Source organism: Delphinapterus leucas, chromosome 1 (genome assembly GCF_059928025.1).
Source record: "Delphinapterus leucas isolate spDelLeu-1000000601 "Yukka" chromosome 1, BTC_Dleu_Yukka2, whole genome shotgun sequence".
Lineage (NCBI taxonomy): Eukaryota > Metazoa > Chordata > Mammalia > Artiodactyla > Monodontidae > Delphinapterus > Delphinapterus leucas.
Genome location: NC_143129.1, coordinates 171,882,813 through 172,023,723, shown reverse-complemented (window position 1 = coordinate 172,023,723; position 140,911 = coordinate 171,882,813). Strand labels below are relative to the sequence as shown.

Below are 140,911 nucleotides of genomic sequence, written 5' to 3'. Positions count from 1 at the left end.
GTCTGTGTCTTTATTCCCGTCTTACCCTTAGGTACTTCATGACCTTTTTTTTTTTTTTCTTAAATTCCATATATATGTGTTAACATACGGTATTTGTTTTTCTCTTTCTGACTTACTTCACTCTCTGTGACAGACTCTAGGTCCATCCACCTCAGTACAAATAACTCAATCTCGTTTCTTTTTATGGCTGAGTAATATTCCCTTGTATATATGTGCCACATCTTCTTTATCCATTCATCTGTTGATGGACACTTAGGTTGCTTCCATGTCCTGGCTATTGTAAATAGAGCTACAATGAACGTTTTGGTACATGACTCTTTTTGAATTATGGTTTTCTCAGGGTATATGCCCAGTAGTGGGATTGCTGGGTGGCAATACTGGTTTTTGAATCTAGTCAATCTCCCTCCATTTAATAGAAAAGGGAACTGAGGCCCCGAGAGGTGAGATGACTTGCCTGAGGTTGAAGTGCGTTAGTAATATCACCAGGTTAAGACTCAAGTTTTCTGACTTCCATCCAGGATTCTCTCTGCTCTTTCACAATAGCTAAGCCAGTTGTGTGTTGGTACAATGTTTAACAACCGGCTCTCTAGGGGAAACAAAAAAGAGCCTCGGTTTAAAGCATTTGTCGGTTTCTGCCGAGTAAATGCTTTCATCTTGGCTAATTTCAAGCTACCTCTGTGAAGTCACTGAACAGGAGAATCGGTTCAAGCAGACCCCAAACTCCACACTCTCTGCTTTCTTAAAGGTTTGTAGTTGGAGGCTTCAGCCCCTCGGAAAGTGGCCGTTGCCAGAACATGATAAATTCTGGCAATGAAGTGATGTAAACGGCTATAGATAAAAGTACCGGATCCCAAAGGAATGACCTGCTGAAAATATGACAAGATGGAAAACTCATATGAATAGAAAGTGCTGTTCATTGTCATGTGTTGGAACCAAAAGCCAGTGATAACCTCTGCAAACACGAGTTAAATGAAATAGAAATACAAGTCCCGAAACAGTCCCATCTCCCCTCGGTAGCTTTTCTGATTTATCTCAGGCAGAAATAATTCCTCCTTCCTTAGTAGTTCCCATATATTTATAATCAGTTGCTTTTTTTTTTTAAGAATTGCCAACAGAATGTATCCAAAGTCCCTAGCTTGGCAAAGAGGCCTTTTACCAAATGAATTTTCAAAGGAGGTGGGGTGGGGCGGCAGGAGGAACACAGGCTGTGGGGCTTGTCAGCTCTGGGTTCAACTCCTGTCCCACTACTTAATGCTCTGCGGCCTCAGGTCAGTGTCCTGACCTCAGTTTGTTCATTCTTGGATACATTCCTTGTAAGGTTGACACAGGATGAAACAATATAAGACATGTCAGGTGCCTAACACGCCACCTGGCACAGTCTAAGAAGGCAAGAAATACCTGTTCTCTCCCTTGACAGGTTAAACATTTCCTGCCTGTACAAACCATCTGTACATTAAAAAAAATTTTTTTTAATTAATTAATTTTAGTTTTTTGGCTGCATTGGGTGTTCGTTGCTGTGCGTGTTCAGGGCTTCCTCTAGCTGCGGTGAGCAGGGGCTACTATTCGTTGCGGTTCACGGGCTTCTCACTGCGGTGGCTTCTCTTGTTGCAGAGCATGGGCTCCAGGTGCGCGGGCTTCGGTAGTTGTGACACAGGGGCTCATAGTTGTGGCTTGCGGGCCTAGAGTGCAGGCTCAGTAGTTGTGGCACACGGGCTTAGTTACTCTGCAGCATGTGGGATCTTCCCAGACCAGGGCTCGAGTCCGTGTCCCCTGCATTAGCAGATGAATTCTTAACCAGTGCACCACCAGGGAAGTCCTCGTCTGTACATTTTTAAGACCTTGTTTTCCTATGAATTAATTAGTTCATTTGCTCAGTCTCCTAACAAATATTTAGAGAGAGAGAAATGCCTCTGTGCATCAAATCTCTGATTACATTGTCTTTAATATCTAGTGGTTTTGCAGAACACGGACACAGGTAAGTTCTTGGACTCGGGTCAGGGTAGCAAGCAAGAACCCAGGAAAGTTGTTTTTAAATGTGGACCAAAGTGCAGAAGGGCAGTAATGAGGAACCTGCTCACGATTAAGCCTCACTAAATGAAGACTCTGTGAGTTGCCGTAGTGGAACCCCACTAAGGGCTGGGCACCTACCTCACAGCCTTAAACCCACTCCTTTAACCCTCCCATTAACCCCACAGTGGTAGAATTATCCCCATTTTACTGATAAGAAAGCTGATGTACAGAGAAGTCCATGCTCTGTCATGTTCCTTGTGCACTTCTACTATGTGCCAGGCACTGTTCTAGGCATTTGTGAGAGAGCATGGACAGACGAAAATCCCCGCCCTTGTGGAACTGACACGAACAAGACAACAAACAAGATGAGTAAGTGAAACATCTCATATGTCAGGTGGTGCTAAGTGCCATGAAGAGAAAGCAGAGCAGGCGTTTGGGGCAGGGGAGGCTGCAGTTTGATGTAAGGTTACCGGGAAAGGTTTCAGGGAGAAGGTGACCTCCGGGCAAAGAGGGGAGGGAGTGGGCCAAGTAGATAACTGGCTCAGAAACTTGCCTGAGGTTACTAGGAAGTATCACTGGGCACTGGAAGGGCTGTTTGTCAGGCTCTAAAGCCAGGGCTCTCATTTCATCAGGCCTCTTTTTTCAAAAAGCAGCGCTGCTGTTCTCCAAGCAGGGTGTGTGTACAAGTCTGTCCGTCTGTCTGTCTGTGAACAGTGTTATATTTCCCTGGGGCTGATCCTGTGGGGGCCCAAGCTTCCCTGACAGCTCCCAGGGCCTCAGGCCTCACATTATTGGTTTTCATGGAAACTTGGCAACTTTCTCCCCCCACCCCACCCTTTGCCCTGCACCACATTCCAATGGCTTTATTTGTGTGCCTTGGAGGCTGGCCAGGGCTGGGCCTGGGACAGGTTGCCATGGCGATCTCCCACTCCTTTCAGATAGAACTTCTCAAGGATGTTGCCTTTGGGCCTGAAATAGTTCAGGCCTGCTCTCAGCCACAGCAGGAAGAGCTGAGTTAGGAAACCCTTTTCAATCAGGTTTTGAACTTGCACAAACCCAGCCCTGGGTGAGAAAGACTTCTGGGGGGGTGTTCTCCAGGGCACCCCAGATTTGGGATTGGGAATGGTTTTCCTTGGGCTACTGGAATAACTACTATCAGTTGTTACATACCAGGTGCTGTATTCAGAGCCTGCCTCTGAGACCTGCAGAAACAGAACAGGTTTTTAAAAGCTCAACTTTACTGATAAATCTGCATCCAATAAAATGCACCCATTTTAAGTGCACAGTTCAATGAGATTTGACAATGTATATACACTTGGGTAATGACCACTACAATTAAGATATAAAACTTTTCCATCACCCCCCCCAAAGTTTCTTCCTGCTGCTTTGCAGTTATCCTCCCACCTCCCCAACCCCTGGGCCCAGGCAGCCACTGATCTGCTGTCTGTCACCATGGATTCATTTTGCCTTTTCTAGAAGTTCATGTAAATAGAACCATCTAATATGTGCACTTCTGTGGCATGTGTCTTTTGTTCAGCATAACGTTTTTGAGATTCATCTGTGTGGTTGCCTGTTTATTCCTTTTTATTGCTGGTGCTATTGTATGGAGAGACTGTAACAGAGAACAAGCCTGACTCCATATTGGATCTAGTCCTTTAGCGCTAACCCTTGAGCTCTGTTGCCTGTGCTGAGTCATGCTGACTCTGCACCTTTGTGAAAGAATGTTGCCTGTAGCCTGAAATATACAAGATAGCCCATCCTCAAGGCTCTGACCTTTAAATGTGTAACACTTTTCCATTCCTATAAACATGAAAAGTTGCAGAACAGAGAATAACATTTGTTTTGTGGGAGGTTTATAGGAACACCGTGACCTGACCTACAGAGACAGCTGCAGGAACAAAGGGTTGCAGCACCAAGAAGTTCACAGCAACCAGCTACCTCCTCCCCCCCACCCCCCCAGCCCACCCTCCCCTTTTAGTATAAAATAAGCCTGAATTCTAACTTGGGTAAGCTGGTTCTTTGGGACACTAGACTTCTTGGTCTCCTGGCTTTCTGAGTAAATTCACTCTTCCTTGTCCCAACAGCTCGTCTCTTGACTTGCTGGCCTGTTGTGTGGTGGGCAGTACAAGCTTGGACTCCATAACGTGACCACAGCTCGTCCATTCTCTTGCGGATAGACATCTGTGGTGTTTTCCGTCTTTAGTTATTGCAACTAAAGTTGTTATGTACATTTGTGTATAAATCTTGTGTGAACATGTACTTTAACCTCTTCTGGGTAACACCAGGGGTGGAATGGCTGGGTCATGTGGTAAATACTGTTTAACTTTAGAAGAAACCGCCACATAGCATGTTTTGAGGTAGCGCTGACTGGGTGCAATTGGTTTTTGCTCACAGGGACTAGAACTAGTGCAACTGAGCTCCCCTAAAACCGAGTTCCCATGCTGGGTTTATGATTAACCTCTCAGTTCAAAACTGTATTCCCTTTATTATCCCACCCCCGTCCCCTCAGGATTGAGGAGTATCAAAGAAAAGCAGGGATTGAAACTGAGCAGGATTCTGTGGGGCCTTCCCAGGTGCAAAAGCCCCTCTGTGTCCCCTGTTTCTTGATTGTAGAAAAAGGCTTTAGTCTCCTAGGACTTCCCTGAGTTCCAAAGAACAGAATCAAGCAATTACTAATTAGGGAGGTGAGGGAATGCAGAAAAAAAGGAAAAGCAGTCTAGAAACAATAGTTCAGTGGGTAAAACAGAGTCCTAGTTCTTCCTCAAGGGATATACATAACTACCTGATGCATATTTTTGAGTTGTTCTTCAGATACTGAGACCCCCTCCCCCCCACACACACATACTCAGAAGGAGGATGGTGACTACTTGCTGACCACAATCATGTAGATCCTAGACTGGTTGCCACCAGAAGGTTGATGATTAAGATTCCTGAAACACCATCCTGTTACCTCATCACAAACCAATCAGAAGAAAGTCTGTGAGCTGCAACCCTCACCCCAAATGTGGCCTTTAAAAACCCTCCCCTGAACACCATCTGGGAGTTTAGGTCTTTTGAGCATGAGCTGCCCATTCTCCTTGCTTGGTGTCCTGCAATAAAAGCTGCACTCTCCTTTACTGCAACCTGCTGTCAGTAGATTGACTTTGCTGTACATTGGGTGAGTGGACCCATGTTTGGTTTGGTGACACTACCAATACCTTGTGAGCAGGGTAGAGCAAGGATTTCAAGGTAGCAAGAAGGGAGAGCAGGGTCCTTTATCAGTGAGTAACTTGCCTGCCTATTTAGGGACGTTTCCATGGATACCTACTGGTAGGTAGCTAAGAACAGGTGCGGAAAGAGTCAGGTAGTGAAGTGGCCACAAGGAAGAATGTTTAAGGGCAGTAGTGTGACTGGGTGAAGGGGGATTGGGGGTACTTTAGAAAGATGTGTGTGTAGTGGGGAGGGGACTCAATCACACACCCCAAAATCTCAGTACAAAGTCTGGTTTTCAGTGGTTGACAGTTCTCCTTACGGCAGCTTGCTTTTCTGCCCCATTTTCCACTTCTGAATATCCACTACTGTCCAGGAGAAAGGAAGGCAAAAAGAGGAACACATATCTGCTGTATCTGCTCTCTCTCTCAGCACTAGACATACTTTTCTTATTTAATCCTCCCAAACACTTGGCAAGGTCTGTGTTCTTCATCCAGTCTTTGAGACCAAAAGTATTTTAATGAATAGTTGTAGATAATCATCTAAGGAGGGCGTTAGGTGGAGTCACTGCTCTTCATAAGAAAGGAATAGCTGGACCTGGGGGTAAGGCTGGAGGGGCATCAGCAGCTAAGAGGGTGAAGAGGGGCTGGAAGATATAAGTGAGAGAGACAGAGAGAGGGACAACTGTAGCAGCTGCTAAAGGGAGAGGAATTTGAAGAAAGAGCTGAAGGCTGTAGAATATGCCACCACAAAATATGACTGTAGGCGTTTAGGCCATGCCACGCCCCAAAGTATGCTGCTTTGATATATCTATTATTTTGAACTGTAGGCATTTGAAAAACAACAAATGCATGGAGAGGCTTTCTCTGAACTCCCCTATCTGCCTAAAGATAAATCCTCCCAAAGGAACTCAGATGTCATAAATCCCCTCCCTGGGAATTTCGTTAACGGGAAGATTCATTCTTATCATAGGAGAGGAGACTGGATGTCAATACCACACCCAGGTAACTTTGTCACAAACTATCTTATCTCCCACATATTCTTCTAAGAGCCCATTCATCTTTCCCCAAAATTACATACTCTCCCCTAAGAGGCCTACATCCCCTTACCTCTTTCCCTATTAACATAGTATTTAATCCTGAATTCTAAAGCCACCTCTTTGGGGTGCTCATTTTTCCTGGGTATCTCCCATGTATACATGAGCCATACATGTTAATAAACTTCTGTTTGCTTTTTTCTTTTATGCTTTTCTCTATTTTTTATTACAAGGGTCTCAGCTAAGAACTCATAAGGGTAAAAGGAAAATTATTTTTCCTCCCCTACAAAGTCAAGATTTTGGGGAAGTTTTGCTATGTGATGTGTACTATAATTCCAGGAAAAATACTCATTACTCATTTTTGCTTTCAGAGGTGTGTGTGTGTTTTAATGTGATTATGTTTGAAATTGATTTTAAGTCTTGAGTGGGTTCATGGAGGCTCAGTTACTTGTAAATAACATGTAAATAGAGAAACAGAATCATTGAGTGAGTAATTTGCCCAAGGTCACACAGCTGGATCCAGATTTGAACTCAGTTTCCTGACTCCAGTGTTCTTTCCCACCCCACTGCATGGTTTGCTGAGGTTCTAGGAACCTGCCTTGGGTGCCAAGATAAGACACTGTCCTCTGTTTTGTAATTCCCCATTTTTTTTCAGTGATTCCATCTACAGATGGATGGCTGGTCTACATAACTTGTGAAGTAAACCAGAATATGTCAAGATATCCCTTTTTAATGTAAGAATTATTTTGAGCTGAAGGCAATTAAGAAATAGCAAATGCAGGAAAAGCTCTCTATACCTTCCCCATTTCTGCTTAAAGGCAGGATATAAATTTTCCTTTACTATAAGACTCTGGACTCTTATCAGCCCAGAGACAAACGTTACTGTAAACAAACAAACAAACCATTAATTTCCCCCATGTATTTACTTTCACACAGTTTGTTGCCCTTTGAAGCCTAAAACTTCTTTCTTTTGACCTGCCATTGCTCTACAAATCTATTGTTCTTTGTTGAAGATGCTACATAAGCCTGAGTTCTAAGCTACCTCCTTAAATTACTCATCTCTGAGTTTCTCCCATGTTTATATGAAATATACATGTTGACAAAATTCTGTTTGTTTTCTCTTGTTAATCTGTCTTTTGTTAACAGAGCCCCAACTGAGGAACTTAATTAAGATAGGTAGAGGAAATATTGTTCCTCCCCTATACCTGACCTCTGAAATTCACACATGTGATGTTTGAATCACAGAAGACAAAACGATATCTGCCGGCAGGAGTCTGATTAAGAAACTCACATCCCTGAGTCCCAGTTTACAGCTCTGTCTGCATGTTGAGCGTCCCCTACGTATGGTATTAGTTTTCTTATTCTCACTGTGTGATGAATATGCTACCTGAACAGAGGGAGAGAAGGTGAAGGAAGGCCTAGGGCTTCAGAACTGGAAGTGGTGTCAAAGATAACTTAGCCTGATTCCCTCATTTTAGAATGAGGGAAGATCTGAAGCCCAGAGATGGGAAGTGCCACCCCCCTCCACCCCTCCTCTCAGGTCCTCCCCCGTTTATGCCACCAGCATTGACTTATTTTTAAGCCTCCTCTGTGTGAACTTTCTCAGTCTGTCCCAGTGTGCTCATTCCCCGCCCTGCCCCTTAAAATTGTCCATTTGCTTCTTTATGCCTTTCTTCTCTCTGCTCAGATTGCTATCAGTGGTCTGTTTGCATGGCTGTCACAGTTAGGCCGGGAGCTTTCTGAGGGCAGGGACAATGCCTAGCACAGTGCCTGGTATATAACCAAGTACTCAATGAATTTCCTTTTATTATAAATGTAATGCACATTTATAAACTCTCAAACATGTGGAAAGTATGCTTCACTCTCCCACAGCTCCTCTCTCCAGCCATCATTCAGTCTCTTTTGTGATCTTCCAGACATTTTCTGTGCATATAGAAAGCATACATAGGTTTACCCATCTTTAAAAACATAAGCCTCTTGCTATAGAAATGATTGTTGCTTATTTCTTTTTCCCAGTACAAATTTAAACAAATAAAGCAATTTTGTCCAAATTCACTTATCTATTTCTGTGTAATTAACCATTCTCAAGCTCAGTGACTTATAACAACAATCATATTATTTGCTGAGGTTTCTGTGGGTCAGCTGTTTGGGCTGCGCTGGGCGGCATTTCTGCTGGCCTTGGCTGGGACTGCTCATACAACTGCAGTCAACTGTTGCGTTGGTTGGGGCCTCAGCAAGGGTGATTCTCTGCTCTTGGGTCCTCTGTGAGCTTTTATGGGATTCTACTGTCAATTCTATTCTTGAGAATGGGCCAGGGATTGAAGATGGCAGGGAGCAGGGCCCCTTCTCAGTGACACACTAACACTTAAGCTTCCCTGCTCTCCTCCCCAACTCATCTCTCTCCTCTCAATCCTGCAGCTGGAAAAACTGCTTTTACTTTCTTGCACGTTCTTCTGAATTTATTGAGACATAAATATTGTGCTTTGAATCTCTCATGACTTAGGTTTTAAAATTCAACAGCCTTTTCCCCTCCCAACCCCCACCCTCTTTTTTTCAAATATGACCTTGGCCATAAATTTCAAAGGTCTATTTTGAAACTAAAAAAGCTAAGAATTGACTTTCTGTTTTGCTGCGTTCTCCATGACTTCCTGGAGGGTAAGCTTCAAATGCCCTAGCTGCTTCTTGATGAGGGGAAGGATTCAGGAACAAAAACCACACTGGATAACGCTGTAAAACTCTACCCTCCTGCATGGTTAGAGCTGTTTATTTACATAGGCCTAGGTGCACCAGGGAAAATAATTTGAACTTTGCTCTCACTTGGGGGTTGAATTTACCCGGGCATGTTTGGTGTCCGGGTGGGTAGACTGGGTAGGGGGTTAATGGATCCACATCAGCTCACTTGTAGGTGGAATTGTGTTCACCGGGAGAGGCGACAATAGGGAAGAAGGAACGTGGCCATGCCAGGCTCAGCTATGGGGCCTTGGACAGGTGTGGGCGGTGGCTCCTCCACACAGGGTGAGGCAGTAGCTGGAGCTCTTGCTGGTGGCTCACGGCTACACTGGGGAAGGAAGATGCTCCTGGTGTGAGAGCTGGGAGTTGTGGCAGCAGAAGCCCAAGCAAAGAGAAAGTTGAGTCCTTCCCCTGCCAGCCACTGATAAGCAGGCTGCAGAGTCAGATGTCCACGTGGCATTTGGGGTGGTGCTGTTGGCAGCTTGTGGACAAGAATTGAGGTGCATGGCAGGTGGGCAGGTAGCAACAGCAAGGTCAGGAGCCCAAGGGTGTGGATCTGGGTGATAGGTAAGGAGAAATGCAAGAACTCTTGGCACACGATGACTGCATCCAAACCCCTACACTAAGAGACGCGACCAACCCTAGCATGGCTTCTAGCAGCCTAAGGCTGTGTCCCAGAGACCTCAGAACCCGCTTTTGAGTTCCTTCCTGTCTGGAAAAGCTCAGGGCTGTCAAAAGAATTTACTGTTTGTTTTAGCCAGTGCCTGACCTAGGTCTCTGAAGGCTTATTCTCCTTCTGTCCCTTTGAGATGTATATGTAACTCCTACAACTCAGGAGTGTCTTTTCCAAGGACCTGAGAGTCATCCCTTTGAAAGGCACTCATCAGGAAGGATAGGGCCTCCAGTCTCCCAGTCTCTCCCCTCCCTACTCCCTCATTCTCCCTTTAAAATGCCCTAGTCACCTCTGCGCAAAGTGCAAAGTGCGTGGAGCTCAGCAATATACCTACTGTCGGTAGTTACTGAATAAAATCTGTTTTTGCCGTTTTAACTCATGTCCAGCTTTATCTTTGACAGTTGCTAAGGAATTGGCAATGGCCCGGGAAACTCAAAAGCTACGGACGGATGAGCGGCGAGTCAGAGGTGTGCTGGTGTCCAGGCCAATGTGACAAGGACCGATGGACCAGTGCCTTGGACAGCATTGGTTTGGGCGGCGTTTGAGGACACAGTGGGGGCTGCAGATGGGGGGCTTTGGTCCAAGAGGGGCAACAAGATGTGCAGTCCGGAGTGGTTGGCTGTCGGCAGAGAACATGGGAGACGCCACCTCCTGGCAGCCCTCGAAAAGATTCAAGAGGGGGCCAGGAACCCCAGAAAGGAGGCAGCCGGCATCCTCCTCCTTCACACGTGTCAGTGTTGGACCACAGTCTCTCTGTTGATGGAACCACATTTGTGCACACAAACCTTAGAAGGAAACCCCTGTGTGTTATTGTGGCAATTCTTAGAGATTCCTGTTCACCCATGAATCTCTTTATTGGGGACCATTTCTGGACGTCATGGTCACTGACCTCTTGACTGAGAGGAATTTTTTCTTTTTCCAAGAAGGAGGGAAAAGTTCCTCCTGAGGGGGAAAAAATGGTGAAAAGAAAATTCTAGTAAATGGAAAATGATGTGGAAGGGCCCTCTTGTATGTGATAGGTAAGTGAATGGGCTCTCAGGATGAGGTCAGACTTTTGGGAAATTAAGGAAGCCCCATGGAGGGGGGGGTGGGGGAAGAGAGCTGGAAACAGGGCACAAAGCTGAGAACCCAGGACCTGAAGGCTCCCTGCCTGCCCCATGGGTGACCAAGGGTGATAATTTCAAGCCTGAATTTCGAGTGATATTCAATTTTTATATGTGGGCCTAGTATTTGCCATAGTATTTGCAGTTAATTATGTTTCCTTCTATATTTGTGTGTTAAGATGAATCACTGTTGTTCCAGATACTTTTCTGAGCTAAGTGGAGGGGGGCACATGCGAAGTGAGGCCTGCGGAGGGGGTGGGAGTGGGTCTGGAGAAAAATGATTTTGCTTCCATTTTTGGATTTGTATATATACTTGGATAACTGCCTGTTTGACTAGGGCTCGTTTGGTTTGGTTTATGGGTCTGCCCTGCTTCCCTGCCCACCCCCACACCCCCCCAGTGTCTTAGAACAAATCTTCACCTTCCTCCAGGGCAGGTGCCTATGTGTTGCAGGAAAATGGGGCACGAGAGGATGGTCATGTCCCAGGTCTCGGGCAAGTGACCGATAGGGATGGGGTAGGCTGCCAAGTGAGGGTCCTTGGCTTTGCACAAGTAAGAATTCAAGACCGAGCCATAGTAAAGTGAAAGCAAGTTTATTTAGAGAGGTACACATTCCATAGACAGAATGCTGTCCTTCTGAGAAGGGAGACTGGTCCCAGGGCATAGGGTCGTTTTGGAAAGTGATAGCGCCCCGAAATATGTTAGTTTTTATGGGCTGGGTAATTTCATAGGCTAATGAGTGGGAGGATTATTCCAACTATTTTGGAGAAGGGATGGGAATTTCCAGAATTTGGGCCACCGCCCACTTTTGGCCTTTTAGGTAAACCTCGGAACTGTCATGGCACCTGTGCGTGTGTCACTTGGCTTATGCTAATTTATTACAGTGAGCGTATAATGAGGCTCAAGGTCTACTGGAAGTCGAATCTTCCGCCATCTTGGGCCTAGTAGGTTCTTACCAGTTTTTGTCAAATCCCTCCTGTCTCATGTGGGGTGATGTTGGCCATTCAAAAGCCCTAAAAGGGTTAGGATGCAAACAGAAACATGATTTACTCTTCCCTCTTCCTCCGATCCTCAGGGCTGGGGAATCAATTTAGGGAGACTGCCGCCTCTCAAGGTTTCTTCTCTCTAGGCAGTTGAGGGGAAACCGAGAGCAGTGGAGCTGCTTGGTGGGGGGAGGCCGGCACCAGGAGCCATCCTCTGTCACCTGGGGTTAACTGGGGTAGGGGGTGCTCCCAGCCCTGGGGCTCATCCCCTTCCCTCTCCTTAAGTTCATAAGAGCTGATGTCAATTTGGGCTTAACCTTTAACTCTTTCCACTTCTTACTTCCAGACAAATTAGTTGATCAATAGCTGATTTGATCCTGATCATTTAGCCACAGATTGAAACTTTTTCCATTTCATCAGTCTCACTTTTCTTTTTTTTCTTTTCTGCTTAGTTTGGGTTGAATAGACATAGCTCTTTTCCTTTATTGCATGCTTTATTTTTTTGTGATTTAAAACTGTTCTCACGGTGACAATTCCTTCCAGATGCACCTGTAACTTTCCATTCCTCATTTTCTCACCACTTTCAAAGTCAATGTTATTTCTACATTGGTTACTTTTGTAATTTTGCCTCTTATTAGTGCTTTCAAGATTCTCACAGGTGTTATGCTTATTGGTTATTATGGGGTTGACAATGTGTGAACAATTACTTGGGCACAAGGATGTCAACACAGTTGAGTAATGGACTGTATTGTTTACCATGGCAGGTCTCAAATGACCTTTCACTATAGTCGGTGCCATCTGTTGGTGGAGGGAAGCGTTGACATTCTTTTTTCTGGAGTTTTTCTTTTTGTGAATCTATAGACATTGAAATTTAAGTGGAAAAGCTTCTTTATACAGATTCTTCTGTGGCTTTAAAAGTAATTCATTATAGGGGGGTGGAGGAGGGATGCATTGGGAGTTTGGGATTAGCAGATGCAAACTATTATATATAGAACAGATAAACAACAAGGTCCTACTGTATAGCACAGGGAACTATATTCAATATCCTGTGATACCATAATGGAAAAGAATATGAAAACGAATGTATATATATATGTATAGCTGAGTCACTTTGCTGTACAGCAGAAATTAACAACATTGTAAATCAATTCTACTTCAATAAAATAAAATTTAAAAATAATTCATTATATACAAGAGTTGTGTTTCCTTGTCAGTGCACCTAGATCTGCTTCATTCTCTTTGTTCTGTGTAGTATTCCACAGTATAGGTACGCTATTAACTTATTAAAAAATTCCCCTGTGGATGGACATTTAGGTTGTTACTAGATTTTTTTTTAACTACAGATAATTTTGTAAAATACATTTCTTTAGGTTTAAATGTACTTTTCTTTGATTTTCATTGAAGCTGAGCATCTTTTTATGTGTTTATTGGCCATGTCAATAAGTAGACTTCTACTCCGTGATTTTTAAGTGCTACACAATATTACACGAAATGGCTTTATCACTACTTACCATAGCCCTTGATGTTGGGCACTGTGTTGTTTCTTTACTAATCAAATGTTTTTTATATCTCCTGAACTGTCCTTCAGTAGGGGTAGGGGTGGGGGACTTGTGTAGCTGACCAGCTGTCTGAAAAATGTCTTGCAGTTAATGAACTGGCTTATGTCATCCACTTGGTTAGGTGGTTTCAGATATTTGTCTTTTATTGTGGAGACAGAGAAGCATAATTTTTGAACTGTTTGTTCAAACACTGAGCGCCAGCCAAATTCCACACTCTCCTCTACTGTTCTAAAGAATACTGATCAAATTATATCAGAACTATTTGTTTCCTTTTTTGATTGATGTGTATATTTGGTTAAGTGCCTTTTTGATTAGGACTTGCTTTAATTTGTCCATAGGAAGATTTAAGGCATCACTATTTGTCATATAAGAGGAAACACAGGACAAACTTTTTAGTATTTTAAAGGGTTTTTTAAGGGTACTTGTCCAGTTTGTGGAGCTGACTAGAAGAACCTTCAAAGATTTTACAGCAGCTTGAATTTTGTTTATAATTGGTTTGTTCTGATGTGTTTCTCTTGATTGATGAAGCTGCGTCCCATTTGATAGATTTGAGCACATACTTCTCTTTGAGCAGTCAGCTGATCATTATAGACTATGTGATTTCTTACCATGCTTCCCTAAGGAAAGATGCTTGCTGCCCTCTCTTCCTCTCTTTTTCTTTTATCTATTGAGGGATAACACACAGATTACAAAGTTCATAGCCAGGCTAATCCTAAATGCCTGATGGATTTTCACATATGTACATATCCACATGACCACCACCCAGATCAAGGTGGAGAATGCTTTCAGCAACCCAGCTAGCTTCCTCAAAACTTCCCAGTCCATACCACCCTGCTACTGGAGGTAACCACAGTTCTGACTTCTATTATCATCAGTTTTGCCTGTTCTTGCACATACGGTATGTGCTCTTGTGTGTGGCTCCTTTTGCACAGTATTTTTGTTTTTGAGATTCATCGAAGTTATTGAGTGTGTTATGGAACCAAACTTGAGTCTGCTTGCCCGCGTGTAGTAAAGCTGATCTACTGATACCGGTTGTGGTGAAGGAATAGGTGCCATTTATTGCAGGGTGCCAAGCAAGGAGTCCAGGCAGCTAATGCTCAAAAGGCCCAAACTCCTTGGTGGCTTTCAGGGAAAGGTTTTTAAAGACAGGGTAAGGGACGGGGGTTATGGAGTGCATGACTAGCTTGTGGACATACTTCTGATTGGTTGGTAGTGAGGTAATTGGGAGTCAACACCATCAGCCTTCTGGTTCCAACTGGTCTGGGGTCTCCATGCTTGTGGATAGCATACAGTTAACTTCTTCCATCTGGTGGGGGTTTCAGTATCTGCAAAACAGCTCAACGGATATAGCTCAGAATATTATCTATAGCACTTGAGGAGGAACTAAACGTCCCTGACTCCGTTTAATGGCTAAACTATTATTATTTTGTCTTGCTTGACTGTTTCCCTTTGCTTCTGCATTTTCTCACTTCTCTGATTAAATTTATTCTTTGGAATTTGGGGAAGGCCTAGGAGGCTAAAGTTTTTCTACAAACAAGAGGAAGGTGCAGGACATAGGGAGGTCTGTCCCAGGAAGGCCCCATAGGGTCCTGCACGGACAAGTGTACAGAGGGCTGTTTTGTTGTCATTGCTGTTGAGTAGCAGCCCATTATATGCCTCTGCCGCAGTTTATTTACCCATTCATCTGTTGACTAATTTGAATTTTTCCCAGTCATTGGCTATTACAAGTCAAGCTACTAGGAACATTCTGTACATGTCTTTTTGTGCAACCATTTCTCTTGGGTATATACTTAGGATTGGTATTGCTGAATGAGAAGGTAGCCATATATTTAGCTTTAGAAAATTCTGCTAAACAGACTTCCAAAGAGGTTGCACCACCTTATATTCCTACCAGCAAGAGATGAGCATTCCAGTTGCTCCAAGTCCTTGTGAACATTTGTCAGTCTTTTTAATTCAGCCATTCTGATGGGTGTGTTGTGATGTCTCCTCATGGTTTTAATCTGTATTTCAAGGCTACTTGGTTCTGTGGATCACTCCACCCAGGCTTTTACTATTTATCTGAAAAGCCCTTATATTTTACATAGTGGAATATGCAAATGTTTAAAATGGTTTCTGAAAGCTCAAAGGTGCAGCATTACTCTTATTATTATTAAATTTTTTTTGGCTGCACCACACGGCTCGTGGGATCTTAGTTCCCTGACCAGGGATTGAACCCAGGCCCTTGGCAGTGAGAGCACAGAATCCTAACCACTGGACCACTAGGGAATTCCCCCTAAAATGGTTTCTTAGATGATTGGACAACTTTCACAAATTTGCTTATTCCCAGCCTTGGCATCAATAGTCTCATAGGCTGAAGAATGCCTCTGTGTGTGTGTGTGTGTGTGTGTGTGTGTGTGTGTAACTGGTAAGTCTCTGTTTCAGAGAAGAAGCTTTCTCTAGAATGTTCTTGGAATATGGAGTCATGCCAGGTGATTCCACCTCAGATCAGGTATCTTTTCAGTTTTAGGAAAGGGCTTTGTCCCTGAGATGCAGTTTAAAGCATCTGTTTACATAGGATTGGGAAAGGAAATGTGAGAAATAGGAGCAGTTCTGTCTCAGATATAAATCTGGGTAAGAAAGGCCTGAAGGAGTGAATTTTGCTGGCCTCGGACAATTACTGGCAGTGCAGTGACTGACTGGAAGACATCTTGGATAGGACCATTGTTAGATTAGTGGTGCCTCTCATCACTCTAAGTTATAACTCAAAAATCACCACCTCAATGAGGCCCACCCTGATCGACCAATTTAAAATGTAACACTCTCCTGATCCTCTTTACCTCGCTCTTTTCTTCCCCCCAAAGCCCTTATCATCTTCCAACCTAAACTATCTTTTCATTATTGTGCCAGTTACAAGCTATTTTAGCTCCAACTCACCTTCCTATATTCTTTGCAATGCTGGTGCTGGGGCTCTGCAAACTACATTTCTGCTTTGCCAGCTGGTCCCCGTTAGACTCTGCATAGACGATGCCTGAGGGAGATTGCAGGATGGAGGAGGAGGAAGGGACTTGCTCCTCCCAGTTTGCTTCCTGTTCCGGTGAACATCTCTCCAGCTACAGATCTTCACCCCAGCAGTGGCAGTTCCTTCCTGTAGCAGCAGCTGAATCCACTTTGCAGTGTTGTTAACACCTGCAGGAGCAGCTTCACTGAACCCCCTTCAGAGGCACTGGCACCAGCCGGGCAGCACCCTTCTCTGTTCCCCCACTCCTCCCTCCATCCCCACTATAATGGGAGCTTCGTAAGGGCAGGGATTTTGTCTGTTTTCCTCACAGAGCCATTCCAAGCAATTAATACTGCACGTGGGCACTTTGTAAGTGCTCAGTAATATTTGTGGGCTGAATGAGTGGGTGGGTGCATGGGTGGATGGTTGCTGGTTTATGACTTCATGTGAATAACTTGTTTGATTGAGTTTTCTATTTAAGTTTTTGTTTAATTCTGAGCCAACATTATCTGTAAAGTGAGGTTTAAATAAATTAGAATGTCATGTTCTTTTTTGAGATACATGCAGTCCTCAGAACTTGGGTATTTTGACTTAAGGTTCATCTAGTGAAGTTTTGGGGACAGCCTTGGATTGGGAGATAGAAAAGCAGGTTAAAGCTACTAATGACAGGGACAGCAGAATATTACTTTGGTCAGTGGTCAGCTCAGGAAATCAATGTATTTAACAAAACATGTTTTGAGACAAACTCATTCTAGACCAACCAATAGGCTTGCATTCTGCTTTTTTAGAAACTAGAATTTTACAGTCAGGTCACGATCACTGGTACAAGCCCCTGAGTTATAGAGACAGGAGTAGAGAAAAATCTCTCCAGCAAGAAGCAACAAGACCAAGTAAGGTCATAGTGACAACTTGCCCAAACGGAATTAATGCAGTGGTTTTCCATTTGATCAAAGAACAAGTGAGTGATTAAGATCCAAAGGTGTCTTGAAGTGATCACTTCAGCAGCACATATAGTACTAAAACTGGAATGAAACGGAGAAGATTAGCATGGCCCCTGCACAAGGATGAGATGAAAATTCGTGAAGTGTTCCATATTTTTCAGCTCCCTCACTCAAACACAGCAGAAGACAGCCCTCTAAGACTCAGGAAGTGGGTTCTCACCAGACACCTCCTCTGCAGGCATCTTGACTTTGGACTTCCCAGCCTCCAGATCTTTGGGAAATGAATGTTTGTTCTTTAAGCCCAGAACAAAACAAAACAAACCCCCCCCCCAAAAGTATCTTGGAGACACCAGTGACTCAGAAAGTCACTGTTCATTAAATAACTTTTTTTTTTTTTAACTAGAATTTTAGTTCATCAAGCACCATTTAGATAGTGATACATTTTTAGTTTGACCTCGGAAAATTCTTTTAACGATTTTATTGTCCCTTTTTACAGAGCTGTAAACATTGTCACAGGCCTCCAGGACAGTTTAGACTGAAAGTATATTACTTACCTGCAGCACGGGTCATGGAGTTGCTTCTTTAAGTTTTGGCTTCTTGTGAGGAAAATGGGATCATTGAGTAACTTTGGTCACTTTGTTAATGTGTGTGTCTGAAGCTTTCACTCATAGTGATATTGCATAGAGAGGGGTTTGGTGCACTCATTTTATCAATATTACCAGTGTTGTTATATCTACTAAACGCTTTAAGAAAAGAGTCTGGTTCACTGGGTGTTTGCATGGGGTAGATATCTTCTTAGAGACCGACTTGTGAACCTACACTGAGAAACCCCTATGCTTCCCAGCAGTTTATGAGCTCAGTGGAACAAGGTAAGGTCTTTTCCAGCATGAATCTAAAGAAGTTTTCCTTTGTTGGTCTTGAAAGTGGATCCACCAACCCAGGTGCAAATTGATGGCAGAAACAGGGAAGTGTGCTGCGGTGCTGTGAATGATAAGATTTCAAAAAACCCATAAGAGTTTGGCAGAAACTTACAGCTTTATGAGTGCTTTTGAAGATCTTTTTCGGGCTTGTTTTCTTTCTTTCTCTTTTTTCAATAATAGGGGTAAATCAGGATTATTTTTTATGCATCTTCTCCTGACAAGACAGTAGGAGTTCAGATTAGTTTACCTGTTGGAATTTCTGCAATGTTTATTAGCCAAAGGGGAGCGATTCAGGCCGCTTAATGTTTGTAGTGGCACGTATTTTAGCTAAATTTGTCTTTTATTGATGGAAAAAAAAGTTTCAATGCTTCTGAACTCTGGGGATCACTGAGACAATATAAACTGTCTTGAATTGGGAAGAATTTGGAGGTTTTTAAAAACAACCTTTCAAGTGAAATGAGCACCTCTGTTGTTTGACATAGAGAGGGTTGGTCTCCAGTGGGGATTAATATCACAAAGGAGTTTTTTAGCAACAGTGGCAGAAACAATATTTATGCATAGGAAGGCCTTAATTCTTCCAGGAAAAAACCCCACAAAACACTTTATTTAATTACGAAAGAGGACTGATAGAAATCAGCCTTGGAAAACTGAATGAACATCATTTGGAGGTGCAGGAGGGCTTACCTCATCATTCACCATCTTTATGGGCTGGCCTCATGGTGGAATAAGTTGGACTAAGTGAACTTCCTTGAATGGGTCATCCAGGAATCTACCTTATGCAGAAACAATATTACCTCTTTGTATATAAAACAAAAGTTAAAAAACTTAAAAAACCCCCACAACTGGTGGGTTTGGCAGACAGGGTAATAAAAAGCCCCAGTCCAGTCTGATGTAAAACCTTCAGACTTTTATCCAATTTAAAGTTTCCCTTTTTCCCAGGCTCAGAAGCCTGCAGAGTGGGGAGGACACAAGGTTGGCATCTTCTCTTTTTCTCCTTTCCCTCCATCCCCACTCCCTGGGCCCTGTTTTGGGTCCCTCTAGGGCTGGGGCAGGGGGAGGGAAAGATTGTTTTTGGTGACTTCACTACTAATCTGACGTTGGTGCCAGATTACTACTGAAGTAGTGGAAATCTAAGGATGACTGTCCTGTGAGGTGATTTTGTGGATTTTTTTTTTTGCGATCCTCTCTCTGGGGACCCCCCTGCAGTTCCACAGAGTGGGGGATGCCTCCTCTGGTTGGCCACCCCATCTCAGTTCTGTGTTTGATGCTCTGAAATCCAGCCTTTTATAGGTGATGTATCTGACCTCTGGCAGATGACATCTGACTCTCTGGGGTAGATTTCTTTGTGGGCGTCTCATTCCTGGCAGTTCCCCTGGGGTCTGCCCATGGAAAGCACGCACCTTTACCTTGCTGTCAGTCAAACTTCTCCCTGGAGATAGGTATTCTACCAGTTTCTTTTCTATCCTTCTAAGGATAGTCTGGGTTATTTGTTTGTGGTGTCAGTTAACAATTTATTGTGTCTCAGCCTTAAAGCCACTATTCATTGCCCTGCTTTTGATAGTTAAGATGGACCCCTGTAAATATTTCCCCTTTGCCAGCTGGCATGATAATCAGCCTTGTCTGTAGAGCGTGCTTGGGGGAAACTGCAGGAGGAAGGGGGCTTCTCTTCAGGATTTCCGTGTCCTTTTCGTGCTCCTGCGATGCGTAGTGGCTAGCAATGTTCAGTGACCAGTGGTATGTGGGACAAACAGTCGTGCTCATGCTACTGAGTTTTAGAGTCACCCCTGTGGGCAGCTTCCCAGTGAGTTTCAGGGGCACCACGTGGGCATCTTCTAAGTGAGTTCTGTTGGCACCCACAGGGTGGCTTCCCAGCTATTCTTCTCCATTAAGTAGTTCCCTAGTGAGTTTTGTTCTCACCCAAGTAGGCAGTTTTCTGCTTGTCAGCCCTGGCCTATGGCATCTCAGCAAACCTCTCCCCCATCTAGTGGAGCAACATCTTCTCTCATGAGGTCTGAATCTCTTCCAGATTTGTTCTTTCCTTGGGCGCTCTGCCTCAGTCCTATAGGTAAGGCCTGTTCCCTATATCAGCTATTGCTTCATTCTTGGGCATTCTCTTTACACCTTAGTCATTAATTACTCTAAAAGTCCTCTACTATTAGATAACAATACTTTACATTATGCTTTCCCAGTTCAAGTTACTGTGTGGTTTCTGTCACCTGACTGGACCTTGACTAATACATTTGTCTTTTTCTTATTGATTTTTGGTAATTCTTTGTATCTGAATCTTAATACTATGTTATGTATTTGTTACATATCTTTCCCCAGACTCTTACTTATATAAAAAGTACACATATGGGGACTTCCTTGGTGGTCCAGGGGGTAACACTCCGGGCTCCCAATGCGGGGTGGGGGTGGGGGTGGGTGGGGCCGGGTTGGATCCGTGGTTGGGGAACTAGATCCTGCATGCATTCAACAACTAAGAGTCCGCATGCCACAGCTAAAAGATCCCGCCTGCCGTGACTAAAACCCGGTACAGCCAAAATAAATAAATAAATAAAAATTTAAAAGTACACATATGTATAATTTAACTAATTATAAAGAGCACACTTATGTATTCTCCCTCCCAAGGTCCAGAAGTAGCACATTGTAAACACCCTGCAAGTCCCAGCCCACCCACCCCCCAACTGCCAATCACAATTCCATCTTCATCTCCCCTCCTCCCACTCCAGATAACTACTATCCTGGCTTTTTTTTTTTTTTTTTTTTTTTTTGCGGTACGCGGGCCTCTCACTGTTGTGGCCTCTCCCGTTGCGGAGCACAGGCTCCGAACGTGCAGGCGGCCATGGCTCACGGGCCCAGCCGCTCCGCGGCATGTGTGATCTTCCCGGACCAGGGCATGAACCCGCGTCCCCTGCATCGGCAGGCGGACTCTCAACCACTGTGCCACCAGGGAAGCCCTATCCTGGCTTTTATAATAATACTATCCTTGCTTTACTTTAGACTTTTAGTACATCTCTATGCGTCTGGATGTTAGCATAACTGACACAATCTTGGGCCCGTTTGGTTCCTCCTGTCCTTCCACTGACCCTACCTTGGGCTGTACTATGTAGCAAATCTCTTCTCTGTCGAGGGCTTTGTAGTTAATAGATAATGTTTAATGATTGTTAGGTCCAGGTGGCCTCTGTGCTCTTAGTTCCCAAACGATGATGAAGACCTTGGCTGACTTACTCCCAATGCCCAGCAGGCTAGTTACTCATTCATAAATCTTCACTCAGGAGAGCGCTCTGTGCTTCCAAGCATGTGCCCCCTTTCGCTAGGTTAACTATAAAATTGTCCCAGTGGCCCCTCTGTGCTGTAGAGCGCAGCCGTGAATGCTTCCGACTGTCATCTGCCTGATCCCACTCTGTGAGCAAGTCCGCCTATAATACACTGACCCACTGAGTGTATGCAGGGCCTGCTTCGTTTTTCAGTCTCAAGATACTCTCAGTTCAGTGGGCACTTTTCATTCTCTTTGTCCTCCAACAGTATGCATCCTCAAACAATGTAATTATGTTTATTTTTAGTTCTATATGAATACAGTCTTACTGGATGTGTTCTTTTTTTTTTTTTTTGGCTGCCCCCGCGAGGTTTACAGAATCTTAGTTTCCCAACCGGGGATTGGACCCGCGCCCTCGGCAGTGAAAGTGCCAAGTCCTAACCACTGGACCTCCAGGAAATTCCCTGAATGTGTTCTTTTTTTTTTTTTTTTTTTGCGGGACCGGGGCACGAACCCGCGTCCCCCGCATCGGCAGGCGGACTCCCAACCACTGCGCCACCAGGGAAGCCCCGGATGTGTTCTTTTCTAACTTATGTTTGTGAGATTCATCCATGTCATTGTGTATAGTCCTAACTTATTGCTGTATTGCACTTCATTGTGTGAACGTATAACATCTAGTGTATCCATCTTACTGGTGATGGACAACAGAGTTGTTCAAAGTTTTTAGCTATAATGAGCCATGTAGATATGAATATTTTTGAACAAGTCTGCTACACTGGGCTCCTTCAACTGCTGGAGAGCCCCTCCCTGACTGTTGTCTCTGCCTGCAGCATCCTTCCCCTGGGTCATTCTCTACATGGCTGCCCCTTCTCACATTTCAAGTCTCAGTTCAAATGTCAGCTTCTCAAAGAGACTTGCCTTGATAATGCCCCCTAAAATAGCTCCATCTTCACCCTTAATCTCTATCACCTCACCCCATTTACATGCTGCTATCTGAAATTGTTAGTTTTTTAAATTAATTTTTTTATTGTGGTAAAAATATGCATAATGTAAAATTTACCATTTTAACCACTTTTAAGTGTAGGATGCAGTGCCATTGTACATTCACAGTGTTGTGTAACCGTCACCACTGTCTATTTCCAGAACTTTTCGTCATCCCACACGGAAACTCTACACCCATTAAATAATAACTCCCCCTTCCCTCCTCCTCTCAGCCCTGGGTAACCTCTATCCCACCTTTTCTTTTCTGACCGCGCCATTCGGCATGCAGGATCTTAGTTTCCCGACCAGGGATTGAACCCATGGGCCCTGCAGTGGAAGCGCAGAGTCTTAACTACTGGGCCGCCAGGGAAGTCCATCTATCCCACATTTTCTTTCTATGAATTTGTCTATTTCTAGGTTCCTCATATAAGTGGAATCATAACATTTGTCCTTTTGTGTCTGGCTTTCAGGATACATTTATGTTGCAGCATGTGTCAGAATTTCATTCTTTTTAAAGGATAAATAACATTCCATTGTACGTAGGTACTACATTTTGCTTATCCATTCATTGGTTGATGGACACTTCAGAGTTGTTTCTACCATTTGGCTATTGTGAATAGTGCTGCTGTGAAGTGTACAAGTTTCTGTTTGGGTCCTTATTTTCTCTTGTTTTGGGTATATATCTAGGAGTGGAACTGATATTGTTTTTTTGTTCATTTGTTTATTATCTCCCTTTCATTTGAATATAGACCCCAATGACTAGAAGTGTCTGACTCACAGTAGGAGCTCAAAACACATTTTTGAAATGAACGAACTTCCCAGGTAAACTGAACAGGGCATTATAATAGTAACCTGCGTCATGGTTAAGAGGATTAAATGCCACATGTCCTAGCCCGGGGTGCTAGCATTTGGTCACAGTTCAGTTTACATTAGCTCTAAATGAAGACTTCACTCAGCCCAAGTTCCTGAAGTTGATGACGGCTTCTATTTAACTCTCTGTTGCCAAAAAGATTTATTTTTTTTTTTTGACATTCTCCAATTTGCCCAGTGCCATGAGGGCACCAAATATCAAGATGCTCAAGGCCCTGCACCTGTTCTCAGGCAATTCATAATCTAACTAAATTCAGAACATAGTCTTAAAAGCAGAAACTAGAGGAACTGCTCAGGAAGTGAATTCACTTGCGTTTTAATGTTAATCAAATTAGTTTCATAATTAACAATGTGACTTGGGAGGCCTATTCAACATGGGTGAAAACAGACTCAGAACAAAAAGTTGTCCACTGTTTGTATTCTGCAACCTCTGATGATCCTAGTAGGATCCCAAGCCCTGGGCTGGAAGGTTACACCCACCCTTCAGCTTTACAATTTGCCGATGCATATAGGGTGACAAGAAGTTGCTTAAACTTTTGCCAAGCTACACTCTTATTTCACGCTCCTTGGAATTGTAATATGTGAATCTTTGGGGAAATCCTGGGTGGCAGGGGGAGGGGGAATGGAGAGATGAAGGAAAAGGAAGCAGGGACTGTTAATAATAGACTTTAAATGTTTCAAACCAACAAGTTATGATTAAGTGCCTACTGTGTGCTTGCTACAGTGCAGTGAGACTGGGGCTGGGGGACAGAGAGGTGATAGTTTACTGCTGTTCTATCCTCAAGGAGTTTATGACCAAGATGGGGCAGATAGAACTCCTGGCTGAGAAATTCCCCCAAGACAAAGATGTTAGTAAGTGCCGAGAGCTGAGAGATTTGCTGGTACAAACTTAGACTGTCAGGGTGGAAGGGCTCATTGAAATAATCTGATCTAGTCCCTCATTTTAGAGAGGAGAAACTGAGGCTCAGAGAGGGTGAGGGGTTTGCTTAAGACCACACAGCTAGACGATGTCAAAGCTAGGACTTGAACTCAGGTTTCCTGACTTCTCCACCAGTGTTTTTTCTGTTGATCCACAGATGTCTCTGTTAATTGAACAGTCTAGCTTGGCTCTGTCCAATAGAGAGATAAAATTCTGTAACATGAACCATATATAGAATTAAAATATTTCTAATAGTCACACTGAAAAAAGAAACAGGTGAAATTAATTCTAACAACATTGTATTCAACTCCGTATATCTGGAATATTATGACTTCACCATGTAGTCAATATAAAAATTATTAATGAGCTATTTCATATTTTTCTCATTGTACTAAGTCTTAGAAATTGGTGTATATTTTATACTTCAGCGCATTTCAATTTGGACCGGCTACATTTCAAGGGTTCACTGGTCACATGTGGTTGGTGGCTGCTGTATTGACCAGGGCCAGCTAGCTCTTTGAATTGAATGATTTATGTGCCAGACTTTCAGGGGAAATCTTGAAGAATGCTAAAGGTGTCATACGGACATCATGGTTTACAGTCAAAAGAGTCTTAGAGTTGGCAGCCTGGGCTTTGAATCTTGGTTCAACCATTTGCTAACCGTGTAGTTTCTGGCGAATCAACTAATCTCCTTGATCTTCCTTTGGTTTACGTCTACCAAAGGGCAGTTGTAGAGATCAGTTGAGCAGAATATATAAAAATATTTATGAATTATATGTAAATATATATGGATGTGTATATGTACATGTATGTATGTATGAAAATGATTTGCTAGTATAGCATCTGGTACTCAAAGTATTATTTTATTTCCTGAGAATACAAATGATTTGGAAATATTGTCATGTGCTGAGCACCAGATGGGTGAGACAACTTTATTAAGCATGTTTAGTATCCTGTGAGATTGGTACAAAAGCAAGTGGGAAGCCACTAAGGATGTCACAGGATGTTAGAGCTGGGAAAGCCAGCTCATCTGGTCAAAGTCAGGAGGAGCAAATCTTGCTGAGCCGCCAGTCCCTTTGCCCATGGGGCCCAACCCCAGCTGACAGCCGCTGGAGAGATCTGAGCTCTTTGGCCAGCAAGCTGCATGCTTTTGTAATCTGCTCTGTTAACATATTCACTTCAATTTCGGATTCAGAATTAAATAGGCAAAGGCTCTGCTGGAAGCTGAATTGCCTCAAAACCCAGCTCCAACCAATCCTTTGAGAATGGAGAGGCTCACAATCACCCCGGTAGGTAGGCACACTTGTTTTCATCACTTGGCAGATGAAAAAACTGAATTCTGGAAAGGTGAAGTGATTGGACCAAGATAAGTGAGCTGAGATTTGAACCCACATAGCCTGCCCCCTGAGGCTGCTTTAGGGACTAGAGATTGTTATTGGAAAAATACCAAGTAAACTAAATGCTGTTAATTGCCTTCCCGTCTTCGGCAAGCAATCTGGAATCTACCACTTGAAGTGGTTCTGTTTTTAGTTCTTCTGGTGGTCACCCTACACCTCTAAAGATAGATTTGTGTGGTTACTTCTCAATGCATTGATTTTAGACATTTCTACTGACTTCTCGTTGTGGGTTATACAACCTCCAACCTCTTCCTGTTCTCATTTTTTTTTAACATCTTTATTGGAGTATAATTGCTTTACAATGTTGTGTTAGTTTCTGCTGTATAACAAAGTTTGGATACGTTATGTGCATTTGAGCTTCATAAACATCTTTTCTTTTCTGTCAACTTTCCACAGTTATCTTTTGATCTCCAAGAAACAGAGTTTACATATTTATCATTATGTAAATAGAGCCAAGTAATGTGCTAGGATGGCATTTTCTCCTCTGCTCGTTCAATGCCATTCAAGGAAAATGTCCGCAGAGTCAATTTCAAATGGATTCTACTTTAATACACATCACTGATTGTTTAAAATCATGACATATTTTATTTTTGGATTATGTCTTTCCCATACAATTCCTCCCCCTCCCCTGATATTTCTGAGCCTCGAAGTTGGGAGAAGCTAATAAAAATTGCTAATCTTTTTTGAGCAACTGCCACACGCTGGGCACATTACAGAGTGCTTTACACATAATAATTAATTTAATCCTTACAGCTACGCAAAGAGGAAAGTACAAGAGTATCCCCATTTTATGGACGAGGAAATTGAACCACAGAGAGGTTAGGTGGTGGAGTTGGGGTTTAATGCAGACTCTGCCTGGTGCCCATGTCCACACGCTTAACTACTATACTCTTCTCAAAAGGGACGTGAGTCGTCTTCACCACATTCCTAATCCATTCTAGCTCCCTACTCACGCTGTGTATTGCTCCCCTGTTCTAATTTAGATCTGTTTCTTTAAATTTTTTTTTTTTTTTTTTGCGGTACGCGAGCCTCTCACTGTTGTGGCCTCTCCCACTGTGGAGCACAGGCTCCAGACGCGCAGGCTCAGTGTCCATGGCTCATGGGCCCAGCCGCTCCGCGGCATGTGGGATCTTCCCGGACTGGAGCACGGACCCGCGCCCCCTGCATCGGCAGGCGGACTCTCAACCACTGCGCCACCAGGGAAGCCCTGTTTCTTTACATTTTGATCACGTCTTTCTTGTCCAACTATTAACATTTATTTTAAATGGGCATGTTTGAAGGGCCATTATTTTGCCTTCCACATCTGTGGAAGAGGTCCATGCAGGTCCTGGAAGTGAGTTGGGACCATTGGGTCAGAGAGTTCTGGGTGCTGGGTATAGCATGCATAGTTTGGAAAGGGGAGATGTCACAGACTGTGTTACCATGTTCCCTTGGTTCCAAAGACTCCTTGGCCCATGGAGAGCGGTGCAGCCAGCAGAGGGTCACAGTGCCCATTAAAGCATGGGGCCCAGAGAAGAAGACCCTCTGGCCTGGGTCTAAGGCCAATACTGTTTTCTCCAAGTGGTTTTTGTTTTATTTTATTTATTTATTTTTATTTCTGGCTGTGTTGGGTCTTTGTTGCTGCGCTCGGGCTTTCTCTAGTTGCGGTGATTGGCGGCTACTCTTCGTTGCGGTGCTCGGGCTTCTCATTGCAGTGGCTTCTCTTGTTGTGGCACACGGGCTTAGTTGCTCCATAGCATGTGGGATCTTCCTGGGCCAGGGATTGAACCCATTCCCCTGCATTGGCAGGCGGATTCTTAACTACTGTGCCACCAGGAAGTCCCTCCAGGTGGCTTTTAACAGCTTTTGAAAGTAAACTCATCCTCAAAGCTCAGTGATTTGCTACCAGTGAGATGATTCAAAAAAATGTAACTTGAGTTCTGACTGTCCCGTTGCGGGCGACCACTTAAGGGTCAAACCTGCCGGACAGCCTCTGGAGTGCCAAGGCAAAGGGTGCCCAACCCTATCCAAAATCTGATCAGAGGCAGATGCCAGAAATCGCTGAGGCATTTCCCAGGAGGAAGGGATGCTCTGAGCAGCACATCCTCTTGGCCATGGGGACTCCTCACCTAGAAGGGGCTACTGAATATTGAAGCCAGGAGAGTAAGTCACAGTGAGTTCCACTTACAGTATGCCCAAGTAAGCTCCAGCTAGACTGATCCTCCTGCAGACTGCAGCTATTAACCTCTGGACAAAAAATAAAAAGATAAAAAAAATTTTTTTTAATAAAAAATAAACTAGGGCTTCCCTGGTGGCGCAGTGGTTGAGGGTCCGCCTGCCGATGCAGGGGACACGGGTTCGTGCCCCGGTCCGGGAAGATCCCACATGCCGCGGAGTGGCTGGGCCCGTGAGCCGTGTCCGCTGAGCCTGCGCGTCCGGAGCCTGTGTTCCGCAATGGGAGAGGCCACAACAGTGAGAGGCCCGCGTACCACAAAAAAAAAAGCAAACAAAAAAACCCTAAAAATCTCACCTGAAGCACTGGAGAATAAACAAAGGCAAACAGATTCCAGAGAGGAGTCAACACCCGGAGGAAGGGAACGGCACAGGATGAGTCTCTCATTTTCGGAATGCCTTTCAGCATACTGCAGTCAACGCCGCGTGAGCTGTGCAGTAGAACACCCGAAGTATCTCTGGCCTGAAAACTCAGAGGACAGAGTTGAGGGCAATCATAGCCACTGGAAAGTGAGGCGGGAATCTTGGAAAGGTGAGAGTCAGAGGGAAGACTTCTTTTTTTTTTTTGCGGTACGCGGGCCTCTCACTGTTGTGGCCTCTCCCGTTGCGGAGCACAGGCTCCGGACGCGCAGGCTCAGCAGCCGTGGCTCACAGGCTCAGCCGCTCCACGGCTTGTGGGATCTTCCCAGACCGGGGCACGAACCCGTGTGCCCTGCATCGGCAGGCGGACTCTCAACCACTGCGCCACCAGGGAAGCCTGAGGGAAGACTTCTTTATAAACTCTGTACAAATCTCTGGCCAACCTCTAAATTACACGTACATAGGACAGACTACAAGCAGATCAGCTAAGGATAAAAGAAGTGAAATGACATTTGAGCACCTTGCCAAAAGACCATGTTTGTATTTTTAGTCCAACCAAGTTAATTACCTGACACAACGAGCACAAAAATCAACACTCTGTAGTGGAAATATAACATAATCCAGGGTCTTCATAACATAATATTCAAAACGAAATCCAGAGTTATTTGACATACAAAGAAAAGGAAGATGTGATCCTTTTTCAAGAGAAAAGATAGTCAAAAGAGACTGACCCTGAGGTGACTGGTTAATGATTTTAAAGTAGCTATTGTAGCTGTGCTTTTTGCTGTAAAGGAAAGTATGCTCATAATGAAAGAAAAGATAGGAAAAGCTTGATAGAGAAATAGAAACTATAAAAAAAGAACCAAATGGAAATTCCAAAACTGTAAAATTCAATATCTGAAATTTAAAAAGGCATTGGGTAGGCTTAAGTCTGAAAGGATCATGAAGTGAGGGTGTTAAGTAACATTGATGAGTGAATTACAAAAGCAAAATAAACAGGATCTTTGAACAAGGAAAACAGAGAATAAGGAGAGGGTAGTCCGGCAGAGACAGGGTGCATATCTGTGGTAGCTTTTAAAACATTCAAAAATTTTTTTTCTCTCTTCTGTTTAAAATGTAATGCAAGTTTATAGAGATTTTGAAAATGCAGATGAGAAAATAAACATCAATTATAATCCCACCACTAGAGAATTCACTGTCAACATTTTGATGTTTACCTTCTAGTCTTCTAAAATATATACAATTTTAATTTTCATTAAATAAGCTTACACTTTATATACTGTTTGAAATCTGCCTTTTGATTTTTAAAAAAATTAATTCAATTTAATTTATTTATTTTTGGCTGCTTTGAGTCTTCGTTGCTGCCCACAGGCTTTCTCTAGTTGAGGCGAACGGGGGCTCTCTTTGTTGCAGTTCTTGGGCTTCTCATTGTGGTGGCTTCTCTTGTTGCAGAGCACGGGCTCTAGGCAGGCGAGCTTCAGTAGTTGTGGCACATGGGCTTCAGTAGTTGTGGCTCGTGGGCTCTAGAGTGCAGGCTCAGTAGTTGTAGTGCACAGGCTTAGTTGCTCTGTGGCATGTGGGATCTTCCCAGACCACGGCTCGAACCCACGTCCCCTGCGTTTGCAGGTGGATTCTTAACCACTGCGCCACCAGGGAAGCCCTGCCTTTTGATTTTTAAAACCTATCCTGAACATCTTTTCATGCCTCTAAATATTTTTTTTGCATCATTTTTGATGATAGCATACCAGTCATGATATGATCGGATTGTAATTGTATATTAAGCATATTAGCCTTATATTTTCCATAGAGATCGCAAATAGTTTTCTCATTTGGTTTTTGCTTTTTAGCTTTATGGTGAGCCTCTCCTTTCATCAGTTGGCCATGGCTCAATAAAAACCAGTCACCATCTTTCTGGGTGGCCATCTGAGAAATGGTATTTCCCATGTGGGCAGGGCCCATGTCTGTTTCAGTCGTCATTGTATTGCCAGCATCTAGCATAGTGCCTGGAGTGAAATAGCTACTCAATAAATATGTGTTGGATGATTGGCTAACTTCTGATTTGTGTCCCTGAGGGGAAGGCCAGGGTACTATCAGTTAGTTCCCTTCCACTCCTGCCACGTAGCTAGTCTGCTTTTGACCTAGTAATTCATGTCCTTTGACTCAGTAATTCCTCTTCTAGAATCTACACAAGAGAATTTTTCAGAGATGCAAGCAAAGATTTATATATGAGGATGTTCATCCCAGTCTCATTGACTAGTGAAAAATTGGAAACTATTTCTGGGAACATGGAAATGATATAAGTTACATGATAGATAAACACTGACATAGGGTTTTGGAATGCTTTTTGGTGATGTGAGAAAATTTTTATGACGTCATAACATAGGAAAAAAACTCAGAATGTAAAATTATATGTAAGACTTCTCAATTCTGTTAAGACTGGTAGGAAATACATCAAAAAAAATGTTAACAAGTGGTGTGTGAATTGGGAATGCTTTTAGCTCACAGGATGGGAAAACCTGACTTATGGTGCCTTAGGCATAGAGGGATTTATTTTTCTCTCATAAGTTGCCTGGGGTCTGAAGGCCTGGCATCAGCAGCATGGTGATGTTGGGCTGGCATCTCTGCAATCTGCTTTTTATGGTCACAAGATGGCTGCCCAGCTTCAGGCACCGTGTCCACATTTGAGGCAGGAAGGAGGAAGGGGGGTTGTCTGGTGCTTGCAGTGTCTGTCCCTTCTATTGAGAACATGAGCCTACCAAAGAGCCCCAGCAGATTTCTGTTTATGTCTCTTTGACCAGAACTGTGTCCTGTGGCTGCCCCCAGCTACAAGGGAGCCCGGGAAAGTGAATATCTCGTTTTCCAGTCTTGAGAGTGGAGGTGGCAAGGGGGAAGGGTTGGAAATATCTGTTAGTGTCTTCCATTGCATTCATTTCTGGTTGGAGGGCTTATGGATATATTTTTTAAAAATTTGATTGAAGTATAGTTGACTTACAATGTGTGTTAATTTCTGCTGTACAGAAAAGTGATTCAGTTATACATGTATATATTATTTTTCACATTCTTTTCCATTATGGTTTATCACAGGATATTGACTGTAGTTCCCTGTGCTCTACAGCAGGACCTTGTTGTTTATCCATCCTATATATAATGGTTTCTGTCTGCTAATCCCAAACTCCCAATCCTTTCCTCCCCTCCCTGGCAACCACAAGTCTGTTCAGTTTATGAATATTTTTACTTTTCTTCTTTGTTCTCTTCTGTCTCGTCCAATTTTTCTACAGCAGCCATTTATCATTTCTATCATTGGAAGAATACAACAGATGCTACTTTAAAAATCCCTTGTGAGGTTGTGGACTCCTGTCTCTGGAAGTGTCTGTACTGTCATCAGTCAAAAAAGTGCAGAAGGAACTTGAATTCTGTGGGAGCTGGATTAGTCCGTCTGTCTTCCCCAGCAACTGAGACTACAGGGAATGGGTGGGTGGGGAAATCTGTCATTTATTTCTATCCTCTCAGGCACCACGCTAGCTACTCGGCAAGCGTCCCCTCATTTAATTCTCACAGCAGCCCTCCTTTACAGAGGAGACACAGAAACTTTAAATTACTTAATTAAGGCACACATCAAGTAAAGCAAAGCTGGATCTCAGATTATAGCACCAAGCTTTAAATCTGTATATTCCTGCCACATAGTAAGCTCAGGAAACTTGTGCTGAATGAATGCAGTCAGCGAATCAATTGGATGTATAACTTTTTTCCATTAATTTTAATTAGTGTGATTGAAAAATAGCTGGCTGTATACATTGCCTGCCAGAGAGGAACCCTGTGCTCACTCGCCTGTAACTAATGTCCTTGACTAATTGCTGGATAAGTAACTCATATGACTCCAGATGAAAAGACTGCCAAGGGTTTGTCTCCCTTGGCAATGGAGTCTTTAAATATTTTTATTATGAAAAAAATTCCAAACATGTACGAAAGTAGAGAGCATGGTACCCATATACCCATCACCAGCTTCAAGAATCATCAATGTTTTGCTAACTTTTTCATTTATTTCTCTTTATTTCGTTTATTTCTCTTCCTCTTACTTTTTTTTTCTTCTTTTTTTAAACTGGAGTATTTTCAAGCAAACCCAAAGTCTCATTTCGCCATGAACATTTCTATAATTGGAATGAAAAGGCTTTTGTGTGGCCCCGAGTTTCTCTTTCTTTAGATCTGCTATAGCAGAGGAAGCGGTGATATAAAAGTCAGCCCAGGGGCACAAGGGTTTCTGGGAGGCCCAGGAGAGGAGGGGCACATTCCTCATGGGCTGTGCAATTTGTTTTGCTCTCAGCCCAGGGCACTTCTTGGCTGAAACTCCTCCCGCCTCAGAATTGAAACTTTTCTCAAATGCTGAAAATAAACTATCTGGCTTCCTCTAGCTAGAGACATCTGGGAAGTGATGCTTCTGAAACTATTTTTGGCATGAAAATGTCACCCCGAGCTGCTGGAAGTGATTTGGAAGTTTTGAGGTATTGAAAGCATTTGATGAGAAGTGGCGGAGGCCAAGTGGGTAGAGGTTAATTATTACACAGCAGGCGTTTCCCATCAGGGTTCTTATTCCTCATGCTCTTCCTGTTTCCGGCTCTCAATTCTTTAGGCCAAGGATGGCACGGGGGTTGGTATGTGAAAGGTGGCAGAACAGGTGTGGGGAGGGGCGGCAGGTATGATAAAGGGGGAACACGCTGGCTGGCTGGCCTTCCTTCAGCCTGCACGCCCTGCCTGGCTCCCTGGAAGTCCAGCGTGCCAGGAGATCCACGGAGGGTTCCTGGAGAATGCCAGGACCATGCGTTCGCTGATGGGTTTCACGAGATAAGAGACAAAGTTTCTGACTTTCTGAGTCCCATGCAGGGTAACCAGGGATCAGGCTGGACCAGCTGAGATGCTTCCCAGGATGAGCCAGTAAAGAATAACACAAGGAGCAAGTGGGAATTGTAAATATGGAAGAATCAGAGGGGTTCAGAAATTGGGATGCTGGAAGTGGCCCAGGCCAGGGGCAGGAGTGGAGGCCACTGGGAACAGGCTAAGGAGAGGAGAATAAAGTCAAGGCCAGTGGTTCAGGCTGCAGAGGGTGAAAGACGTGAAGCTGTGGAGTCTGGCTTTGTTGGATGACGGTGTGCCCCCGCTACCTACCCTGGGCTCAGGAGATATAGAATAGATGACGATGGGAGAGACCCCTGGGGAGGTGGTTGATTCACAACTCTGAGCTGGTTTGGCTCACAACACTTCGGACACCAAACGCGTGCGTTATTTTAACACCAACAACCAGTTCTCCAAATATCCAGACACCAGCTGGGTGTCCTACAATTCAATTCAATTTTTTTTTTTTTTCTTTTGCAGTACGCGGGCCTCTCACTGCTGTGGCCTCTCCCGTTGCGGAGCACAGGCTCCGGATGCGCAGGCTCCGCGGCCATGGCTCACGGGCTCAGCCGCTCCGCGGCATGTGGGATCTTCCCGGACCGGGGCACGAACCCGTGTCCCCTGCATCGGCAGGCGGACTCTCAACCACTGCGCCACCAGGGAAGCCCTTCAATTCAATTTTGACACTAACCACCCACAGGTAGAGTCAGACTCCACAAGGCTGTCACCTGTACTTCTGACCAACCGGCAATAAGTTGAGGGTTCCCATGACTCCCTCCTCAGTCGATAATTTGCTGGAATGGCTTACAAAACTCAGGGAAACTTTTTACTTACAGTTTCTGGTTTATTATGAAGGATACAAATGGACAGTCAGATGAATAGGTCCACAGGGCAAGGAGTCGGGGAGTGTGGAGGGAGATCCTCTCTAAGTGCACACACCCTCTCTAAGCGCACCACGCTCCCAGCACCTTGATGTGTACACAAACCCAGAAGCCCTAGGAATCCTGTTGCTTAGCAATTTTTAATGGAGCTTTCAGTACTTAGGCATGATTCTTTAAATCATTGGCCAGTGGTGATTAACTCAACCTCTAGTCTCTCTCCCCTCTCCAGAGGGAAATGGAGGTGGCTGGGGGCAGAAAGTTCCAACCCTCTAGTCCTGCCTTGGCCTTTCTGGTGACCAGCTCCCATCCTGAAGCTATCTAAGGGCCCCCAGTCACCAGCCATCTTATCAGTATACAAAAGACGCTCTTTTCACCCTGGAGATCCGAAGGGTTTTAGGAGCTGTGTGTCCCAAACCAAGAGCAAAGACCAGATATAAAATTTTTAAATTTTATCACAATGTCCTTTAGCAAGGTCCTTTCTTCCACCTGAGTGACACTTGGGGTTTACTTGGGATTAAGTGGGAGGAGCTAAGACAGAGAACAGCGAAAGGTCTCAGGGACCTCCATCCCCACTGCCCCACCCTAGACCTGCCCTGTCCACAGTCTTCCTAGGTAGGAGGTAGTGTCAGCTGAAAGGACCCTCAAAAATGACCTTTTAGACTTCTTGCTTTATAGATGGGAAATTGAGGCCCAGACAAAGGAAAAAAAAATGCCCAAGATCACACAGTGAGTGCTTGGCTTCAAGCCTGGGTATGTTTGCCTCCAAGACCTGCATAATCCTCCATACTCCTTCCCAGCCAGGGCACGGCAGGACACCTGGCCCCCTCGCCCCCCCTCACTGAACACCTGGCCTGACTGCACCTGTAGCTGCTGGGGGTATAAGTTACCCATCATGCCTTGATGCGCGTGTAGGTGGTAAATGTAGGAGTGATTCATTCTACCTTTAAATTCAGAAATCATTTCAGAACTCAGAGGTGGGTGTTATATTTTGATGTCGGGAGTACAGATGAGTTTTATTTTCTCCTTCAACATTTTTAAGGTTTTCCAAAATTTTACAACAAACATCTCTAACTTTATAAACCCCACCCCTCCCAATCTGATTTTAAAAAAGAAGGAAACTGGAGGGTGGTGAAATGCCCAGCTCCGTACAGAGGTCCAGCAAGCAAGGCCAACCAGTATCTGTCCCGCCAGGCAGAGGCCCTGAGCTGGAAGTACTGAAGGTCATCCAACTCTCCAGCCTGGCATCCAAGGCCACCCAGGCAGCATCACCCCTACGCCTCACCTTTGCTCTCACCATCCCCTGCTCCTGAAATCTCTTCCCATGACCATCACCAAATCCAACTTATTTTTTCAGGGCCCAACAACCAATCCTGCTAGTTCCACGAAGGTGTTTTAAAGCTCACCTTCCCTAGTTGGGATGAACACCTCTCTCCCTCCTCTGCCACCAGTGGAACTTTATGTGGGCCTGTTTCATAATCCTGATCACCTGACCTGTCCTGGAGTCATTTGCACCCACAGGTCTGACTCTCCTCCTGGGCTGAGGTGTCCTTGGGGGCGGGGCCTGCATATTATGTATCTTTGTGCTCCCAATGCCATCCGCAGCCTGGCACAGGCTAGACTTCAAATGAATGTTCGTTGAACTTAAGTGAATTGAAAATACAGTATCCAAAAGGGGGTATTGTGAGAAATCCGTTTATGGGGGCGGGGTACATCAACCTCGGCACTATTGTCATTTAGGGTTGAATGCTATGCGGTGAGGAGCTGCTGTGTTTAGCAGCATCCCTGGCTGCTACCTACTAGACGCCAGTTGTGACAACCCAAAATTTGGACACCGCCAAATGCCCCCTGGGGGACAAAACTGCCTCCTGTTGAGTATCGCTGGTGTATGGTTTCAAGGGCTTTCATAAACAATCCGTAGGAGGAGGAATTCCCATTTGACAGATGAGAAAGGCAAGGCTCATGGAGAATTTAGAGTTGAAACAGCTTTGCACGTAGGTCTCCCATTCCAAGTCCAGCGCTGAGGCCTGGAGGCCTCCCAGAGCCCCAGCAAGGTCTATGCTTCTCCACTTTGGTGTAGCTACTCCCCTCCCATGTCCCGGGTCCTGCAATGTCCAATCCCCCTGCCCCGCCTCCGTGGCTTGTGCCAGGCTGTGAGCCACTGGTTGACCCTTGTAGTCCATGCAGACCAGACCTCAGGCTGTGCCTGAATCCGACCGTCACATCTTCAGCACCTTGTCCTCCTCCCCGTGCTTGAACACGCTGATGGTGACCTGGCCCTTCTCGGAGCCATACTTGTTCTTGACGAAGACACCGTAGCGCCCGCTGTCCTCACTGTTGACCCTCTCGATGGTGATGGTGACCTCCGACCCCTTCACCTCCATGTGGTAGCGGTCAAGGAAGGTGACGGGCTGGTCATTCTTCAGCCAAGAGACTTCAGGGATAGGATCTCCTGAGATGACGCAGGTCAGGCACAGGGTCTGTTTGAAAGGACAGGAAGGGAACGCTCAGTCCACCTGCTTGGAATAACCCTTGGTAAAGTGTGAAGGTTATAAACCTTCACACTCCCAGGGAGCTCCCAGTACAAGCTGCTCCTTGTGGTAAGTTCATTATGTGTGTTTTACTGTGACCCATAAAGTAATAACAGTAAAGGGAGATGTTTTACTCTAACCCCACATCCTCCATTCTCAACATTTCTGCGGGAACACTTAACTAGTTAGACTGTCGGGCCTTTAGCAATTACCTGCCCCAGAATGGGCTGGACTTTGCTTTATTGCTTTTTATTGTATATTTCATTATGATTTTACCATGCAAATAAGGCTAGATTGCTTTTTTTTTTTTGCGATACGCCGGCCTCTCACTGTTGTGGCCTCTCCCGTTGCGGAGCACAGGCTCCGGACGCACAGGCTCAGCGGCCATGGCTCACGGGCCCAGCCGCTCCACGGCATGTGGGATCTTCGTGGACCGGGGCACGAACCCGTGTCCCCTGCATCGGCAGGTGGACTCTCAACCACTGCGCCTCCAGGGAAGCCCGGCTAGACTGCTTTAATATAAAGATTTAAGAATTGAGTTTGAAAATTCTCAACAGAGCAATTCTCACTGCAGAGGCACTCTAGTGTAATGGCCAAACACTCAGAGTCTGGAGCTGGGCTGCCAGGCTGTGAATCTCAGCTCGGCTCCTTTAAGCTGTATGACCTTAGGTAAGTCCCTTAACCTTTCTGGGCCTCAGTTTCCTCAGCTATAAAGTATGACTAGTAATAACACACTATTTCATGTGGTTGCCTTGATGGTTAAATAATGGAATAGTGCCTGGCACAAAGTAAGCAACGTGAAAACGTTAGCTATCATTTTCTAGAACATTAGACTTGAAAAACTTCAGTCCTGAAAGGGCTTTTTAGGTATCATCTAGTCAAACTCCTGTGGAAACTGAAGCTCACACAGAGAAGTCCGTGACACACAGGGCCACCTGGAGAGATGGGGTAGAACTGGGGTGAGCATAGGCCTGTCACCCCCGCACACACACACGGGCCTGACACCAGGCTCAGTGTCTTTCCTTTATACTACATGTGACCAATGAGGTGTGGTCACTCGGCCAGACTCTGGTGCATCCAGCCCCTTCGGCTCTGGAATCCACAGTGCTGCACTGCTTTGTGCTCTTTGATGGATACAGGAGGGAACCCAGGGTGGGACTGCCGGCTGTGGGCTGGGGAACAGTCAGTACCTTATCTTCCATGATCGTGGCCACGTCCGGCAGGCCCCTCACCACTTTGGCACGATCTGGAACGGAAAAACGAGACCCCCAGTGATGAACGTTTTCCTGCCAGCTGCTTCCCAGCAGCAGGTTCCACGAAGTTGAGGTTTATTTTGAAGCAATGCTTCTTTTTCTTTTTGCATCATTTTGGGTGGACATCCTTAAACTTGTGTTATGTTACTTCCTTGCCTTTATAAACACAAGATAGGGACGTAATGTGTTTCTGTCGTTGACCTGAGGTTATTATCATGGCTGGTGGTACCTGGAGGTGACAGTGAGGCGCCCCTCCCCTGAGGACTGGGAGAGAAGGTGATAAGGTTGCTCTGAGCCTTAAACTGGCAAAATGCACACAACAGGTATGACGAACCAGCTCAGGGAGTGAATAGGAAGGGAGCTTCCGGGACACTGACTCTGGTCAAGGGAGGGGACCTGGTGGCCATGGCAGCTGGGCAGGAAGAGACTGTGGTTGTAAATCACTAAGCAGAAAGCCAACATGTCGCAATCGAGGCTGTGGGAACAGACCCTAGACCACGATCAGGGATGTGCAAAGAGCCTAAAGTGGCTGGTGTCTGTGCAACGGATGTAGGGGAGGAGAAGCCTGAATCAGGGTTGAAGGGGGAGGGGAAGGATGGCCCCAGAGATGGACACTGTTGTGGGAGGAACGTTCACCAGGCCCATCATGGCGGGCGAAACAATCCACTTCCCCTGACTCTCAACTCGGCCAGCCCTAGCAAGCACAGGTGGTGAGTTTAGGCCCCTGTATTAGGGTCCTGGAGGGGTGTCCTGTGCAGAGACTCGGCATTCCAGGATGGGGGGGCAGGTGATTAGGAGGCGTGACGGGCTGAGTCGGGTCTGCAGGCTGCGCTCCGCCCACCAAGGTGGCCGCCCGCTGCGAGGGCTCCTCACTGCTTAGACCCCCAGATGGCCCCCTCCCAGATGGCAATTATGAACGGCCTGCACTTCCCGCCAAGTGGGGACACTCAGGGACAAGACGCCACATAGGGCTCATGCCCCCTCCTACCAGTGGCCCCAAACGGTCAGTTTCCCTCCTCACTGTCAGGTTGAACGGGGCTGCTCTGCTCTGCTTCCCCTCATGGAAGGTCCTGCACTGACCGGCTGGCTCACTGAGACCAGAAAGCCAGCCTCCTGGAACTGGGTGCTTTAGAACTGGTTGCAGGGACCCGGAGAAGCTCCAGTGCGTGGACCTGGTGGTCCCCCTGGGCAACTCAGAGGCTGTGTCCCGGATTAGATGAGGCCCTAGGGCCCCGACAGCCAGAACCAGCTTCAGCTTTGAAGTCGTCCCCTCCTGGGCCTCGCTTGGAAGACAGGGCCTCAGTCCTGTCTGCCCCTGCCTTTGGAGTCCCACCGACATCGGCCGTGTGCCTACTCGCCACCAGGTCTGCACCAGGTGTGTCCACATCCACGGTCTCAGGTATCCTCGGACTCCTCATCCACCTGTCTTCATGCTGCCACCATCTGGGTCTCCCGGCAGCTCTGTGACGGCCCAGAGCCACACAGACCCCATGGGAAACTGGGACTCCAGCTACCTGCCAGGAGGCGTGAGCAGCTGGGAAGCCGCCCCAAACTCAGAAGTGGAAACAACAGAAATATGGCTGGACTTACTCTTCTCGATGATGGCCAAGGCCCTGAAAAACGGAAATGGGAAAAAGCCTTGGTGTTTCATTTGTTAAAGGACAGTCCTGCCCGGGTAGTGGGGAGGGGTGACGGGAGAAAGGTGGAGCTGTCCGGCCTCCCAGGAAGGGTCTTGTGCTTGTGCACCCCAGGGGCCTTGATCACACTGAGAAACGCCGAGGAAACTTACTTCAGTCTCTGGTGCTCAGCCAGGGCGTCCTCAAAAGCTACGAGAAGAAAAAGGGGAAAAGGTGCGTCAGGGCATCTACCCCCAATTTCCCCGCTCCTGCAACCCACAGGTATAGAGCTCAGCGCTGACTGTTCCCCCACTCTGTTCCAGCATTCTCTTGGGGCAGTGCTAGGATTGGTTGGGGAGATGGGAGCCCCCCTAAAAGACCATGGGGTTTTCTAAACAGGTTTCAATGAGGACAGACAGGCGGAGCGCTCACCTTGCCCCGAGAGATCAGCTGAGAGCTGCCGGACTTCCTTCCCGGCCGCTATCTCTAGGGTGTATTTGCCCTTGTCTGAGTCTTTGGGGTCCAGGATGTGGAGCCAGATCTCATCCAGGGTGGTGCCAGCCCTCACCCGATCACCACTCTCCAGGCGTTTCTCTCTGAACATGAGGGCAAAGAAATGGTTAACACAGCTCAGTCCGGGATGGGCTGTCTGCCCATCTACAGGCACCCCTGCCCCAAACTCCTCTCCTGGGGTTTTGTTCCCAGATGTGTGAGCTGAAAGTGGTGACCATCCATGAGATATTTGATATATATCTATCCACTCATCATTCATTCATTCATCAAACCTTGTGGCAGCACTGAGTCTATATTTGTGACATGTCCTGCAGGCTGGGACTTTGCGGAAATGGTGCTCCAGGGTCAGTGACCACCTCCCCACACCCCACCAGTGGGAGCCACTTCCTCACTTCATCCTTTTCCTCATCGTAAAACCTCCCAGCATTTCTTCCCACAATCACTCTTACGTAATTCTTATAAACTATATAAACTCCTTTCCTTCTTTACTTAAATTTCATTCCTAAAGACACCTGGCCCATGTCAGTGTTTTGTCACGGAAGTGACACCTCTGGGCTTAGTCATGGGGCTCAGAAACTCTAGAGAAGGAGCTTCACTGTTCTGAAATTCAGCTTGGCCTTGGTCTCGCTCACATGACCAATTTGACTAAGTCCATCTAGTCTTCTCCATAGAATGGGTGCAGCAATGTCTGCTCCACAAGGCTGAGGTTTGGAAGTAAGAAGCACTGGGAAAATTCTGCTCCCAAACTCTCTGGGGTCACTTAGCTCCTGGCTGAGTCTCTGATACCTGATCCTGCCTTCAAGGCCTGGCCCTCAGTTAGTCGTCAGCCCCCCAGGTCCCTCTGCCTGCACCTCTCCCCTCAGCCTGGCTGCCTGAGTTTGCTAAGGCTGCAAAGACCCACAAGGGCACTTGACCATCTGGTTCTCCATCGTTCCTGCATCCTTCTCTCCCCCAGTTCCCAGATGGTGCTCTAAGACAATGGTCCTTCTCTGGCCATGGATATTCTGGGAAAGTGATCTTAGCGCCAGGGTTCCCACCTTTCCTGGGGAGCCTCCCTTCTGTGCCTCTAACAGCTGTTCCCTGTCCCAGACTCCCTCTGTGGACAGCAGGACCGGTGAGAGACCCTGTCTCTGCCAAGCCCTTGGGACTGGGCTCTGAGGCGGGTGCTGGGCCCCCTCCAGCCTGGCTAGGGCTCCAGGGTAAAGCCAACCTACTTGTGGAACCAGGTGGTTTTCATGTAGCTCACGTTGTAGTACTTGACCCTGCTGAAGAGTCGGATCCCCTCCTCGGTCCCCTGGATTTTCAGTGGCGTCGCAGAGAGGGCTGGGGAGGCATGGGAGAAGGGTGAGTCTTCCCAAAGGCCCTTTGGGCAGCACATCTGGGGGGCAGCCAGCTCGCCCCTGCTTTGGGGTGTGGTGGGGGGAACACAGTGTGGTGAAGAGGCAGGAGCGTCTCCCCCAGTCTTTGAGGCTGGAAACTAAACCCACCCCCAGCAGCCAAGGATGGCTAGAGGTCCCCCGGAGGCTATGTGGCATCACGGCAGTGCTGAGCAAAGAGAGGGCTTGCTTACCACCAATCCTGCCCAGCTCAGTGAAGATGGCATCCAGGGCTGGAGGGAGACAGAGGGAATGGTCAGCTGATGTAGGGCTCCCCTAGGGATGCACCAGGTGGGGCCGTCCTTGGAAAAGGCTAGTGGACCTTATGAGCAGCTCTCAGAACACAGGCTTAGGGGTGGGGAGGGGATCTGGGGCACTGCGTGACTGATGGGGCAGGGGGGCAACACAGATGGAGGACGAATGGGCCGACATGACGGTCTTCCTGCAGGCTGAGATGACCAGTCTGGTGAGGAGCCTGGGGCCCACTGGGGGGGGCGGGGGGCAGAGCAGAGAACTCAGGCTCCGGGTCTTGAAGCCTGGGCTCGCTGTGGGATAGTGCAGTGAACATGGGCACCAGCGTCACACAGACCAGGCCCTGCCACTGACCAGCTGTGCAGCCGTGGGCAGGTCACTTAACTCCCCTGGGCCTCAGTTGCCCCAAGTGAGTATCCCAGACAGTTTCCCCACAGGTCACACTGCATCTCTTGGTTCAGTGTGAGGCCCTCCTGGCCCGTCTCTGATGTCGCCGGCTCCTACCTTCACCTGTGAGGTCCAGGATGGTGTCGTCCTCCCCTCGCTCATCGGAAACCTCTGCTCTGTAAACGCCCTTGTCCTCTTTGGAAAGCTGGAAAGAAGGATGTGAGAAGGCGGTGTCGGCATGAGTTCCAGAAGGAGTGATGGACAGCAAATCAGGAGGCCTGGGCTCTAGGCCTGCCCCTAACTCTCCTCCCTGGGCCTCAGTTTACCCCCCTGCGATGGGTGATCTCTGAGGCTCCTTCCAGCTCCAGAGCCCTTTGATCCCAAGCCCAGGGCTTGTCTGGGCCTGGAGGTGGGGCGAGAGGGGGAACTGAGGGCAGAAACAGACGCCCCGCATGTGATTCTCAGGCAGCTGCTCTGAGCAGAGCAAAGCGAGCCCTCCTAGCAGAGCTGGGCCGAGCAGGGCACACCCTCCACCAGTGCTGCCCTGTTTCCCGGGGGCCCTGGATAGAGGGACCTCTCTGCATCTCTCAGAAGGAAGTGTGCTTTCTTTTGCTCAGGACAAGGGGGTCCTTACTGGCACACGCTTGTAACACCAAGTGAAGCCCAGGTCAACACTCAGCAAAGCAAGAACTTGGGTCATGCTTTGAAAGCAAGGTCAGAAGTCCACTGTGCCCTCTCATTACACAGCATCTCCTCCAGGGGCTGCGGGGGTGGGAGCATGATATCTGCCTCCCTGTCCCCTCAAAGGGCCCCTCTCACCCCAACCATCTCTACATAGTGTGCTTTGAGGCAGGATTCAAGGCAGAAGCATCTCTTAACTGGGGTATCAAAGGGCTGAAAACCCCAACAGTCTTCTCCCCAGCCAAATTCCGGTGACAGTGATTGGAGAAACTTCCAGCCCCACTCTCAAGCTTTGTATCTTGGTATTTCAACCCTCTGAGCCTCAGTTTACTCATCTGTAAAATGGTGGCATAATCCTTGCCCTGGCTACATACTGTAGTTGCTGTGAGGATCAAGGGAGATAACTCTTCGGAAGCCAGAAATTTCTGGACCAATAGGCTGGATGATTATGACAAGACTCAGTAGCTATTAAGCACCTACTTGATGCCAAGCCCTGTGTGAAGAGTTTGCACTGTGATGACAAAGGCCAACTTGCCATCGTCTTGGCCAGGATTTGGGAGAGGACCCTGAAATCATTATTTCCTTCCTCGTCTGCAAACCTGCGTCTGCCTCTGTGCTCCTTGGCACACGGTGGGGCCACAGAAATCAGGGACAAGGCAGAAAAACATTGAATATTTAAGAAAAAGCCTTGCATTTCTACCTTAACCAGGTCACGCCCCTCCAAGGGCCACGGGGAGGTTGTGGGTGGGAGAAGTGAGCTCCAGGCCCTGTTTTGCTCTGCCCAGACCTGCCTCACACGGAGACCGAGACCGTCTTCCTGTCCTGAATCTCAGGCTGCGGGGGCAGGAAGGAATCTCTGAGAGAGCACCCCTCTGACCCGCTCGTGTAACAGATGAAAACTGAGGTCAGAGAAGGACAGTGACTTGCCCAGGGCCATGCAGTCAGCGGCAGGGCCAGGACTGGAATCCAACTAAAAGGAAAAATCAGTATTACTGAGCCTGTCTTTATTTAAAGTTTTGGTATTGTTTTCCCTCAAGGTCTTTAGTTTGGGGCATGAATTTTGATTCTTAAAAATATTGCATGAAATATTATTTATCTTGAGTACTGAGCCTTTCAGCGCTTCCTGAAAGTTTGTGCGTGAGGTCAGTGCCTCGCTTGCCTCACCCTGGTCCTGACTCCCTGCCCAGTGCTCCTGGCACTGCCTGGAGGCTGTGAGCCCTGAAGTCAGAGCTGCACTTACCTCTTCCATACAGAGAAGCCCTGCTCCAGTCTGCGGGTCGTACTGACCGTCTGGGAACTCTTTCTTCTGGAAGAACCACTGGAAGCGGGTTTCTTTCTTGGTGTTGGTCACCTGAGGAAGGTGGGGAGTGAGGAGACTCCTTCAGGCTTTCTCTTTTAAGTGAAGACTCAGTTCATCAGAACCTTTTTTTTTTTTTACAAACACGACTCCCCCCCACCCCCAGGCTAAATCTCATCCAAACCCTTCCTCACACCATATGTCTCCTCTGATGGTTTCTGGACTCGGGACTTGTGCTAACGCTATTCCCTCTGCTTCTTGATCCCTTTCCTACCCTACTTTTTCTTGTAAATGCCTGTGTCACCTCCTCCAGGAAGCCTTCCTTTATGCACCCCAGAGTGTGCCCCATCGTGAGTAATCAATTTCCTGCGTGTCTCCATCACAGCAGGAGCTATGCTGTTTTCGCCAGGATCTTGCTTTGGACTGTGGGATCTCACAGGCCTAAGGAGACCACTTCTTCACCCTTGTATGCCCAGTGTTTGCAGAATGTGTTACACAGAGCAGGTACTTAGGTTTGCTGAATGGACAGGCTTCTGGGAGTGCGCCCTTCCCTCCCCCGCCCTCCCCCAGTTATCTAAAAGGCTGCAGGGTGCTGAGAAACAACACCCGCTTCGAAGTCAGGCACATCCGGTTAAAACCTGGGCTCCAGACCCGGCCTGTTACCATGTAGTCTTCCGCTAGTTCCCCACTTGGTTTTTCATCCTAGAGTGGGGATTGTAACGCCGCTCTCACAGATGATCGTGAGGCAGATGGAGTAAAATAATGCCCTGAAGTGCTGAGGACAGTGTCTGGCAGGGCTACTAACAGACACAGGGACTACCGCTCAACGTATAGAGCCCTCACCTGCCCCCAGACCCCCGGCCCCCAGAACCCCTCCCAGAGCAGCTGGGAGTTCTAACTCAAGGCTGACTCAGCGCACTAATTCACACTAACTCTGCTCCCTGGGCTTTTGTTTTCCAGTTAAATGCAAAATCCCTGGGGCTACTTCCTCTGCTTGGGATCACACCAGCACAGGGTGTGGAGTTGCAGGGAGTGGGGCAAAAGACAGCCGCGGGGCTTGGGGACAACCACAGGTCTTGCCCCACGGGGCCTGGGGGCAGGGCTGGAGGCGGGGGCGGGGCTTTGCCTTGCACATCAGCAGCACTTGGCAGTCCTCGGTGACCTTCCACTGCAAAGGCTCCTCGAAATACGGACCTATGAGGGCAAAACAGCACGCCCAGCGGTCAGAGCGCCGGGCTCGGCCCGGGCGCCACCTGGTGGCGAGATAGGGGAAGGTAGCTGGGGAGGGGCACCTAATGACTACTGGCCCCTCGGATTCTGGCATTCCGCCCCCACGAGGGAGGGGACTGGGGTGAGGCATCTGGGAGGCATCTAGGGTGCAAAGTTTAGGGCGCGCACTCTCAGGGTTGGGCAAGTGCTGTCTCGTTCTGGCACAGGGACAGCACTAGATCAAATGGCAGTGGCCCTCCCTCGGGGGGTCCAGCAGGCGGAGGGATCTATTAATCCATTGGCCCAGCGGTTCCCCGGTGCTGTCTGCTGGCCTGCTGGCCGAGGTGTTTGAACTTCGCCCCAGCAGTTCTTACCCTGCTTTCTCTTCCAGTCTCTTCTCTTAGCATCTGCCTCCCTTAAAAGTTTGTCGAACTCTGTGAACACAGAGGGGGGAACGGGTGTGAACCAGAAGGAGCGCAGGTCCAGAGGAGGGCCAGGATGGATAGAGACGCCCAGGCTGAGAGCTGAGGCCGGGGGCATGGGGCAGGGCGGGGGGCAGGGCACAGCTGACCGTCATCCACCAGAGCCAGGGTGATCTGGTTCTTGGCTTTTCCGTCTTGGAGCTGAGCAGTATACGACCCTTTGTCGTCCTCAGTCAAGTTTTGGATGATAACTTCCACCAGGCCCTTCTCTCGGACAAAATTGATTTTGCGGTTCTGGGGAGAACAAAACCCGAAAGTCTTTCTGCCCTTTTCCAGTCCCAGGGAATTTGTGCTGTGGGGTGCAAATCGGGGCGTGGTTGGACTTGGGGGTAATAAATGCAGAGCTAGAAGCCTTCAGAGACTGGGGAGGGGGCCCAAGTTACCCCTCTCCTGTGTATAGACTGGGCTTTTCCCACACCCGGCCCCTGAGAATACCCTGGGGCCCGGCAGACACTGGAAAGAGTCTTACGTGCTTGTATCAGTTGCAATTAATAATAATCCCCAACCTCCTACTGTGCCATGTTTTTTGGTTATTTTCTACTTCTTTTGCAATTTAATATAAAAAAATTCCCCATAAAACTATAAAGGATAATATAAAAAAGCCTGTGTACCTGCTACCCAGAATTAGCACTTATTTACTTTTTGTCACATTCTAACAGTTTTCAAACGTTTTATTTTCCGCATTTAGGGTGTATGTATGATTTGAGAGAATCGTCTAGTTTGATTTTTCTATAGCGGCACCTGCTAGTATCAGCGCTGTGGACCGAGGGTCCAGACTTTGTTACCCTGCCTCTACCATGAGCCCAGGTCACGCTTAATCTCTGTGCAGAACTTTCTAATCTATTTTTTTTCCAATTCCTCCTCCTGATTCTGGGGCAACCAACCCCATTGTACCGATGCAGAAACGGAGGCACAGAGAGGTGAAGAGACCTGCCCAAGGGCACACAACCCACAGGAGATGAATATGAGTCTTCTGACATCTAGCCCTGAGCTCTTCCTCCTCTGTCAGAACCAGCTCCCCTCTTTATAACACATATTTTTTGATGGTCATCTGGAGATGGAATTCACAAATAAGATCTTCTCATGATTGAATCTCTCATGAGAGATTGTACTCATGTACATCCTCATGAGTACAAGAAGAACAGGAAAATGAATGAAAGAGCATAGGTAATATGGCTAATAGAATAAAAACTCTCTATTCAGTGTATATTAACACTGCAAAAAAAATTCTTTGTGTTTATATCTCAGAGTTAGGGTCTAGGCTTGGATAATTATAAGCATGAATGTAGGTTTTTCACCTTACAAATGTTTGACAGGACAGTGAAGAATCGTGGGAGGCATGGGAAGTTCTTTGTGGGAGTGTTCCTTGCCTTGGCAAGTGTCTAGCATCCCTACCACCCACCCCCCAGGTAATAAAATCCAGGTGTCCTCACCCCCCACCCTATCGCTGTGACAGCCAAAGCTGGTGGCCGTTTCTGAAAAGTCTGCTAGGGGGAGGTGCAGCCAGTGGAGACTACTGCCTGTGAGACCGCCTCCTGGGCCAGGAACCTCACTTAGGGATTCTGAGCCCCCAATTACCGGTGAGCTGAAGATTTCCTGCTCGTTGAAGATTAGATGCAGCTCAGCGGCTGGAGACAACTTTTCTACTTCCAGCCAAAGCCGCACCTCTCCTTGCTCGAGGATGTCAACGTTCCAGCCGGAGATCAGCTTGATCACTGGGAGGCAGAGGACAGGAAAGGGTGGGCAGGGAACACTTCTCCCCTCCCCCCTCCCGACAGCCCCACTTTGAGCACACTGTGGGCATTTAATGTGCAAAATGTTTCAGAGTCTGACGCAGACATGACTGGGGTGAGGGGCTGGGGAGGGTTTCCCACATTCAGTCCCCCTAGATTGAATTCATCTCAGGGAATTCATCCTCTTCCCACAGCTTTGAGGTCGTGCTTCTCACCCTGGCTGGACACTGGATCCCCAAGGACTTTCAAAAACACCAGTGTCTGGCTCCAGACCCAGAGGTTCTGATTTGTTTGGGGTGTGGCCTGGGCATTGGAATTTTGAAAAGCTCCGGGGGTGATTCCAATATGCACCCAAATTTGCGACCCCTGCGCCAGGGCCTGCAAAAGCTACTCCTGGCCAATGGAGGGAAGCAGGGGTTTAGATGACCCACAATCCAAGAAGAAAAAACCAGCCACTCTGCCCTCCCTTGCATCCCATGTGCTCTCTGCTGGCCGCTCTGTTCCCTTCATGGACTGAGGACTCCCTGGGTCTCTGACCTTCCAGCCCCAAGACATCCCCATCCTTTGCCCCCCCCCCCCCCCGGCTAGTTTCTGGCTCTTGGCTGACTCAGCCCTGCTCAGAACACCCCGGTGGGCCTGGCGGGACTGCCCAAGGCTGCTGGCTTGGACCACTTACCCGGGTTTCTAATCTCATGGCTCAGCTTCTTCAGCCTGTTCAGCTCTGGGACAGGGAGGAGCAAGGAAGAAACCAAAGAGAATGACATACCCGGGCCAGTGGGGCTTGTGGAAGCCGTCCTAGCGTCCACACTGGGTGAAAGTCCCGAGAGACTTGGCTTGGGGTCACTTGGCTACTGAGGGGTTGATGATGACCACTGTGGGCCTTGGCTCTGGGGCACTGAGGGGGCTGCCGCAGGCCACCCTGAGGTTGCTTATTCTCCTGTCCTTCAAGACCTGATCAAGTGCCACCTCCCCAGAGAAGCACCTACTGTGTGCCAGGCTCTGCGTGATCTCAGCCGTCCTCACACCATGCTGTGGGGTGAGCATTACTGTCTGTCTCCTGAGGCCCCTTGTTAACCCACTGAGCCATACTGTCCCAGCATCTGAGGGTCTGTTCTCCCCACTGAGCCATACTGTCATAGTATCTGAGGGTCTGTTCTCCCCCACTGAGCCATACTGTCCTAGTATCTGAGGGTCTGCTCTCCCCACTGAGCATTCCAGTCTGCATGTGTCTAGGGCAGGTCAGCAGAGTGCTGTCTCACTGCTAACTGCTTCTTTGTGTTAGGTTTGTCTCTTCTGCTAAGCTGAGCTCTGGACCTGCATGGTATCTGGCACACAGTATGTGCTCAATAAATACGTGTTGCATGAATGAATTGGCAGGGGCAGGGCTCATATCTCATTTCCTCTTATAAGCTGCAGAGTCCTTAGCATGATGAGTCTGGACACATGGCAAGCATCCAGTCCAAAAAAAAAAGCAAACCCCATTACTTTTGTGGATGGCTTTAGTTTGCATGGAATCATCTAAGTATATCTGCATAACAACATTGTTTCACTTAGGACGGCAGGGATTATAATCCCCCTTTACAGATGAGGAAACTGAGGCCCAGAGAGGTGTTATGACTTATCCAAGGTCAAGCAGCCAGGAAATTGTGGAACTGGAATTGCACTCTGGACCTGCCAGGCTTCTGCTTCCTGACAAAATCAAAGGGCCTCCAGTGCAATCATCAGGCAGGACAATGGGCTGTCCCAGTTGCTATGGAGACAGCAGAGGGTGAGTCTCATAGATGACCGCTGAGGCCCGGCATCCCCTCTCTGGTTTACCACAGTCCCCACTGCTCCCTTTTGCCATCCTCATTCCTCAGACCGACTGCCATTTGCAGTTTATCATTCTACTTATGCTGTTGTTTTTCTTAGGCTACGGAAGGAAGTGAAATAATTCACTGGTACCTTTGCTTTTTATCAAAAGTAGATAAAGTAAAGAGAGAGACAGGAAGAGCGTGAACTCCATCAGGCAGGGACTTCTGCCTGTCGAGTTCACTGATGTAATTCAGTGCCTAGGACAGTCTCTGGCATATGGTCGGTGCTCAGCAGACACTTATTCACTGGCTGACTGACTGAATGGGTGAGTGAGGGCCTACTTCCCTGGAAATCTCTGCTTTACTCATTTTTATTGCTTCTTGCTGGCCTCTGGGGTACTTGTGCTTGGGACTCCGTGTCTGGGTCGTCTCTCTGGGGAGGTGGCAGTGGAACAGGGGCATCACCTTCCTCCGTCAGCGTGTGGCTTGCTGAGATTTCTTCGTCAGCATCGGTGACCACCACCGAGTAGGTGCCCAAATCCTCGAGGCCAGGTTCTTTCAGGATGATCTTGGACCTGCAGAGACAGGAGGGCAGAGGCTCTGAGAGGGGCCGTGTGCCCTGGAGGCCTGGGAGCTGGGGAGTCTCGGTCGGCTTTGCAAGCCCTGCGCCCCAGCCCAGACTCCGGCCAAGCCAGTAAGCAGGGGTGGCAGCCTCCTTACACCTCTTTGGGGTCCCCCGCCCAAGGCACGTCTGGCCTGCCACCTTCAATGGTCCTCACTAGCCAGGCTCTCTGGAACAGTCTTCATACTGGCCACATCCCCCAGGCCTGCCTCTCTCCACAGGGCTCAAGTCATCAGCTTTGTCTCCTGCTGGACAGGGCCAAGGCCAGAGCTGCTGGGGGTGGAGGAGGGAGACCTGGGGGCACTTGACATCCTAATCCCTCTTTTACTGATGAGGAAGCTGACCCCAGAGAACTTGCAAGAGCAAGTCGCTGGCACTCAGGCTAGAAACCAAGTCCTGAGCGTCTCCTCGGAGGCACACACATTCCTTACAGAAAAAGGATCTGCAAATGAAGGGCACCGTTTCACCGTCTCCAAGGCACTCTCCCTCACTTCTCCCCAGGTGGCAGTCAGCATCCTTCATGAGAGACCAAGCAGTCCTCTCAAGCTCGTTATCTGGGGGTCCGGCCGGATGGTCTCACCCACGAGCTTCTGCCCACTCGTCCGACAACGTCTGGGACCTGTGGACGAGTCGTGCTGCCCCTCCCCTCACTTACTTGTTAACTTCCTCCTCGACCTTGACCCTCTGTGGGTCCGGCGGGCCCTTGTAGTCCTTGGACCACTGAAACTCCGAGGAGTCGGGGGCCTCGGGGGCTTCGAAAGCCATGTAGATAAAGCCCTCACCATCTACACCAACCTCGATCTCCCGAGCATCTGAGGGCAGGATCCAATGGAGGGCAACAGACATTTAGAAACAATAAACCGGGTCAGCTCCCTCCCCTGCTTAACCCCTCCAGTGGCTGCCCGTTGCTCTTGAATAAAATAAGAAACCCCAGACTCCTTGCTGTGGCCTCCAAGGCCTCGTATAATCAGGCTCCTTCTCAGCTCAAATGTCACCTCCTCAGACTACTGAGGCTAAAGTAAAGCCCACCCCACCCTATCACCCTGTTTCACTTCCTTTATAGCACTTATCACTGACTTTTTCATCATTTACTTGTTTACTGTCCATTCGTCCTGCCCCTCCCCCCACCAGCGCAGGGACCTTGCTTTCTCATCACTGCCATGTCCCCAGTGCAGTGTGGGTGTCACCAAATACTTGCTGAATGAATGAATAATTAAAAGAATGGAAAAGAACACACTTTATAGTGAGGAGAGCTGAGTGATTCCATCGGATACTAGCTGCGTGACCTGGTCATTTAACTTCTCTGAGCTACAATGAAATCAGTTCTAAAGTGGGGACAGTGACGGCTCCCTCAGGGGCTTATTGGTGTAAGGACCCAGCGCAGCATCTGGCGTATGTGGTAGGAGTGGACCTCGGGAGCCGTGACTGCAAGGCAGGCAAAGCCACACGGCATATCTGAAATACAGTTGGCTGTTCTTTTAGATATCCACGAAGAGTTGTATGAGTTTAAGAATGTGGCATGTAAAGGATGGAAGACCCATCACATGGAAGGAAACCATATGTTCAAATCTTGGGATCCCACAGAAATAAACGAGAGTGTGGACGGGAGAGAAACAGGCAGGAAGGAATGAGGGGCAGGAAGGTGTGGCGGGGTGAGGGCCCAGCAGGTTCTGTCCTCCTGCTGCAGACAAGCTCCCTCCCCCTGCCCCTACCTGGCTTGTCCTCCAGGAGTATGGGGTCGGTGGGCATGGACGGCTGCCCTGGGCCCGCTGAATTCACAGCCTGTACATGGAACACGTAGGTCTTCCCCGGCTGTAAGTCAGAAATCTGGGGGAAGGGAGGGGGCAAGAGTGAGCACCGAGGATGGCAAAGACCCACCCTTCCTGCAGCCCTGGCCACGGGCTGCAGGGGACCCCCAGGAGGGCCAGGCTGCCCTGGGGGTGGGGGGCAGGCTAGGGGCACATTGCTCTCCTGAGTTCCAGCTTCAGGTGAGCCTCTCCCCTGAGGTTACCTCCCACGCTTGTGATGCCTGGAACTCCACCTGCTCGGCGCCCCCGGCCTCTCCTCCATCTGCCTCCCTAGAAAGAAGCTTGGTGATCGTCGTCTTTGACATCGTTTTCTTGAGCCCTACACATCTAATCACCGAAGTTCCCATTTTATTTCCCTAACGTTTCTTGAATGTGGCCTGTGTGTCCCAGCCACGCCTCTGACTGCAGCTTTATTTCTTCTCTCCTGGATTAGTCCAGCAGTTTCCTAAATGGCGCCTCTGCCTCTAGACCCTTCTTCCCGGTCTATCTTTCCCTCTGCCAGTGTTTCCAAGATGGCAGTCTGAGTACACTTAACTCTTTCAGTGGCCTTCAGGGTAAAGTTCAGATTTCGAGGCTTGGTACCTAAAGCCTTCCTCATCCGTCCATCCTCAGCCTCCTGTCCTCTTCTCCGCGCCCCCTTCACTCCCTGACTCCTCAGGGTTCCCCATGCATCACGTCGCTTCACGCCTCCCTGCCTTTGCCCTTGCTGAGCCCTCTGCCTGGAACGCCCTCCCCTTCTCTTGGTCTAACACCGACAGCTCACCCTTGGCCACTCAGCTTGGCCAGATGGGACGAGGCCAGGAGAGGCCTCTTACCCTCCTCCTTGGAGCTCCCAGAATCCCTCAGACCCTCCTTGATTGTACGACACACAGTATTGTAATTGCCTGTTCCCTAAGGACTGTGACTGTAGCTTTTTACATCTACAATCTAGTTCCAGATCTGGCACTAAGTAGGTGTCCAGAAGTGTTGAGTGAATGACTGAGTGAGTGAATGCTGGCCAACCACCCACATGCAGAAACAGTGCCAAGTCACCGAGGCTCCCCCACCCTGGGCCAGCCTGCCTGAGGAGCAGAGGGACCATCCATCTTGCGTGGCTCTCTCAGGCCAGCTGTGCAGCACTGGTCGACTCTACTGTAGGGAGCCGGGCCCCGTGGGGGTGGAAACTGCACATCTCAGAGCATTCCATGGGCTGAAGCTTGCCCTTCTTCATTTGGTCTTTCTTTAAATAAATTTATTTATTTATTTTTGCTGTGTTGGGTCTTCGTTTCTGTGTGAGGGCTTTCTCTAGTTGCAGCGAGCAGGGGCCACTCTTCATCACGGTGCGCGGGCCTCTCACTGGCGAGGCCTCTGTTGTTGCGGAGCACAGGCTCCAGACGCGCAGGCTCAGTAGTTGTGGCTCACGGGCTTAGTTGCTCCGCGGCATGTGGGATCTTCCCGGACCAGGGCTCGAGCCCGTGTGCCCTGCATTGGCAGGCAGATTCTCAACCACTGCGCCACCAGGAAAGCCCTTCTTCATTTGGTCTTAGATAGCCTTAATGTTATTGTTTCAAAAGGAAATATTTTTCTTTTTTTCTGATTATGAAAGAAATTCATGTTTGTTGGAGGAAATGTTAAAGCAATAGAAAAGAATATAAAATGAAGGGGTAAGGCTCTCCTGGCAGCTCCATTCCCAGAGATGACCAGAATTGACAATTTTGTAAAAATCCATTTAGACTCGCAAATGCACGTAAACCATGCAGAAACGTGACCTGTGCCATATTCTGCTTGTTAGTATCTTCTTTCCACATTGTTTTGGGCCTCTCAAGCCTGCTTTCTTTCCTCTTGGTGCTAACAGAGTGCTAACGTGTGGTCTTGAAACCCACACACCCTCCTGCCTGCTGGTGAAAGATGCCTCAGGAAAATGAGGTGGAGAAGATACTCCCTCTCTCCCAAGAGCTGCAGAAGATAAAACCTAATACACGTCACAGAACTTTCCTTACAAACTTTCCTTAAACAAAGAAGGCCTGTGAGACATGCTGGCTTCAGAGATGGATGCTGTGAAGTCTGTGATCCTGATGGATTGTCTGTTAGTAATTTGTGTCTGCTAAGAATGCTTCAATGGACACCTTTGTTTTCTGACATGACAAATATGTGTGAGTTGTCTTTGTCATGCCAGGAGAGCATTGTTTGCGCTTTCCCTTCTACACGAGTGCAAGTGAAAACAACCACCACAGGTGAATAAAACCAATGATTCTGCTAGATTTCTTATTTATCCAAAAAGTTTAGAGTTTGCTTCTCATTTAAATGAAGAAACGCATATATGCCTCTATGTTCATTAATATACAGTATGATATACATGTTCTAAATGTTATCTAACTTATAAATATCCTGCTCTGTATTGTGCTTTTTTTTTCTTAGCCACATATGGTGGATGTGTTTTTATGTCACAACATACACGTAGCTCTACCTCATTCTTTTTTTTTAATTTTTAAATTTAAATTTTTTATTTTTTTAGCTCTACCTCATTCTTTATATTATTGCCACTCCTTCAGCTACTGTAGCCTTTACACTCACTGACACTGAGTCTACATTAAGGATACACTGTGATTTATTTAAGCAAACCCCCTACTGATGGACATTTAAGTTGTTTCCAGATTTTGCCTTTATAAACAACGCTACAACAAGCATCACTGTCCTTAGGTCTTTGCACACTTGACTAATTATTTCTCTACAGTTCAATCCTAGAAGCAGAATTCCTAGCTGCAGGGATGTGCATATCCAAATGCTAATATACCTTGCTAATTATAAGTGAGGTTTTAGGGAGGAGTCTGCACAGCATGGAGCAGGTTAAGACCAACCACCGGCCAGACCTACTACCCACTCGCTGTGTGACCCTGGCTAAGCCACTCCCCCTCTCTGGTCCTCTGCTGCCATTAAGTGAGGGCAGTGATCTCTGAGGGTCGTTCCAGCTTTGGTGTTCTGTAGTCCTGCCATATCCTGTGGCAGGGAAGGCTTAGGGCGGGCCCATCCTTCATCAGAGGATGAAGGGGCAGGGACTCACCCTCAGGTGGGTGCCAGAGACGGGGTCTGGAGTGACCGGCTTCCATTGCTCAGAGCCTTCCTCCTGGACACTCAAGCAGTAGCCTATGACTGGTCCGGCCCCTTGGTACAGTGGGGGCTCCCACGTCAGCATCAGGGAGGTGGCCCGTACTTCAAACGCCCGCACGCCATACGGGGGTCCTGTGGGAAGACAGGGTAGAGAAGGAGATGGATATCCAAATGGCCAGCCAGCCAGTCGGGCAGTGGGCGGGTGGCAAGTCAGCAAGCTTGTCAATCTTTCAGTCCCAGCCAGGCCTGGAAGTGCCTGCTCTGGACATGGTGGGGACCTGGCCGGCCTTGGCTCATGGCAAGGCTTGGTCTGTGTCTGAACTAGAGTTAACTCTTCAAAGTGTGCTCAGTATTACTTCCTCTGGGAAACATCCTTGACCCTCCCCATCCCTGTCCCAGACAGCATTATTTAATCTTTCTAATCTCTTTGCTATTTCAAGGTTTAATGTAGAAGCTCAGGGTGTGGACTCCAGAGTCAGATCACTGGGGTTCATGTCCCAGCGAACACCCTTTTTCAGGCTATGGGGACTCTGGGCAAGTTACTTAGCCTCTATGTTCCTGTCTCCTCATCGGTAAAATGGGGATAATACTAGTTCTCATAAAATAGTGCTGTCGTGAGCATTAATGACATAACTTAAGCAAAGCGTCAATACATAGTAAGTACCCAACAAATGGCAGCTGTTTATAACTGTCGTTGTCTAAAGCATCACGCGTAGTGATTATCTGCCATTCAGGTAAAGGTTTTGTGCAGAAAACAGAACTGAGCTGAACAGAATGATGGAAGGTTGTCATCCTTCCTTCCTAAGGGGGAGATGAAGGGCTAGTTTGTGAGAAGGCTGATGGTGCTGCGGGAGTGGTGCAGAGGGGGACCAACCTGCCCTGTTTGTCCAGGATTGGGACACAGGACTTGCGGTGGTAATACTGGGAAAGTCCTGGGCAAACTGGGACGAGTTGGTCACCTAGCAGTGTGCCTTTGGGGTTTGAGATTGGTCTGTGTTGAGAATCGAGCTCAGATGGGGTGTTGAGCTAGAGGATAATTTGGATGGGGGTACAGGGCCAGTCAGTGGCCAAGGTCAGGGCTCTTGACTTGGCAGAGTTAAGACTGTGTCAGAGGTTACAGGGGGCAGGGGTCTGGGGTTTGGGACCAACAGAGCAAGCTTGAATGCACAGCGAGCCCGGCGGTAGCGGTCATCTTGTTTGTTAGTTTGGGGGAGGGGAGGGGAGGGCAGGTGCTGGGCTTTGGCACCTCCCAGACGCTCACCTGGCTGAGGCATCGTCCACTTTTTGCACTCAAACAGGCTGCTGGGTGCCGACAGCTCTCCAACACCAGCCCAGTTTACTGCCCGGGCACGGAACTCATAGAAGTGGCCTTCGTGGAGGTCACTGACCTTGAAGAGCAAAAGCACAGACTGTGAAGGCTTGAGGCTGGGGAGGCAGGGGATGAGGTTCACAGCAGGAGGTCTATAAGAGCTTCACGTGAGACTGGTCTGCACTTGACAATCAGCTGGATTATCGAGGCACCAAACCTGAGGCCTCTCTCAGCCTCAGGACCTCCAACCCTGACCCCCACTCTCCACCCACACAAATCAGGACACCAGGCCAGTGGCCGCATTCCAGCCTCACCTTGCACATCTGGGTGGGGATGGGCTGCTGGTTGACCGAGTGCCAGTCCAGTTGCTCTGAGTCGTGTTGGTCCAGGAAGTAGCCCAGGATCTTGCCCCCTCCACGCCGCTTAGGGGGTTTCCACCCAATGACCATATAATTTTCCCCACAGTTCAGGAGGGCGAAGTCATATGGAACAGATGGTGTAGCTACGGGGAGGCAAGGGGGTGAGGGCCACTGCTCCCGAGGGGCGGCCGGACTGGGCTGTGGGGCCCGAGGGAGGCAGCGAGCCTCCCCCAGTGGGTGCCCACCCTGCTCTGGGGCACGGACTTAGCCAGTAGCATCCACTGGTAATGCTGACTCAGCTACGTGCAGGGCACCTGGGCCTCCGAGCTGGTCAGACTTCACCCCATGGCCTTAGGCCATTGCTACTTCCCCCCCAAAGGAAGGGGTGGTCGGGGTCAGCACCAGATCCCCTGAGAAGGCTTCTGCCCCATGGCCTCTGGAGCTGGACCCTCCAAGAGGTGGTCGATAAGCCCCCTGCTCTCTGCTCAGCCCAGGTCTGTCCCCAGAGGTGTGCAGGCTGCACCTGCCCCTTGGACTTACCCAGAGCCTGCTTGACCTTGACAGGTTCGGTGGCGGCTGAGCTCTCCCCAACTCCAGCCTCGCTGACTGACCTGATACAAAACTCATACTCCTTCCCTGTCCTCAGCCCAGGAACTGTAAACCTGGGAGAGAAATGTACAGCCTTCAGGAAAGGCCAAACCAGCAGCATGGAGACATTCCTGAACTTTCTAGAACAACCTTGTGGGGATAAGTGGCCACCAGTGTGGTAGGATTTGAGGCCTCAGTTCTTGCCTAAAGACCTTGCCCCTGCCCCCAGAGTGATGCCTGCTCCCTGGAGGATGAGGTCCTTAAGGTTTTAAAGGATGTAGCTTCCAGAGCCCATCATTAAGGTGCGAATACGCTGGGAAAGTTACCAGTTGAAGGCCCAGGTAGCCAACCCCTAAACTGAGCAACCTGGTACATCTCTAGGACTTTGGGCCTCGTACTGGAAACATAATAAATGGCTCTTCTTATCTGTACGGATGCTGTGACTAAAGCACAGAGTCCTTTTAAAGACCTCTGAATTATCAGCCAGAGACATACAAGGACACTCTGGCTTACAGAAAAATGTCCTCCCATCCTGTCTCTTCTCTTTTTTTTTTTTTTGCGGTACGCGGGCCTCTCACTGCTGTGGCCTCTCCCGCTGCAGAGCACAGGCTCCGGACGCGCAGGCTTAGTGGCCATGGCTCACGGGCCCAGCCGCTCCACGGCATGTGCGATCTTCCCGGACCGGGGCACGAACCCGTGTCCCCTGCATCGGCAGGCGGACTCTCAACCACTGCACCACCAGGGAAGCCCCTGTCTCTTCTTGATAAGATCCAAACTGTGAACCTCTTTTTTCCCTTTTCACTTATCAACATTTTCCTGTAGCAAATCTTGTTCTACAGGGAGCTTCCCTTGGTCAGTTGACCCCGAGGAGTTGAATGTTGGAATGTCAGAGGGGCCTTTATGGATCAAACCATTCAGTCTCTTCATTTTACAGGTAGGGAAGGGCTTCCCCAGAAGGAATGGGGTGAGCCAAGAGCACACAGCCAGTTAGGAACAACCTGGACCGAGCCCGGGTCTCCCGAATCCCAGTGCAGCGCCTGCCCGTTCAGTATTCATTCATTCACGTCTTTTTTGAGCATCTCCTGTGAGCCAGGTTCTGAGGAGCTCATGGAATAGTGGTGGACCAGACCCTACCTCCCAGCTGAGCTCCCTTCACACCATCACCCCAGGCAGCACTGCTGGGCAGCAGTGTTTAGCCTCTTTCCAGCCCTGACACATGTAACCGATGACATGCACACATGTGATGTACCAGAGGATCACGCCACGCCCCCTGTCCTCCCCTTCAGGGGCGGACATCTGAATGCAAGTCAGGGGAGTGATGTCATCCTAGGGATAACCTGGACTCCGAGCTCATTTGTCCAAAACCCAATTAATTATTCTCCAACTGGAGAACTTTAGCAGTGACAAAGCATGAGTGACCGTGAGGCACCGTGTGCCAGAGGGGCACCAGGTCCTGTCCCCTTTTCTGGGTGAGATAATCTTGGGGCTCGCAGCCCAGGGTGAGGGGAGCCCACAGGTGTGCTCAGGGCCCAGCCGGTCGTCTGATGGAAAGGGAAGGGGGGGTGGGTGTCACCACCTGAGCCCCTGCCCCCGCAGAGCCTCAAAACGGAGAGAAGTCATGAGTCCAGAAACCTCGAGGGTTCTGCCTGCGAGGACCGGGACCACCGAGTGAGGAGGGAGACTCAGAGGGGAGTGGGAGTGGCATAGGCAAGAGCACAGGAGTCTGGGCCGAGGTTCAGAGAGGGCGAGTCTCTGTGCAGGGGTGCCCGGCGAGTGAGGGGTGGGTGTGGAGCCTGAACCCCAGCCGCCCTGGCTGCAGTCTCTGCCTCTCTGTCTCTAAGCTCCTGGAAAGACAAGACCTAGGCAGTCACCACTACCTGCAAACAGCACGCTCCTAGTGAGCGTTGCCACAAAAGAGGCTGTCTGGGCCAAGTACACTTACTAGCTAGGTGAGCTTTGGCAAACTCCGTAACTGCTCTGTCCCTCGGTTTCTTCATCTGTACAATGACAATAGAAGTAATAGTCCTAAGTTCAGAGGATTGCAGCCAGAACTGAATGACCTAATATATGAAAAGAACTTAGAATGGTGCCCAATGCCCAACCACGCTGTGAACGGCAGAGGCTTCATTATTATTACGGCCCTGCCCTAGGGCAGGAAGGGGGTGGGGACAAACTCACCTGCTGCCCTGGATGGGTTTGTTGTTAACTGTTTTCCACTCAGATGATCCTGCCTCCCGGGAGTAGATGTAATAACCCAGGAGCTCTGGGCTGTCTTTCACAGGATCCCAGGTCAGGGAGACAGAGGTCTGTGTGTCTCGGAAAGCTTGAACTTGAGTTGGAGGAGGGAGAGTGGCTAAAAATCAGAAGTGTGGACTGAGTGAAGATGCTGAGTTACACGGCTGGGGAGGGGGAGGCGTGTGGGAGAGGCGGGGAGGTGCGCACATGGCAATCAAGGGGGGCACGTGCATTGCAGACATGCCCTGGGGCTTTGGGCAGCTCTTCCCTAGTCCCAGAGGTGTCCTCCAGACTCTTGTATTCTGAAAGTCTTCTCTCATCTTACCTCCAAACATCTCCGCTTCCTCACTAAAATCCCCATTCATTAACCCTACTATCGCTCTCTCTCTCTTAGAAGTCACCAGATCTGACAATTTTCCTCAGCCTTATCTTTGATCTCTAGGAAACTTCATTTTATTTCCCTTTGAAACTTTAACTTTCATGGCTCCCTGAGACTATGCTCCTTGAGGTAGGGTTTGCCATGATGTGTTAAATGGACAGATTTGGATGGATGGAAGAATGGATGGATGGACGGATGGATGGATGGATGAACGGATCAATAGACTAATGGATGGACAGGTGGATGAATAGATGGATAGATGGATGAAAGGATGGATGGATGGATGTCAGATACAGGACCTTCCTAGTTCTCTTTTTCCTTCTCAAACTTCTTACACAACCTTTTGTGGCTCCCTCTCTTTCTTGCTTTTTTTTTTTTTTTTTTTTGTGGTACGTGGGCCTCTCACTGTTGTGGCCTCTCCCGTTGCGGAGCACAGGCTCCGGACGTGCAGGCTCAGCGGCCATGGCTCACGGGCCCAGCCGAACCCGCGTCCCCTGCATCGGCAGGCGGACTCCCAACCACTGCACCACCGGGGAAGCCCTCCCCCTCTTTCTTTTGTCCCCACATGTGGGACTCCTCCAAGTGTCTGCTCCTTGACTTGCTCCATTTTTCTCCTCTTTTCTCATCTCAAGTGTCCACCTATTCCCATGTCTTCAGCCCTCACCACTCTGCAGGTGACTCCCCAGGCTTTACCTCCAGGCCTGCTCTCTCTCCTGAATTCTAGAGCCTCATCTTGCATTTTTCCCTGGACACCTCTCCTAGTGTTCTGGTGGTGCCTCAAAGTCAACAGGCAGAGGCTGAACTCAGCATCAATCCAACATAAATCCAGTAACTACTGAGTGCCTGCTCTGAGCCAGGCTCTGCACTTGGCCCAGGGGAAGTACTGAGAAACAGACTTGGGGTCCTGGGCTCAGGAAGGTCCTGTCAGCAACTTCAGCCTGTCAGGTTGAAGACAGTGTGACAGTGGATGAAGGTTGGGTGGTGGGAGAGGGTAGAAGGAGGGCACTCAGGGCCCCATGTGTCCAAGAGACCTGATTCGACCCGTAGGCAAGAACTTGAGCTGAGGGCATCCATGTACGGAGTAGTACTCACACACTAACATCATGATTTCAAGACCTGAGGATATGTTTGTGGTATAATGTTAATTGTAAAAGGTAGAATGCAAAGCTCTACACGTGGTTTGATTGGACTTTCAGAAAGATGCATTGGCGTGCATGCGTCAAAGGCCAGAGGCCCAAGCGCCTAGATGTTCACAGTGGTTACCCTTGGTCAGCGGGATCCTGGGGTGGAGGGAATTCTCTTCCCTCCCTCCCTCCCTCCCTTCCTCTTTCTCCCTCTCTCTCGCTTCTTTTGTATTTTCCCATTTTTGTACAATAACTTCACTTTCATAATACAAGTAAATGACTTTTCGTTTTCCCTCTCCTCCCCTCCTCTCCTTTTCCTCTCCTTTCCTTCTCCGATCTGTACTAGAACCTTACCCTAAGGCTGCCTTGTGGTCCAGAGACGGCCCACATCCAATCACAAACCAGTCACTGGCCAGGCCCCTGAGTCAAGACTAAATGTTAACCAGACCAGAATTAAAGAAAAACTCCATTTGCCCACCAACCTATTTATACTTACTATGAATATATATATATATATATATATTTCTTTTTTCTACATTATTGAAACAGTACAAATCTAGGACTTTGAAATCTTCCCCAAACAGGCCTTGCAGCATATCAGGCTCTTCTCAGATGGGCAGTGCTACAGCTGGGTTCCTTAAAGGACTAGTTGGTGATGGCAGCTGCAGGGAACCTTCTGATCTTATCAGAATCCAGAGGCCTGAGAGGAAAGAGGGAAGCCCGGGAAGTCAGGACCAGGATGGAGCTGCCGCTGGGAGACTCAGGAAGGAGCCACAGGTGGGGGCGATAACCAGGCCTTCAGAACAACGGGTTTGGCAGGTGAGGACACCAAGGTTCGCAGCTCAGAAATGACCTGCCCAGGCCCACGCTGTGCTTCAGATGAGAGGGGCCCCGCCTGGTGAGGCGGATTGGGGTGGGACCAGGGAGAGGGCCGGAGGCCTGCCCAGGGGCTCACTCCTGGCTGCACAAGGTGGGGTCAGGCCCTGGTTGGAGACGTTTAGAACTGAGGGACCACTTGGTCACACTCAGATCCTGTGCTGGACCTGGCTGGATTCTGCAACCTGTGAATTGTTGATCTAGAAAAAAATGTCTATACTTTCAAGAGCCTCTTGCCCAGAGAAATGTATCAATAATTCTTGACGGTCTAAAGTTTTACAGGCCTGTGATCATGTTGCTTTTCAGCTTCGTGATAGGTAGAAGTGGTCAAGGACAGACAAACGGGCACGGCTGTGTCCCTGCAGCCATGGGGTCCCGAGCCCCGGATGCTGACAGCCTGGTCTGGCCTGGCCTGGCCCCACCTCCTGCATCACACAGGTACCTGGCTTCCCCCTCAAGGCGATGGGCTCGCTGGGCTCCGAGGGATCGCTCATGCCGTACTGGTTTATCGCTCGCACTCTGAAGACGTACGACTTCCCTTTCTCCAGATCCAAAACGGCGAATCTCGGGGATTTCACAGGTGTTTCTGAGTTGATGGCCTCCCAGGTGCCGCTACCTATGACCGACTGTGACAAGGGAGAGAAACTTGCCTTTGGTTAAGTGGTTGCCTTCCCACATGTGCTCTCACTAACTTCTATCCTTGGCCCAGGCTGCCCCTCAACACCTGAACTCTGGATCCACCTGCCTCCGTGACGTCTCTACCCGGATGCCCATCGAGCATCTCACATTCAACAGAACTGACCCTGGAACTTGCCCCCCGCCAATGCAGCCCACATCGAGTTAGTGGCACCCGTCCTTTCAGCTGCTCAGGCCAGAACCCTGGGAGCCATCCTGGACTCTTTCTCTCATTTCTCATCCCCCGAAGATGCTCTGTCAACAAACCCAGTTGGCTCTACCTTCGAAATTTATCCAGAGTCCAACCATGGCTTATCACCCTCATGCTCCCCTCCACAACCTTGATCCAAGCCACCATCGTCTCTCACCTGAGTTATCTCAGTAGCCTCCTAACTGGTCTGCCTGTTTCTACCTTTAACTCCCTTCAGTCTTTTCTCCAAATGACAGGCAGAGGCATCCTTTTACAACACAAGTCAGATCACATCCGTGTCTGCCCACAGCCCTCCCAAGCCCCGCATCTCTCTCAGAGCGAAATTCTCTATGGCTTGACTCCTGTCACCTGTCTGGCCACATTCCATGCCCCCCTTTGCCCACTCACCAGGCTCTGTGTCCCCCTGCTGTTCCTTGATGGTGCCAGGCCCAATCCCTGCCTCTGGGCCTTTGCACTTGCTGGTCCCTTTTCTTGGAACGTTTTTCCCCCAGAAATCTCTGGTTTGCCCCTCATTTCCTTTGGGTCTTTACTCAAAACTCACCTTCTCAGGGTGGCCTCCCCAGTACCGCCCCCCATATGAAAGGTCAGCAGCCCCTCCCTCAACACTTCAAATCCCCTCCATGCTGTCTGTCTTTCTCCTAAGCTCCTACCATTAGCAAATGTGCCAAATACTTTTCGGATTCATCTTCTTTGTCATCCACCCCCCACCCCCTACTCCAATCTCAGCTCTGGAGGCAGGAGTTTGTCTGTTTTATCCACCACTGAGAACAGTACTGACGCACGAGAGGTACTCAGTCTATGTTTGTGGGCTGAATACATGAGTAAATGGATGAATTCTCACAATAACTCTGCAAAGTAAGGGTTAATTTCCCCAGCAGTGAGGAAATTCAGGTTCAGGAAGTTTTGGTAACTTGGCCAGAAGTCACGCATCTAATAGCTGGCATATTTGGTATTTAAGCTCAGGTGTGGGTACCCCCAAACCTGCTCATTCTACACAGCATCAGGGGCCCCAAAGGCAGCCATAAATCCTGTGTCTCTGGGTAGATAGAGGGTGAAGAGCCGAGGGTGATGCAGGTTAATAAGGCACCCAGAGGCCACTTCTGCCGAGTCTGGGTGTGAGAGTTAAAACCTAGCAGCCCTGGGGGGACCCACTGACCCTGCCCTCTCTGTGCTTTTCCCTCCCAAGGCCCACCTGGCTGTCGGTAGCCTAGAACCCAGGTAGGCTAAGAAATCACTACAAAAACCAAGGAACACGGCTGAGCACCCACTGTGTGCCAAGTTCTGTTCTAAGTCTTGACGTGCTTTAGTTAATTTGATTCTCACATCAACCCTATAAGATGTACAATTATTATGTCTATTTCATGGAAGAAGAAACTGAGGCACAGAGAGGTTAATTTTCTTGCCCAAGGTCACACAGCTAGTAAGTAGCAGCGACAAGATTAGAACCCAGGCAGTCTGACTCCAAGGTCTTAACCATTATACTCTATAGCCTCACAAAACAGATCCTCCATTATCCATAGCTTTCCCATGTCAGAGAAATAGGATCACCTGTGAATGTGCAGAGAGGCCCATCTGGACAACGAGAGCCACAGACTCTTCCCTGGAACCTTTTTATTCCTTGATTCACTAAACCTGTACCCCGTCCACCTGCCATGTGCTGGGTACCGTGCTGGACCCAGCGAGTAATGAGAAGGTAAACCCGGTGTCTTCCTTTAGGGGGGTCAGAGGCAAGAGCATCTCCTTGGGAAGGGTTTACAGTCCCAGGGCTGCGGGCCCTGGCTATGTGCTGCTTTTATTTCATCCTCACAGGGTAGGGTCTCCATTCTATGCTGGAGGAAACTGAGGCTCAGAGAACTTAGCAAAGGAGCTCACACAGCAGAAGTCAGGAATGGAATGGATCTTAACACCATGCTGTTTTTTACTCTGCCACAATGCCTCCCCTCCACTGTGAAATCCATTTCACATGAGCTGCCCCCCTCCCCAGTCTCCTGCCCCTACTCTGCCCCCAGGGAGAACCGCCTCCTGGTACTACCTACCTCCACCCCCCATGCCCTGTATGTGCTGTCCGTCAATGACCCTGGCAGGTGGGCACCATCCTGGCTTCCCTCCCACCCTGGCCTTGGCCAAGGTTAGGTGTTCGACCCGATGTGTGACCAGGTGCCAGATAGACTTGGGGTGTGGGTGTACGCAGGACATGGTGGATCTACTGTTGTTATTGTCTGTGTCTCTTAATTTTGTGTATTTCCGTGAACAGCTTCCGGAACTGCCATCAGTAACTGGCCTCTCAGGGCTGGAGGGAACCTCGAAAGGTCATTTAATCCACCCCCCTGCCTCTGTGCAGGGCTATGCTCAAGCCTCCCAGGCAGAAAATTCTCTACTCTTCAGGCCTCCCAGGGGACACTGTTGGGGTCTCCCAGCGCCTCCCTGAACACCCCCCCACATCTTGGTAACACAGCGCGTCTGTTTCTCAGGCCGACCTGGGGTTGGGGCCCTTGGGGTCTCCGTACCTTCTCCAGGAAGTACGTCAGTGGGGCTTTGCCCCGGGGTCTTGGCTTCTCCCAGCCCAGAACCACATAGGCCTCGTGGATCTCGCTGGCGTGGACATTGGTTGGGGGCGAGGGGATGGTCACGAAGTCTGGAATCAGAGCCATCGGGGGGGGGGGGAAGATGTGTGGGCCGTCGGAGACCCCAGATCTCAGCCCTTCACTTCATTGAGGAGGGAATTGGGGCCCAGAGAGGGGCAGGAACTTGCTCCAGTCACCCAGCAAGGCCGGGCAGAGCCAGGGCCAGAACCCAGGTCTCCCCACGTCCTGCCGGGACTTTCCCCGACGTCTACTTCCTCCGCGAGGGGCGCAGTCGCCCACCAGAGACCCTGGCCCCTCAGCCTGGATCCTGCCCGTGCTCGCCTCCCCGCACCCTGCACAAGACAGCTTCTGCCTCTGGGTTCAGTTTGTGGCCCAGAGTTTCCAGAACCGCAAAGGGGGCTGGAGTTTTGAGACAAAGTGTCAGGAGGTTCACACGTACCTTCAGAATCATCTGTGCTGACCGTGATCGTTTTTCCTGTATCAAAGGGGATCTCTAGTGGGGAGAAGGGAACATGTTAGGGGAGAACTAAGGGGTGCAGGGTGTGTGTGGTGGGCCGGCTCAGCAGGCCACAGGGAAGGGCCTGCCCCACTCTGGGTGCTGATTCCTCCCCTGCTCCTGGTCCTGGCCTTCTGGCCCCTCACTGTGTGTCCTCAAGCAGGTCCATCTGGGCCCCAGAGATCTCAGGGGTCCAAAGTGCAGCACTGCTGCTCTTGGACCCCAAAGATGCTCTGTCCTCTCAGGACAGAGAGAAGGGATGGGGTCAGATCCCTAGGGCACAGCAAATACAAATCAGGCTGACTCCTCAGAACTGAGGGGGCTATGTTCCCCCCGCCGTCCAGGCTGGGGGCTTCTGAGGCAGGACAGTTTTCCTCCTTCAGATTAAGGGCATCTGAAGAGGGTGCTGTGGTTTTACCCCAGATTAGCGTCTTGTGTGGACAGGTTTGTGTTTCTTCCATCAGATGAGCTGTACCTTCCCCCTCCAGCTAGGGGTTGCTAAGGACAGCACTGTGTCTCCTCCATCAGATTAGGGGTTCCTGAGGGCTGGGCTGTGTCTCCCCTCCTGGATCAGGGCTTGGCATGGGGGCTGTGTGCCTGTCTCCTGCGTGAGGCAGTCCTGAGTATGCCCTGACTGATGCTCTGGAACGTCCCTGCAGGGCCTCTGTGCTCACCTGTCTTCTTCTGGGCTTCCTCAGGGTCGCCCATGGCAACCGGTTCTGAAGCCTTGGAGGGGATGCTGCTGCCCGCTCTGCTGACGGCTCTCACCCGGAACCGATAGCTCTGGCCTTCGACGAGGCCTTGGATTGGGCACCGACAGGTCCCGCCGGGGGCCTGGTGGCAGGGCACCCATTGTTCGGACTCGCCCTGGCACCTGTGGGAGAGAGGCCTCGGCTGCAGCCCCTGCCCATGACTCACATCTTCCCAGGGTGGGCCTCTTCCAGGGCCCTTCCCCCGCCCTGGGCTGCCGGCCCAGCTCATCTCTCTCCATTTAAAAGCCCGGCTCCAACCTCGGGCCCCAGGAGGCCTTCTCACCATCCTCCACCAAGCGTGATGCTAATCAAAATAGCTAGTGCCTTTCATGGAGCTTTCCTGCGTGTCTGGAGCCATGCTGTGTCCCTCCGTACCTGTTATCTCGTTTAATCCTGACGGTCCTCACGGTTAGGTGTGATTACCTTCACTCTACCAACGGGATCCGTGTTTAGAGAGTGAGATGACTTGCCCAAGGTCACATGGCTTGTGAGTGGGCGAGTTAGCCTTTCCCCAGGGGGCTGTCCACTCCCTGTCGGAGTGCCTTCCAGAGTGACCCTCGGAGTCTGGGGTCTCTGTGCCCCCCTGGGTGCCACTGTCCTCAGTACTGGCTGGATGGGGCCATGTACCTCAGTTTCCTCATCTGTAGAATGGGGCACTAGAGAGTCCCCCTGCGCCCCTTAGATAGGGATTGTTGTAAGGATTCGAGTGGCTGGATTAGCTTACCTCCAGCTAGGGCCTCAGAGCTGGCAGCAGGTGAAGGAGGTGGGATGTTCTAGGCCTCCCCTTTCCTGGTGTGCCCCCTCCCTCCCGCGTCAGTGCTACTCTGTCTCCGGCACTCAGGGAGGACAGCATCCACACGTGCTCAGGTTTCAAGCACTGATGTTTGCCCCTCCCAGTGGCAGCTCCTGCTGTGAAGGGTCTAGAGGGCAGCGGCTGACTCCAGGGGCGGACACCCTTCTATTGCCCCTAAATAACACATTTACCTCCTGCCCTATTCCAAGGACAGGCATGGGGGTCCCTCTTTCCTGTGGCCCCCACGCTTATCCTCACAGAGCCATCTACCCCCATGGGCTCTGCCACTGAAGAGACCGACTCACAGCTCAATGGAGTAGCTGGTGATGGGGTTGCCACGGGTGTCGCTGGGCGGGATCCACGTCAGGATGAGGCAGTCCCTGTTCACGTTCAGGCATCGAACATTCAGGGGGGATCCTGGAGCCCCGGGCTTCTCGGCTGCAGCATCTGAAGCCCGGGGTGGGCGGGGGTGGGAAGAGAGTGGGGGGAGGCTCTTCCCGTCAATGTCCACTTGGCGACAGACCCCCTCCCATTCTCACCCCTCATCCTCTTCTCATTCACCACCCCCCAGGGGCTCAGTTGGATCTTGAGGAGAACGACCTGAATAACAGCCTCTTCCTTTCAAACAACAGCATCTGGGGGTAGGGGTAGGAGTACCGTTTATTAGGGGCCCATTCTACGCCACACACCTGAACAATTGGCATAATTAATCTCTGAGTCCCGGCGCAATCCCCCATCTTGCAGGTGGGAAAACTGAGTGTCACAGAGAAGTGAATTACCCCAAATCACCCAGCTAGTGAAGTGGCAAAGCCAGGAGACAGAAATCAACCAGGACTAGAATGGTCCCAGCCCACGATCAGCCCTCCCTCTCCAGCTGGCTCCGCGTCTCAGACTCTCAGGCTGTGTCCCTTTGGAGGGTCATGGGATGCACAGGGATTCTTAGAGAGACTCTACCCCAGCACCCCCAATATATAGCATGGAAACCGAGGCCTCAAGGAGCAGGGACTCGCCCAAATGTCCCACAGCAAATCAGTCAAGGCAGAGCCCCGGTCCCCCACCGCCCCCTCACCTCTCACAAACACATAGGCGCTCTGCTCCCGGAGCCCAAAGGGCGAGGGCACCTGGACCGTGTAGAGACCCTCGTCCTCCTTGTAGGCGCAGGACACCTTCAGGGACGCCTGGCGGTCTGCGTAGAGGATCTGCCGGCGGCTGGAGGACTTCAGCAGCCTCCCTGCAGAGGGAGGGGTCCAGGGTGAGCTCGTGGGGGATCTGGGCCTCACCTGGGAACCCACAGATGCTCTGGGGGTCTAGGCAGAGGTGAGCTTGGCCTGGCTAGAGCCTGAGGCTCTGCTGGGTAGTTGGGGAGAGGGTGGTGACCTACAGGACTCTGCCAAGGTGGCCTCTGAACTCTGCTCGGCAGAAGGCTTGAGGCGGGCGGGGCGTGGCAGGGCCAGGCCCAGGGAAGGGGCTGGGGCTTCAGTGAGGTAATGAGGGTTCAGGGAAGTGGTCAGTGGCTGGGTGAGCAGCTCGGTAAGGAGTCAGAGGTCCTGTGAAGAAGTGGGAACAAGAGAGATGGGGCCCTGTGTGAGGGTCAGGGGCTCATTGGGATGCTGGGGGCTCGAGAAATGAGGTGGGGCTCGGTGGGCAGGGGGTGTGAGCTTAATGGAGGGAGGGGGGCCTGTTGAGGGGGGTGGGGACTCAGGAAAGGGGTAGGGGACTTACTGAAAGAGTCGGGGTGCCAGTGAGGCGTGTGGGGACTGGGAATGTGGGACCTTAGTGAGGGGAGGGGGAAGGGGCTCTGGGGCTCTAGGCCTCGCCCCGCGGTCCTGCTGTTGCACCATCCTGCTCTTTGTGCCACGCGAAGGCCCCTCCCTCCTGCCAGCACCTCTGTTCCGGAAGACCTGCAGGTTTGGGAAAGCTCTTTGCCTGTTATCGCAGCTGTTTCTCAGGGCTCGTGGCTTTCCCACTCCTCCACTCAAGCCCCCAGCAAGGGCAGCTTCCCCAGGCTCAAGCTCTGGGGTGTCAGGGGGCTGTACTCCTGGCCCTTTGGCTGCAGGCCTGGTCACGAATGGGGCAGGAAGCCCAGCTGTTCCTCTCCTCCCTGGCTGACCGGCCTTCCCCAGCCCTGGCCCAGGACCCCCCGTGTACCTTCCAGCTCACGAGTAGCAGTTATGTACCTGCACCTACAACCCTGACTCTGAAAAGCCCGAGGCAATTGTCACAGCCTGCCCTGACCCTCCGCAGGCTGACCTGCTCCTGGCCTTAGCCTCTGTTCTTGTTGCTTCAAATGTCACCACCTACCTCTAGGGTGCTGATGTCGAGCCCATAGATATAAAGGGCTGGGCTGGTGCCTGGCCAACCACAGGCTCTCAACGGGCAGTGTGCAATTGTGTTCTGGCTTCCTGCTTCCTCCCGGATGGACAGCCCCTTGAGCTCATGCATGTCTGTTCCTAACCCTGCCCCAGCACCCAGCACAGGGCCTGGCACCACGGGTGCTCGGTGACACTTTGCAGGGTGACTTGATCTGAACCCACCTGGCTGTGCTCTGCTTCCCTCTACCTCATCGGCACCCATCGCCCAGCTGGTACCAGTTAGGGGGCGGGCATAGCTGAGTTCCTCTCTCCACCGGGGGTCTCAGGGGTGGGGATGGAGCCAGGGCTCTAGTCTCTCTCTGGCTTCCACCTCTGCCTCTGCAGGTAAGGGGCCAGGACTAGGGGTCCTCACCATCTCGGAACCACTGGATGTTCTGCTCGGCGTCTAATACATCTTCAGAAAATAGGCAGGACAGGGAGAAGGATTCCTTCTCACGGGCGAAGACTGGTTTCAGCACCGATGTGAATTCCACGTTGGAGCCAAACATCAGTCCTGGGTGGGAACAGAAATTTAGGGCAGAAGTCTTCTGAGGCTGCCAGCTTAGCCTGGGGTGTAGATGCGAGTGAGGACCCTTCTGGGGTGTCCCCGCTCCTCTGGGTCAGGATTCACCGTTTTGCAGGTGGTGTTAACAAAGAGAAGAGGGGGACTGATCCTGGGGGCCGGGGGTGGGGAAGAGATTTCTCTGGGTGGGACCAGATGAGCTGAAACGGCAAATACTGGTTTGTCTCTTTGGATTTGCCTTTTTCTCATCCAGTCTTGGCCACCGGCAGTGCAGCAGCTGGAGGCAGCTCTGGGGTGCCTAGGGACCCCAGAAACCAGTCTACAAGTATGAACAGTTTATAGGCAAACCACATGTGGACATCCCTTTGTGGGCAGTGGATGGCTATATTCTAAAGGGGACTGTTGGGGGCCCTGACGAGGAGCCCCAGACACCCTCCTCCCTGAAGGCCCATCCCTCCCCCAGCCTCCTTACTTTTAAAGATCTCCGAATCGAAGCCAGCATCCTTCCCCAGGTAAGCTGAAAACCCAGAGCAAATGGAGTTGGAGAAGGCTCAGAGCCCACGTTCCTACTGGATTTTGGAGGCATGGCCTTTGGTCATGGGTTTGAATCCTGATCTGGCAGTGGCTCCCCCTTCAGCTTGGGGAAAGTTCCCTAGCCTTTCTGTGCCTCAGCTCCTTACTGACTCCTCCCTGATGGTGGCGGGGGTTCTGAATACATGAGTTCACATGAACAAAGCCCTCGGCAGGAAGCTGGCATACAGTCAGTGCTCAATAAATGGTGGTTTCCTCCCTTTACCCAAATCCACCGCCAGAATCAGTCCTACAGGTGGGGCCTGGTCAGACTGGGATTTCTGGTGGGTCCAGGGCAGCGCTAAGAGAGCCTCCTGGAGGCTTCAGGGTGAAGTCCAAGGTGGTGTGGACACGGACCACCAGGGGACAGTGAGAACATTTTTATTCACATAGCGTGTACCACGTGCCGCTTATTAACTCGTTCAATCCACAGCAGCCTTGTCTGTTGTCATCATTATCCTCTCATACAAATGAGGAAACTGAGGCATAATCACCTAGCGAGCACCCCAGCAGCCTGAAGCCAGGACGTGACACTGGTCCCTGGGATGGCCTTGATGGAGGAGGGATGGGGATATGTGGATGAAATGATGGGAAGGACGGGAGGACAGAGGAAGGCAGGGCCCAAGGGCCTGATGCCTGTCCTTGCAATCGACTCTGGGCACTGCCTATAGGGACGACTCAGATTCCACCCAGAGAGCCTGGCCTGGCAGCGGGGACAGCTGCCTACTAAGAGCGATTTGGGGAACAGGGCAGAAGGGTGGAGAGGCTGTGAAGGACAGTTTAAGGAGGTCCGATGAGAGGCTGGCCTGTCTGCTGCTCAGTGTGTGTGTGTGTGCATGGGTGTGTGTGTGTGTGCACGAACCCACACACGTGCAGCTTCTCTCGGGGCCCTGAGGGCAAAGCCTTGGGCTCAAAGGTGTGGCCTTCTGGGCTGGGCTTGGCCCTGGCCATGGGGTCGGGGGAGGGAGGGTTAGCCTTCCCCCGAGAGCCTGATCCAGCCAAGTTTTACCTAAACCATCTCATTTAATCCACAGGAGTATCTGAGGGAGGCGGTAGGATGCCCCCTTTGCAGGTGGGGAGGTCAGGTAACTGAGACGGCACCCAGGCTCACACGGCCGGTCAGCGCCAGAGGCAGCATGTGGACGGGGGCCTGGCAGAGTCCTGAGTGTCTCCTCTGCCTCATGCTGTGATTAACCTCCAGGAGGGACCTGAGCCCACTGGGGAATATGCACCAGAAGCCAAAAGGGGCAGTGGGGGTCAGGAGGGGACTTGGTAGGACTCGGCCTTTGCCCCTGAGGACCACTGGTAGCCAGGCCGCCCTCCCAGAGGCCCTGAGCTGGATCTGGACCCAAGCCCAGCTCGATGGGATGAGCATGCTCTTTGGGCACAGGCAGGTGGGGTCCCCTTGAACAGGGACGTAGGTTGTACAGTCTGAGGGCGGAGGATCTCACTTGCTCTGAAGGCCCTGGGGAGCGGGAATCCCAGTGGCTGCCCTGGTCACCTGATCCCAGACCAAATACCTCTGGGCTGAGTGTCCCTCCCCGAGTCTGACGCACACTCATGTCCTCATCTGTTCATCTAGGGTTTGCTGTGGGCTTTCTGGCCTGTTGGTGATGGCAGGACTCACTGCGGACAAGGACTTTGGCGAAGGAGGAGGCCTGGCCGTAGGCGTTCTTGACCATCACTGTGTAGGTGGCTGCGTCCTCAATGGTGCATCTGAAAAGCAGGGAGGGAGATGTTCCCCCTGAGACGGCTGGGCTCCGCGGGAAACTTAAGTCCCCGTGCAGGTGGGGTGTGGGGGGAAGGGGGGTTAACAGGAAGGCCTGGGGAAGGACTTCAGGCTCTAGGTCAGGGCCTGCCTCTGAGAAGCTGGGGGCCTTTGGGCTGCCACTGTCCCTCTCCACGCCTCCAAGTCCTCCTTTGAAAATCTCCGGACGTTACAGCAGCCTAAACCACCTCAGGTGAAAGTGCTTTGAAAATATGATTGTTATCAAAACACTTAAGCTAAGTGACTTGTCCAGAGTCCCAGAGCAGCTGGAATTCAACCGAGCTTCGAGGTGACGAGCCCTCCCCCAGGCACGGCCTCTGGCCCTATCAACACCTCCAGAGCAGAACCCTGGAGCTGGAGTTGCCCCAGGTACACTGCCAGTCTGTGCCAGAACTGGGCCGGATGCCCAGGTGTCCTCAACTGCAGGCCTGGTTTTCACCACCAGCCAGGCCAGCCTTGTCTTGTTCCCAGTGGAGGCTTGGGCCAGCTCCATCCCAGGGCACCATGGTGGCAAAGAGGGTAGATGGTAGGATACAAGTCACACATCCAACCCCATCAACAAGCAGAGAGGCCCCTTGGTGCCCCCTCACCTCGCCTGGCTGCTCGGGGCAGGAATCCCTCTCGTTTCAAGGGCCCGGTTCCATGTGTCCCTCCAGGCTGCCCAGCCCTGCATGCTCTCCCCGACTGTGTAGCCCACGGGGCGCCTCCCTTTGTAGCCTTGGATGGTCAGGTATTTATGTCCATGTAGCCTCACTTTGCTTCTCGAGGGTCCTGTTCATATTTGTGTCTCTGAAGCCCAAGTTGCTTGAGGTGGAGGGTTTGGTGTATTGGAAAGAACCCAGATGGAGAGAACTGACTCAAACCCAGGCCCTGCCCTGTACAGGCTGCGCAAGACACTTAATCTTTCAGAGCCTCAGTTTTCTCACCTGTAACAGGGACAGAACAACGCTTCCCTGCATTGTTGAGAATGGTGGTGGGCATTATCAACCATATGTGTAAAGCAGCAAGCACAGGGCTTAGCACCGGGAGGAATTCAACACCTGGCAGCTCGTACGCATAATGCACACTTCGGGGCAGACTGTGCTCAAATTCTCCCTCCATACATCCTGCCTCTTCTTTTAAAACCATGCTTAAGACTCACCACCTCCTGAAAGGCCTACCTAACTCTCTCCTTCCAGCTGCTTCCCCTTGCACGTGTGTGTGTGTGTATACGTGTGTTTTCTCTCCTCCAGCAAGGAGCTCTCCCTGCATGCCTAGCTCAGCATTCATTCAGTCCTTGCTGCTAGCCTCTGAGTCCAAATTTTTCACCGTGTATTCCAAGGCTTTAGAATCACATGGGGGTGTTTGTTAAATGCAAATGCCTGGGTCGCACTTCAGAACTATCTAATCTGACTCTCTGAGGGCAAAAGGAGGGTACATCCCACAAATCAGTATTTTAACAAGCACCCCAGATACTTCTGAAGATGAGGCTGACTTGGTTCATAGCTCTGAGGAAGGGTTTGGATTCATTGCTCTGGCCGTGGTAGTGCTAGGACTGGGGGCCATGGGGCTCTAGGGCTCATGGTCCTACCTCCTAATCTCCAGTGTCAGCAGTCCATAGTTATTGGTGATTCGGTACTTTCCGGCAGGGAAGAGGCGGAGATCAATTCGCATGTCATTTTTGTACCTGTAGAGACACAGTGGTGTGTGGAAGGCAGTGTGATTCTGTGTGGGAAGGATCCCGAGCCTCTCAGACCTGGATTCCAACCTTGGCTTTGTGCTGCTTACCTGTGTGACCCAGGGCAGCACTTTTGCTGCTCTGAACCTCAGTTTTCCTCATCTGTGAAATGGGAATAATAACTGCACTGACCTTGTAGGGTTGTTGTGATGATTAAATGGGATAAGATATGTAAAGCTTGAAGACTGTACATATCACTGGTCCCCAACCTTTTTGGCACCAGGGACCGGTTTCGTGGAAGACAATTTTTCCACAGACAGGGAGGCATGGGGAGGGGGATGTTTCAGGGGTTGGGAACCCCTGCTGTAGATGCTCAAGGGTTCATTCTCTTCTGGAGGGCGAGAAGAGGGAGCTGTCATTAGGGGTATCTGCCCCTCCCCCATCAGTGGTATCCCCCAAGGACCAGGCCCCAGCTTTTCCTTCCTCTCTGAAGGGGGTACCAAGGAAAGTTCCCTATCCCTACCTTCTTGTCAACCTCAAGGACAGCAGTTCTTGATCTCAGTTCTTTTTTTTTTTTTTGCTGTATGCGGACCTCTCACTGTTGTGGCCTCTCCCGTTGCGGAGCACAGGCTCCGGACGCACAGGCTCAGCGGCCATGGCTCACGGGCCCAGCCGCTCTGCGGCATGTGGGATCTTCCCGGACCGGGGTACGAACCCGTGTCCCCTGCATCGGCAGGCGGACTCCCAACCACTGCGCCACCAGGGAAGCCCCTGATCTCAGTTCTTGTTAAAATCACTAGAGGAAGCTTTAACAATCTCCATGCTCAGAGTCTGAACGTAAGCCTTTGAGAATTTGCTCCAGAAACTGCTCATTGGTCTCCAGTAGCCATTCTCCCTCTTATTCTAAAGTAAATGTAACATGTTTCTTAGCCTCTCTTTCTGCTAGGTGTGGCCATGTGACTAAACTAAGTCTTGTCAGCAGAAAGTAAGTACAAGCTTCTGATGACATCCTTTGCCCCTTTTCCCATCATCTTTCCCTCCATTCTGCGGCAAGAATATGGCCATGAGGGCTGCATCTCGAACCAGGAAGGCCTGTGCCCTGAAGCAGTGTGAGGCAACAGGTCTGCATCCCTGAGGAATCTGTGGTGGAGTTGCCATAGCAGCCCTACCCTGTCTACATCAGACATTTACATGAAAGAAAAAAAAGATCTATCTTATTTAAGCCTTAAAAAAAATCTCCATGCCCAGTCTGAAGCCCAGATCAATGAAATCAGAGTTTCTGGGCATGGAACCTGGGTATCAGTAATTTTTAAAATTTCCCAGGTGATTCCCGAGCATGGCCCCGCAGATCGCCCTGCCCCGCTCTACCCTGGATACTTCCTTTTGTTTTCTGTGAACTCTGGGGTCTGGTTTTATCTGCCACAGACACTGAACAATGAGGTGGCCTTGTGTCTGTCCACAGCCCACTGGGGTATGTTCTGGAGGCCTGAGGAGTCGGGGCTGGCGAGTGAATGTCTGTGAAAATTAGCTTGCTGTGTGACCTTGGGCAAATCAGTCCCCCTCTCTGGGCCTCTGTGTCCGTGAGAACTTTGCATGAAAATTCAGCCCCAGTGGTGGTTGAGTTCAAAGAGGAGGCCTTGGCCAAGAGAGGGCACCCCAACCTCAGTACATCACCTTCCTTGGACAGCAAACACCCCCCCCCCCCCGCCCGCCCCATTTGTCTCCATGGCAACCAAACAGTGCTGTGCCCACGCCCCACTACACAGCCCCCAGGCTGTGACCTCTTCTGAAAGGAGCCCAACTAAGTCTCCTGTGGGGAGGATGGTGCCTAATCTGCGTGCCCAATCTTTCCACATCTCCCAGGTCTGGGGGCCAAGGTCAGCCCCCCCCCCCCCCACCTGCCAGCTGTCAGGAACATTCCAGACAACTCAGCCTGGCCAGCTTTCTGCCTTTCCCAGAAAAAGCAGCAGCTGCAGCTCTGGGAACAACCTGGGCAGCCAGAGACATGAGGTCTCATTTTGCCCCCCTCTGGGCTTCAGTCTCCTGCCTGTACGGCAGGCCCTTGAAGGATGAGGCTGAATGGCAGCCAATCATAAAACAGCATTAAGTGAGACAGCTAAGATGACGAGGCACCCAGCCTAGAGCCTGGCTCAGAGAGGCCCACATAAAAGAGTGAGATTTTTATTATTTTTCTAGGTTTATTTTTCCCCTACATATTCTGGTGTTTTTTCCCCCCTCCCTGCCTTTACTTTTTTAATTTTTAATTTTTTGGCCATGCAGCTTGTGGGATCTTAGTTCCCCCACCAGGGATCGAACCTATGCCCCTGGCAGTGAAAGCGCCGAGTCCTAACCACTGGCCAGCCAGGGAATTCCCCATATTTTGGTGTGAGATTTTACTTTTGAAGGCTACTTGGCCTGGGAGAGTGATTCTGACATTAATGAATTGTGGCCAGGGCCCACTTCTGCAGTATAAACATAGCCAGCCTGGGCCTTGCCTAACTCGCCCTGAAGTTGCCCCTGCATTCAGGAAGTGCTCAATAATTGGTGAATGAATGGACTCGCCTGACAAGCCTGGGCAGCCAGTATCTTCCTGCTGACCGGGGGGCTGGGTCTCTACCAGGGCCTGGGCAGAGCTCTGGAGGCCAATCCCAGGATGATGTGTGGCCCTGCCGGGGGTGATTGATGATGGGAAACCAGATCCCAAAGCCAGGAGCCCCGGGGGCCACCTGAGCCCCTCTGGCTGGAGGTGGGCCTGGCCTTGGCCTCTGCCACTTACAAAGAATGCTCAGCTCCTTGTTGTGGCAACCTTGCTGGCAAGGGTGGAAACAAGACTCCCTTCCAAGAGGCTCCCATGGCATGGCTTAGATGTGGGCCTCAGTGCCAGGGCAGGGCAGGGCTTAGCTGCCAGGCCAGGCCAGCTGAGCAGCTGACCCCCACTTAGCCCAGGCTGGCTGTTGGGAGCAGTCCTCCTACCGGACTGCCTTGGTTCCCAAGGAATTTGAATGAATGCCACCTGGCAATGACCAGCCCCAAGGCCACCTCCCTCAGAACACTTTTCTTGATTGCTCTTGGCCTAAGCTCTTTTTCTTTCTCTGACTTCTGAGGCATTATATATGCTTTAAGGAAAAAAAAAAAAAAAAGAAAAGCCAACTGTATGATCACTTTCCTACTCTCCACCCCCACCTCCACCAGGCCCATTCAGGAGGCTCCTGCCCCTGCCCGCCTCCGCCAGCAAGGCTTCGACTCTGTGGTTCTGTCACGGGTTCACTCCCAGGAATGGCACCTCCTGCTTTCCCAGCACCTTTCAAGTTCTGAGGGCTTCCACGTTGTCGTGGCATTAAATCCTCACCACGTGCAAGCTGGACAGGAGGTCTTCAACCCATTTTACAGAACAGGAAATGGAGGCAGGACCAGAGAGGTTAAGAGCCATAGTTGAGACCACACACCAAATTGGCAGAGAGAGAGCGAGGCCTGAGCTCCTTCTCACTGCAGGGCCCCCGCCCTCCCTGCCTCCCCCCATCTTCCTGCAGCCCCAGGGATGTCCAGCTCAGAGCAGCTGCCTTCACATGCCACCAGAATCATATTTTTACAAGCGCTGGCTCCCCAGGCAGCCCAGACTTCTAGCCCCAGGCTGGCTGGGAGGCAGCTAAGAATAACCCCTCTTGAGCCTCCCCAGCAGCTACTGCTCTGTTTGGGGAGGGCAGAGCTCAGCGTCTGTGGGTCTGCAGCTTTTCTACGGCGGCAGGAACTTCTAGGGGAGGGGCCAGGTCCCTGGAAGGGAGGTGTTGGGTGTAAGGAACTCACACTCAGGGAACCCCCAGAGGCCCAGAGCATGGGGGCAGGGCAAGGACCCCTTCTCTCCTGCCCCCCGGGGGCTTACCAGGTGACCTGGGGTGGAGGCGAGGCCTGGACGGTGCAGGTCAGTAGGACCGTGGTGTGCTCCCAGACAGCGTGGGAGCGCAGTGGGATCCAGAACCAGGGTCCGCGTCCGGAACACAGATCCCTCAGCTCCTTGGCCTCCCGGACCTTCTTCTCTGTCTGGAGGTGGGAGGGGGCCTGTGACTTCTGTGAGCCGGGGCACCACCTCTCCCCAGTCTCTGCTGTTACCTTTCCCCCGACACCCAGGCTCTGGAGTTGGGCCCACGTGGGCTAGAGCCGCGCACCCCCCCACCAGCGGCTGAGAGTCAGCGTGCCACAGAGGGCAGGGCGTGGGGTCAAGGCCAAACGCTGCTATTTACTAGCTGTGAGACCATAGGCCAGTCCTCCATTTCCTTATCTGTAAAATGGGGATGATAATAACATTCCCCCACCCTCCTGTGGGGTTGCAGTGAGGATTAAATGAGTTAATATGTGAAAAACATAGGCACTGATAACACCCATGTAAGTATAACAGCTGTCGTCCTGCCCAGGGAGGGGGTATGGAAGTGGCTTCAGATCCCTGACATTTGTTAAGAGTAGCATTCCCTGAGGGTCTTCTGTGTTCTAAGCACTGGGAAAGTGACTTTACCAGCTTGATCTCATTTACTTCCCACCTCGACACCAAGCATTGGTACCACATACACCCATTTTACAGATGAGAAAACCGAGGCTCAGTTAGAATTATTGCTTGACCAAGGTCACGCAGCTAGAGGGTAGGGGCACTGGGATGTCCAGCTCTTCTTGAGAAGGGGGTAGGTTGAGTTGGATGGCGTGTGATGGGTCTCAGTTTTCAGGGCCCTGGAGGCCCCAGCCCATCCCTCTCACCCGCCATCTCAGCGCCTTCCGGTCTCGCCTCTGGCGCAGCAGCCACTGGGTCCGTAGGAAGGCGATCTCCATCCTCTCCCACTCATTGCCGAAGCCCACCCGCTTCTGCCCTCTCTCCTCCAGCTGCACGGTGCTGGTCTGGCGCCTCAGCTGGGCCTCCCTGTGGTGACAGAGGCCGTCAGGGGTGGAGACCCTGGGGGTGGTGATGTGGGGACGCCCTGGCCCTGCCTTCCCCACGCCCAGCACTGCCGGCCACACTTAAAGCTTCTTGAGGACAAGGGCAACTTTTAATCCTCTCTTGCCTCCAGAATACCCTGCGTGGGTCCGGCTTTTAGAAGGTGCGTAATGAATATGATTGATCCAGTTCACAAGGCTCTTTCACAAGCCATCGTTCCTCTTGTTTTCACTGCAAGCAGGTGGACAGGTCTTAGTCTCCCCATTCTACAGGGTAGGGACCTGAGGCTGGGTAACCTGCTCCAGGCCAGCCAGGACCAGGACCCAGGCTTCCTGATGCTCTCAGGCTCAGAGGCCTTCCCATCTTGGGCCTCGTGTCCAAAACGTGGGCTGCTTTCCTTGTTCCTCCTCTCCCCATCCCCGCCTCCTTCCCCGCCACGGAAGCCGGGTGGTGAAGTACAGACCCCCACCAGCCTCTCCCCTGGGGATGCTCCCTCACTACTGCCTGAGGGCTCATCCAGAGGGTGGTGCAGCGGGCCTTGTGGTCAGTCAGCCCCGGGCTTAAACCTCTGACTAGCCACTTACTCTAGATGTGTAACTTCGGGCAGGTTCTTTAAGCTGAGTGTGGGAGCCCAGTGGGGAGGCAGAGGACTGGACAGGACGACCTCTTCCCAGCCCAGGGCTCCCTGGCAAGGTCACCTGACTTACCACGACGTCTCTGAGGAGGCCGTCAGAGCCAGGGCTGCTGCGAGGGCGTAGTCTGCCGCGCTGAACCGATACTCTTCCTCGCTGCCCCCGGGAAAAGAGAGGTCATGGCTCCTGCAGGTTTGGCTGGGGGTCTGGCTGGGAGATCCATCCTCCTACCTCGGGGTACTAGCAGGCACCCTCGTTCCTCACACCGGCCTCTCAGAAAGCAGGGCTGTGCCTGTCTCCTCAAACTCAAGTACACAGAGGTCAGGGCTATGCCTCCCCCCGCAGACCGGGGCCCCCAGAGAGCAGAGCTGTGCCTCCCCGGCGGACCGAGGGCCCTGGGGGAAGCGCAGGGGCTGGGGTGGGTCCCCGAGGCTCCCACCTGCTGCGGAAGGTCCGTTTCCGCGTGGAGGAGCCCATCCGCAGGGTGTGCTGCTGCTCAGATTTCTGCTCTTCCTCGTGGCGGTGCTCCAGCCTGTGCATCGCCACGGCCTGGGGTGCCCGGGGCTCCCCCATACCTCCCGGGCTCTGAGGCAGAGTCATGGCTGCAAGAGCGACAGCCTGCCGAGCCAAGGTACACGGTCACTCCACCAGGCGTCCACCCGCCCCTTCCCCGTGGGGTCCGCCAGCATCTCTGGAGGTTTGCCGGTAGGGGTTCTCTCTCCCGTGGGCAGACAGGGGAGCTCAGGCCTGATGCGGGGGGACCCGCCCCAGGTGACAGAGGCAGGCTTTGCGCTCTCAGCCTGGCTTGTCCACCACTCCATGTGCTGCCCCAGCGGCTCCCGGCTTCCAGAGGCACCTGCCCCCATCCGCCACCCCCCCGCAACATGACCTGGGCAAGGCCCTGCCTTCTCCGGGTCTCAGCTTCCCAGACGGTGAGGGATTGAGCACTCTGATGTCCAGGACGTGGAGAGGCAGGCGAGGAGAGTGGGGGACCCCCAGCTAGCTAGCTCTGGGTTCTTTGCACTAAATTCTTTCCCAGATCTGGGGTGCGGTGTCACCACCAGGCCTCTGAGGGCCCTCTGATGCTGAAGCTCCTGATGCCTGGTGGAAGCCCTGGAATGGCTTCCAATCCTTCTCCAGGTGGGAATTCGGGGCCAGACCTCTGACCTGGGAGGCACTGATGTAGACCCTGGGCATGAAGGCGGAAGCAAAAGGGGGGCCCACCCCCTCAGCCCTCTCCTGTCTGCTTCTATGAGGTCCGGCTCTGCCCTGTCCGTGCCTCTCCCTCGGGGCCTGCTGGCTATGGCGGAGTGTGTGTGCAGGACTGTTTTCTGACCTGGGTGTGAACTTGCCCGTGGGGGACCATTTCTCTAAGTCCATGATGTGGTAGGTGGGCCCGCTGACCTCATCAGAGATCCTTGGCCTAAAAGGGCCTGTTCTGAGGTGTCAGGGGGCTCAGGCTGCCCAGGGTCAATTTTATTGGGGTTTGATCCTTCCGGTTCCTATAAGTTGGCTCACTTTGGGCATCCACAAAGGACGCCCAAGGCAGACTGGCTTGCTGCAGCGTGTCCGCTGAGACCAAGGGCTGCCCGTGAGGCTCCTTTGGCCTCCTACAGTGACCTCGGCTGAACACAACGGCACAGTCACCCCTTGGGCTTCCCATCCGCTTCCTCCTGAGAAGGAGGGTCTGCCTGCACCCAGAGAATGACTGGCCTGCCCTTTCTGTTCCTTCCTCCTCACCGCCAAGGAGAGAGCCGCTGGGTACCACCCTGCGGAGGGAGGCCCCCGGCTTTCCTGGGACACGGGGCCCCAGCAGCCGAGGGTTAACGTTCCCTGGTATCAGCTGCTGGCTCCCTTCCCCGGATGCTCTGTTCCTGACTGGCGCAGCAGGGCGGGCCTGGCGCTCATCCCTGACCTCCAGGGCCGCCTGCAACCAGACCCCTGGCTTTAGTGGATGAGCCGTCGATTCTTTTTAAAGCGATGACTGAGGCTAAGGATTAGGCAGCAAGGAGGAGATCGCAGCTTCCCAGTCCTGTCCCCAGAGTGCCGTGTGCCTGCTGCGGAGGGGTCAGCAGGGTGTGGTCGGCCAGGAAGGGAAATCGTCCCCCGTGCCCGCCCCGGAGGGTGCAAAGCCGCGGGCCAGGGGTCCTGCTGTGTGACTTTCCCCACCCACTCCACTTTCCTCCCAAGCCTCAGTCTGTCTGCCGCCCACCCCCAGCCCTGCCCCGCCCGGTCCCCTGACAGCATTCTTCAGTGAGAAGGGGCAAGGAGGCCTCTCCTATTCCTCAGGAGTGGAAGAGACGCGCACCAAGCCACAGTGACTCAGAGCCCTGATGGCAGAAAGCTGGGTCCTGTGGGCGGGAGCGGAGACACAGCCTGCCCAGCCTGGGATGTGCTCTTAATGCTCCCACCAGCTTCCGAGGCTGGAGCGCTGGCCTCGGTTTCGTACCAGCGAGCCCAGGCTGGATGAACGCCCTCCCCGCCTTGCCGTGCGGCCCCTCCGGGCTTGCGCTCATCCCCTGCCTGCCGGGCCGGCCAAGCAGGGCTCTGTCAGGACTGCTCTAGGTTTGCTGGACCTGCCGGTCCACCCCGGTCCCTGCTGATGCCTGCTTCCTACAGGAAAGCCTCCACTTCTCAGGGCATCCCCAAGTGATGTGTGTGCGCGTGTGTGTGTGTTTTGTAGCTTTCACATCACAGAAGGCTCAGCTCAGGAGACCCAGGGAGACACAGAACAGTGTGATGGGGCAGAGATTTTTTTCTAGAATCCCCTCTCATTTCCACTTGGGGTGATACCTAAGCACATGTATACTTTTGCTTTCCAAATCTCCCAGGATCCTTTCCCAACACACACACACACACACACACACACACACACTCCACTTGCCAATGGAAAGCTGAGGGTCTCATTATCTGGAGGTCTCCCTCCCCACCCCTGATCCCTGGAGGTGACTCACAGAAGCAGCCGTGCCCGCTTAGTGTCTCTGGGCAGAAGATTCCAGAGGATGAGAGGGTCCTTGATTTCTTCTTGCCCTGGACTCAGCGGGGACCGGGAGAAGAATGTGATCTTGGAGCCTGCACGGGCCTTAAATATAGCAGCGCTGAAGCAGTGTGATGATAATGGATGAGAACTATGGGGGGGTGGTGCCAACAGAGGGAGGGGCTGTTCCCTGGGTCCAGCATTGCCAAGATGGCAGCAACAGGTGGAGCTGTCCCCACCCCCACCCCCTCCCAAAGACAGCTCCTCCCCTCGGCTCCATCCCCACTGCAGTGGAAAGGAGCTCATAGCTCAGGCCTGGTTGTATGGAAAACAGATCAAGGGAGGTTTTCTCAGCTGCTGGGAGCTCTGATCTGAATTCTACCTCCCCCCGCCCTGCCCACCACCGTGACAGGTGCTCTGGGGAAGACCCTCAGCTTCTCTCATCGGATTCCCCTTCTGAAAATGGAGATAGTGAGGCTGGGCCCCCAGACTTTGTGAAGACATGGAGGGGATGTGACCTAAAAATGAGTCTTCAGTGCTCATAAGTTATCACTGGCGAAAATGGAAGTGGGTTTCTTCTCATCTCTCTACACAGCCCCCTCCAGCAGCTACTGACCAGCCCCGCCCGGCCACAGTGGGGTATGTGCGAGGGTGTGTGCAGGGGTGTGGCACAGGCAGGACAGGAGGGGAAGCCTTTTCCTCCTTCACTGTCCAAAGTTCTCAGGCTTCCCGAGTGGCCACTGTGGGAACTTTCTTCCCCATCTTTGCTCGCCCTGCTCCCATCTCAATTTTTTCCCCTCATGTTCATTCATACCTAGGCCTGGTGGGCACTGAGGATGCAGAAGGGAAAAGGTAAGATGCCTGACGTTAGGAAATAAGCCCTAATCTAGACGGGGAGACAGGCAGTTACAACAGGACGTGATGAGGAAGATACACCTGAGCCAGGTCTCGGGGGATGAGCAGGTTTGGGGGAGGCTGTGCTCCAGTGCAGAGACACAGCTTCCCTCCTGGCCTCCTCCTGGGACCTCAGGGGGGGCCCAGCAGTACTGTGCCTGTCATTCTTCCTAGTGCCTTGGGGACCCCTCGGGAGAGGGTGTTGGGGAGAGAGTACACAAGTGAGCTCTTCAGACAAAATCTCAGTCTCCTAAAAGGGAACCCTCACGCACTACTGGTAAGAATGCAAATTGGCGCTGCCGCTATGGAAAACTGTATGGAGGTTCCTTGAAAAATTCAATAGAACTACCATATGATCCAGCAATTCCACTCCTGGGAATATATTTAAAAAATGAAAACATTAATTCGAAAAGACACATGCACCCCAGTGTTCATGGCAGCATTATTTACAATTGCCAAGATATGGGAGCAACCTAAGTGTCCATCAACAGATGACAGGATAAAGAAGATGTGGTATATGTATACAATGGAATATTACTCAGCCATAACAAAGAATGAAATGTTGCCATTTGCAGCAACATGGATGGACTTGGAGGGCATTATGCTAAGTGAAATAAGTCAGACAGAGAAAGAAAAATGCTGAATGATATCACTTATATGTGGAATCTGAAAAATAAAACAAACTAGTGAATATAACAAAGAAGAAACAGACTCACACATATAGAGAACAAACTAGTGGTTACTAGTGGGGAGAGAGAAGGGGGGAGGGGGAAGATAAAGGTAGGGGATTAAGAGGTAAAAACTACTGTGTATAAAATAAATAACCTACAAAGGTATATTGTATAACACAGGGAATATGCAATATTTTATAATAACTATAAATGGACTATAACCTCTAAAGTTGTGAATCACTATTTTGTACACCTGAAACTTATGTAATATTGTACATCAACTATACCTCAATAAAAAATATTAAAATAGGGCCTCCCTGGTGGCGCAGTGGTTGAGAGTCCGCCTGCCGTTGCAGGGGACACGGGTTCGTGCCCCGGTCCGGGAAGATCCCACATGCCACGGAGCAGCTAGGCCCGTGAGCCGTGGCCGCTGAGCCTGTGCGTCTGGAGCCTGTGCTCCGCAACGCGAGAGGCCCCAACAGTGAGAGGCCCCAACAGTGAGAGGCCCGCGTACCGCAAAAAAAAAAAATAATAATAATAATAATTAAAAAAAAAATTCTCAGTCTCCTGCCCTATTTGAAACCCCCTTCCTACGCATCTCCCTTCCTTCCTGGATGCAGCATTAAGAGCATCTTTGGGTGGAGACCATATGATGGCTCTTTCCTATATATTTTTTTTAATTTATAAATTTATTTATTTTTGGCTGCATTGGGTCTTCGTTGTTGCAAGCGGGCTTTTCTCTAGTTGCGGCAAGTGGGGTGCTACTCTTCATTGTGGTACGCAGGCTTCTCATTGCAGTGGCTTCTCTTGTTGCGGAGCACGGGCTCTGGGCACGCGGGCTGCAGTAGTTGTGGCACACGGGCTCAGTAGTTGTGGCTCACGGACTCTAGAGCGCAGGCTCAGTAGTTGTGGCGCACGGGCTTAGTTGTTCCATGGCATGTGGGATCTTCCTGGACCAGGGCTTGAACCCGTGTCCCCTGCATTGGCAGGCGGATTCGTAACCACGGCGCCACCAGGGAAGCCCTCTCTCCCATTTTATACTGACCCAACCTAGGAAGGGATTTCCAAGACCCACATTTATACATTCATTGTGAGGTGTGAGTGTGAATCTGTTTTACAGCCAAGAGGTGTGGACTTCCAATCCAGCACGAGACAGACATTTAAACTGGTTCTATAACCCCTTCCCCCCAGAGCAGCCTGATGCAGGTGCCCCCGCCTACTAGCTCTATGACCTTGGGCAAGTCACTTAGCCATTTTGGCTTTATCACCTGTGCAGTGGGGTCAATGATGCCTGCCTTGCAGTCTGATTGCTAAGATTCAAATAGGGAATGTGGAGCCTGTGGTGCAACGTCTGGCACCCAGCAACATTTGCTAAGTGAGAGCTCCACCAATAACTGCACGACTCTAGGCGTGCTGAGAGCTTTTTCTAGCCCTCCTTCTGGGTGTGGGATTCCCATGTACCCCATGTACCCTAGCCCGGTGATGCCCTCCCCGCTCCTGACGTGCGTTAATGTGAGCACAGCTAGCCCTCAGGCCATGAGGCTGAGCACAGGTCAGGCTTGGAGGCATAGGAACCTTGGTTTAAATCCCAACCTCAGGACTTCCCTGGTGGTCCAGTGGTTAAGAATCTGCGCACCCAATGCAGGGGGCCTGGGTTCGATCCCTGGTCAGAGAACTAGATCCCGCATGTCACAACTAAGAGCCTGAATGCTGCAACGAAGATCCCACGTGCTGCAACTAAGACCTGGCGCAGCCAGATAAATAAATATTCCCCACCTGTGGCACCTGTACTAATGGGGGGATCTTGGCCTCCTTTCTGGGCCGTTTCTTTATCTGCAAATTGTATGCAAGCTCTAAGACAACAGGGAACTTGCCTGCCTGTCTTGTTCACTGTATCCCTAGCCCCAGGAACAGTGCCTGGCATACAACTGGGTCCTTGATATATGCTTTTTTCCTTTCTTTCTTTTTTTTTGGTCACGCCATGTGGGATCTTAGTGCCCCGACCAGGGATGGAACCCGTGTGTGCCCCCTGCAGTGGAAGTGCGGAGTCCTAACCACTGGGCCGCCAGGGAATCCCCCGTGTATGCTTGTCAAAAATGAACGAATGAATACCTATCTTGCAGAATGTTTATGATATTCAAATGAGGTTAAAATGCGTGAAATGCCTGGTATAGTATTTAACTCATGGCTAGTACTTCTTAAATATTTCATTCTTTCTCCCCTCCTTTTCCCTTTCGTTGCACTCCCTGGACCTATGAATATTACGGACGATCATTTGAACCCTATTCCACCTGCCAACCATCCTGAACCTCCACACCATTGTCTGACAGCAACCAAACTGTTTTTGGCTGATGGCCCCACCTGGTGGTCAAGTGGAGAACTGTCTGGTCCAGTGCGTTCTCCCACTACCTCCTTTCTCCCTGCTTTAGTCTCCCTTCCCTCCCTCTGCTGCTCTCACACTTTAGTTAATTCCAGTTACTGTTCTTCTCATACTAGCAGGTCAAAACGCATCTTCCTTATGCCCCTTCCTCCTTAGAGTGGGAAGGGAAAATCAGCTGAGGGCCTGAGGGTGTGGGGATGGGGTCTCAGAGCTGTGTCCCTCTGTCCAGGTTGACACTCAGACTGGGGATGGGCACAGAGGGATCCAGCCTTGCCCTCCAGGACTCTGGAGGAGCCCTCGTCCCCGATAGCCCTATTCTCTGGGTGGAACCCCTGTGTGTTCTTGGGGCTGGGGGTTTGGAAGGCCAGGGATCTGTAGCCATTCCAGGTTGAAACACCACCCCTTGTTGCAGCTCCCCAACTCCCACACAGGGGAGGAGATGGGGGTGGCTCTAGGGGGATGATTTGAGGCCACAGGATAGGAAAACTATTGGTATAAGAGCATGGTTCCCTCCACTTGCCTAAGAGGGATCATCAGAGGAGTTTACTGAGAATCTGGATTCCCCAGTCGCTATGGATTCAGCAGGTCTGGGCTAGGGCTGAGGAAGCTGTATTTTTAGTAAGCTCCTCAGGGGATTCTTATGGTGAGGCAAGTTTAGGAAACCATCTTGGGCAAGAAACCCCTCTGAGCCACATTTTCCTCCTTTGTAAAATATCTGTAATTCGGCCTATTAGGGCAGGTGAATGGAAGAACGAGCCAGCGAGGACAGGAACTTCCCAGCAGCGGGGTCGAGTTCCTCCTCCTCTGACTTCTCCTCGTGCAGCCACTGCTGGACTACTATTCGTTTGCTCCTGGGCTGGGTTCTGCCTGCCTTGGAGGCAGGTGATACCTCGCAGACTCACCTTTCTCTGGACTGCGTGGGGCAAGGCTGTGGAGAGTCCTGGTGGTGGAGTCAAAGCCTAGGACACTCAGGAATGCCAGCGTCCCAGCCCAGCTCCAGGGCCTTGGACACTCTGTCCCCTAGCTGGTTGCCTGAGCTGCCTGCCTGGGAGGCCAGAGACCTGAGGGGGTATGCAGCCTGGTGGGGACAGGGCCAGCCTGAGGAGGGTCACAGGACCTAGAGAGTCATGGACTGTAGGAACGACTGTCCCCCCAAGGAGCTTAGAGAGCTTTGTGGCCTGTGAGTTGGAAGAGGTGTTTATGGCTTTTAGTAAAAAAACCTCTGACACCCTGGCCCTCTCACCTGGTGAGAACAGTCCAACTGTTAAGCTGTTTTCCATGACTAAACAAGGTGAGACAGTCAACCTTTGGCCAAGTTCACCCTGAGTGACAGGAAGCAGGCTTGTTTGTGGTTTGGGGGAAGGGAGCAGTCATTAGGGCCAACGTAGCAGCTGCCAGGAGGAGAAAGGGCTGGGGGTGTTGGAGAGGGCGGTCCCTCCCTCTGCTATGGAGATATTGGGTCTAAACCAGTGACCCTGAAGAGATGTTAAATATTAATTACAAACAGATAAGGACAGTGCTCCCGGGTGCTGTGTCGCAAGGAGGGGAGGGGTGAAGAGGAGGGGGCACGTACTGGGTACAGAGGAGGGAGGGCATTGCACGCTCCGGAAAGGGTCTCACCGGGGCAACTGGACTTTGATGCTGTTTCTCAGAAATGTTCAGACAGGGCTTTGGGACAGGATGGGGCTGGAGGCACTTGCCCCTCAGGGACCCCACTGGGGCCCTCCCCTCCTGATGCCCCAGGAGTCTCATCCTACAAGAATCCAGACTGGTGTGGAAAGTTCCTTCTCTTGATGAAGACAAAAATCGCTAGGTTTGAGCTCCCGCTGTGTCACGGCCTCAGTGGGGGCTTGTGGGGGGGAGCCCCTTCTCCTCTCTGGGCCTCGGTTTCCTCATCATAGGGTTCACGTGAGATGCAATGACACAAAGGATGTGACGGCGTGCTGAAAGCTCGGACAAGGACCCTGTGCCAGGGCAGGAGGACAGGGTAGCCCTGTGCTACCTCTGGTGGGGTGTCGGGGAGGAAGGTCCTCTGAGAATGCTGCTGCCACTCCCAAAACAGCTTCCACCTATGAACTCAAGGAGAAGGTCCCATTTGTCCCTGGACCCTGTTTCCTGCAATCCCTTCCCTCGCCCCCTCCTAGACAGTCCAGCTCCTTCAGCTTGGCCTGGAGCAATCCTGAGGAAATCAGGATTATTTAAGCCCATGAGAAAATGCCTGATTCAAAATCAAGCTGAATTGGGGGAGTGGGTCACTCCTGTACTGTCCTATTTTTTAAAAATCACAACAGGAAATACTACAGTTTATTGGGCACTGCCCATGAGCCAGGCACTATGAAACACTTTGCCGGCATTGTTTAATTTCATCCTCACCACAACCCTGTGAGGTCAGTGTTATTATCCCCATGACACAGATGAGGAAACTGAGATTTTGAGCCGTGATTCATTTGCTTGAAGTCACATGGCTTTTAAGTACTAAGTCCGGAATTTGAACCCAGGTGGGCTGAATCCAAGGCTGAGTTTCCAAAGTTGTGAAGTAGGTACAGTTTGTAGTTATGTCTCCTTCAGTTGCCCCATGGCCCCATGTTCCTTTCAAACCCCGCTGCCAGGATAGGGTCTGAAACTCCTGCCGACAGAAAAGGCTTCTGTGTTCTCCCTCCCTGGTGGACCTGCATTTCACTTGGGATAAAGCCTCTAGCAGAGGAATGAAACTGAAATGGTGCAATTCCAGGCAGCAGCCCTGGTCGGGGATGAGACGCAGGCCGCACCCCTCCCTGGAATCTTGCCATCAGGCTGCCTCTGGACTTGGCAGAAGAGCAGGTTGTTCTGGTTCTGCACAGTCTGCTATGAGGTGTCCTTTTTCAGGCTCCTTTTCTCACCTTTGGGAAACCACAGAGGAGGCAGAGGCCTCACTCTGCTGAACTAGATTATGAAAGTGGCCAGGAATGAAGAGAGGTAGGCTCATGGAGAACTTTGCGTCCAGCGTATTAGGATTCTGGGCCCTGGATCTCCGGGAGGTTCCCCATATTAGCACCTGCACTCTGACTGCCCGTCCTGCCCTGCAGAACTTGGCGGGCACATGCTCATTGGCACTCGCTCGTTTGTATATGATGCACTTCTGTAACTTCTCTGGCTGGAGCCCTTCTCATGCCTTTTTCTCCAAAGGGAGCTCAGCCACGGCAGGAGTCCGGCATCCTCCTTCTGCTGGTTCCTCAAGGACATTCACCCGGGGCTGGGCTGCAGAGTGCGCAGCGCCGCTGGGTGCGGGAGTGACGGCCAAGGATGCGAGGTGAGGATGGGGACAGGAAGAAGCCCCAGGCCCACCCTGTTCCCGCTCAGGTCTCCCACTGTACCGTCAGGGCCAGGCCTCTGAACAGAGAGTCCAGCTCCATGGGCGACTCCAGGTCTGGGGCCCGAGGGCCTGGGCTCTGGGCCTCAGTCTCGGTTGTTGGACCCTCATCACTGGGACACACGAGGGACTCCAGCAAGCCCCAGGGACTCGGACCCTTGTCTGTGGGGGAACATGGGCGGGAAGGAGTCTGCAAAGGGAGGGACACGGGGTGACCCTCGATCTGGACAGAGGAGAGGAGGGGCAGCTGGCCCTTTACGTAGCTTCGTGTCCTTGGCTCTCCTCTGCGTACGACATCAGAGTCAGGTTCTCTGTCCGTGTGAACCCCCAGATGCTGGTGGAAGGATTTTACTTCTTGGGGGTCCTCCATAGCCAAGGAGGTCACCTGCTGCAGAGAAAGGCCACCTGGGCTGCAGCTTCCAGCTGGTGCCTCTTTCTGGAGCTGACCTTTAGTTCCGAGGTGTTTGGGACCAGAGAGTGTCATAGGTGGGGGGTCTCTGCCAGAGCCTTCCCTGCATATCCCGTAGGAAGGAGGCCAGCTGTCCGGAGTGGCCTGAGGGGTGTAGGAAGGAGGCTGGGCCTCCGAGATGGCCTGGGGAGTGTAGGAGGGGGGTTTAGTTTGGGGGGTTACCTGAGGTGCATAGGACAGGGGCCCGCCCTCAGGGGCAGCCTGGGGGGCATAGGGCAGTGGGGGGAGTGTCTGGAGAGGTGGCCCGCCAGAGGGCCGGAGGATGGAGAGGTCCGGCCGCCCAAGGTAGGCGACCTCAGACAGGCTGTGTCGCGGTGGGGCTCCTGGAGGCTCGATGGGCCCGGAGACCTTGACTTGGGAATACTGGACAGGCTGCGCCAGGCCGCTCGGGCCACTGAGGTCAAAGACGGGGCTTAAGATGTGCTCCTGGATGAACTGCAGAGGCTGGAAGGTCAGTACGTGCTGGACATCCTGTGCGGGGAGAACAGTGTGCCCGTTAGGGTGTGTTCAAGCTCCCCGAGGGTGCCGTGCGTGCCGCGGTCCTCCGCAGGGCTGGGGGCGGAGGGGAAGGGGTAGACCACCTGGGGGCTTTTCCACGATGTGTGAGCCCTGTGTCCCTTCCCAGGGACTCCTCTAAGTGCTGGAGCCTCTGTGAAGGGACAGGGCTCCCAGCCTGTTAGCTGAGGGCCGCTTCCAGATTCTGGTTGTCTAGGGAGAGCGGGTAGGCTGTGGTTTCTCTAGGAGGCGGGCACTCTGGAAGCAGCTGGCTCGGGTTTGGGGTGCACTTGGGGAATGCTCTCCAGGTGCTGGCTCAACTGCTCCTGAGCTCTGGGTCCCTAAGGGCCTCACGCGGGGAGAAAGGTGGGGAAGAATGGGGGACAGGGGAGGCCCGGAGAGTTTTACAGGAAATGGCTCATCTGGTCTTTGACTTGGAGGGGCGGATGGGCGTGAGCCGTCTCTGCGAGCCCCAGACTGTGCAGGCTCTGCAGTGAGCATGGCTGCTTTAACGAAGGTGCAGCTCTGGTGGCCAGACTTGGGCTGCCGATGTGACGTGTATGGTTTGCAGGGGTTTAGTTTAAAAAAATTAGTTGCCAAGATTTGAAACATGGGAGATTTCACATTACAATCTGAAATTCTGACTTCGCTGGAGAAAATGTGAAGATGTGGCAACAGTGGGCCTGCGATCCCAGGTGGCAGTACCTGGGCTGCCGGTTCAGACAGGGTGTGCGCCCCCTTGAAGCCACGTGGGTTTTCTATTCCACACCTTGTCTTCCTTCTCCCTAGCTCTCTTCCGCACACCGGGGGAGTTGCCAGCCACATCTTTAGGTTGGAGGGAGAAATGAGGGAGAGCCGGGGTCCCGGGGCCCGTGCCCTCCCCTCGGCCTCTCCATCCTCCCCGGGGCCCCTGCTCACCAGGGAGTTGGGAGGCGGAGGCGGCTTGGTGATGTATCTGTAGCTCAGATAGCAGAGCCCTGCGACCAGGAAGCCCATGGAGAACAGGAATGCGCCGGAAAAGGAGTAGGTCCACGTCTGATCTAGGTGAGTAAGAGGTCAGAACAGGAAGGGTAAGGCTGCCGTTGTGGGTACTGCCAACTTGGGCCTTTCCCTCCCCTGCCTCTCGGGCCAGGCTTGGGAAGGCCTCTCCTACCCCCAGTACTTACAGGGCCCAGGGCGAGGGCACAAATGGAGGGCCACACACCATACGTCTAAATATTCGGAATTTCATCATGTTTTTACATTGTTAAATAAAATACGTTCTGTGCTCCCACCGTGACAGATATACTTTTCATAACAACCCGGAAGGCTTGACTTTTTATTCTTGGACGCCTCGGGGTGCTGTGCGGAAAGGTGGAGGTACAGGGGGAAGCTCCCGCAGGCCCAGCCTAGCTCCCGCCCACACCTCCAGGGGCCTCACGCCCAAGGATATGGGCTCATGGCCAAGCTCATCCACGCCGCCTACAAATACCCACCCGCTGGCCACCCTTTGGGCCGAGGGCCTAAACATCAACAGAGTGTCTGCCCTCTGGAAAAAAGACCCAAGGAGGAGATCTGCCGAGACTGGACACAGGCTCTGGCCATCTGTATAGGGAATTTTGGAGCTCACAGGTTCCATGGGGATATGCCCATGTGGACCTAAGGACTCTTCATCTTGCGGGGAGGGCCATGGCCAGAGCGGGGCTGGAGCGGGGCCCTCTAAAGTGCGGGGCTCAGAAAAGGGTCCCTCTTGCCTGGGTCTAAGGACAGTCCTGCCTTCCTGGTGGGGGCAGGGGAAAGAGGCAAAGGAAGGGGAGATGTGACAATGGGAGGGGTCTGTCCTCCCCACCTGTCTACCAAGATCTGAGCTGGGAAGACCTCACTCAGGAGGGAGCCTGGGGAGGCACCACCTTTTTGAAAACGGAAGGAGAGGATGGCTAAGGGCTCTATGCTGAGCCTCTTCCCTATGGCCGTGCATCTTTGAGATGGGTGTGTGCAGCCAGGTCTTGGCATGACACACTTCCTGTCACCAATTCAAGTGGGACTGGTGAGTGGCTTGGTAAGGAAGAGGTAGCTGGAGTTTTTGTTAAAACTGGAGATTTGTATTACCTGGGGGTCTTGACTCTCCAAGTCACCCTCCTTCTGTTCCTGGCCCCTGTGCGGCTTCAGCTTGGGGAGTTGATCATTAGTTGCCAGTGACCTTGGCAATGACTGTGAACCCTGGGAATTGCTGGAGCCTTTACTTCTAGCCCACTCCTCGCTCCTCTCCCAGCCCCTTTGGCTTGGGCCTCTCTCGTCAGCTTCCCACTTCAGCTTCCCACTTCCCCTGTCACATGTACTTCCACCAGGGAGAAGACAGGACCCAAATGTCTCTACATGACATGCCTAATGTAACTGGAAAACTGTTGCTCCCTGTACCAGGACAGGACAGGGACTTGGAACATTTCTGCTATTTCACTCACAGGGAAGTAGGAAGAAATAATGGAAGCAACCCTGGAATGTGGGGTGTTAGAGGTCTGGCTCAGCCACTGATGAGACCCTCATCTTCTGCACGACCCTCTCTGGCCTCCATTGATTAATAACAGTACCCAGTGATGATCGAACTCTTACTACATGCCACGCACTGTGTGGGGTGCTCTACCAATGTTATCCCACCAAACAGATGGCCATGGATGCTCACTCCTTACAGATAATGAAGCTGAGTCTCAGAAAGGTTAAATGACTTGAACAAGGTCACACAGCTACTCAGTGGAGAAGCCAGGATTGACATGTATAATTCCAAAGCTCATTCTCACAGCCACTACACAATGATGACTCCATTTCCTCATCTGTAAAATTAAGATATGGGGTGAACCAACACACAGAGCCCTTTCCAGCATCAAGATGCTGGGATGGGGCTTCCCTGGTGGCACAGTGGTTGGGAGTCCGCCTGCCTATGCAGGGGACATGAGTTCGTGCCCCGGTCCGGGAGGATCCCACATGCCGCGGAGCGGCTGGGTCCGTGAGCCATGGCCGCTGAGCCTGCGCGTCCGGAGCCTGTGCTCCACGACGGGAGAGGCCGCAGCAGTGAGAGGCCCGCATACCGCAAAAAAAAAAAAGAAAAAAAAAAAAAAGATTAAAAAAAAAAACGATGCTGGGATGATGGTCCAACACATTCTGAGAGGTAGATAAAGGAGGGATTCTGGGCTCTGGGGATAAGACAGACCCCTGGATACACGGTCAAGGGCAGGACGTTTCATTATGATACGGAAGTAAGAGGAATAAATGTGCAGTAGAGGGGATAGGCTCTAAACAAAATTGCAAAGTGGTGATTAGAGCCCAGGCTTCAGGATCAGATGAACTTAACTAGGTTCACTGACCAGCTGTGTGGTCACCGGCAAGTTGCTTAACCTGTCTGAGCCAGAGCTCCTCCTCTGTAAAAGGGGGATAATGCTATACAACTTGCAGGATTGTTATAAGGGTTCAATGGGATAATATATGGAAAGAATTTAACACAGTGTTTGGCAATAGGGTAGGTACTTAATAAATGGTAAGAATTGTTATTAATATACTTGATTATAAAGGATAAGGTGCTTTCTATATGTCACCAAGAAATAGCCACCATGAAGTATGATTCATTTAAAAGCAGCTACAGTCTTAGAAAAAAATGATATATCATGAGCTAGATCACGTAAGGACAAACCAACAGAAGGATATGGGTGGAGTGGCCCACATGTTGTCAATAAGCAGGAGGGCAGGGGCGGTTCAGGAATGAATGACAGTTATCTAGAAGGTCCAGGGGAGAGTCACAAATCATATACACACTCCCAACTCAGTGCCTGTGAAGTTGGTTTCCTTTTTCTAGTTCTCTTATTGCCAAGTTCTATTCTGGTCTTCATGTGGCCCTTTCCCCGGGAAGGGCATGCCCCGTGCAAGAGGTCAGTGCTGGCTGTTCTTCCGCCAGGCATATCTTCCCATGAAAACAAATGCACTGGGACTCAGGTGGAGAACTCAGTCTCTTGTGGGCTTTTGGGGAAACCGATGAGCTGAGTTTCTGATCAAAGCTGAGAACCAGAACCTACCCTATGATGTTTCTACCAAGCTGCAGTTATACCCTCGGGCCCAGCCTCTAGCAGCTGCCTCGCTTCTATTCATCAGAACAGAAATCACCTACTGACTTCATTAATCTAAACAAGATGACTAAGGTGGAGACTGTTTTCCAAATCCATCCAGTCCAATGCGGTCGCTTTTTTCGTCCTCTAAACTTGGAGCATTACATTTCTATCTCTATGAAGATAAGCAGTAATAAAAACATCATGATGCTTATGATGAGAGTCGAGTTTCAATGTGCTAGAGTCGAGTGGGATGGGACACCATCCCGCTGAGCCAATGACTCAAAACTCTTTCTATGGTAGTGCAGTGGTGAGAACGTGTTCTCTGGAATTAGGCCTAGTTCCATTCCTCACCACCTGTGCAATCTTGGGCAAGTTACTTAACCACTCTGAACCTCAGTTTCCTCAATGGAACAAAGATGCTTCACAGAAGCATGAGAATTGTGTTTCGTAGTGTCTGGTCCCTGGTTGGCACTGCAGAAATGCTATTATAATCACTGTTATTTTTATTTGACTTTAGAAGGTACTGAGGGATCTTTGTTATCTTCTCTGCTCTCCCATCTGCAGATTATTTCCTGGGATCTCTCACTTGAGTTAACATCAAGGTGAATTTGCTTTGCCAGGATACACACGCAGCTTGCCAGAGAGAGGAAATTCAGACATAGGCTGGAGGGTGGAGATTAAACATTTGCTACGATAACCCAACAGCTAACTCATTTATGAATAAACAAAGATTGACTTTAATAATACACTAGTAATCCTTCTGTGGTTTTCTAGAGCACTGCCAAGCCTCACCTTGGTTACAGGGGGGAAAGCACAGAGTCAAGGTTTGAATTCAGGAGTCCCAGTTCCCTCTGGCTTCAGCTGAACTTACCTGGCAGCGTCTTCGCTCGGTACATGTAGGGGATGCTCTTCTTGGACCAGGTTGGAACTAAACTCACGATGGTCCCAAGGAACTCTGTGTCAGGGGTCAGGCCAAAGAACTCAAATTCTCTCTGCTTGCCTCCAAGGTGCTGAATTTGACAGAGAACACAGAACAACAGCTCTTACACACCAACCTCTGTGTGGAGCCTGCTTACGCCTCTGCCTGGGTTACTGCACTTAGTAAAATGGTACCACCAGCTGCCCAAACCATAAACTGGTAGGTCAGTCTGCAGTGCTCCATTTCCATTCCCCTACCTTCTGCTTTCTCCCTAAGTCCAATCAGATGCAAGCTTCATGCACTTTCACTTGGAACAGTGTCTGGCACATAGCATGCACTCTCTAAATACTAGCTACTGTTATTATCACCACCATCAACACCCCACCATTCTTCCTTCTTCCAGCTCTCCTCTTTCCCCCCCTTTTTAAAAATAAAATATCAAAAACGCTTTGAATATCCATCCCTCTCTTGTCTCCTCATTGCTTCTGCCTTAACTGGGCCTCAATATCTTTGGCCTGGACTCTTGCAGTGGCCTCCTTACTGGTCACCAGTCTCTGGTTTTGTCCCTGTCTACTTCCAAATTTATCCTGGCGCCACAGTGATCTTTCTAAACAATTAACATAATTACAAAGCTCCTCTGTTGAAAATCCTTTGATGGCCCAGGTCATATTACAGGTCCTTGCTCCCTTTGTACACTCTTCCCTCCCTAGAGCCCGCTTGGTCCTTTAGGCTCTGGTGATGTTGAATGCCCGTCGCTCCTGCAAACACTCTGCTTCTGAAGTAAGCCCTTGCTCCTTTGCATCTGCCCATCCCTCCGCTAGAGCTTCTTCTCAGTTCTTGCCCTCTTGTATGTCTCGAACCTCTCTGACCTTGAACTCTTCTCTCGGCTGCCTCATTCCATCATTCTGGTTCTCCTCCTACCTCTCTGATTGTTCTTTTACTGGTTTCAGCCCCTCGGTGTTGTTCTGCAAGTTTCACTCTTCACCCGTTCTTTCTTCTCTTTCCACATATTTTCTCACTTAGTGATCTTTTCTGGACCTGTGGCTCTGGTGATCACCAATGTGCGGATAACCCCCAAACTGACCTCAGTAAGAGCTATGGAGTTCCTGGCACACACCGCCAGCGTCCTGCTGGACAGCAGTCTGTGGGCATCTCTAACTTGACATGTCCAAACATCCTGATCTCCTCTCTCTGGGTCCTGCCCCATCTCCAACCCCAAACCCGCACCTGTGTTTGATTCCCTAATTCTGTTCATAATGTCTCTCTTGTTCTAATGTCCAAGTCTCAAACCTTAAAACCATTCTTGACAAATCCCTCTCAAATCCTTTGTATCTGATTACCCTGAAATAATCCATAAACTTTTCTTTAAAGGGCCAGGAGCTATGTTCTTGGGAGCTTAAAAGCTAAGAATTTTCTTTTTGGTCCTTTGCGTTTCAGCTATGCCTTCTCTTTTCCAGGCACATGGCAGCCAAGGTTTAGGGTTATTTGTTGTTTTTTCTTTTGAAGGGGGTGAAAGTGGGTGAAGAAGTGCATGAATGGATTTAACAGCTTATTGTTTTGTGGAACTTATATGGTTGAAATTAACCCCAGTAGAGTTGTCAAGGCCCCAAGAGTCCTCCTTCCCCGGGTGTCCACTGCCGCCCCCCTGGTTCAGGCCCTTCTCGTTTCCAGCCTAGTACCATTGCAATAGCCCCCCTGACTTCCCACCCTGATCACTCTTTCATTTTTACATTTGATCTCTCCTCTTCCTGCTCCCAGTAATTTATAGCTTCTATTGGACCAACCTTCCATAAAATAACAGCTATAAACTCTGGCCAAAATAAAAACTACCTATAGGCATTGGAAAGTAAGTAAAAGCAGGCAGATACCAGAGAAAGGAGGAAGGGAATGGCACTGAATGAGTTTCTCTCTCTTTTTTAATGTCCTGTAGCCTGGAGGCAGGTCCCCATTTATACCATGTGGAGTGGGTGAAACGTAGATTAAAAACCCTGTAATCTTACTGGCTTGAGTAACCAGAAGACAGAGTTCAGGGCAATCACAAAAGTTGGAAAGTGAGGGAGAAATCACAGATAGGAGAGGTTCATAGAGAGAGAGCCTGAATTCTGTGTATAAACTTTGCCCAAATCCCTGGCTGGTGCCTAAAGTATGCATGAGCAGGGTAGACTCCAAGCAGCCCAGCTAAAGTTTCAACTGAACTTTACTGAACTGAGATTTTGGAGTTTGAAGTTCAGCCAAATTCACTGCCTACTAAGACAAAGAAACAAACAAAAATCAATACTCTTTGGAGGAATATAACAGAATCCAGAGTCCTTTCAACATATCATTCACAATGTCCAGGATGCCTTCCAAAATTTTTAGACATGTAGAGAAAGAGAAAATGTAATCCATATTCAGGAGAAAAGATAGTTAATGGTGACCTATCCCAAGATGACCAAAATGTTTGAATTATCAGACAGTGTTAAAGTGGCTAGTATAACTATGCCCAGGAAGTGAAGGAAAACGTGCTCATAATGACAGAATGACTAGGAATTTTCAGTAGCATAAACTATAAATACTAGAGACTATAAAAACTAGAAACTATAAAAATTAGAGAATTTAGAACTGAAAAATACAATATCTAAAGTAAAAATTCCCACTGAATGGTTTTAACAACAGATTGGAGATGACAGAAGAGTCAGAGAACTTGAAAATAGAATACAGAGAATTAAATAGTGGTGACGGTTGGACAACTTCTTCAATATACTAAAAACCACTGAATCCTACACTTTAAAGGGGTGAAGTTTGTGGTATGTGAATTATATCTCAAATTTTAAAAAGGGAAAGACTGTCAGAATGCTGTCTACAAGAGATACACTTTAAATATAAAGGCACAGGTAGGTTGAAAATGGATGTAAAAAGATATACAATGAAAATTATAAATATAAGAAGGCTAGAGTAACTATATTAACAGCAGATAAGGTAGAGTTCAATAAAAAAAGTATTAGTAGTGATAAAAAGGGACATTTCATAATGATAAAAGGGTCAATTCACCAGGAGGCGATAACAATCATAAATGTGTATGTGTCTGATAATAAAGCTTCAGATATGCACAGAATTAAAAGGGAAAACAGACAAATCCACAATCAAAGCTGGAGATTGTAATACTGTCAGCAATTAAGAGAATAATAGACCTCCCCCAAATCAGGAAAGACAGAGAAGATATGAATAATACTATTAGCCACCTTTATCTCATTGATATTTATAGAGCACTCCACCAAACACCCGCAAAATACATATTCTTTTCAAGTGCACGTGGAACGTTCACCAAGATAGCCCATATGCTGGGCCATAAAACAAGTCTCCGTAAAGGACTGAAATCATACAGAATATGTCCTCTGATCACAAACTGAATTAAGTTATAAATCAATAACAATAAAATATTCAAATGCCAAATATTTGCCAAAAATTAGTTGTGATAAAGACTCTCCCTGCTCTGTAATCTCTAATCGCTCCCCGACTACTGAAATAAATAAAGATTCCCCCATCTGCCCTCCCGACCTCTACGGCTTGGTCCCAGCCTGTCTTCTCAGGGTTAGCATTGTTCCTCTCCACCAGTGTTTCTCAAACTTCAGAGTGAGTAAGAAGCACTGGGTTGCTCACTAAAATTCAGATCCCAGGGGTGCAACGCTAGAGTTTGATGAAGCGGATTATAAGGGGGCCCAAGAACCTGCATTTTATGGGTTTTTTGTTTGTTTGTTTTTTGTTTGTTTGTTTTTTGGCCGTGAGGCATGTGGGATCTTAGCTCCCCAACCAGGAATCGAACTCGCACCCCCTGCATTGGAAGGCGAAGTCTTAACCACTGGACTGCCAGGGAAGTCCCCAAGAACCTGCATTTTAAACAAAGGCTGCAGGAGATTCTGATGCCATTGGTTTGGGACCATGTTTTGAGAAACTATTCTACATGTCCCTACGCTTCAGCCCAAATGGGCAGTTTTGTGCTTTCCAACAATATCCTAAGCGTTCCTGCTTCTCTCTCTGATCACTGTGGGACAGTGTAGGCCGCGGAGCAGGGAGGGGAGGAATGTGGGCTTGGAACAAAGCTGGATTTGAATCTTGACTATGCTATTATTTGCTGAACAATCTTGAGGAAGTGACTTAACCTCTCTGAACCTCTGTTTTCTCATTCAGAAAATGGAGATAAGAGCAACTACCTCATAGGTTTTGTGATGAAGCTTAAATGACACAATAAGCACATATTACCTGGTACACCTCAGAAATTGATATCAGCACCAGAAAGTTTTCTGTTCTAGAGGTCTTTCCATATCTCTCTGAGCTGACACCTCCTCTCTCCCCTCCCAGCCTCCATTCTGTCCCACACAACACTCTTATTTCCCTCTACCTATAGCTGTATGAATTTGAATTCTTGTTTTAACTCTCTCCCCACCCATTAGATTATAAGCTCCTTGAGTGCAGGAATAGTCATTCAATGTAATTATGAATTAGTGGCACACACTGCCGGGGGAAACACTACATATTTTATTTTTTGAATGCAAAAAGAAATGTATAACATTTGACAATTTATGCCTTTGCCTTCCACCTTTCAGTATTACTGATCTTAAGACACTGTCTGTATCCAGTTCCCACGGAAAGTGGAGAACCAGCAGAAAGAACTGCAGCAGTAGAAATTGATTCCAGCATTTTCCAAAGTGGACACCTGAGGATGTTAATAGAAGTTGTTCCCCTGGATGTTAGAAGGCATTAGGCAAGAAAAAAATACATGTAATGCAAAATAAAAGGAGTTTCTCTGATCAAATACATGTGAGAGAAGTTGTATTAAGCAAATTGAAACTGGAGTCTTGACTTTGCAGTACTTGTCAGAGGCTTTAGCATGCTATTGTGTGTGTGAATCTACAAGAGGTAGGCTGTAGACATGTTTTGGGAAATGCTGATTTATAGAACACATCTCCTTTCTACTTGAAGCAATGCAGAGAGGGAAATGGGTTTCTGAGACAGGGAAGGACCAAGGTGGCACATATATTTACCCTTCATTTACCATTTGGTAGGTGTGGTTGATGTGCAGATCTAAGTGATAGAACAGGTCCTGGAAGATGTCCTCCAGGGTTAGCCGGTGGCCATTCCCTGTGTGGATGGGCGTGTAGGTGGGATGGACAATCAACTGGATGGATCTCACCTTGGGGATACAAGTCACATCAGGTGGTTTGATGATAGCTGGAAAAAGGGAGAGAAAAAAAAGAAATGAAAAGTTAGAATCAACCAGGAGTGTCTGAGAGGCTGCCTTGGACCTTGGGAAATGACTGCTTTCCACCCCCTCCCACCCCAACCCCAGCCATGCTTCTGAAAGCATCAGCTAAATGAACAGGTGAGAAAAGAAGCAACTGGTGTTTGGGTGTAAACAAACACCAGTGACCAAGGGTGAGTAGGAAGAGCCCAGGGAGAGGGGCCCTGGACCCCGAGGCTGATCATACCCTTGTCCCAGTCTCCACACATCCCTACCTGAGTCTTCCAGGAGCACCTGCCCCCTAGTCTACTGGCAATGACAGCTTTGGGGACTGATGGTTCAACTACATATCCAAACAATGTTTGCAGTGCCCAATATTACTGTTTTAGCCTCAAAGGCCAGGCCTAAACTTCAACCTCTCTCAAGATGGAATTTCCAAATAACCAAACGACCTTGTCTGGTTTATAGACCCCTTTGGGAATTTGAATGCTATGGTTTGAATGCTATGGCTCTTTTCTCCCCCAAAGTGTACATATGCAAAAATCTTGCACTCAGTTTCAGGGTTTCATGAACCTCACTCCCCCGAAACTAATTTATAGAAAGTCCCCAAGACTCCATTGACCTCCAGGATTAAAAAGATCTGAGCTAGAAGAATGTTCGTTTCAGCGTTGTTTATAAAACTGAGTTAAGGGTCCTCCAAAAAGGAATTAGGGAAGTCAATTAGAGTACCTCCATAGAATGGATCATGTTTGCAGCCGTGAAATATCGTGTTGTGGCGAAATATTTAATGACATGGGCAAATGTTCACGATACCATCATATAAAAAACAACTAACCAACCAACCAGATCACAAAAGAGTAGATACAGTTGCTAGTAGCTGTGGTTATGTTTAAGTGTTCAGATTAGTTGGGCCTACTTTTATTTTTCTTTGTGTATTTCTATATTTTCCAAATTATCTACAATAAGTATGCATTAACTGAACAAGCCAAGAAACAATATAAAATAACTTGTTTAACTTTATTTTTTATTTTCTTAAGAAACCCTGTGGCTTTTAAATCAGTTAGTGAACATCACCTACTTAACATGTGTGAGGAGTTTGGCAACTCATCCATCCATCCATTCATCCATCCACTCAATCCTTCATCAACTACGTATTGAGCATCTCATACGTGCCAGGTGCTATGCTAAGGGCTGGGAACACAGGGGGCTCCGCTGCCACACACGCCCTCGTGGAGCTCACTGCAGATCGTGATCTGAGCTCTGAAGCCAGCGAACAGTCCATGGTGACGGAGAATAGCAGACGATGACCTAGTGAAACGGGGTTGTTGAGGCTGGCGGTGGGGATGCTCACGTAGGAGGTAAAGAAGCCGAGACCAAGACCAAGTTGGATCGGAAAAGAGTCAAGGCAGGAGTAGGAGGACCGAGTTAGGGGGGCCTTGGTTGCACTCAAGTGGCAAGATTAAGGTGGTCTGAGCTAGGGAGGTGGGGATGGAGATGGAGAAAGATGAAAGACCACACTGGGGATGCTGTCCAGTTGAGGGCGCCTTCCCTAAAAAGCCACATCCCTAACTGGCCCTGGGAGGCAGAGCCCATCTGGGCCCTTAAGAGGCCATCCTTTTCCCGTCCCACACCCGTTGCAATGAGGGGCTGGCACTCACTGTGCTGCAGTGAGCTGAACCGGTCGGTCATCTTAGTGGCGGACTGGCCTCCTGCGTCGATGGCAGTGACCCGGGCGTAGTAGAAATCCGTAAGGTTGCCTGTCTCCATGGTAAGGTTGCAGGATTTCCGGGTGATCCGCTGGCAGCCCTCCTTTGCCTGCCACTCTGTCTCTCCATAACTGTGGGCAAGGGAAGTGCCAGAGCACACCTTTCATGAACAGGCTTGGAACCAAGCCTGTCGTTTATTAATAATGATAACGATATTGAATATTTACTTAGCACGTGTACCCAGACCCTTTATGCGGGTGATCCTCACTACGGAGCTGTGAGGTTCATGCATTATTCTCCCTCCTTTTCAAGTAGGGGAGCTGGGGGTTAAGGAAGTAAAATTTGCCCAGGTGTTTGAGGCATGCATGCAGGGAACCAGGATGTGAACCCAGCCAGCCTGAGTTCACCTTCTGTGCACTGTTAGCCCCATCGACAGATGAGGGACCTGGGCCTCGCAGAGGGCAAGTGCCTTGCCACAGGATGAAGTGGCAGGACCAGGAATGGAACCCAGGTTTGCAGACTCCTGAGCCCATGTACCCTCCTCTCCTGCCTGGGAGAGGAGATGAGCGGGAACGGGGCGGGGTGGGGGCCCGGGAGGGGGTGGGCACGACTTTTCGTTGACCCAGTCTAACCCAGTATAAAGCAATGATTGGGAGCTTGTTGTTTGCCAGGCACACATGCTGATGAATGTCTCATGGAACCCACCTAACAACCCTATGAGGAAGGTACTATTGCTAACTTTACTTCATGGATGAGGAAATGGAGGGTTGGTGAGGTTACCCAACTGCCCGGAGTTATAGGGAGAGAGCTGGTGTCTGCCCTCAGAGCCCGTACTTGTAACCATTATCCTAACCTCCCCCTGCAGAAGAAACATAAAGGAGCAAAGCTATGTCTGGGGGAGGGTCGCTGTGTGACACCAGTCCGGGCGGGGGGCGTGGGGACATAGGAAGAAGGAAGGGTTTTCTTGGAGGGGTTGGTTCCAGAGCAGAGTCAAAAGGGCTTGTGTTGGAGGGACGCCTACGTCTTATACTGCACACTGTAGACGGTGTCTGGGGCACTCTCCGGCCTGCTGTCCCACGTCAGGATGTTTTCGAAGTTGCTGGACTGGAATTTCACGTGCTGAAGAAGATCTGAGGTGTCCTCAGCGAAGTGAGCTGCAGGAAGTGAGAGAAGGGTGAGCAGAAGGGCACAAAGACTCTGCCCCAGCCCTGTAGCAAGCTACTCCCCCTGAGGGGCGAGCCAGCACTCACTCAGAGGAGAATGTGCTAACTGACCAGCCCCGCTCCCCTTCACTTCTTTTTTCCTTGGTACTGAGCTATGATTCTCATTCCATGAAATGCGCCACTTTAGAGCATACAATTCTGTGGTTTCCTAATATATTCACAAAATTGTGCAACTGTTACGGCTAATCTAGTCCCAGGATGTGTTCATCGCCCACAAAGAAACCTTGTATTCATGAACAGTACTCCCATCCCTCCCCTCCTCCCAGCCTCAGCAGCCAATAATCTGCTTCCTCGATGGATTTGCCTGTTTGGACATTTCCTGTAAATAGAGGCATCCAGTATGTGGCCTTTTGTGTCTGGCTTCTTTCACTGAACATCATGTTTTCAAGGCTCATCCATACTACAGCATGAATTGGTACTTATTTCCTTCTATGGCTGAATCACATTCCACTGTGTGGATAGACCACATTCTGTTTATCTTCTCATCAGTTGATGGACATTTGGGTTGTTTTCACTTTTTGGCTATTTTGAATAATGCTGCTGTGAACATTTGTGCACAAGTTTTTAAGTGGACACATGTTTTCAGTTCTCCTGGGTATACAGCTAGGAGTGGAATTTCTGGGTCGTACGGTGATCCTATGCTGAACTTTTTGAAGACCTGCCAAACTGTTTTCCAAAGTGGTGGCTGCACCATCTCCTATTCCCATGAGCAAAGTTTAAGTGGTGCAATGATTCCATATCCTTGCCAACACGTGCTGTTGTGTTCATTCCTTTCTCAACACCGTCTGAAGTTAGCGTCCTCACCAATGGAATATTTTTTTTTTTTTGGCGATACGCGGGCCTCTCACTGCTGTGGCCTCTCCCGTTGCGGGACACAGGCTCCGGACGCACAGGCTCAGCGACCATGGCCCACAGGCCCAGCCGCTCCGCGGCATGTGGGATCTTCCCGGACCGGGGCACGAACCCGTGTCCCCTGCATCAGCAGGCGGACTCTCAACCACTGCGCCACCAGGGAAGCCCATCCAATGGAATATTTTAGAGGTATTCAACTAAATGTTGACTGTCAAAGAAGTAACTTGCCCAGAGTCAGTAATTTCAGACAACGGTGGAGAAGATGTCTGTGATGTCTGTGAATTCCTGCCTCTCCGCTGCTTGAACCAATCCCTGCCCACCCTCCACATTCCTTCTGAGGAGGGCAAAGGCACCTTCCCCAGCCACACGGATTTCGTAGGAGGTGGATTCTGACTGAGGCTACATATGGGCAGCATGACCTTGGGGAAGCTGTTTAAGCAGCTAGAACTTCAATTTCTTCAGCTTTAAAATGGGAATAATTGGACTTACCTAAAGATAAACAATAATGACCACAGCAGCAGCTGACATGTCTGAAATGCACGTAAAGTGCCGGGCACTGGGCTAAGTCTCCTTATCAAATCCTCCTGACAACCTGATGAGGCAGGTACTATCATTATGCCCATTTAATGGATGAGAAAAACTGAGGCTCAGAGAGGCGGCCTGCAATGCCCATCACAGTGTTAGGCTGCTTGTGGGGTGGATACAATGGGGCAAGGAAGGGGCAGCAAAGGCCAGAGCCCCAAGAAGAAGAGCCGGGAGGGGGCACTGCCCCCGAAGCAATCTTCACTGTAAATGAGAGCCCTTGATTTACAAATCTCTTGTCTCAGCCCTCCTAGCTCGATCTCTGGAAAGGAAGAGAGCGCACGAAAATGGCAGCCAGAGTCGGCAGCTGGCTCTGCGCGTGCTCAGAGGTTGACTGGGGTGGGAAATAAACAGGTGCAGATCCGGTTGAGTCAAGGCCTTGAGGTCTGAGGGTACACGTGTCTTTGGTATGATGTGTGTGTACCTCCCTTCCCCCACTCCCCCGTGATCGTGTGCACCAGCAGGTCCAGAGTGTGAGGGAGTGGAGGGTTATTCACCCCTCCACCCCAAGTCTACATACAGTATTTCTGTAAGGGAGGCATTTGTGGGGAAGGGGAAGTATATTAGGACAGTCCAACCCTGCTGTGCATCCACATGTTAAACCTAAGGCCACATTCCTCTTTCAATCTGGGTTGACCAGGCCCAGCAGCTGCAGAACTCTTTGTGTTCCAGGCTTCCTGGAGCCCCCAGAAAGGGGCCTAGGGCACCAGGGGGTTCCTTCTGCCTCTAGCCAATGTGATGGACGTGCTGCCGAGACTCAAGTTGTGGCTGGTACCTTGTTTGGACCCGAGTCCGGGCAGAATTGGGGTCTGTTCTGGAGGGAGAGGCATGGGTTCAGGGCTGGGTCTTAAGTTGAGGGAGGGAGTGCACTTGAAGTCCGAGCTCAATGGTGGCTTTGGGCGAGGTGGTGAGGTCAAGGGCAGGCAAGAGAGAGGGTGGGATTTGAGAGAAGGCCAGGGTGTGTCTGGGGGTGGGCTTGGCTAGGGTCTGCAGTGGGAGGGTTGCTGGTTAGGGTCAGTATCCTGGGGGGGCATGTGGGTTTGGAGGAGGTAAGTGGCTGAGGTTGGGACATGCTCGGGTGGTGAAGGGCCCAGGTTGGGTGGAGGTTGGCACCACTTTTCAGGAGGGAACTCAAGTTGGCTTCCTGAAGTCGTGTGGGTGGACCTTGGCTGGCCCCTCTCTTTGAGGAGGTGTTGAGGGCTAACAAGATCTTCTGTCTCCTCTTGCCCACTCATTCCTTTTCCTCCTCAAATCCATCACCGGTTCCTCAGCCCACGTTGGTTCTGCACTTCCTGGGTGAAAGTCTACATTGTGAAATCGTGGGGAGATATGTATTGTCTAGAAACTGACAGCCTGGGAGATGTGATCAAAAGAAGTTTTCTCATTCGCTTAAAAAAACAAGTCTATGTCAACTAGTTGGGAAGCTAAGGACAAACAAACAAACAAAATCAGTTCAAACATGTTCTGGAATCAGCCTAAGAATGCCGGGGGTGAAGGCACCTGGGGCTCTAGAGTGACCTTACTGACTCCTAACAACCTCCTAAGGGCTGCTTCCCCTGTGTCCCCCATTGTAAAGGGCCAAGAGCCTCTAAGTCTTCCAACCGGAATGGGCGAGTGTCTGGAAGGGCATGTCTGAGGTCTCTTGGGAGATGCATCAAGTCTCCCTAGATCACAATGAGTCCAATGTGCTGTGAATGTTCCGTTTGATGCCAGGGGGAGGACGGACTGGAGAGCCCGGGTGGCAGCTGGAAGCGCTGTGGACCTGGTCAGCACCTGCAGGGCACAGCTGTGGCCCTTTATGGCCTCCATCCTGCACTTAAGGTAGAAGGGGTCTTGCAGAGGCCAGCCCTCTCCGTTCTTCAGTCAGGACTATGCGTTCACTTCCTCAGAGATTTCCCTGAATTTTTTAAACATCTCAGGGAGCAGAGAGACAATCTAGGATCTCATGCATTGGTCTGGAAGTTCTCCATAATGATACATCAAAACAATCCACTTTATTGGATTTGAAAACTGTGCCCTTCCGTCCTGTTTTCGTAAGAGCTCTGGTCTTTTAAGACCTATTAATGCAGCAGACCTGGGCCCTCTGGGAGAAAATGCTCTTTCAGGTCTGGCACGAGGGGCTGGAAGAGGCCCCCTCAGGGGCGTGGAAGGAGGCAATGGCTGGACTCAAGCTTTGTCCTTCCTGACGCCCCCTCACCTCCCCATGTGAGGCCAGTGCCAGCCAGAAGCAGGGGAACAGAGGTACAGTTTCTACCAGAAAGATTTGAGGGATCCAGGGATGTCTAACTCCCTTAAGCTAATTCTCCAACCACTGGAGTGTGGGGGGGGTGGGGATCCACACCCCCAGTTCAGACACGTGGCTGTATCCCCAGAGTCTTGAGGGTCAGTTGAGTCTCTGAAGAGCCCAGGGTCTGAGGGACCCTCTCACCCTTCCCAGTAACCTGAGCTGGCATCTACTTCTCCAGGGAAACTCGGCACCCAGGTCAGCCCAGCAGAGAAGAAATTGAAACTGGTCGTGCTGGGGCTGGATGCAGTCCTGGGGGAGGCGACTCTGATCATTGGCTCCTGGATGGGGGTCAGGTCTGACCACAGGGTGACCGGCACTCACCGACTAGGGATCCCGCCGCCAGGATGACCAGCAGCATCCTCATTGGGACCCGGCACACAGCCCTCTTTTGGTCTCCACTCTGGACTGAGCACAGAGGGAGGGCTGGGAAGCTTTGGCGCCTTGGCAGCTGGCTCCACCCAGGCATGAGGGCGGGGAAAGGAGGGGAAGGTGGGACCTGAGCCATGGGGAGCTGGGTACAAAGGTACCTGGCCCATTGCTTCGGAATTCCAGGTTCTGGGCGGGATCCAAGGGAGTTCCCTTCTTAGCTGCAGAAAACAGCAACAGTGACAGACTGGCTTGTTTATCTGGTCTGGTGGCTGATTCATCCCAAGATTCTTCAGTCCTTATTAGGGAACTGAGAGGCAGAAAACGTAAAAATAATCCAGGACATACAGCCTTATCAGAGAGCAGCTTGGCACTGGGTATCAGAAGCCTGCAACTTACAAATACCTTTTGCCTCACTGATTCCATCCTCAGGAATTCACCCTGAGGAAAACAACTGGAGCAGATGAAGGAGCAGAAAATATGTTCCGGAATGTTCCTGGTGGCAGAGGAAAAGCTAGACTCCTCGGCCTCGTTCTGGCAGGAGGAGATATAGGGTGTCTGCTGCCCCTGCTTATGCCGCGTATTAAAGCAGGTCTGCCATGCTGGATGCTTGAGGGTCAAGGGGGATGGCACTCCTCCTAGAGAGGCTGCTGGGGGTGAGAAGTCCAGGCACTCCTACACTGAACCTTTGGGGTCTGGGAACTGCAAAACGTTAGGAAAAAATGGAACAGAGATTTCAGTGACTCTTACTACTGTGCTAGAGATGGGGGCAAAATTCAGGAATGGGCCTTCGGTTTGTGACAATGAAGGTTCAAACCGCTCACCCAAGCTGTTCCACTATGTGGAGGTGTATCTACAGGGATAACATGAAATCCACTGGGATGGGTGTTTAGGAAATGATTTTCCTCTTCTTGCTGGGCCTCAAGAGAAGATTGAAGGGGCCTGGACTCTGGTTAGGGTAGACATGATCAGAGATCTCTGCCTCTGGGGAGAGTCTGGCCGGCCCCAGCCACACAACAGCAGGCTGAGTCCTCTGGCAGGACAGCCACACCCTAAGGGAGGCTCTAGAGGGCTTGGCTTTAGGATGTAGTAGGCCGTGATATCCAGGGATCTGTATTTAAGTTTTTCTTTTCTGCGTCGTAATTGTTTTCTGTCATCTCTGAGTCTTTGCCAAAGTTAGGCAGCATGGCCACATTTGAGCTGTGCTTTGGGGGAATTAAGGTACGATATTGTGCCAGTCCTTTCCTATTAATTGCAGGAAACTACATTTCCCAGGCTCCTTTGTCAATGGTTTCCTGTTAGGTCCAGCCAATGGGAGGCACTGGAGGACGGCCAGGGAGCTGGAGGAGAGAAGTCAGGGTATTTCTCCCCTTCTTCCTCAGCTCGGAGTGGCATCCCCTACAATGGCTGTGTCTCCTCTGGAGCTGCAGCTGCCTCCAGCCAGGCAGCTGCCACCATTTCTCCGTCAGGTGGCCTGGGCTCTGATAACAACATCTCCTCCTATTTTCCCCTTTAGCTCAAAGGACAGAGCAGCTTCCAGCTGTGGTGACTTTCTGGGCTGCTTCCCATCCAGGATTGGATTCTCAGCTCTTCCATCACCTGGGTAACCAGTTCCCCTTTGTGAAAGTCTCTTGGTTTGAAAGACTCAATGGGTTTCTGTGTTCCTGAATGGACTATGATGGATGGGGGGCCTTTGATGACTTTTGGGACAAAGGGGTGTGGGGAGATCATGGCCAGAGAAAGAGGTTACAAAATGCCAAGAAGGGCCCGTCGGGAGAGGTGCAGTCGCTGGAGCAAGCTGGGCTGGCTGGCCGAGAGGACAAGCTGCAAGCCAACTTGTCTGGGTCTGTGGAACATGAGGTCTTCCTTGGGGACTCTCAGAAGCACCTGGAGGAAGGAACCTATGAAAGAACTAGGCCCCCCATAGTCATGAGGAACTATGATTGTGGGACTATTAATGACAAGGAAGACACCTGGATTATTTTTATTTATTTATTTATTTAGGCTGCATTGGGTCTTCGTTGCTGCGCACGGGGTTTCTCTTGTTGTGGCGAGTGGGGGCTACTCTTTGTTGCAGTGAGCGGGCTTCTCATTGCGGTGGCTTCTCTTGTTTTGGAGCACAGGCTCTAGGCGCGTGGGCTTCAGTAGTTGTGGCACGCAGGCTCGGTAGTTGTGGCACACGGGCTTAGTTGCTCCGCAGCATGTGGGATCTTCCTGGACCAGGGCTTGAACCTGTGTCCCCTGCATTGGCAGACGGATTCTTAACCACTGCATCACCAGGGAAGCCCCTGACACCTGGATTATTAAAGAACTTGGGAACATCCAGACATCATTTCTAATAGTGAAATGAATAAAAGTAAAAGAGAACAGCATCCATGTCTGACAGTAGGGGTTTGGCTAAATGCATAATGGTAAGTCCATCCAATGCAAGGCGAATGCAGCCTTCAAAATAACCCTGGAGAAAACTGTTTTGTGGCCTGGTAAAGAGTCACCATAGTTTGTTAAATGAAAAGAAGCATGGGGAATTCCCTGGCGGTCCAGCAGTCGTTAGGACCCCGCGCTTTCACTGCTAAGGGAACTGGTCGGGGAACTAAGAAGCATGGCACAAACAATGTACAGTACAGGCTCGTTAAAACACATACACACGTAGAGAAAAAAGTCTGAAGGATATATGTGAAAATATTCATGGAAGTATCTCTGGGTGGTAGTAGAATTAAAGGTATTTTTATTTTCCTTCCTTTGCTCATCTGCATTTTCTAAAGTTCTTACAGGAAATGTATTATTTTATACAAAGGAATAGTAAGGTGACTACACAAGACAAGCAGACTGAAGAAGTGCCTTTATCTGGGCTGGACCCGTCTCTGGGGATGCCATTTCTTCTCCCTCAGCCAGAGTCCCTCTTCTTCAAAGCCAGCTGGGATGATTTCTCCTCCTGCAAGATGCTCGTGACAACTCCAGCCCACCACAGATTCACTCAAAAAAATCCTTCTAGAAGATGTGGTATATATATACAATGGAATATTACTCAGCTATAAAAATGAATGAACTAATGCCATTTGCAGCAACATGGATGGATCTAGAGATTATCATACTAAGTGAAGTAAGTCAGACAGACAAAGACAAATATGTGATGTCACTTATACGTGGAATCTAAAAAAATAATGTTATTTACAAAACAGACTCACAGACTTAGAAAACAAACTTATGGTTACAAAAGGGGAAAGGTTGGGGTAGGGATAAATTAGGAGGTTGGGACTGGCATATACACCCTACTATATATAAAATAGATGATCAACAGGGACCTACTGTATAGCACAGGGAATGCTATTCAATACTCCGTAGTGACCTGTATGGGAGGGGAATCTGAAAAAGAATAGATATGTGTATAGCTAAATCACTTTGCTGTACACCTGAAAATAACACAGCATTGTAAATTAACTATATCCCAATATAAAAGAAATATTAAAAAAATCCTTCTAGAGCTCTGGTCTGCTGTGCACTTGGCCTTGTCCAATATTTTTCTTCAGTTATGCTCACATTTATGACTGGAAAGAAGAGACTTGGGCGGGGGCGATGTGAGGCGCCAGCACCGTCTGCAAGTATTGGAGGGGCTGCTGCGTGGAGAAGGGTTGAGCCCATTTTTGTGTAGCTACCCCTAAACAGGAAAACCAGGGTGGGTAGTAAGAGGACATATTAAGGAGGCAAATTTCTTTTCTTTTCTTTTTTTCAAAGATTTTTTGATGTGGACCATTTTTAAAGTCTTTATTGAATTTGTTACAATACTGGTTCTGTTTTATGATTTGGTTTTTTGGCTGCGAGGCATGTGGGAACCTAACTCCCCAACCAAGGATCAAACCTGCACCCCCTGCATTGGAAGGTGAAGTCTTAACCACTTGACCGTCAGGGAAGTCCCGCAAATTTCTTTTGGTTTAAGGAAATAGCTCTCCCTACGAAGGTGTGGCTGCCTTTAGGATGGGCTGCTCTTGGTTGCTGGGGGTATTCAGTGAGAAACTGTGACCAGTGGTAGATGTTCCCTAGATAACCTCATAACCTCATTTATGGTCATAAATGTCTCCTTAGAAGTTTGAGTTGGTGGTAGTTTCTGAGGCCAAATTCCAAGGATGGGGGAAGTAAGGGCATTGCATCCTGCAGTTTAGGCTTTGAGGCTGGATTAGAGCTATTTAGAGGAGGCATATCCCATGAAAGGGCCTGGAACTCAAAGATGGGATTTGGAGTGGGGGATTCTGAGCCCCTGTTGGAATCTGGCTTCCACGACATCCATTTAGTGTCCAGAGAAGCCAAGGCTTGGAGTGGGGTGGGATGTGTCTAGCAACACCCAAGAATGGATGGGATTCACCCTGGAGGGATCGGCTCCTTGAGAGGGGCCTCCCACCCCTTGCTGATGGTTTTTCCCACCAGGAGAGTGTACTCTGAGGCGTTCTTGCCTTGGGATCCCCACCTTCTTCTCCTAACCCACTTAAAGAGGCAGTAAGGGGAAAAACAGACTGCTGATAATTTATAAATTGCAGTCACACGCCTGCATCCTATATCATCATAAGCCAAGGGGTGGGGTACCCTGGGCTGGAATAGGTCCTGGCGCCAACCAGTATCTCTTGAGTAATTGATTCATGGAACTGACTCACTCATTTAGATAAAGTATAACTTCTAGTGTTTTTTTTAACCCCCTCAAACTCCCATTGCTTTAGCCTAATTTTGTGCACACAGGAATGAGTCTCCCACTTCTGCCCCCTCCCTCACCATTTCACTCACTGAACAGCACTGATACCCCCTTGGAGCAGATGCTGGGTTGAGGGAGGACAGTCATCCACATGTGACAGGATCTGGGATCTGGGATAGAATCTAATGCAAGATCTCTGGCTGCTTTATATGTAAGTCAGCCACAGCCAGCCCCTTACTGACTCTAATTCATATACCAGTTCACTCATTCATTCCTTCGTTCACTTATTTAATATCAAGTTTCCACCCTGTGCCAGATGCTGGTACCGGGAAGAAAACAGTCCCTTCCCTAAAGGAGTTCTCAGGATGTAGCATCCATTACCCCAACGCTGCCCATTCTCAGCGGCCCTGAGCACCATGCTTGTAAGAGCCTGTGCAATTGGCAGCCCTGCCATCCCACCACTGTCCAGAAGGTGGCAGCAAACAGGCAAAGAGGAGCTCAAAAGGTGAGGCGGGCAGGACGGAGGCCCTTGGGGATCACCTGGAGAGGAAGTTCTGCCCTGGTTTCTGGAAAGGACCTACTGCACACCCATTCAAGGGGGCAGATGCCCCAACCTGACTACAAGCTGCAATATGCATGAAATATGAATTGGCAAGGATATTTGGTTATGAGTAATAGAAGGCTCTGAAAGTTGGCTTAAAACTAGGATGCAGGGGGCTTCCCTGGTGGCGCAGTGGTTGAGAGTCCGCCTGCCGATGCAGGGGACACGAGTACGTGCCCCGGTCCGGGAAGATCCCACATGCCATGGAGCGGCTGGGCCCGTGAGCCATGGCCGCTGAGCCTGTGCGTCCGGAGCCTGTGCTCTGCAACGGGAGAGGCCACAACAGTGAGAGGCCCAAGTACCGCCAAAAAAAAAACAAACAAAAAACAAACAAAAACAAAAAACTAGGATGCAGGGAAGCCGAGAACAGGGCTGCAGCTGGGCCTCAGGAATGGACTGGATCCAGTCCATTTCTCATCCTGGAGGCTCATGTGGAGGTCCCATTCTCGTCTTTGTACCCTGAGCTTTCCTGTTCTTTGGAGTGGGAAATAGTGTCAGAGCCGGTTGGAACTTACTTGTTCCAGGCCAAGGCAGCCAAGAAGACATCTGAATGCCAGGGCAAGGGACTTGTTGGATTAGCTCATCTTGGGTCTAGAGCCTGCCCTGGCATTAGTAAATGATGACAATCTGCAAGCACAGTTCTGGGCAGTGTGAAAATGAACAGAAACCTCATTTAAGATGGAGTTGGGAGGACTGAAGGGAGAACTCTCAAGCTCTCGCTGTCAATTGCAGACTCAACAGAAAGAGACATACCTTTGCATCTCCAACAGGAGGAGGGTTACTATTTTACTACCCAGCAGGAGGAGGAATTTCTCTTTGCCTGGCAACAGCCTAGCCAATAAGAGACTGTAGTAACTCAGCCAATGAAAAGCAGTACACTTCAAACTCCCAGTTTCCTCCAATAGACTCTGTGTTTATAATGGCCCCTCCCAACTAACCTCTTTTCCCCTATAAAGGAACATTTCTCTCCTTGTTCTCTGGACTTGCCTGTGGTTCACCATAGATTGCGTGTCCCAGATTGCAATTCTTTGCTGTTCCTGAATAAACCCGTTTTGCTGGTAAAATAACAGGCTGTTTTATTTTTTTTAGGTCTTCAGCTGTTACCTTTTGGGAGAATTGGTGGGACCTGGGAGACCCTCCCCAGTAGAGATCAACTGGAATGAGTTTGGGTTGCAAGGCTGCCACATAGGATTTTCTGTATCCTTCCATGGACCATTGTTGCAATAGGGTGAGCTGCCAGGTAGTAGGTACACCTCTGGCTTCGTTGTAGCACCCTTCTCATGTACTCAGCTTGATGGATTCCAACTGCAAGTACCTGCAGCTCCCTGGGAGGGAGTGGCTCTCTACACAGGACTGATGGGAGTTGGTGGATAAGCCTCCCAGCTCCTGTCCCTGGCAGGGGAACAAATCTGGAGGGTCCAACACTGAACTCCCAAAGCTCCCTAGGAGGACTGAACCCTAGTTGCCCAGAGCCATGACCTGTTTGATTATGCATCTGGACTGGCTGCCTCCCCTCCCTCTCTTCCCACTCCCCTATTGATGCTTTCTGGAATCACTGCACTGCTTTATACCCCACAATCCTCGCCTCTGGGTCTGCTGCTGGGCACCCAACCCAAGACCCTGTAGTCTTAACGGCGAGAAGAGTGGTGAGGAAACTTTGAGAAATGAGAGCACACGCTTTTCCATTCAATTTTGCCCTTTTCTCTAAAAATAGAGCTCTTTATTTAAAACAGTTTAGGGTAGGCCCCAACAAACATTAGGAAATTATCTAAATATGACATAAACATAAAATAAAATTAGAAATAACTACAAATATCTTAGAACAATATATAATCTCCTCACTACCCTAAAGAATGGGAATGTTGCTTTCACGCAGGCATCACCCGCTCTGCCCCTGACATCTTTCATGCGTGGCCCTGGAGTTTCCACTATGCAGTTCCTGCCTGCTGGGGACATGAAAGGGCTTTGTAAACAGTTCAGTGCTGGGCACACCTGACAAATGATAATATTGAATAGCGTGCTCTTTCCTAAAGCTGCCCAGTTTTTTGTTTATGACTTAATGACCATAAAGGAGCTGGAGTTTAGAATTAATAGAAAGCTCAGCGTCTGTCAGAAATTAAACTTTAAAAAAATGCTTCAAAAACACACAAGTTTTCAGAACAGAGATAAAGGGGTTCCTTCACACAATCCTAAGACAATAGTGAGGATAGCTTTTAGTTATTTGGAATTTACTTCCACGAAGCAGCTCGGCTGGTTCCAGAAAGGACACTGGGCTTGGTCTGGGTATTCTCCTAGGAACTGGCCGTGAGCCACAGCCTTCCCCAGCTCCATGGTTCCAGTTTGTTCTTCCTCTTCTGTGCTCAATCATGGATGTAGACAAGCCTCATTGCAGGGAAACCCCTGCAGAAATGCATGTATGTGTGCGAGTCCCAGCAGTGGTGAAGGCCTCCTGCCAGCCTCGTGCCCCTTGGAAACCCTTGCCGAGACCTCAGTACTGTTTACATGGCCAAGGGGACGGGGGTTGGCCCAGCTGGCCAGAGACCGACAATGTCACCCTCAGAGACGTACACAGTAAGTCAACATTTTAGCTTCCTTGTTTGAAACAAAAGACAGGTGTTCAATTTAAAAAGGGGTTTGCTAACGTTTTCTTTAGCAGTTGAAACTCCTAAGCACAATCTTACGTGGAGGGCCACTGGAGAAAATCAGGGCCCAGGGAGGCTGCTCTGGTTGCACTGCAGGGATCCTACAGCCCACGGCTCCCCCTGAGATTGAGACGCCTCCTGTGAAGCCCAAGGCCTTTTGGGAACACAGTGTGAGAACCCCTGGACCAGATGCCCTCGAGCTGCTTTTCCAGATCTTCCATTAATGTTCTACCTTTGCGTTGGCTTCAAAACAACACAGCCAAAAACAAAAAACAAAAAAAAACACAACAACACAGCCCTGCGGATAAAATGCTTATGAAGACGCTTTTGACACAAATGGAGGAACTTAAGTCCTGGCAGGTGAAATGGCAGAGCCAAGGATTGTTCTGATTCCTGTGGTCCCTGCAGGGCCACAAAACTGACAAAACCTTAGTCTAACGGGTGAAGACTCAGCTCTGCTCATCCATATACTGGTGGGTGTAGGTTAATAAAGCGGTTGTTTGAGAACATCCATCACTACCCTCAGGTAAGGACAGTCACCTGTTTCCAGAAGACAGTGGTTTCTCAAAACTGGAAGAGGAAATGGGACGTCTTTACAACCACAATGGTCACCTAAAGGGTCTGAAGTGCTAAGTTGGGGATCACGGGCCCAGGGGTCCAACTCCCTGCTGGGTTGCTACCCCACCACCAATTAATCAGACCCCCTAGAAGGTGGGCCATTTGGTATTTTCTTTGCTGGGAAAAGGGAGAGGGACCCTTGGATGGGCTCCAGCTTCTGAGAACTGTTTCCTGACCAGGAGGCAGGGGTCAGCAAGGGCAGGAGGCAGGAGAAAGACTAAAGGTGGGAACTCCAGTCACTCTGAGTTTAGGGTCACAGGTGGGAGATGCCCAGCGGTCCCCTCAGAGCCTGGGTGGATGGAGAATCCTACCAGCCAGCACGTGGTGAGTGCCAATGGTGTGGCAGGCATCACACGTCTCTGTCGGAACCCTCACCGTGCCCCAGGTGGTAGCTGTAGAAAGGAGACTCGGGTACAGAGAAGGAAGGTATCTCCCCTAAGGCCACACAACTGGGAAATGGCAGAGCTGGGATTTGGACCCAGGCCTCTTTGATAATGGAAACTGTGCAATGCCTGACTCAGAGACTGGGATTTGAAGGACCATGCCTTTCCTCTTCCTCTCCAACACCCTCAGCCAACTGGATTTTTCTTCACTGGGGCCCACCCTAGGGGACTCATAAATCAGGATGCCGAGCCTCGGGGAGGAGGGAGCCCAGCGGGTGCTGGAGAGAGGCGTTGAGTCCTGCTACACTTGGTGTGCCTCCAGATTTCTTCCCTCCCCAAATCCAGATGGGCCCTTGTGCTGTCAGCCTTCAATGTCCCCTGTGACCTGACCTCGCCTGTTTCATGTTGTGCAGGGATGATTTTTCCAACTGACCTGTCACCCCAGGGACAGTGGGGTGGTCTGACACCCAATCAACCTCTGACCTCCGCCCATCCCTGTCTCCACCCCTCTTGGCTCTCGGCCCAAAGCTCGCAGGTCATAGGACGGGGTGGCTTCTGACTGCTCAACCTGGCGGACACCTCTAGCCGGGTTCCCTGAGGTGCCGTAAGAACCCGCGGCTGCCCCAGCGATGATGCTCCCAGGATTTCAAGTCTCGGTGGCATGCTGGGTCCCCAGAAAGCTCAGTAGCACCAGACTGGGAGGGACAGCTCACCTGGCCAAGTAGTGCCCCAGTGTCCTACCTCTGACCTCGATCCTCTGGAGGCTCTTAGCCCCGCAGCTGCCGTCACTGCTGTCCTCACCTTCTGATTCCCCCCCACCCTCTTCTTCTTCCTCGGGGCTGCTGTCCCAGCAGAAGGTCAGTGTCTGAAGAGAAACTGGGGGCTCCCTGGGAATCAGCCCTGGTGACGGTAAGCCCCAGCTGACCCAGGAGGACGGGTTGTCTTCTGGGGGCTCTTCCAGGGAACTCGAGTCCTCGGAGAATTCGGGTGGTGGGAGAGGCTTCTGGAGCTCCTTCCCACCCGGTCCTCGGCCTGGCCTCTTCTTGGCCAAGTAGCCAGATGATCCAGCCTCGTCCCAGGGGGAGGAGCCCGCAGTGCTGGCCCAGCTTCCGTCTGAAGAATCGCAAGCAGAGGAGCCTTCGACCCGGACCAGAGGAGTCCAAGGCCCTCCTGCCTCAGCATGCCCCGGGCTCTGGTGTTCCTGCCCCAGGAAGGGGGGTGGTTCAGTGTAGGGCTGGAAGCTGGCACCATCGTCCGTGCTCTCCTCGTCACCCTTCTCCTCCTCATCACTGTCCTCTGATCCTGCCTGGACGGCGGCTGGGGCCCTGACTCCAGGGGTCAGCCTGACCCTTCTGGTCCGTTCCTTTTGGGGAGAGAGGATCAAGACACGCAGGCACTCTGGGCCACTGGGTTGAAAGGTTGCCCCGGGGTGTCTGTGTCCAGAGAGGTCCTGATTGGGGGAAGGGGGAGAAGAACAGAAAATTCAGCCTTTCTGGAAGAGTGACTGTTCTAATTTGGGTTCCCCTGGAAATAGACTCGAGACAAGGATTCAAATGTAAGTGGTTTCTTTGGGAAGTGATCCCAGGAAGTGTCAGCAAGGCCTAGCAGCTCATAGCGGGGTGTTATCAGGCAAGTTACCCCGAGGGCAGCTGGAACTTAGCCCTGCCGGGGACACAGGCCTCACCATCGGGTGAGGCATGGAGGGGTGGTGGCGGTGTGAATTCTCTGGTACATGCAGCTGGTGATGTGCACGGGCAGAGTGGACACCAGAGGCCAGAGAAAGCCTCCAGGTTTCAGGTGCCAGCTGCAGGAGGTCGAGCTGGTAGCTTACCACATAATGGGAAGGCAGAGGGATAGGGCAAGGTACAGACCCATCTAACACAGAGGTTGTCCTTCAGTTAGTGGGAATTCCCTGCAGGTCCCATATCCAGGAACGTTGAAACACTCCCGTGTGGCAGGGACTCTCAGAATCCATCCTCAAAGCCCCCACCGGACCTGAGTGCCCACTGAGCCTCATCTACCACAGCCTCACTTTCCAGGCCTTCATCTGAACAAGTCTGACCTCTCCAGGCTTCCCCTGTCCCAGCTGGCCCCAGGTTCTAAGCAAGTGAGCTGGCAGACCGGTGGGGAAATTCCAGCGTCTGCCTGGGCAAGACTGACCCTCGGTTAGATTGTGAATGAAGTGCTGGGACCCTTTTAAGATGTCCCCTTTAGGTGCCACCCTCCCGCCTCCCCTCTGGGCATCTCTCCTGAAGCATATTTGCTATTTTAATTTGGTGCCAAAGGAATGAATTACTAATGGTGAAAATTTAGACAGGAAGATAGATGTTTCGCAGTCTGGGCCATCTTGATATTCTAGCTGAACTATCTCTAAGTCTAGCTCCACTTCCTTGCTCTTCGACAACCCTCCCTCTCTGTCGCACACCCCCAGATTTGCCATACCAGGGCCTGTGGCATCTTTGCCTGATGAAACCAGGGGTTCCCCCTGAAGCTCTTCCAGATCACAGGCCCCGTGGCAACGACCAACAGCATTGGCAGCAGAAGGGGTAGCAGTACCAGGAGTGCCCAGTTGGATCCTAGGAAGAAAAACATAATAACAACTAGAGAAGCAGGGGCTCCTGTCTATCAACGGCATCTGTGCTGGGGCCTTCACGTACATTATCCTATTTAATCCTCATCAGAGTAAACCCATCCTACAGGTGTGGAAAGCAAGGTTCAGAGAGGTTATGTAAGCTGCCCAAAGATAAAGTGAGTGCGGTGGAGCTGGGATTTTAATCGAGGTGAGTCTGTCTCTAGACTTGTGCTCTTAACCACCATATTATGAAGATCCTAACGCCCAGGGGAAAAGTCCCCACTTCTGTACCACTTTGCACACACCTGGGGCCTCCAGGAAGAAGCAGGTGGGCTCAGAGAACTTGCTGTATTTAGGGGAGCCAAAGGTGTATATAGTTCTGGCGCTGAGGCAGTGGTGTCCACTGGTGTCTGGTTGGAGAGAAATCTGGACTGGCTGGCCATGGGGAGTGGCTGGAAAACTGGCCTGTTTGGAGAGAGAAGCAGAGGCGGGTGGACCTGCTGGGGGGCACTGGCTCCATGCAGCCAGGACAGGGTGGGGTTGGCAGGACACAGCTGTGACTCCTACACCTTTTCTTGCATTAAGGCTTAAGCCTCAGGGAGCACGTCCCAACACTCTCTGGTTTCTCTTCCATGGAGTTTCGAGGTAGAGATGGTCTGGGTTCAAAAGCAGCCCTGCCACTCAGGGTCACTCCCATGCACACCCCACCAGGGCCCACAGGCCCTCACTTTCAGGGACAGATGCCTTAGGCTTCCTGCCCTCAGGGTGTGTCAATCGATTAGGGCGGGGGCGGTGGTCACTCAGCCATTACAGACACAGAAAACTCTAGGGCTGCCTGTCTAACACAGTAGCCACTGGCCACAGGTGGCACTTGAGCATTTGAAGTGTGGCTGGTACCAACCGAGATGTGCTCTAAGTGTAAAATACACACTGGCTTTCACGAAAAAAGAACATAAAACATCTCAGTAATTTTTATATTAACTACATGTTGAGAAGATAACATTCTATTGGATGAAATAAAACCTACTATGAAAATAAATTCACTTGTTTCTTTTTACTTAATTTAATGTGGAACACTTAAATGACACGATGTGGCTTGCATTATGTTTCTACTGGACAGTGCTGGTTGAGAATATCTGTGAGGTTCTTGAAGGTGAGGACCACATCGGATGAAGATCTACCAATGTATCTCTGGGATCCAGAGTGTGCAGGAGGTTAGCAGTGTGAGCGCTGGTTCAGTAAAAGACAGAATGGACAAGAATGGGGGTCCGTAGACTACAGCCCCATCTTTTTATTTTTTATTTATTTATTTTTTTTGTGGTACGTGGGCGTCTCACCGCCGCGACCTCTCCCGTCACAGAGCACAGGCTCCGGACGCGCAGGCTCAGCAGCCACGGCTCACGGGCCCAGCCACTCCACGGCATGTGGGATCTTCCCGGACCGGGGCACGAACTCGTGTCCCCTGCATCGGCAGGCGGACTCCCAACCACTGCGCCACCGGGGAAACCCCCATCTTTTGTTTTAAATAGAGTTTTCCTGGAACACAGCTATGCCTGTTCATGTACCTATTTACTTATGGCTCCTTTTGTGTTACAGATGGAGTTGAATAGATGTGACAGACGATAAGGCCTGCAAAGCCAAAAGTATTTACTATCTGGCCAATTACAGAAAAAGTTTGCCAACCCCTGCCATAAATAAATATATACAGACATTCGCACACGCATACACAGAAACAAGTCTGAAATTGGATATACACCACATAGTTATTTGCGATCATCTCTGTGTACTTTTGGTTTTCTTCCTAGAATTTATCTGTATTTTCTAGGTTTTTTTTTCTAATGAATCTGGTGGCTTAACAAGTAGGCTAAGTAGGTTCTTGGAGCCTGTCATACTTCAGTCAGATTAAAAAAAAAAAAGGTTTCATAATTTAAAAAAAATTAGGTAGAAAACTGCTGTTTATTACCTGTAATGTGCAGGGGAAGGATGTCCTGAACTTGGCCTCTTAGGGGGAGGGGGGCAGAGGTGGGCCACAGGCCACTCACACTGTGCAGAGTCAAGGGGTGACTGCCAGGAGTGAGGGGTATGCAGGGAAGGCTTCCTGGAGGAGGCTTTCAGGGCTTGGAGGGTGAAGAGCACTGGGGTTTGGTGGGAGAATGAGGAAGGGGACCCAGCCTGGGGGCATGAAAGGGGTTTCTCACCTCATTCCCGGTCCCCTCCTTCCAGAAATACACCTCATAGCTCAGATCTGGTTGGGGCATGCAGTGGGGCAGCTGGTATGTGGCATTGACACTCAGGATCTCGTCTGTCCGGGTGAATACCAGGATAGGTGGGGCTGGCTCCACTGGCAGAAACAGAACAGGACCCATCAGGACCTTCTGGGGGTCACAGGGCATCCATCCCCCAGCCTCCAGGCAGGCCTGTTCCTCACCCAGCCCAGAGACAGTTAACCTTCCTTTACTCATGTCATCCCTTCCACTTGGGTGCCCTTCACATGTCACTGGTCTGTCAGCATCCTGTTCATTTGTATTAGTTTTTGCTGCTGCCATAACATATTACCATGAGCTTAGTGGCTTAAATCAACACAGATTTATTATCTCTCAGTTCTGTAGGTCAGAGTCTGGGTGGGCTTGATGGGGTCCTCAACTCTGGGTGGAAATCAAGATGTCAGCTGGCCTGGGCTCTTATCTGGAATTTTGGGGGAGAATTCACTTCCATGCTCATTCATGCTGTCAGCAGAATTCAGTTCCTTGTGGTTGTGAGGCTGAGGTTTATTTCTATGCTGTTGTTAGCTGGGACCCTCTCTCAGCTCCTGAGGGCACCTGCATTTTTTTTTTTTTTTTAAATTTTGGCCACGCTGCACAGCATGTGGGATCTTAGTTCCCTGACCAGGGATTGAACCCAAACCCCCTGCAGTTGAAGCACGGAGTCTTTATTGGACTGCCAGGGAAGTCCTGGCACCTGCATTTCTAATCACGTTGGCCCTTCATCTTCAAAGCAGAAACACCATGTTGAATCCTTCTCACACCTCAACTCTCTCTGATTTTCCCTTCTTCTACACCTCTTCTGCCTCCAGCTGGAGAAAGTTCTCTGCTTTTAAGGGTTCATGGGATTAGATTGAGCCCATTTGGATAATCCAAGATAATCTCACTACTTTAACACCCATAAACTTAATTAAAATCCCTTTTGCCATGTAATAGTAACATCTAACATATTCAGAAGTTCAGGGATTAGAGCATGAATATCTTTGGGGGAGTCATTCTGTCTATCATGGTCCTCCCCCTGACTCCTTGAAAATCATGTCCCTCTCCAGTGCAACATACATTCTCCCCAACCCAAGGTACCCCAGGGTCTCATCCCCTTAAAGCATCAACTCAAGTTCTAAAATCTCATCATCTAAAGTATCTAAATCAGGTTCAGGTGAGACTTTGGGTACAATCCATTCAGTACAACTCCTGGGACACAATTCCTGTCTATTTGTGGACCAGTGAAAATAAAGTACAAGTTATCTGCTCCCGATATAAGGTGGTGGGATAGGCGCTGGATAATAGTTATAGACATTTTGGTTCAAACAGGGAGAAATAGGAGGTAAAAAGGAGTCACTGGGCTGAAGCAGTTTTGAAATCCAGCTACACAAACTGTACTAGGTTTTAAGGCTTGGGAACTACTTCTCCTTGGCTTTCAGCACTGCTCTCTGGGCTCTTGGTTCCACCCTCTGAATCATCCTTCCTTTTCATGAAAGGTAGCAGGTATTTGCAGCTAAGTAGTTTTACCAGTCTGCTTCCTTCCAGTAGAAATTGGGGGACCAGTAGCCTTCTTTCTTTTCTTGTCCTCTCTGTCCCTTTCCGTTCAAGCTGGCAGTGTTTCTGCTGATATAAAATTCTCAAGAATTTTATGGGTCTCCTGTGGATGTCATGGGGACCCACTCCATTAGACAGAAGTCAGTTCCACAAATCTTTTTGAGATAAGCCCTTCTCTATTTTTGGCTTTAGCGGAGCTGGCTGAGGGATAACACTTCAGCTTTCTAGAGGCCCTTTGATTTGACTGAGGGGAGCTGAACTGTGTGTCATACCCTTAAATCTTTTCAAAGAGCCTTTTTCTTGACTAAACACTTTGATTTTTCTGAGGTTTTAGTAAATGATTGCACAACCACACACTTTGCTGTTTCTCTATGTTACACTCTTGGAAGCAATTTCTTAACTTTAGTATCTTTTGCCATCTGTATAGGTTAAGAATTTCCCAAATCTTCAAGTCCTGGTCCGTTTTTGTTTATGCTCTTTCCTCAATTTCTCTCTCTCCTCCTTGCATTTTGCTATGATTACCAAGAATAAACCAGGTCATGCCTTCAACACATTTATCAAATCTCCTTGATAAATGTCCAGATTCATCATTTACAAGTTCTGCTTTCCACATACCGACAGGACACAATTTTGCTAATCTTTTTGCCAGTATATAAGAGGCATTCCCCCTTCCTGAAATTTTCAATAACATATTCCTCGCTTCCTTCTGTGAGGCAGTGCTTTTAGTATCCATACTTCTACTAACAGTCTGTTCGTGATGATTTAAGAATTCTTGAAGGAGATTTAGATTTTCTCTATGATGCTCCTCGCTTGCTTCTGAGCTCTCACTGGCAGAGTCTTTAATGTCCATTTCTAATGACAGTCTGTTCAAGGTCATCTAGGTTTGACTGATGGTTTGAAGATGGTGGGGGCAGTGAGTTGAAATAAAGTGACAAGAGAAAATTAATACACCATTTTTCAAGATCCAGCTGAAATGCCACTTTTTCCATGCAGCCCTCCCTGAGTACCAGCCAGCAGGAGCTCTGGCCACACTGGTCATCCCTGTCCTGTGTTTGTGCTCAGGGAAAATGTGTGGCTTCCACAAGGTGCCACTACTTATGTGTTCAGGAAATATCCACGGGACACTGATATGTATTAAGCCCTGGGCAGGGAGCTGAGGGGAGTGGGGAGATGAGGCCTCCATAAATCTTGACCTCAAGGAGTTGGAAGAAATTAGGGGGAAATGAAATGAACTACCAAATTAGGGGGAAATGAAATAAACTACCAAAACTCAAGAGAGAAAGTGACCAGGGTCACCACAGCTGAGGGCAGAAATAGGAGGGAAGGGTCACTCAAGCTTGAGGTGTGCTGCAGGAGAATCAGAATATTATTCAGGAAGGAAGAGGCAAAAAAAAAAATAGCCTCCTTTCTGCATCTTTCCCTCTATTGTTCTAATTCTTATTCCTATTCATCCAGCCTCTGCAGTGGTTCATCCATCATTCTTCTAGCCAGACAGCCTTTCTGCCTGCCTTCCCATCTTTCTTTTCCTTTCTATCCATCCATCCATCCTTCCCAACTATGCTTCTTTTCTTTCCCATCCACGCATCCTTCTCAACCATCCTTCCTTCTTCCTAAGCATCCTGTCTTCCTTTCTTTCCAATTGACATTTCTTCCTTCCTATCCACCCTGTCTTCCTGTTCATTTATACTTTCTTCCTTCCTTGTATCTAGCCAATCAGCCTACTTTTCTACTCCTCCATCCTTCCTATCCATCCATTCTTTTCTTCCCATACATCTTTCCTTCCTGTTTTTCCTTTCTCCTTTGCCTCTCCTTCCCTTTTACCCTTCCTTCCCTTCCCAGGCAGCCAGCCTTCCTTCTGTACTCTCTACCCACTGATCCATCTGTCTGCCTTTCGTTCCTATCCTCCACTTCTCCATCCATACTGGCTCCTTCATGGTAAGCATTTGCCCATCCATCTAGCCTCCTCCTTCCCACTCATCCGTCACTTCTTCCCCATCCTCTCCACACTTCTTTTCTTCTTACCCATCCATCCTTTTCCTCCCTTCGTCCATCCAACCAGCCAGCTTCCTCCCATCCAAATCATCTCTTCTTCCTTCTCTGCCATTTTCTCCTGCCATCCTTCATTAAATCCCTTCCTCATCCCCCTTCAAGCCCTATTTTGTCCTCAAACATTTTGAGAAGCCTGGGTGGTAAGTTACAGATCTCAGCTCCATGAGGCTATTGTCTGAGTATTTATCCTCCCCTCCTTACTCCTGACCTGATCGAGCACCTTGTCCCAGATCAGAAAGAACCATTTCACATCCCGTGTCCATCACTTACTAGCTGGCAAGTTCCTTAACTTCTGTGAGTCTTGCTTTATTTATTTTTAAAAAGTGGGGTGATGAGAATGAACCCCACAGGTCTGTAATGAGGATTAGAAATAAAATACATTGGGGGAAAAAGCACTCGCCTCACTCAGTGTTAACACTGGTGATTTATGAAGGCTGTAAACATGGGGAATGTTTTCCTCTCTATTTTCATCTCCTTTCCCCCCCCTAAATTTCTACCGTGTACAGAAATTACTATTGCAACCAGAATGTTTAAAAATCGTTTCTTAAAGAGAGAGACTGAACATTAAAAAAGTAGGAATAAATATATAAAGTGCCTTGTGTAGTTCATGACCAAGGTTGTGCTCAAAAGAAGATCATGAACCTCATTAGTAGGAGGTACAAACTGAATTGCTGGGGCTGGTGAACTCCCCTAACTCCCTGCCACGAAGTCAGGCTACTTGGACATGGGCCAGGGCCCGTGGCAGGTGGCCCCAGAGAGCTGCCCACTGCTTTGGGGAAGGGGGAAACAGATGGCCAGGATAGCAGTGCCTCTGAGTCAGGCTCCTGAGCAGACGGCCTCCCACAGGTCCTTCACTTACCTTCAAAAAAGTAATCCATGGACTTGGACTCCACCCAGGGTGACCTTGCTCTGGGAGAAACCGCTCGCACACGCCCCTTGAACTTATTGCACAGGTCTTGTTTCTCCAGGCACATCAGAGAGCACTGTAGCTCTTTGGTTCCTGCGCACTTTTTTACTCTCCGCCACTGTTTGGGGGTTGCAGAGCTGAGGGAGGTGACAGGAGGGTGTGGGTCATGGATTCAGCCTCTTGGGGGTGAGAAAACTTAGAGAACATGTGATCACTCGTCCCTCCATCCCACCTGATCATCCATCCATCCATCTGTCCAGCCAGCCAGCCATCGGCTGAGACAGAATGACAAGAGTCCAGTCAAGAGCTTGGGCTCTGGAATGATAGACAACGGGGGGAACCCTGGCTCTGCCCCTCACTAGCTCTGGGACCTTAACGCAGGTCACTGTCCCTAAGCCTCAGTGTCCCCATCTGTCATGGCTCCCCCACAGGGTCGTCGTGCTAGTAACCATTTTCCCCACGTTTATTCATTCGGGCATTTATGGACCCCCTGCCGTGTACCAGGCCCGGTGCCAGGCGCTATGTGGATGTCAGAGTGGAACACACAGGTCCATGACTACGACCTCCTGAGAACACCGAGGTCCAAAGGAGGGACCTGCGTACTGGGCATTATTCTTGGGCAATCGGCAATTCATGACAGATAGGTCCTGCCCTCAGGAACTTACACTCTGGAGGGAGGGGATGAGAGACCATCACATCAACAAGATAAATCCAGGAGCTGGTAAATGCAGTGGGCATAGGGTAGTGCGGGGGTGACTGCTCTCTGAAGGCGGCTCAGGAAAGGCCAGGAAGACAGTGCTGAAGCTGAGGCCGGGATGCTGAGAAGGGAGCCAAGAGAAGGCCTGGGGGAAGGAAACGCAAAAGCAAAAGCCTTGCAATGGGAAGGGACTTGATCTGTCCAGACAAAAACAAGGCCAGGGTGGCCAAAGCCCAGTGGACAAGGCCGGGAGAGGGTGGACAGACTGGACGTGAGGGTGGAGGGGGGTGGGCAGAGCAGGCAGGGTCTTGCCATCTTGGCAAGGGGTTCGGATTTTATTCCAAGTGTCAGAGGAAGCTATCAGAAGGTTCTGAAGAGAGGAACTGAGGTCATCTAATTATGTTTTTAAAATATCACCCTGATAAACTAGCTAGGAGGCTGCAGCAGTGGTCCAAGAGAGCATGGTGGGTGAGATGGCAAGAAAAGGTTGGATGTAGGATGCATTTTGGAGGTAAAGCTGATGAGACTTGCTCATGGATTTGATGTGGAATGTGAGGGAAAGGAGAATTGAGGACTCTTCCTGGGTTTGGAGACTGAGCAACAGGTGACCAGAAAAGGCTGAGATACAGGTAGGCAAAGAGAACAGATCTGGGGGAAGAATTCCCCTGTTTTGTTTTTTGGTGAAGTTATACTAGGTAAACATCAACGAAAAAAGGAACTGGTGTAGGCATATTAATATGAGACAAAATAGAAACTTCAAAGTCCAAAGCGTTAGTAAAGGTGAAAAGAACCACTACACAGTAGTGAACGATTCCACTTACCAGGAAGATATACAAATTCTAACTTATATGTGCCTATTAAATAGCTTCAAACTATATTCAGCAAAAATATATAAAACTACAGGAAGAAAAAGAAAATCCACAATTACAATGGGAAAATTTTAATATATCTCACTCAGTAATCAACAGCTGAATAAAGAAAAATTATTAGTACATATGTTAAAAAAATGAACAACATAATTATCAAAGTTCGTCTAATGAACATATACAGAACAAACAAGAAACTGGTTGAGCCACATACGAACCCTAAACAAAATATTATCAAAAATATTAACAAAAATAAAGCAACTCTCAAATTTCAAAGAATAGGTATCTCTCAAACTATTTCAAACTATTTGAGGTATCTCTCAAACTATCTCTCAAACTATTTCTCTCAAACTATTTCCTCTCAAACTATAATCCAGTTAAAAATCATTAACAAAAAGAGAACTAAAGGAAGTTTGAATATTTTAAAATGTTTTAAAATGACTCATGGATCAAATATTTGCAAATGATGCAACCAACAAGGGATTAATTTCCAAAATATACAAACAGCTTATACAACTCAATCAAAAAGACAAACGACACAATCAAAAATGGGCAGAAGACCAAAATAGACATTTCTCCAGAGAAGACATACAGATGGTCAACAGGCACATGAAAAGACGCTCAACATCTCTAATTATCGAGAGATGCAAATCAAAACTACAACAAGGTATCATCTCACACCAGTCAGAATGGCCATCATCAAAAAGTCTACAAATAATAAATGCTGGAGAGGGTGTGGAGAAAAGGGGACCCTCCTATACTGTTGGTAGGAATGTAAATTGGTGCAGCCACTATGGAGAACAGTATGGAGGTTCCTTAAAAAACTAAAAATAGAGTTCCATATGATCCAGTAATCCCACCCCTGGGCATATATCTGAAAAAGACCAAAACTCTAATTTGAAAAGATACATGCACCCCAGTGTTCATAGCAGCACTACTGACAATAGCCAAGACATGGAAGCAACCTAATGTCCATCAACAGATGAATGGATAAAGAAGATGTGGTATGTATGTATGTATGTGTGTGTATACGTATATACGGGAATACTACTCAGCCATAAAAAAGAATGAAATAATGTCATCTGCAGCAACATGGATGGACCTAGAGATGATCATACTAAGTGAAGTAAGTCAGACAAAGACAAATATCATATGATATCATTTATATGTGGAATCTTAAAAAAATGATACAAACTTATTTACAAAACAGAAATAGACTCACAGGCACAGAAAATAAATTTATGGTTACCAAAGGGGAAAGGGGACTGGGGAGGGATAAATTAGGAGTCTAGGATTAATATATACATACTACCATATACAAAATAGATAAACAGTAAGGTCCTACTGTATAGCATAGAGAACTATATTCAATATCTTGCAATAACCTATAATGGAAAAGAATCTGAAAAGGAATATATATATATATGTATATATAACTGAACCACTGTGCTGTACACTTGAAACTAACACATCATTGTAAATCAACTATACTTCAAACAAAAAGACAGGAGACTCAAAAATCACACATTGGAAAATAAAATAAAATGACTCATGGATCAAAGAAAGAATTATGATGGAAGTTAGTAAATCTCTAAAACTGAATGATCAAAAATATAACACAAATAAAAATTTATGAGATGTAGTTAAGCATATAGCTTTAAATATTTATAACAGAAAATAAGGAAGGATAGAAATTAATAAGCTAAGCGATCAACTGAATGAGTCAGAAAACGCATGCTAAAAACATATCTATGAACAGATTGAAACTGTAAACTACTGCTTCAAAATGGATTATAAAAGACATTTTAAAATGATATAAGACATGGAAGAACAACACAAAACAGAATCAGAGAAACTCAGAAAGGAGATAACAGAACACAGGAGTCAGATAAGAAACAGTAACAACCACATTTCATAAACGAAGAATAAATTAGAAGAACAATAAGAGCAAATTAATACAGCAGATAATGCCTTAAAAGAAACAGAAAGTGAAAAGAGAGAAAGTTTCAAAAAATAAAAGAGAACTGGGGGCTTCCCTGGTGGCACAGTGGTTGAGAGTCCGCCTGCCGATGCAGGGGACATGGGTTCGTGCCCCGGTCCAGGAAGATCCCACATGCCGTGGAGCGGCTAGGCCCGTGAGCCATGGCCGCTGAGCCTGCGCATCCGGAGCCTGTGCTCTGCAATGGGAGAGGCCACAACAGTGAGAGGCCCACATACTGCAAATAAATAAATAAATAAAAATAAAAGAGAACTGAAATGTAAATGCTAAAGTTTGAAAACTTCTAGAAGAAAGCACAGAAGAGGATCTTCATGATCTTGAGTCAAGCAAACATTTCTTAGGACACCGGGAGGAAAGAAACCTGATGTGTTAGTCTGCCAGGGCTGCGGTGACAAAATGCCAGGCTTGGGAGCTTAAACCACAGAAATGTCTCTCTCACAGTTCTGGAGGCTGGAAGTCCAAGATCAAGGTGTGTGCAGGTTTGCTGTCTCCTGAGACCTCTCTCAGGAGATGGTTACCTTCTCTCTGTGTCCTCACCTGGCCTTTTCTCTGTGTGTGAGCAGCCCTGCTGTCCCTCTTCTCATAAAGGCACTAGTTCTATTGGATTAGGGCCTCACCCTTAGGACCACATTTAATCTTAATTACCTCTTTAAAGGCCCCATCTCCAAATACAGTCACATGGGTGTTAGGGCTTTAACATATGAGTGACTAAGGGGGGGAACACAATTCAGTCCATAACAGGGAATTATGAATTAAGCCGCTATGAAAGTTCGTATACAAGTCTTTGTTTGGACATATGTTTTCATGTCTCATGGATAAAGATCTAGGAGTAGAATCTGGGAAACTCGGTAACTGAATGTGTAACTTTACAAGAAACCGTCAAGCTGTTTTCCAAAGTGATTGTACCACTGTATTTCCCATCAACAATATACAGTCAGTGTCCACAGGGGGTTGGTTCTAGGCCCCCTGGGAGACACAGAAACCTGTGGATGTTAAGGTCCCTTATATAAAATGGTCTCGTATGTGCATATAATGTATGCACATCCTCCCATGTACTTTAAATCATCTCTAGATTAATACAATGTAAATGATATGTAAATACAATGCAAATGCTATGTAAATAGCTGCCAGTGTATGGCAAATTCAAGTTTAGCTTTTGGCACTTTACGGATTTATTTTTCTTTCTGGATCTTTTTTTTTTTTTTTTTTTTGCAGTACGCGGGCCTCTCACTGTTGTGGCCTCTCCCGTTGCGGAGCACAGGCTCCGGACGCGCAGGCCCAGCGGCCATGGCTCACGGGCCCAGCTGCTCTGCGGCACGTGGGATCTTCCCGGACCGGGGCACGAACCTGTGTCCCCTGCATCGGCAGGCGGACTCTCAACCACTGCGCCACCAGGGAAGCCCCTGGATTTTTTTAAAAAATATTTTTGATCCATGGTTGGTTGAATCTGTGGCTGCAAAACCCCGGAATATGGAGGGCCATCTCCATGAGAGTTACTCCACATGTTTGTCTATGCTTAGTATCTTCAGACCTTTTAACTTTAACCATTCTAGTGAGTGTGAAGTAGTATTTCCTTGTAGCTTTAATTTGTACTTTCCTAATGACTAATGATGTTGAACATCTTTTCATGTGCTTATTGGCCATTTATATATCTTCTTTTGTGAAGTGACTATTCAAATATTTGGGGGGTGATTTGTCTTCTTATTTTTGAGATGTAGGAGTTCTTTATTTTGGATATAAGTTCTTTGTCAGTGTTTATACTATGAATATATTTTTCTCAGTGGCTGGCTTTTTCATTTTCTTTGGGCTTTTTTTTTTCTTTTAAAGAACAAAATTTTAAATTTGGTGAAATCCAGCTTATCAGCATTATTGACTAAATTGTGCACACACATCCCCCACCCAATTCATATGTTGAAGCCCTAACACCCATGTGACTGTATTTGGAGATGCAGCCTTTAAAGAGGTAATTAAGATTAAATGTGGTCCTAAGGGTGAGGCCCTTATCCAATAGGACTAGTGCCTTTATGAGAAGAAGAAGGGACACCAGGGCTGTTCTCCCACAGAGAAAAGGCCAGGTGAGGACACAGAAGATGACCATCTCCTGAGAGAGGCCTCAGGAGAGAGCAAACCTACTGACACCTTGATCTTGGACTTCCAGCCTTCAGAACTGTGAGAGAAAAACTTCTCTTGTTTAAGCCCCCAGTCTGTGATATTTTGTTATGGCAGCCCTAGTAAATGAACACAGATTTTGGTACCATAAGTGAGGTGCTAATGTAACCAATATCTAAAATTGTGTTAGTAGCTTTGCAGCTGGGTAACAGAGGCTGAAAGAGTTTTGAGGTTCATGTGAGAAAAAGCCTAAATTGCCTTGAAAAGACTGTTCATCAGGATATAGATGTTAAAGGTGATTCTGGGGTCATCCCAGTTGGAAAGGAGGAATGTCTTACTGGAAACTGGAAGAAAATTGATCCTTGTTATAAAGTGGCAAAGAACTTGACTGAATTACGTCCTAGTGTTTTATGGAAAATCAGAAGTGGAAAGTGATGAACTTGGACACTTAGCTGAGGAGATTTCTAAGCAAAGTGTTGAAGATGTGACCTGGTTTCTCCTTACTGCTTATAGTAAAATGAGAGAGGAGAGAGAGAGATAGAAGGAATTGTTAAGCAAAAAGGAACCAGAAATTGAAGATTTGGAAAATTCTCAGCCTATGCATATTGCAAAAAATGAGAAAGCGTGTTCCGGAGAGAACACCAAGGTTGTGGCTGGAAAATCATTTGATAAGGAGATCGTGGGTGCAACTCACGGATTTAAGCAGCCACCTCAGTAGAAGCCAGGGATAGAGATGGGATTATTACGTGTATCACCCTAATTCTGTTCACTGAAAATATCTCAGAGCAATAGTTCAGTAGTGATCAGACAGCTACACAGACTGTGTTCTTTAAAACCATTTCTTACCAAATGGAGACGTGGCTGATTTCAGGTTTTAGGTCAGGAATTGTGCAAATGAGTCTGGAACATCTTTTCGCAACAGATAGCAATAAAGATATCATGAATTACTAGGGTCAGATTCAAAGGACTCAGGAGCCACCTGAAGAGACATTCATGGACTAAAGATGAGACCATTCAAGCTTCAATGAGTAGAATAAATTGCGATGAATTGAAACCATCACATATGTTTAACTACTTGAGTTCGTAATGATAATAAAAAAACAAGTCAATCACCTTTGGGACATGATAGGGAACCAGTTCGTTATCTTGAAAACTGGTAAATTAAAGGAAAACAATTCAAGCATTTATTCTGTCTTGCCTACATGAATAGTACCACTGAATATCAAACACTACATGAGAGGAAGCATCTCTTTATAAAATTAATTCCAGCTAATAAATGAAAAAATACCATTAGAATATCATGGTTTTGGAATCCTCGCAGGTGTTTCAAAAGCGTAAAAGGAAAGGAAAATATCATACAGGTCCAGACGTTAGGCTTTCAATTCTTTCATCAATTTATCCCACCTCCGCTATGCCCAGCTGTGTGGCTTTGAGCAAAATACACTCTCAGTACTTCAGTTACCTCCACTGTAGAGCAGAGTCACTGAATCCTTCCTCGTAGGGCGGTGTGAGATTAAATACATTTCATGTATGGACACAGTGCAGACACAGAGCAAACACACAGGCCATGTTAGGTATTGGTATTTTCTGCCTCCTGATACAGTTCTATACCATTCTTTCTTTTTAAAGCTCTCTCACAGTCTGTCCTTTCCCAAGCCAGGCCCCCATCACTCACATCTGGATGCTACAGATGGAGGGACTGTAATAGAACAGGAAGAGCACAAGCTTTGGGGTCAGACAGACTTGGGTTTTTCTTCTGGTTCCATCACTGGCTTCCTTGGGCAGGTCACAGCACCTGAGTTGTTTCCTCGCCTCTAGAACAGGGGAAACGCAGGGTCTGCCTGGTGATACTGGGAGGAAGAAGGGAAATGCTCATGCAAGGCTCCTAGCACTCAGCCTGGCACAGGGTGGGTCCTGAGTACGTGGCAGTTCCTTCTCCTTTCTGCTTCCTCCTTCTCACCAATTCTAGATTAATCCTCCTGAGTGTCTGCTTTCATTAGCTTACTCTCTTACTAAAGAACTTCAGATGATTTCCATCTATGTGCAAAGATGGCAAAAAGCTTTCATTTGCAAACTCCTCTGCCTCAGCAGTGGCTGCCTGGGCTGCCAAGTTGAGAAGGACTCCAAGGCTCCGTGCAGGCTCCGTGGGGAAAAGGGTAATCATCTAGCGATGCCTAACACGGCTCTGCAAGAGATACACCTGCCTCCCTTATCTGCTGGAATGCCAAGCACCTCATCCAGGCCCTCAAGAATTCCCTCACTGGGTCCTCACAGCTCCATCCAAGCTCTGCTCTGACTTTTCTCAAAGACCAGCCCCCACCCCCGGCAGGTCTTTCACCTGGGCGCTGTTCTCCATTAAGCATCATCCCCACCTCCAGAGCTTTATCAAACGCCCTCCCCCAATACCTGCTGCAGACCGTCACCCGTGGACACAGAGAACCAAGCCCCTCCAGCCCCTGCCCGCCTCCTCGGTCTCCCCCTATCATCCCACCAGCCCGGAGGCGCCCCTCCACCTTTGATAGGCCACAAAATAGGTCATGTTCTGGGGGTTGCCAGGTCCTGGGAGCCACGTCAGGTACACACTGAAGTCCCAGGAGAGCAGCGTCACGTTCTGGGGAGGGGCCAGAAGGGGCCTCCCTGTGGTGGAGAAAGAGGCCATGAAGTCTGGAGCCATTCCGAGCAGTGCGGGCGGGCAGTCGGGTGCTCACCGAGTTTAAGAACCAGGAGTTATCTGGGGTGGCTTAAGTATAGGGGATGTGATGTAGGCTGGGAACCTGGGGTGTGGGATTCCAGTCACAGCCATGCCACCGACTGGCTGTACTGCAGCCCCTTCCCCTCCTTAGACCTCAGCAGCCCATCTGTGACGTGATGGGAAGCCCACCCTGGCACCTGAGGGTTCCGGCAAAACAGCGCAGCACAGGACCATCTAATAGATTCCTGGACTCCAGGAGGGAACGGCCCTGAGGGTCTCAAGGATCAGAGGCTCTGTCTTGTTCTCAGCCATGTCCCCAGAACCTGCCCGCAATGGTCCCTGGCACATAGTAGGTGCACAATAAAAATCTGTTGAGTGAATGAATGAATACTGTGATGACTTGGATTATTCCTAAGGTCTCCTAACTGGTCTCCCTGCTTCCAACCTTGTGCCCACAATCCATTCTCCATATAGCAGCAAGGGTTAAAATGAAAGTCACATCACGTCACTCTTTTGTTTTAAACCTCCAGTGGCTTCTGTTTCATTCAAGGTAAAATCCAAAGTCTTTACAATCACCCACAAGACCCTACCCTATCCAACCCATGACTCCCCTTGCTGGCTCCTCTCCAGCCATTCTGGCCCTTTCCTGTTCCTAGAGCATGCCGGGCACACTCCCACCTCTAGGCCTTTTCACGAGCTGTTCCCTCCGCCTAGACTGTTCTCCCCACGGCTGTCCATCTGGCTCACTCCTCTGCTTCCTTCCCATCTTTACTCAGATGTCATTGTCTCAGTGATTCTTTCCCTGACCACCTCTCACTGGCCCCTACTTCCCTCCTTGGCACCTCCTCCCTGCTAACCCTCATCTTCTGAAATATGCATCTGATCACACAGCTGCCCAGTTTCTGCCCTTCCCTTGTCCTCAGAATAAAGTCTATGCTCCTTATCAGGATACGTGAAGCCCTGCCCAGCTTGGCCTGGCTGGGCCATCTCGTTGACCTCTTCCTGACAGCTCACCTATATACGTCACCAGGCTGCAGCCAGTCTTCCTTCTCGCCCTTCTCAAACCACCTCATTCTTCTGTGTGTCTTTGAACCCAGGTGTCTTTGACAGCGTGGTATTCACCATCGAATCTTTTAAAGACTTGATTCAAACGTCACTTCCTGACATCTTTCAGAAGCGGTGGTGGTGCCGTGGATGATAATAGCAGCTAATGTGCGCTGTGCCCTAACTATGTGCCAGGCACCACGCAAAGCACGTTACCTGCACGTCCTCCTTCAATCCGCCCCACATCCCTAGGAGGTAGGTACTAGTTAGGATCATCACATTACAGATGAGGAAACTGAGGCCCCCTCAGCTAATAAGTTGTAGAAACAGAATTCAAATCCAGGCCTAGCCACCCCCAAAGTCTGAGTTTTTTGGGGTTTTTTTTAACATCTTTATTGGAGTATAATTGCTTTACAATAGTGTGTTAGTTTCTGCTTTATAACAAAGTGAATCAGCTCTACATATACCTATATCCCCATATCTCCTCCCTCTTGCGTCTCCCTCCCACCCCCTAGGTGGACACAAAGCACCGAGCTCATCTCCCTGTGCTGTGCGGCTGCTTCCCACCAGCTATCTATTTTACATTTGGTAGTGTATATATTCCATGCCACTCTCTCACTTTGTCCCAGCTTACCCTTCCCCCTCCCCATGTCCTCAAGTCCATTCTCTACGTCTGCAAAGTCTGAGTTCTTGATCACACTTCCTCCCCTGGGTTCTCATGGGGCCTGTTCAGCCTTATTCTTCCAACATCTATGGATCATTATTGGTCAAAGACATCTATTGATCACTGCGTGCCAGAGGGTTCAGAGAGGACTACAGCTCCACTCCTGCCCTTTAGGAGCTCATGGTCCCATGGAGAAGGCAGTGCCTTGAAGTGTCACATGGGTCATGATGGAAATCCATACAGGTTATAGAACGGCCTCAGGGAGGGAGGGCCCTTTCTGCTGGTGGCGCTCAGCTCAGCTCCACACCCCTGGCCTTTCAGACCACCCCACCCCGTGTCCTCTAGCTGGAACTGCGTCACCAGGGTGCCAATGCTGACATTGCCCCAGCTTCTGGACTTCCTAGCAGGTGGCTGGCATGAGGCCAAAATCCGTCTACAATCGTCTTATTTGAGGACAGGCCTCAATTCTGAGCTTGGCCACAGTGGAGAAATAGCAGCTAGAGTAGTTACCTCCTAATGAACCTTCGAAGGGCGCTGGGCATCGGTGTGAAACTTTATACACAAAACCTCATTCAATCCTCAGGACAAACCACCCTGTGGGGTAGGTGTCATTCCCTTCCACAGAAGGCACTAGGCTCGGATACAGATGGTGAGTAATTTGCCTGAGACTACACAGCCAGTACGTGTGCGGGCCAGGATTAGAACGTGGATCCCGCTGCGCTTCACCCTAAACCTTCACACCATAGTTTGTGTCGTGTACACTAAATATTCCTCGGGTGTAAGGATAGCTAGGTCTAGACAGCAAAACTACTGAGTTTGGTGGTGAAAAAGGGGTACAGAGGACCCCCTCCTCTTCTCCCTGCACAGGGACACTGTCCCTCATCGGCTGCGGTAACACTGCTGCAAAGGCTCCAGGGGCTGGAGCATCCCTGAGCTGACCGGCGTGGGTGGACCGCCCTGTGCCAGCCGCCCATCCCACGGCCAGAGCTGGCCATGCTCACTGCAGCTTGTCTTCTCTGTTCTGTGTGTCTCACCAATGCCTTCCTTCTTGGGTAATTCCCCTTAATTGCTCTGAGCCTCAGTTTCCCCCTCTGAAAAGGGAGGAAATAATACCTATCTTCTAGGACAGTTGGGTTGTGATGCTAAACTAGAATAATGTGGTGCCCAAGAAGTTGCTCAGACAAATGCTGGCTTTTAACCTTAGTATTAGATGATGTCCAAGGGCCCTTCTAGCTCTTAGATTATTAGTCTAAGACTAGGGACATATCCTGGGGGCATTTTTGTGTCCTTCTCCCTGGATTGGTTGGGGTTTGGTGGTTGGTTCCTATCCCAAGGTATTTTGTACCCTGCCACCTTATTTACCAGTGAGAGCTCAGAAAAAAAGGTGGCTTGTTAGAATGACAGCACAGCACGGGCTAAGCTGGCACTCCTTCCCCTCAGGCCTGGGTGGAACTTCTGACACCCCGAGTCGGGAGGAAGGGGAGGGCACCCCTGGCGACAGCAGGGCACTTCTGCTTAATTTCCCCTACTAGTCAGGGTCTGTGATATTAATGCAGCGGATAGGGCTTTTGGGAAACCTTAAAAACCACTTTATAAACACATGCAGCTGACTTTTGAACGGCCACTATCTTATTTTCTGTTCGTCTGAGGCTGAACTGGCATTAGGAAGCCGGATCAGTTCCTTCCCGGAAGGGAATTTCAAAGACCCGGGTCTGTTTAGTCCTCGGAAAAAGAAAACTGGTGCTGGGTGGGCTCTGCTAATTCGCACGGGTTGCGGCGCACAGACTGATGCCCAAGGCACTCCCTCCCCGGAGCTCTGGGTCGGAAGGTGGGTGCGGACCGGATGGGGCACCCCGCGGCCCCACGCCCACCCCGCGGCCCCGTGCCCTTACCTGAAGTGGACTGCAGCAGGCACAGGAGCAACGAGGCCCACCGCGGGGCCCCGGTCATGCCGGTCTTCTGTGGCCCAGGGTGGGACCAGGTCCCTCCTCCAGGCCCACCCAAGGCAGGTGACGCGACTGACAGCCAATGGGAGGCCGGGCCGCGGGCCCGCCCCTTCGGGGCCAGGACTGGGAAGCTCCCGGGGCTTCCCTTGCGGCCGCCGGGCTCAAACCCTCTGGTAGCTCCCAGGGCATCTACTTCATTTTGTTCTGCCCGATCCCGGGGGTGGGAGGTGAGGGGGTATCAGTAAATCCGTGTATGGAGCGAGGGGAGAAGAGGAAAACTTTATTATTAATAATCACAGTTAGGAATTCCAATACGAGACTTTTAACAGGACAGACGAGTTCAGGGCCAGTTTAAGAACGTAGTCTCAGGCACCATTGGCTGTATCCGAGAACGTTCTAAGTGCCAGGTTCTAAGCCAAGCACTTTCCCATATTATCTACTTTAACCCCCGCGAGAATCTGGTGGGTCTGTCGTGTTATTCTCTACATCCTTCACGCAGGGAGTGACAACCTCCAGAGCTTCACGGACTTGCTCCTGGGAAAGCTGGTCCCTCTGGTGCCAAAGCCTGTGGTGTGTTTGTTACCAGTCGCCTGAACAGTAATCGCTTTCAAATAGTGGAACCAGCCGCCCCACAGAATAGTCTACAGCCATTAAAAACGATGTTGCCAAGGCATATGTAGTGACTCAGGGATGTTTATAATAAGTACACTTAGCAGCAGAAAAGCAAGTGCCGAGATATGGGCCCATTAAAGAAATGTGTGCCTATAGGTATGGACAGTTTTGGAAGGGTATACATCAATATGTCAGTGGTTGTTCTCTCTCAGGGATGAGGGTATTTTAAAAAGGGTTTCTTCTTTTTGTTCATGTTTAATTTCTAAATTTAAGTAAGTAATCCTAAACTACATTAGTCAAGTTAGTTTCTAATTAATATGTCTTGCTTTTCCAATAAGAAAAGTCACTTTATTCTAAAAAGCATCATAGCTCTTCTTTATTAAATATGTTCTTTTCTGCTCTTCCACAACTCTCAAAGGAGGTATTGCTTCCTCTTTTCAGATGAGGAAACTGACATTCGGAGACCCCAGAGAGCTCATGCAGCTGCTGGATTCTGGATTCAGACCCAGGCCCATCTGACTCCATGGCCACACTGCCTCTGGGTAACTGCTCTGTTCATTCTCTGGGTCTCAGTGACGGGCCTGGTGACCGTTGGTCAGTTGTGACCCAGCCCGGCTATTAATATCTTTTTTAACAGATGAAACTCTGAGAGGTAACATTGCTTGCTCAAGGTCACACAGCTAATTAGTGACAGGGCTGGGATTTGGACCTCAGTCTGGCTGTCCTCAAAGCCTGTGGGTATAAAACTTCTGCTACTCAGCCTTCTGATGGTTAAGGGCAGACAAAAATAAAATGTCCCAGTCTTGATCACTTCCTGATTTGCAAAGATCATAGCATTAAACTCTCACCAGTGCTGCAGTGCTAGCTTCCTCTTTGGTGGAAGCAGTGGTGCTGGTAAATGTTTAATGCCTGGGTCTTGTGGGGCAGGGGGAGGCCCTGCTGGGTAGCATTTGCCAGTTTCTGTGGTATAGATATCTCCACCAAGGTCAATTTCAATTTGAGGCCCTAAACACAAAGTTGGGAAGAAGTGCACACAATGGGCTCTCCTGAGTCTACAGGAGCCTGCTTCAACACACACAGAGTGGAAGAACCAGACCTGAGCTCTTCCATGTTTAGAACAAACCACATCCCAAGCCCTAAGTGGCACATGGGGCTCGTATTGAAGTCTCTGGTCCATAGCGTGAGACTCATAATCTCTTACGTGGCAGTCAAAGGTTTTTACAACGGGGCCTCCACCTACCTTTTGAACCTCCCTCCAGTTCTCTGTGCTGCACCCACACAGAGAGTCCTCCTGGAGTCTCTCTCTGTCTCACTCTCGTTCTTTCTCTCTCTCTCTCTCTCATCTTTCAAACACTGTTTCCGGGATTCCCTTCCCAGGCTTATCTTTTCCCGAGTCTTCTAGACTTTTAGCCAACTCCTATTCTTGCTTCCTGTCTCAGCTCATGAGTCACTTTCTCAGGGAACCTTCCTTAACCCCTGACACTGGTTTGTTCCCAATCCCTATATATGTCTCCTTTGGCAGTACTTAATCACCATTTCATAGAAATCATTTTTCTGCCTTTAATATCTCTCCTCCTGGATATATCCTCAAGGCCTGGCACATAGTAGGTATTCAATGACGAGTGAGTAATAGACTTTTAATGTCTGGGGCTTAGTCAACACATTTCCAGATGCCCAAGACAACTCAGCCCCACTCCTGGCTCTTAGCTGGCACATGGTAATCACTCTGTAAATATTTACTAAGCTGAACTTGGCATATGACTGATAATTGAAAGACATCAGTATCTCTTCTGAAAGTATGACTTCACAGTCATACCTCCCTCCATAGATGAGATTTTACAATCACACCTCTTCCATTGACCCCGAGAAAAATGTGTAAAACCACATTACTGTATGATGAGTTACAGCTTCCCTCTTTCCTTCCTGGGCCAGCAAAGGGTCCAGGAATGTTGGATCAGTGGACATTGGAAAAGGTAGGTGAGGAGGAAAAAGCTAAGAGCCGACTGGGGCTTAGGTGTTTGGAGAAGAAGGAAGCAAGTTTAGTAGACAGCTACCATGACTATGAGATGAAGAGAGAGATGGAGAAAATGGAGTTTAAAACTTTTTGTTCTGTGTTAGGACTGGAATATGTTTTGGCATTTTTTTTTTTCAAGAGACTAAAGATTTTAAATGGGTTGAAACTACTGTTGTTTTGACTGCTGTTTTCCTTGCTCTTGTTTTAATGCGATGCTGTCGTGGGTTGGGGGGAGGCAGG

The 140,911-nt window shown here is 49.5% G+C and overlaps 3 protein-coding genes and 1 non-coding gene across 14 annotated transcripts; 1 reads left to right on the top strand and 3 right to left on the bottom strand.

The window, feature by feature from the left end:
* The first annotated feature begins 17,248 nt into the window (after nt 1–17,248).
* LOC115803885 (U6 spliceosomal RNA) lies at nt 17,249–17,358 on the top strand. The gene has a single exon (XR_004024686.1). It is a non-coding gene; the product is annotated as a U6 spliceosomal RNA (small nuclear RNA).
* A 15,885-nt stretch (nt 17,359–33,243) lies between these two features.
* On the bottom strand, nt 33,244–81,548 carry MYOM3 (myomesin 3). The gene is made up of 36 exons (XM_022552075.2): nt 79,760–81,548; nt 79,396–79,476; nt 78,514–78,673; nt 77,651–77,808; nt 73,684–73,779; nt 71,973–72,061; nt 70,248–70,292; nt 69,626–69,766; nt 67,971–68,132; nt 67,207–67,348; nt 66,031–66,230; nt 65,300–65,353; nt 64,783–64,910; nt 61,832–62,015; nt 58,954–59,128; nt 56,728–56,849; nt 56,143–56,330; nt 55,781–55,907; nt 54,473–54,651; nt 51,337–51,451; nt 50,280–50,436; nt 49,468–49,577; nt 47,886–47,930; nt 47,055–47,191; nt 45,566–45,710; nt 45,369–45,428; nt 44,912–44,979; nt 43,729–43,839; nt 41,925–42,012; nt 41,363–41,401; nt 41,007–41,115; nt 39,712–39,875; nt 39,453–39,489; nt 39,254–39,276; nt 37,601–37,656; nt 33,244–36,359 (listed from the first exon to the last, which is right to left on the bottom strand). Exons 1-36 carry the CDS (start codon nt 79,918–79,920, stop codon nt 36,099–36,101), a joined length of 4,317 nt encoding a protein of 1,438 aa, XP_022407783.2. The 5' UTR covers nt 79,921–81,548; the 3' UTR covers nt 33,244–36,098.
* Nucleotides 81,549–88,581: 7,033 nt separating this feature from the next.
* On the bottom strand, nt 88,582–107,779 carry IL22RA1 (interleukin 22 receptor subunit alpha 1). Of its 3 annotated transcripts, XM_022552098.2 has the most exons (7): nt 107,737–107,779; nt 103,493–103,625; nt 102,424–102,602; nt 100,580–100,755; nt 95,500–95,638; nt 91,474–91,595; nt 88,582–90,531 (listed from the first exon to the last, which is right to left on the bottom strand). In XM_022552098.2, the coding sequence occupies exons 1-7, from the start codon at nt 107,777–107,779 to the stop codon at nt 89,578–89,580; spliced, it is 1,746 nt and encodes a 581-aa protein (XP_022407806.1). In that variant the 3' UTR covers nt 88,582–89,577. The 3 variants fall into 3 exon arrangements, with proteins under 3 accessions (XP_022407806.1, XP_089755145.1, XP_089755151.1); XM_089899019.1 differs by lacking the exon at nt 107,737–107,779 and having other exon boundaries at nt 102,424–102,658; nt 103,493–103,581; XM_089899025.1 differs by lacking the exons at nt 103,493–103,625; nt 107,737–107,779 and adding an exon at nt 101,844–102,073 and having other exon boundaries at nt 102,424–102,513.
* A 6,971-nt stretch (nt 107,780–114,750) lies between these two features.
* IFNLR1 (interferon lambda receptor 1) lies at nt 114,751–138,104 on the bottom strand. Of its 9 annotated transcripts, none has more exons than XM_022551898.2 (7): nt 137,992–138,103; nt 134,213–134,336; nt 125,981–126,165; nt 121,474–121,616; nt 119,581–119,740; nt 119,146–119,279; nt 114,751–118,153 (listed from the first exon to the last, which is right to left on the bottom strand). In XM_022551898.2, the coding sequence occupies exons 1-7, from the start codon at nt 138,047–138,049 to the stop codon at nt 117,413–117,415; spliced, it is 1,545 nt and encodes a 514-aa protein (XP_022407606.2). In that variant the 5' UTR covers nt 138,050–138,103; the 3' UTR covers nt 114,751–117,412. The 9 variants fall into 9 exon arrangements, with proteins under 9 accessions (XP_022407606.2, XP_022407607.2, XP_089755179.1 ...); XM_022551899.2 differs by lacking the exon at nt 137,992–138,103 and adding an exon at nt 132,546–133,549 and having other exon boundaries at nt 134,213–134,317; XM_089899053.1 differs by lacking the exons at nt 125,981–126,165; nt 134,213–134,336 and adding an exon at nt 123,808–123,959 and having other exon boundaries at nt 137,992–138,073.
* Nucleotides 138,105–140,911: the final 2,807 nt, after the last annotated feature.

Bases quoted from the DNA above. Each gene is read 5' to 3' on its own strand.
- IL22RA1 (XM_022552098.2), bottom strand. From the start codon at position 107,779: ATGAGGATGCTGCTGGTCATCCTGGCGGCGGGATCCCTAGTCG. The intron at 102,603-103,492 runs GTAGGCGTCCCT...CCTTGCCCACAG, and splicing joins TACAGTGTGCAGTATAAGAC to TTATGGAGAGACAGAGTGGC. The intron at 91,596-95,499 runs GTAAGTTCAGCT...TTACTCACCTAG, and splicing joins CCGAGCGAAGACGCTGCCAG to ATCAGACGTGGACCTACTCC.
- IFNLR1 (XM_022551898.2), bottom strand. From the start codon at position 138,049: ATGACCGGGGCCCCGCGGTGGGCCTCGTTGCTCCTGTGCCTGCTGCAG. The intron at 134,337-137,991 runs GTAAGGGCACGG...TCTCCACCACAG, and splicing joins CCTGCTGCAGTCCACTTCAG to GGAGGCCCCTTCTGGCCCCT. The intron at 119,741-121,473 runs GTGAGAAACCCC...CTCTCCAAACAG, and splicing joins AGGAGGGGACCGGGAATGAG to GCCAGTTTTCCAGCCACTCC.
- MYOM3 (XM_022552075.2), bottom strand. From the start codon at position 79,920: ATGACTCTGCCTCAGAGCCCGGGAGGTATGGGGGAGCCCCGGGCACCC. The intron at 59,129-61,831 runs GTACCTGTGTGA...TCTGATTTTTAG, and splicing joins CGCCTTGAGGGGGAAGCCAG to CCACTCTCCCTCCTCCAACT. The intron at 50,437-51,336 runs GTAGGGGCAGGG...TCCTGCCCTCAG, and splicing joins ACTCCTGGAGGACAAGCCAG to ATGCTCGGGAGATCGAGGTT.